Source organism: Sardina pilchardus, chromosome 9, assembly GCF_963854185.1.
Source record: "Sardina pilchardus chromosome 9, fSarPil1.1, whole genome shotgun sequence".
NCBI classification, from domain to species: domain Eukaryota; kingdom Metazoa; phylum Chordata; class Actinopteri; order Clupeiformes; family Clupeidae; genus Sardina; species Sardina pilchardus.
In genome coordinates, this window is record NC_085002.1 from 21,004,455 (window position 1) to 21,148,633 (window position 144,179).

General features: G+C 42.7%; 1 protein-coding gene across 1 annotated transcript; it reads left to right on the forward strand.

Moving 5' to 3' along the window:
* Window positions 1–32,695: 32,695 nt before the first annotated feature.
* Window positions 32,696–91,794, forward strand: LOC134092242 (cadherin-22). Its single transcript, XM_062545041.1, has 11 exons — window positions 32,696–33,241; window positions 38,369–38,663; window positions 53,610–53,729; window positions 57,370–57,537; window positions 59,874–60,061; window positions 60,364–60,620; window positions 63,696–63,832; window positions 70,634–70,755; window positions 79,561–79,678; window positions 81,956–82,207; window positions 90,808–91,794. The coding sequence occupies exons 1-11, from the start codon at window positions 33,008–33,010 to the stop codon at window positions 91,386–91,388; spliced, it is 2,472 nt and encodes an 823-aa protein (XP_062401025.1). The 5' UTR covers window positions 32,696–33,007; the 3' UTR covers window positions 91,389–91,794.
* The last annotated feature ends 52,385 nt before the right edge of the window (window positions 91,795–144,179 follow it).

Sequence of the window (144,179 nt, forward strand, 5' to 3'; positions counted from 1 at the left end):
GTAAAGTGTAATTAAAGCAGTTTAAATAGACATGAAAGGCTCTCTGGGGATGGTGTAGTCTATCTTTGGGGGGTGGGGGCGGGGAGACGTAATTAAATCAAGTCTTGGGGTTATTGAATGCTCTCACTAAGCAAAGTGATGCCTTCATTCACAAGAGCTGCACACAGCTGTCTCTTCTTCCCCATCCCTGTCTGCTTCTCTCTGACACACACACACACACACACACACACACACACACACACACACACACACAGACACACCTACAGTACACAGAGAAAGAGAGAGAGAAAGGGATAGAGAGAGTGAGAGAGAGCGAGAAAGAGGGAGAGCAGAAAATGTGTAATGATTCTGTTTCTAAAGCCATTTTAGTTCCTTCCTGGCCTCTCTGGCTGAGTGTGTGGGGATTTATTCTTTTATCTGAAAAAAAGAGAAGCTGCCCTGCTATTTTTTCTTCCTAGTCCATTAGCAAATTACCATCGCTCCCTTAGCTGTAATTAGGAGCTCCATTTTGAAAAAAGGAATTTGTCTTTATCTGGAAAACATCTAACATTACTTTTCTTGTTTTTCCCTTCACAGGAGGACATGATGGAAGGGAAAGTAGGACTCAAATCAACCGTCTGGCGAGTCACCAGAAGAGTCTGAGGTTTCTCCAAGAGCACTCATAGTAAGAGTCAAACGTGTTTACCACTCAATATGCTCTCACATCTCCTCTCTCCTCCACTAGGGTTGGGCGATATCCCCTTCATTTGCATTTGATGATGTGTACAGTACAGTAAAACATCGCGATGGGCCACGATAGTTGTCCAAATTACCATATGTCTACAGTACATACAGAAATAAACAGTACAGTTACACATACTACAAATATATACATGAAAGTGAGGGGCTGCGATCGCACAGTCCAGACCACTGGACGGCACAACAAGCAACGTATACAAATAACGAATCCTGAGTGCTGTCTGGGGCTTTTTGGCAAATGTGCGAAATTACAAGCCTTACAGGGAAAGACGGAAGTCTTCTGATCCTATAACTCTAATAAAATCAATTATTTCTTAAAACACGGTGGAGAAGAATGCATTTGATGCTTCAGTGCTGTAGCCTCGGGAACAAATAGAGCTACAGTATATGTGACAATCATCAGGACTTTCCTCTAGTCATCATGATAATAGTACAAATTTATAAGGACTATTTTCTGTTAAAACATCAGATATTTTAAATTCAACGCAGGCTTCATTGAGACACAGTTAAAAAAGACAATAACAATGTCACAATCACAATTGATTTGATTTAAGATAGTAGTTTGACATGGACTGATAAGTTGCGCACTCTGGCTGACAGCAGCTCTGCATATGAAACAGTTCTAGGCTCAGATTTATTTCCAGGGAAAGTTTAATGTGTTAGCCTGTGTTAAATCAGGGTCTATAGAATTACTGTGTGTATGGTGTTTGAGGGCGTGGCATCACAATGGTTGCTTTCCATGGTGATGTCGGCAACGCTAATCTCTACGCAACCCCTCTGAGACCATAAGAAGTGAGTTCAACACATAGAACTGCATCTTTTCAATTCAATAGTGTATCTGCCATATTGTTTGGTAGGTATACTGTTTATTCATGATTATACATGATTGTTTCATTGAAAAAAAAAGAAGGTATTACACAAACACAAACTACCAGTACTGCGATTTAAATGTTATGGTGTCAAGAAGAGGATAAGAGGCAGTTATTTGCATAACAAGCTGTTTGAATGTGATTGCTCTAGATAATTTTTTTTCAGTAGGTTTAGAAAAAAAAAGAAAACCGCCCACAGTTACTCGATGGGGTGCTTGTATGGAAAGGCATTTAAAACAAGGTGTGATGCGTGCTTCTAAGTCACAGTTGTTATTTAGACTGTCAGTCATTGCTGAAGTCTAAGGAAAATATCCCTTGTTGACAAAGGCAATCAAATATTGCAATACAAATTGTTATTTTATTGAATGGCAAAACTGTTTTAATTATTTCTTTAGTTCTTACTCATTAATATGCATGTGTTATTTGTTGTGAGAGGCTGACTTGTTTATTGTTATTGTTCTATCACAATGTTTCTCATCAGACCACTTGATAAAGAGCCTGATCCACCCCGGCGGGGGCTCACCGCTGTAAACGAAGTTTCTAATGAATAAATAAACCTGAGATGATCAAATTCTGATTACCATAATCAAGTCAAGGCAGAGAGGCGCAAGCAGATTAGCAGCAGAAAATCCCAGAGTTGTCGCTAAAGCAATTCTCCCTGTTGCAGTCCAGGCAGCACGCTAGATTAACATGCGCGCAGAATTGTGCTGACTCAGGGGGATTATGAACCTCGTGGACCTTAATGTATCTTAATATGTCTGTCTGTCTGGCATTTTCATATCAAGGGGACTCTCGTCCAAAGCACATCCATTCGTCCAGATTATGTGTGGAAATTCGCCTGCGCCATCTGCCAGTATCTGTAATTGATTGTGCCTCATAATCTGATGTCTCTAAGCAACCAGCAGGCTGCCATATTTATCCACACAAAGTAATCTTGCGGAAATAAATAAATAAAACCGCACCAAATAAATAAATAATATAGAAGCTAGATTTGAAAAAAAAAAGAAAAAAAAATGTATCCAGTATGTTTTTTTTTACATAATACCCTAGTGAAGTAAATTAATTTCCGAATAGAAGTGTGTTAAAGATTTCGAAATAGGGTCAGACTCTCTTTTGTAATACCGTGCCTGACCATCATATTTTCACATAAAGATATATATATAGAATGAATTCCTCTTCTGCATGATTTAAAATACAAAAGGGCCCATGCTATGCATCTTCCAATGCTCTCTTGAGTATAACAGCTCTCTTTTGTGGAACAACAGATTCTCATTCATCAGGTCACTGTTACACTCTCAAAAAAAAAAAACACCCTGGTAAGATTACATTACAGTAAGTCTGACATTATTATGAATTGGAAATGTGGTTCTCCTGCAGGCAAGTCCTGTAATATGAAGATGCTTTTGCAGAGCAGAGTTTTCATGTTCGGCAGACAGAGTTGGCAGTTGCTCTCCAGAGGAAATTATCTCCTCCTTCTGCTTAAAGGCGGTTTTGACTGCTCAGAGGTGATTTGAAGGTGTATCCATATTTACGGATGCCTGTTTCACATGCTTCACGATATTGCAGTACCAGGCAGATGGATGCTTTGGGGTGGAGATGGGGGCAGTTATTACCATAGGGGAGATGGCCAAATACCTCAGGAGAGAAAGAGGGGGAAAAAATGTAATTCAGCTCAGCCTTGTTTATGTGACTGCTGATTTGGGGTTTTCACTTTGCGCGTATGCAGTATAGCTCTGTAACTACACAATATACAGCGTTTTTGATGTGATGCCCAGAAATGAGAAAGCCCTGGGTGTAGTAAAAGGGGGGTTTTACAATACTTTATAAGCACAAATATGAAAAGAAAAAATGCATACTATACTGCGAGGCCTCAAATGGGACACTGGGGGATCCAATTGGGGGAAACTGACCAGGGCAGAAAGTTGGCAAATTGGTTTTGAAAAATTGTATAGCTCACAAACAAAACTGATGATGCTCAGATTCTGAATTAGATATTATTAGATGTAGGCCCCTATCCATTGTTCAGAAAGCATTCGAGTTGCAGAACTTTGATCACATGCACACATTTCACATTCAGCGAAAAGAAATAAACACACAGCACAAACTCTAATGTCTGAAAAGATGGACTATTCAGTGCTGGACTGCATGAATAATGATGAGAGCACTGAATGTTAGACAACCTTGACATAAAATGACAAGAACAACATAGAAGGTGTTAAATATAGCCTGTAGTCTATTATACTATTGTATTGTAATTACATACAATTTCAGCAGAGACAGAAAATTGCCATAGAGAACATCTAAGTAATTGCAGAGGATATCCTTCACAAAGTCACCATGTGTAAGTATACTGACGTGGTCTTAAAATCTCACTCTCCAATGTGTTAATCAATAGCCTAGTCTGTGGCAACCTACAAAGGTTTAAACTCTCAGCTGGGATCACTGTGGCTGGCTGGCTGTTGTTGTATTTCAAATACTGGAAATGGCACGGATCTCTAGTGTGCAAGGCCACAATAGGCTAAGAGCCCCCAGTGTGGAAATCAGTATTGATCATAAGCATGTTATGCACCATAAGTAGTGTAAGTGGTGGCAGTTAGAGGGGGTTGGCTGCCAGGCATGGAGTCAGAGGGAGCCTCCGTTGGGATTATTGATTTCCTATATGGAGAACGGGAGTACTGTAGTTTGATCACCTTCCACCGTGGGCTGTGTGATCTTTAGCGTCTGAAAGCCTGGCGAAGACACCTGTCCTCAAACAGAAACCTGGTGTCACATATGTCTCTGTCTGTCTGTCTGTCTGTCTGTCTATCTATCTATCTATACAGTATATCTATCTATCTATTCCTTCCTTTCCTCCTTCCAGTAGATACTGTACTGTATGTGGTACATGCAAAAATAATCAAATATGTATTTGCATTTTAAAAATGAGTGAATGCTCTCAGATTCTGTTTCTTTTTCGAAGCGAATCCATTGAGCTCTACTCTTGCCTTTCTCGCCTGCCCTTCTTTGTGTTAAAAAGCCGAGAATTACTCGGCTCTCACCAAATGCAAATTCTTGCGGGCACCTTTTTCATAGCATTAAAGAAATTTTGCCAGGGGATCTTGAAAAAGCAAAGGGACTTTTAATGAACAGCTTCTTATTGATCTGTGGACAAAACAGTTGTTAATTATGTGAGAGCAGGCATTTCATTGAAGGAATGAAATAGGGGCCACTCCGTGGCTAGCCTAATACACTGTGAGGAACGAGGAGGATGTGATTGAGTTCGGTGCCAGCAGAGTAAAGCTATGGCACAAACGATTCATCTGCAACATTTGTCTGCAAATGGTTCGTCTGTAACAGCTTTGGATCCCTTCACCTCCCCCCCTCTCTCCTCTCCTTCTAGTTTCTCCCTCATCATCTCTTCTCTGTCCTTTTCTTTCCTCTCTTTTTTACTTTCTCGTATGCTCTTTTTTATTCCTTTGCCTCTTACCTGTGTCATGTTTTTAGTTATTCCTTTTCCCCCTTTGCCCTTTTCCTCATTTTTCTCTCTTGCTATCTCTTTCCTCCTCTCTTTCCGCCTTTCATCTCTCTCTCTCTCTTTCTCTTGCTCTTCTCTCTGTCGGTTTGCCAGGTTCTCTATCAGTAGCCCACTCCTCTCCCTTCTTAGTCTGCTGCTCCTTTGTATCTCTGATAGATCTGAATGAAAAGGAAAGCAAATGTGCACACACACACACACACACACACACACACACACGCACACCACAGTATTTTTGGGTTTAGTAAGCATGCTCTGCTTTCTGTGTTTGTTGGTTTATGACATACATAAATGATGGCGGTGTGGAGATGTCTAACAAGTAGTAGGTCTGTCTGAACATGTTGACTCAGGCAGTGGAGTGTTTATTTGCATGAGAACTGATGGGCTTGTTGTGGGAGTGGGTCTGATTTGTGTTATCTTGTGTTTGCCTTTAATTTGCCGTTGTCAGTCATCTGTCTCTGACTCACTGCTCACGGCACAGACAGGGAAGGAATCGTTGGAGGCTGAATGCCTTGCGCATGCACAGGTCCCCTTCTGTTTACTCTCTTTCTCTCTCTCTCTCTCTCTCTCTCTCACTCACACACACACACACACACACACACACACACACACACACACACACACACACACACACACAACACACACAGAGAGACCTTGCTTTGTAAGCCAGATAAAGGTGAGGAAAGCAATGCACTCTAATGATAGCCTTGTCAGTTAACCTAACATGAATACTTGGGCTCATGGCATTGTGTGCGAACGCTTTCTAATTCTACAAATACAAGATGTAAGAGTTAGTGTTGAGGCAATAAGTCAAATACAGTACCGTAGGCATTACATTGTGATGTCATTCTGATTCACGCAGCTGCGTTGCTATTGGTTGCTGTGCAGCTGTCAGAAATGCAAATACATCTGCATTCTGTGCATGAAAGTTATCCTCTTGACTGTTTGCAATGCAGGCTGGGAAAATGAAAATGCTATATCATGCATCAAGACCTATGAAACAGTTTCAGGATGTGTGCTGCATTTGATTGCTACTCCATACCATATAGATCTGAATGGCACCATATTCTTGTCGTGTGTCCCATAATAACCTCTATTCTCGCTGGATGTTTTTACAAAGGCTTTATATGCACAGTGGAGTAAGGTCAGGAACAGGTCGTGGGTGAAGGCCAATACATCCTAAATTTCAAATCTGCCATTATTTGCGCAAATGATTATGGGCTTTGTCAATTTTGAGGTAATTTCATCAGACACGAGCGCCGAACAGAGAGGTTGTTTGCCCTGACATGGATTTTTCAGGCGTAGAAGCAGCAGTGCCTGGCAGACTTCACTGTGCTGGAAATTACATCCACAATATGCCATCTCACAGACAGGAGGATGCCTCTGTGTAAAGAGGCGTAGGAAATGCCTTCGGGCTACCCGAGATCTATCTCCAAACAAATCAACTATTTATAGTGGAGATCTCAGATGCTGCCACCCCAAAATACATGCAGATGAACCATGTGGATTTTGACCTGTTTCTAATGGACTGCTTTTTTTTTCCCGTCACAGTTGGTGTGTGTACATTTGTAGTCAAAAGTGATTTTGATCTGGAGTTATTATGAAATGTGGAATGGGTTGATATTTGAGCTCGAAAAGATTCTTTGACAAGAAGCCCACCAGTTACAGTATAGAATATACAGTATGTTCTCTTCATTTTACATTTTTACTGAGAGTAGAAAATGGATGTAAGTGTGAATTGAGGGATTTCTGTTGTAAGTAAGTGTCTGTTCATATAGCACAATTTTCAGGCTTAAAGTGCACACGAAGCGCTTTACATATTGAACAGGAAGACTTCAACAATGAAAAAAAATACAAAGATAAATTTGTCCATTGGTTAAATTGAACCGACTGAGAATGTCCAGGGGTCCATGTAGCCTTGCTGGCAGACTTGAGAGCAGTGGAAGGACTGTTCTGCTGCTCAGTGGAGACATCCTCGTGCTAGTTTGTTATTTGTCAAGATATCCTGCACAAACTCTCCAGCAGCCACCCATCTTATTGTTAGGAGGACTGAGACTAACACAATCAAAAAATAACACACATTGAATAACTTCAGCTAGGCACAGGGAATAAGTTTAACTAGGTAAGTAAATAGAACAAAACATTGCATACAATTATGAAAATAATACAGATCCAACAAAGCCAAGATGCCAGAGAGAGCTGTGTGACTTGCCTGCTTACCTGTAACTCAGCAGCTTAAACAAGGAGTGCTGTAGTCGCTTGTGTGCATACCATGTGTATCTGTCGACTCACTATAGAAGTACTAATACATCTTTTGGCAGTACTGTAGCTTGTAGAGTGCCTTAAATTCTGCAGATTGGCAAAAACAGGGAAAAAAGAAATTGTTCAGCGAGTTGTTTTTAACAGAGGGCAGAGTCATGAATTTCAACAGTGTTCGGGAAGTGTTTTCCTACTGTACCTTGCGTTGCACATGGAAAGAGGCTTACATTTGGCATCGCATTCAAAATGGCAAATCTCCGGTGAATGCTAAATCCCCAAGCTGATGGCAATTACCATGCTAATCAAATGCTCTTTTCCATCTCAGTCTTTTAAGTGTCCCTGTAATCTGACTTACACAGTTACAGTTGCATTTTGTGCCCTGGAGAAGTCAGTAAAAATTCAGCAAATTTGCATCTACTCCTGGAGTGCTTCTAAATGACCAAGTGAAACTGTTTGCCTATATGCTCGTGAGCGGTGAGATTATTTTGAGATTGTGAGCGGTGAGATTTTTTTGAGATTGTGAGCGGTTAGATTTTAGTCTGTACACAGGTGGTTGAGGATTCTCTGCTATGCATTTGCATGAATTTATTTAATACTATTGACTTCACCATCTTTTCATAAACACACATGGTAGCCTACCAAATTCTCTGATATATTTTAGTAAACCTGAATATCTGTTTTTAAATGTTTGAGTGAGACTAGCCTGGCTTTGCTATCTTTTTTTGCTCCATGTCTGAGTACCTGATGGAATGGTCACAGCTCAATGTGCTTTAGGGCACGTTTGAAATATTCAGTGCTCAGACTTACTGCATTAATCGTCATCGAAGAAACATCTTATATTCTGTCTGCAAACAAGTTGACAAATGTTACACTGAGCACTTGTAAATCATGCCAATTTTTAAAAATCATATCATGTCAGTGCATTAGCATTTTAGCATAATCTTTTGCTACAAGCTTGAAAAACACATATAAACATAGCCTTACTGTATAGGTTTAATTAGGATGGGTTGACAGCCGAACAAGACGAGTGGCATTCAGAATCACACCCTTGCTGCTCCAAGCAATCTGTTTATGGATATATTTGCATGAAATGTCAAAAGACAAGTAATGTTATCCTTTAGCTGATAAATATCATTAGAATTTCTGCTGGCTTTTATGCGTAGGCATGACTACGGCCACTATTATGCAGCATGGTGTTCTTTCTCTCCCCTCGCTGATCTGAACCTATATTCTATATTTTAGAATCATGGCTTTGGTTATGATGACAGCATTACGGTAATGTGTGTGATTCACCTTAGAATGTAATTATTATTAAACAAATCAGTCATGTCCGGACATTCTTGCATGTAATGCAGGGACTCATAGTTCTACCAGGAAGACTCAGTAGACAGAATAGAAGCAGATAACAATTTAATTTGATAAGGAGTAGCTTCAAGCATATAAAAGTTCAGGATAAACAACAATCTTTGGCGTAGGCCCCGTCTCGACTCCGTCCGGGGATGAACGGAACTCGGATCCTGCTGATCGAAGAAGCAGGGGCGATGAGCCTACCCCCCGATGACGAGACAGGGACCAACTGGTGGCGGTGGCTGTGAGGGAGAAGGTGTAGATAGCATGCAGCGGCCGACAAGACGAAGACTGCTGGTCGTGGTGGCTGGAGGGGTGGTGGAGGGAACGACAAAGTCGGCGTACTGAGTAGCAGAGAGAAGTGTTAGTAAAACAGTTTTAAAGCCCCCGCTGAATTCCTATAGGCTAGCACTGATTGGATGAATCGAATGGGGGAGTTCCCTGAAAATGTAAACAAAGGCTACGATTCGTTACATAATGAATAGGAGGAGTAAAAGATACACTACGAGTCTCCCTAGTAGAACTTTCGCTGAAGCTATCATTTCTACCAGGAAGACTCAGTAGACAGAATAGAAGCAGATAACAATTTAATTTGATAAGGAGTAGCTTCAAGCATATAAAAGTTCAGGATAAACAACAATCTTTGGCGTAGGCCCCGTCTCGACTCCGTCCGGGGATGAACGGAACTCGGATCCTGCTGATCGAAGAAGCAGGGGCGATGAGCCTACCCCCAAAGGATGAAAGATGCCCGCCAGGGCAGTAACTCAGTAACCTAAGTCTGAGAGAAAAATAAAGATTAAGATACATGAGACATTAAATTTGATAGTATGCATGGGCAGGGATGATGAGGATGTACCTAGCCGTTAGGTAGTGATCTAATGAGAATGTTAAGGGATGCTTTACATGTTTTCGCTATTGTGGAACGAAAACAACCAGACGACCAGCGTCCAGGGCAACCTGGACCATGAGCTGGGCAACCAGCGTCTAGGGCAACCTAGACCAAAATTTGAGCCGGGCAACCGGCGACCAGGGCAACCTGGACCGTGAGCTGGGCAACCAGCGTCTAGGGCAACCTAGACCGATGTGACGAGCCGGGCAACCGGCGTCCAGGGCAACCTGAACCGTGAGCTGGGCAACCAGCGTCTAGGGCAACCTAGACCGATGTGACGAGCCGGGCAACCGGCGTCCAGGGCAACCTGAACCGTGAGCTGGGCAACCAGCGTCTAGGGCAACCTAGACCGATGTGACGAGCCGGGCAACCGGCGTCCAGGGCAACCTGAACCGTGAGCTGGGCAACCAGCGTCTAGGGCAACCTAGACCGATGTGACGAGCCGGGCAACCGGCGTCCAGGGCAACCTGAACCGTGAGCTGGGCAACCAGCGTCTAGGGCAACCTAGATCGATGTGACGAGCCGGGCAACCGGCGTCCAGGGCAACCTGAACCGTGAGCTGGGCAACCAGCGTCTAGGGCAACCTAGACCGATGTGATGAGCCGGGCAACCGGCGTCCAGGGCAACCTGAACCGTGAGCTGGGCAACCAGCGTCTAGGGCAACCTAGACCGATGTGATGAGCCGGGCAACCGGCGTCCAGGGCAACCTGAACCGTGAGCTGGGCAACCAGCGTCTAGGGCAACCTAGACCGATGTGATGGGCCGGGCAACCGGCGTCCAGGGCAACCTGAACCGTGAGCTGGGCAACCAGCGTCTAGGGCAACCTAGACCGATGTGATGAGCCGGGCAACCGGCGTCCAGGGCAACCTGAACTGTGAGCTGGGCAACCAGCGTCTAGGGCAACCTAGACAGAATTGATGAGCCGGGCAACCGGCATCCAGGGCAACCTGGATCATGAGCTGGTAAACTGGGCTAAGTTTAAGATACCACAATAGCTACTGGCGTGCTGCGCCCTTTTAACTAATCAGTAAATGTGCCAGGCAAGCCTGAGTATAACCACCGCCACCAGATTATGAATAGTAAATTGAATGATACCTTAGTAATTGCAGACAGTGACTTCTGAGCATTGACGACGTCAAATGGGGTTAGTCTGATGTAGGAGGAATAAGCATCAGAAGACCATCTTCCCAGAGTTTTGATGGATGAAGATGAAAGCCCCTTTTGGGCTGCAGTAGTGGCTGCGCCGATACGGAAGGAATGAGTGGTGAACTTCTTTGGTGAGAGATTGCATATACGCAGAACATTGGCTAAGTGGGTGCTGAACCAGGAACGTGACATTGCTGAACCGTCTGGTGTGATAAAGAGGGGTAAATCGGAAGAGGTGTGCGGACGTAGTTTAAGATAATTGACCATGGAGACGAACGGGCAAAGGACATCATTTATTTTAGCAATTGTAATGGTGGAACCTGATCCGGAGGAATCAGTTTTTGAATATTTAAGAAATAAGGTGAAGTGAGTGGGGAAAAAGGATAGATCGGAAAGACAGAGATTGCGTGAGGGGTCGAATGACTGTGAATTCGTAGTGAATTCGCCGCACCGCATGAAGCCATAAAAAGCCATGAGGAAAACGGCCTCTAGTAGGCAAGCCACGTACGGTGAGTGATAGCCGCGTTTAAGTGCTGATATTAAGCGGCGCAAGATATCAGCCGTAATGGGGAGGCGAGAGTCGGTTGAACGCGGGGAGGAATTTGAGAAGCCTTTGAGGAGAAGACGAATTTGAGAATTTGAAAATAGACTAGGGAAGCCAGAGTCGTGAAGTCTGGCGTGGAATTGAATGCCTGCGAGGGTTTTCCGAATTGAAACGACTTTGAGCCCACGTTGATCAAAACAATACACTAGAAATGCGCAGACAGTGGAAATGAGAACCGGGACGGCAGGCGTGTGATGGTGCTGAGAGAACATAACGAACCAGGACCAGGCAGAATTATATGCTTCGGTCGTGGATTTGGCGACACCTTTGATCATATAACTTTTAGCCTTATCTAATAGCGAATCTAGAGAAGGCGAAATTAATCCAGAAGCAGTTCGGAGAACTTTGGGCACGGGGTTGACACTTTGCTGGCTGAAGGGCAGAGACGTTGGAATTCCTGAAAACGGAGACGGGAGAGTGCGTCAGCTTCGACATTAATATAACCTGGTACATGAGAGGCATTTACGACGAAGTTATGAATGACTGACTGCCAGGTGAGTCTCCTCAAAAGAGACATAATTTTGGGGCAGCGAGAGCGACCTTTATTAATAATGGCCACCACTGCTTCGTTGTCACAGAAAAAGAGAATGCGCTTTCTTGACCATTCTTTACCCCACAGGACGCAGGAGACCACGATGGGGTATAATTCGAAAAGGGCGGATGAAACAGCATCGGAGGAAAATGCGAGAAATTCATCGGACCATTTTTCTGCGAACCACAAAGCATTGTAAAGCCCCCCAAAGCCGAGAGATGGAGCGGCATCCGTGAACAGCTTGAGAGAGACGGACGAGTCGGTGTGATCGTTGTAAAAAAAAGAGATGCCGTTCCAATGCTTCAGCAGCTTGGACCAAAAGCTAAGATCCGACTGACAGCCTGAATCGAGAACAATAGAGTCGGATAGATTTTCCACGGAGTGAGCCAGATCTAACAGGCGAGAGATGAAGGAGCGGCCTTGCGGGATGATGCGCATCGCGAAATTCAGGTGGCCCAGGAGAGAGAGGAGTTCCCTCTTAGTCACCGAGCCGACTGAGAGGGAAGAAGCGGACACTTCGCGGATTCTGGTCAATTTCTCGTCTGGGAGAGAGGCCTGCATTTTAACGGAGTCGAGGATTATACCCAGAAATTCGAGAGAAGTGACGGGTCCTAATGTCTTTTCGGCAGAGAGGGGAACCCCTAGCTCCTGGAAAACGTTGCGAAGGACGTCCAGAACTGAACTGGTCTTAGCTGGAAAGTCAATTAAAAGAAAATCGTCCAGGAGGTGCAGAACGAACGGTAAATGACAGACATTTAACAAAATCCAGCACAGTGCTTCTGAAAGGCAATTAAAAATGTGAGGACTACTCCTGCACCCGAAAGTAAGCCTCACTGCAAAATAGAATTTAGACTGCCATTTTACGCAAAATAGGGGCCAGTCGGCAGGGTGAATTGGCATAACCTTAAATGCGTCGGTAATGTCGGCTTTAGCGAGCAGGGCGCCCTGACCAGCGATTTTAATGAGGTGAATAGCATTATCGACGGAGGCGTAGTGGAGAGAAAAGGGCTCGAGAGGAATCATTTCATTGACGCTGGACCAGGTTTCGGAGTGAGGTGAAGACATGTCAAAAATCAGCCTTTTCTTGCCAGAGTATTTCCTGGTAGCCACGCCGAGTGAGTTTACGCGGAAGGGGTGAAAAGGAGGAGCAGAGAAGGGGCCGAGAACATAGCCTTTATTTAATTCTTTAGACAGAAGTTCGGACACTATAGAGGGTTCGGTTAGAGCCGACTGAAGGTTCCTAGCCGTGTACGAGCATGAAAGGGGGGACAGAACACCAACCCTAAACCCCTGAGAGAGACCGGTGAGCAGATAGTCAACAAAAACAGGATCAGGATGGGCAGAGAGATAACACGACAGAGTGGAAACATTGATTGGCGTAGATGGATGAGACGCTAAAATTTCTTGGCGGAAGCCTTTCCTCCTCTTTGGGGTCGCAAGCGACGGGGACAGACAGACTTTGGATGCGGATCCTTGCACTGACTACATACATGGGAAAACATACAGTTAGAATGCGAACACACACCCTCATTAAAGTTATTGCAGATAGCACGCCCGTTAAAATAGGTAACCGGACGCCCTTGACGATCAGTGCTAGACCTTACGGAGTCAGGATGCTGGACAGCAACCGGAAGTGGTGGTCGGTTGAAGGCCGTTTGCGGACACAGAATCGCCGTGTGGGCGTGGGAGCCACAAATGTTGCAGCTGAGCGATCTTTGGCCACTGAAATGCCTAACCAAAAGTTCGGTGTCGACGACGGACCAGTCCAAGCGAAGATTGTACAGAGAAATGTAAGAAGCGGACTTCGCGGAAAATGCATTGTGGTACTGATAGAAAAGTGTGCCTCCGTAACGGAGGTTGAAATCGGCCATGATGGCAAGGTATGTGTCCAGTTCTATCCTGCGATCAGGGTACACGCTGCAGATGACATCACGATACAGACCGAAAGCAATCACGAAATCGCAAAAAGGCAGGTTTTTTAGAAGTCTCGGATCAGAATTTTTTAAAAACACTGAAACGTCACCGCAATCGACTAATTGTCGATCGATTGTGGGAGATGGCACCAGCAAGGAAGCAAGATTGATGTCTTTACCTTGGAGTATGTTTTGCCTGAGTTGTGGGGAAATGGAGACTGTGGAGGGTGCAACGAAGCTCCTGCCGAGCGGAGGAGCAGGGAGAGCTGTTGCCAGAGAAAAAGCTGGCGAAACTGCAGTGCCAGTGTAACTAAAGTTGAGTTAGCCGCTGAGAACCCCGTGCTGGTGTTCGGTGCTTGGAGGGGGACGGGCCACTGAATGGCGGCGGGAGCCGGCGGTGCTGCAGACGGCGAGGAGGCCGGTAGAGCTGGGCGCTGGTGTTCCAGCGCCTGAATTCTGGAGTCGATTGCTGTAATCGACGCGGTGAGGGAGAGAACTGCATCCAGGATGGGTTGAGACGAGACGGGAGAGTCCGGGAGGGTCGGAGCAGTAGGCTTCCTCTTACGAGGCGCTGGAGTAAGGTGCTTCGTCTTTGCCCGGCGTTTCTTTGGTGGCGGAGCGGGCTCTTCCAGATCAGCAGCGGGATCGACTGGGGGAGCAGGACCTGGGACATTTGGCTCGGCGTGGAGTTGAGGACTGCCGAGAGTGTTGTGCGCGAGGAGAACGAGATCTTCTTTACTCAACTCGGCGTTGTAAGGGATCCCCGACTGGGCCAAGACGGCTGCTATTTCAGCAGCGGTGGAGTTGGCCCATTTGGAGTTAGCCTTGATGGCCCTGGCGCTCCTCCTGCGTTGGGTAGGAGGAACGAAGTCTGCGTCCGAATCGGACGACCGGATGGTCAGCAGGGGAGACGAACCAGCAGACATGGTAGGAGAAAACTTTTTAAATTCCGTAGAATAGAATTAGTAACTTTGGCGACTGTGCTTTTAAACAACAGAACGACAAAGTCGGCGTACTGAGTAGCAGAGAGAAGTGTTAGTAAAACAGTTTTAAAGCCCCCGCTGAATTCCTATAGGCTAGCACTGATTGGATGAATCGAATGGGGGAGTTCCCTGAAAATGTAAACAAAGGCTACGATTCGTTACATAATGAATAGGAGGAGTAAAAGATACACTACGAGTCTCCCTAGTAGAACTTTCGCTGAAGCTATCATTTCCAGGCTTTGCTTTGATCATCCATAGTCATTTTTCAAGGCATAGCGTTAGTGTTTGATTGAAGGACCATCCGGACCACCTTAAAGTGGAAGTTCGAACACATTAAACTATATGGCATCGGTAATTTAAGCACATGCTCCGGTACACAGTGTGTGTACAGTGCTTAATGGAGAGCATTTGAAGCAAGGCACAGATGAGGTCAGATTGACGAAGACAGTCGCCTGTCTTCAGCCTTGTTTGGATGCTTGCCATAGAGCCTTTTGTTTATCTCCATCGAGCAACATGTTGTGTCTTCAGATGTGGTCCAGTATGCCTGCAACAGTTTAGGGCTGGCTCTTAGAAGAGATGTCATATGAGAAATGGCTAGCCTGTTTTGTTCCTTGTGTTGAATGTCTGTATTCATACACCTTTCCCCTTCTCTTCACTCATCTGTGCAGAAAAGTCTACAGTGATCCTTTGAGCAAAACCTTGAATTTTTCACAGATTACATAACTAAGAGCCAGCACAGTTTTTCCTCTTCTTTCTTCTTCTCTGCCTACATTTCTTATTCTCTGTGGGACGAGACCTTGGGTTATCTATTGTTGTGCCACTGATGCTTTGTAATGTTTACAAGTTCCATTTTTCCACAGAATCTCCCGTTTTGAATACTTTTAGATGCAGATGCACACAATCAGGCATGTCCAGTCAGCTATTATCAGGGTCATTATACGAAGCAAATCAGCGGAGGATATATTTGGTTCCAGTTGTTAGTTATGTGCTTAAGTCGGATCTCAAAAGAGAGAAGCCGTTTAAATTGCATGGATGAGAAATTTCAGAAAAGATGGAATAGGCCTAATGACCTGCACGTCTTTGTTCCTATACGGTCACAGACATTTTTTCGGCCTGTAGACTTTCAGTGGCTCTATGCAAGAACCATTTTTTTTCCCGTAGACTAAATGCGATGGAGGGGAAAAAAAGTGTTTTAGGGCTGTGTCATCTAAACCGTCTATTCAAGGCCAATCTGGATATAATTTATTCATGACAGGCGCCGTCCAGCCTCACAAATCAATGTGGTACGTTTTCCTCATCACGCCTGATGCAAAATGGAAAGAGACTTTCAATCTTTTTTTTTGCCCAATGTGCTGCCTACGACATAATACTACGAGGGACCCAGGACCATTATAATTATTAAAAAGAAAAAAACAACAACAACAAAAAAACAACACAGCACACAAAATAAGCATTCAGAATAATGATATTGCCATGTAAATGTCCTTTTTTTTTTACCAAGTCCACAGCATGTGTTTAAATGTAATTTGCCTGGTGCATATACCCAGATAAATGATGTTACCTGCCTGGCAAAAGGTTAGGACATTGTAAGCTAATTCCTTGCTTCTCTTTCCGTGCACGGCTAGCTTTATAGCACGCTAATTGTTTGTGCCCTCTACTCCCGCATTCTCGTTACTGCGGCAACACGGCGGTGATCGTTGCATTCTGATGGGTGGGATGTGATGTGAGATTGTATTGAGGTTTTAAGGTATCCACCATTCATTCGTGCCACAGACCATCTTAGCTCAATTGAAATTGCAAAGCGTTCACAGGCTAAATTGAATTAGCCAACCCCCCCACCCCCCCCCACCCCCTACACACACACTCCCACCCCTGGCCACCCTGAAAAATGCTTTAACGACTTAGCGATCCCTAACTGCTGTACTTGTAATTCGCCTGACCTTGACCTAGGGACAGCCCATGCGACAAGACAGGTTGGAAGTGCCTGCTGTACCACATGTGGCTTATTACCATGCTGTACACAGACGGCAATATGTGTACCCAGCAGCATGCAGGAAGTCTAATGGATGAGACAGATCTATCATAGCTCCGACAGGAAAAGGGGTGTCACTAACACCATCAACTAGAGAAATTGGTTTTACTCGGCAACTGGGGTAAACATGAGACGACGTGCCTACATTTCCCTTCTTCATACTTCACTCATATATCCCGTGTCAAATATGCACTTTTCTTTTTTGTGTGTTTATATATATATATGTGTGTGTGTGTGTGTGTGTGTGTGTGTGTGTGTGTGTGCTTTTCTTCCATTACTTCTTGACAGCTGAATCTTCCCTTTTTTTCATTTTCTTTGTGTGAGCTTTTGTCAGTATGCTCTCTCAAGTGTTTTTCCTCGTCTCCGTCTTTGAGCGGGGGGCTTCGCTGTTTTCTCCACCCCTCATTTCACTCCTCTGATCTGCGTCTCAGTTCAACTTCGCTCTGTCAAACTTTACCAATTAGAACTCAATGCCTCTCCAGCCAAGAGATCTGCCCTGCCTTATCTCGAAAAAACTTGGAAGCGAAAAGAGTTATCTCGCTCTCGGGCCGACAGTTGCCATGGTAGCTCGCAAGCAGACCGGGGATACTGACCCCTGTGTTGGCCCCTTACTGGAAGACCCTTCCAGGCTCTGATAGCTCCTCAGTAGTCCTCTCCTCCTGGTTGTTGACAGTGAGGACATGATTGACATGTAAGTGCTTCGCAAGCACAAGATGGCCTGCCTCCTTGAGAGCTGAAGGAGGATTTCCAGCCGAATGAAGGTGCACATAAGTACAAGATAATGAGTGACAATCACGGAAGCAGAGACAAAAGAGAAGCGTGAAATCCAGGTGAGGACGAAAGCATAGGGCTGAGAGAGACCGTGTGGTTTATTCCACGTTTCTGAAAATCGCTCTAGTCGGAAAGAAAAACATGACTTTAAGATTGCAAAATGATACACTCTCTTATTACTGCTTTTTACAGTCACCTTCTCTCTCTTTTTCGCTCTCTCCCTCTCTCTCTCTCACACACACACACACACACACACATACGTACATGTACTAAGTTACCTTTCAACATCAAAAATAAAGTGCATTTTTAAAGGAGGCTCACACTTCCCACCACAACTTCACACCATAGATATTTCGGGAGCAAGATGAGAAAGATGCAGCAAAATCAATGGATATGATGATGTGTATATGAAAAATAAAATAAAAGCATCTTTGGATACAAGCTTCATCCACTTCAGTGCTCTTTGCAACATTCTTTGCATGTTCAGGTGCTGCCTATTATTGACCGTGTGTTTATCTTTTTTAATGGGTCGTTGTCGTGGCGCTCAGGGTCACCTGTGAGCCAGCCCCCCCGCCCGTCCGTCCCTCCCTCCCTCCTGTGTCTTGCGCTCGAGATTATTCGTTATATTTTTGTCACTCTTCTGCCATCTTGTCCCTCCATCTTCTCATTGACATCACTAACTGCTCAACAAAAGAGCCTAATGAAGCAGAAAACGGCGTATATTTTCTCTGTAATTAAGAAAAATGGGCGGAGGGGAGGGAGAACTGGAGAGCTACTTTATTTTTGGTGTCATAAAATTGTCTTCCCCCACGCCATATACTTCACTCTCCGCCTTTCGCTCACTTTTTTTTCTCGCTAATTTTTCAGACATTCAATTATAGCCGTTGCTGCTTTACATTAAGGATCGTGAGAATGAAAACTACTGAGATGGTGCTCCCGTGTCCACTGAGATGCTACTAATGGCAATGGAGATTAGGGTGTTTATGCTTCAGAGTATATTTCTGATGACAAGAGTTTTTGGTGTGTCACCCCCAATCTCATTGCGGCCGTCGCTGTCATTTCGGCTCCGCATTTGAAGTTGTCTCAGTCAGCTGTGAACAGCAATCTAGAATGACGCTGGCGAGAACGTCGCCTCTGCGCACATGTAACGCACTGGAGCTTAGCTTAAATGATCTTAATGAGAAAAAATGAAGAATCTCTTTGCTGAAATGTTTTGAGTAACAAAGGACAATTCTGTTATTTTCTTTTTGAATATAAATCAAAAATCTACGCCAGAGCCACCCAGGACTGAAAAGATGAGGTGAAAAGGTTCACTAGTTTATGTATTTGGCATTTAGTATAATTGGAGGGGGTGGGGGGTTGTTACAAAAAAAAATAATTATCACCCATGGGCATTCCCAGACTATGTCGATGGATTTCTTGGAAGGCTTTGTTTCAGTAAAATGTTCAGACAACTCTCCACTCAGCCCTACAGACCTATGAATATTCGAAACATTAAAACAAAGAACAAAGTTGGAGTCGATTGCATTCATTATCATATGAGATTTGTGTAATGATACATTATAATAATATTTATTGTATATTGAATTATGTTACTTGTCTTAATCATAGAAGGTTAGGGGAATAACGGAATAACTGCCTTTCTATATTGTGCTGATTATATGCACTGTCACATATAGTATAGTACCATGTGCAGAAGTGGCTTCCTGTAGTATTCAGATCACGCCAGTAGACTGAATCTGTATTAATGTCTACATGTCTAAATTTGTACGTACTGCTTACATGATTACGTTTGTATATGCGCCAACCGGATGTGAGGTTAAGGGCGCGAGTTCGGATGGTTCCCCGGCAAATAAAGCAGCATAATGCGAAGCTCCGTTTGATCATTTATATGTAAGCTCTAAAATGTCACACTTCCTAATGTGCCTGTTTGAAGGTTCTTCTATTTTATTTTTTTTTATAGCTCTTCATAATGAATTACAGCAGTTTGTACTGTTATTGTCGGGATCTACCAATAGCAGATCCACTCAATTGTGTTCTTAAGAAATGTAAATGAAAATACTTCTTTTGCACATGTTTTTGAAAATGAAATAAGATAGTTCAATGTGACCATCCACGTGAGGTCATCTTCTAGTATAAATGGGTTCCCTAGCGAGGAGGGAACAGTCGGGAAAAAAAAAAAAAAAAAAAGTCATCCGCGGCTGGACTTGCTGGGGGATGAATTGAAATCTCACGGCCACGTAGCCTTTGGGAGCCCCTGGTGTGCCCAGATGATGTACTGCGGCTCGGCGCGGTTGTGATGCTGTTTATGTTGATAATGGTGGTAATACAACAATAATGACAGGCCACAGGAATTGCTGGTTCAATCCGGGCCTCCACCAAGTCCCCATTGCGCGCTGATTACTGTGCTATTGTCCCAGCAGGTCAGATGGCTCTCGATGAAGACTTGTGATTTAGAGTACTAGAGTGTAAACCCAGACCATGTTATTTCCTTCTCCTGCACTTGGGGCCCCCCAACTGTGGAGAGGAGCATTATGGGTGTTTTGTGGGGGCGGGGGTGGGTGGGGGTTTGTGTGTTGCGGGGGGTGTTGGGGGGCAGTGTGGTGTTTTCAGGTGCTGTGCTCTTGTGATACAGATACAGTACCTGTACGTGAGGTGGTTGCACCTCCACCGCGTGGTCCGCATGCCGCCAAAACGGTGTCCGGGTTCTCCCTGACAAACGCCACAAGCGGAGTAAACATACACACCGGATGTGTGTAGATGTTATCCAGACTTTCGCTGGCTTGCATCACTCCTCGAGAGTACAAAGCAAACAATTAGCATGGTGCAGAACACAGCTGAAATCCAACAAACTCGCGAGAGGCGTAACCCCGGACAACTTGGCTTCCTTCTTACCCAGACCCTCGCTACCAAAAAAAGCACTGGTGTCCCCAGGACATTCACCGATTCTCTCTCTCCGTCCTTTCATGAGGATTGCAGGGTTAATATATTCAAGGGAGGAGAAAAAACTTCATTTGGAAGATTAATGTGATACCTGCTAATGAGAATATGTTAAAGGGGACGCCATTCAGAAGCAGAACTGCCCTTGATCACTCACAGCAAGGGTTTGATTGAGAAAGGTATTTGAAAATGTGCCTTATCCTCGAGGTTTGGGCATATTGTAGGTATTTTCACCATTCTCTGTGATGCCGAACACTTTCAAAGTCTGTCTCTGGCTTAGTTGCCTGCTTTCTCTGTTGCTGAAGTTCCTTTGAAGTGGATGAAGCATCAGTCCAATTGGCAGAGAAAGGCTTCAGTAGTTATTCCGTTTTAAAGTGTAAGTCTTCAGTTTAAGGTATCCACCTAATGATCCCATGAAGGTGTCACATTATTGATTAGTCATGGGCCCTTGCATTGCATTTTATTTTTTATTTTTTATTTTTTATTTTTAGCATAAAACCAGATGGAGGCATGACCACTCTCTAATTACCCTTCTTTTGTCTGTTCGTCTTTTCCCGGCTGTCTCTCTATCCCTGTTTTTTTTTCTATCTTCCTCTCTCGGACTCTTTGCCTTTGTCTCTTCCTGTCTGTTTCTCTATCCCTGTCTTTTTCTGTCTCCCTCTCCCTGACTCTCTTCCTGTCTGTTTCTCTATCCCTCTCTTTTTCTGTCTCCCTCTCCCTGACTCTCTTCCTGTCTGTTTCTCTATCCCTGTCTTTTTCTGTCTCCCTCTCTCTGACTCTCTTCCTGTCTGTTTCTCTATCCCTTTCTTTTTCTGTCTCCCTCTCTCTGACTCTCTGCGTTTGTCCCTTTCTGACTGTTTCTCATTCCCTCCCTGTTCCTGTCTGACTCTGTATTGTTATTTTTGTCAAATCTGGCAGTTTTAACCCAGAGGCCAAATGCTTGAATGAATTTATTAGCCAATATTGTAATGAGGAGTTGTGTAATGGGACTGTCAATCAAATCAGGTAATATGTGTGGCTGTATTTGTGCATGGATCATTACCCTAACTCCCTGATGGAGTCAGAGGTACTTGTAATGTATGCTTAGAAAGCCTTTTATTTATAGATTACTGAGCTTATGTTTGCCGTGTTACACTGCTCGGTGCTTAGTTAGAGCTAGTGTGTGCTGGCCCCCACGTTGCAAAGGAAATGTTTCTCTGGCCTGGGATTCAGCATGCGAGCGCAGCGTTCAGCAAAACAGCTGCAGGACTGGTGCTGCTAAGCTGTTTTCTTTATCAGTCTGATAGATTCTGATTAACTGTTCGGGCAGCTTTTGGTGACCCTGGATCGCCCACTCTTCTCTGGCAGTGAGATACAGAAGCTGAAAAAAAAAGAGGAAAAACTGTGTGCTATTTGCGCAAAACGCTGCATGTTTAAATGCATATAGCACTTTTCTCCAAATGTGTACGCGCTGTCAGGGGACTTTAGGAAAAAGACCCGGAGGCTGAAATTCCACCCGACGGTCGAGGTTTTATTGTGTCAGAAGCGAGATGCGTCTGGCATGCGGGCAATCAGTTCTCCGCCGCTTCCGCTTCTCTCTCCGCCGAGCTCCGAAGGGTCCGGTAGGAGATGTGGGGGCAGTGTTAACGACTTCTTCGAGAGTTCACACTTTGGTCGGACCTATTTATCTCCCCCGTACACGCCATCCGTGGGATGCTTCTCTCGGGGGGGTGTCTGGGTTTTTTCGCGGGTTGTTGCAGTCTCGGGGTCCCAAGAGCCTTGTTAGAATTGGGTTGGGGCTGTCAAAATATTTATAGGGTTGGAAAATGTTGGTTATAAAGAATAGCACAACATGCATAAGGGTCTCTCGTGTGGATAACTCCGCTACGGAGGTTTGCTGGTATGCAGGGGATCGTCAGTTAGTTATTGATTTGTGAAATGGCCATCTGCGATGTGGGAAGGAGTGCTTTATGTTGGCCTATCATGTAAGGCTGCCTGCAGTGTGCTGAGATGGTGTATTTGCAGGTTAATCTTAAGTGTCAGATTGTACTGGAGCATGCGGCAGAGTGGATGATAGCATTATGACCATTTGTGGAAAGTCACTGAAACTACAGGAAAGACTGCAGGTAGATTGCAGATTTCTGGTACATTCAGTAAAATGATAATTGCATTTTATTTATTTCATAGACCATTTGTGGAAAGTCACTTAAACTGCAGGAAAGACTGCACTGGTAGATTGGAATGGCCATTAGATTTTGGGTTGTTTTATTCTCCAGTATTTGATTGGTGGAGCCACAGGATACCCATGTTGCATCTGTGTGACTGTGAGGCGCACACACACACAGTGGAATCTGAGCAGGTGTCTTGTGATAGTTTCTGTTCTCAGTGAGCGCGCTCCGCTCCCAGGCCTGTAATGTCTGCTCACATAAATTGTGTTCACTAAATTGCATCTTCACTCTACTGAGGTCATACATGGTTGTGTTTTTGCATCAATTCCTCATCTCGAGGGCCAAAGGACCAACGCCGGAGCAATACATTTCCTCTCCGCACTGTGTTCCCCTTTTTTCTCTCTCTTTCCCTTTCTCTCTCTCTCTCTCTCTTTCTCTTTCTCTCTCTCTCTCCCCCTCTCTCTCTCTCTACCTGAAGTTCCAGGCACGTTGCGCCCAGTACAAGCTAGGGGAGAAGCACGAAGCACGTTCGGAAGCAGCCCTGGTGACCGTTTCCCTCCCTAATGGGAATCTTATGGCTGAGCGCCCAGCGGCCGGGATGTATGTTGTGGGAATGAGAGCACTCCAGCTGTGCGGCTGACATGTAGAAAATGAACTGCACTGTGGAGGATGGGGAGAGGTGAAGGGGGAGGGGCAGGGGGTGGGTATTGTTGGGAGAGGTTGGATTGCACGGCTAGGTGCTGGGTAAAGTGAGGGGTGGCGTGTGTGTGGTGTGTGTGTATGTGTGTGTGTAGGGGGGGGGGGGGGGGGGTCAGACCACAGTGGGATTGATGATGAAGTGGTCAAATCAGTGACCAGGTGCTCCTTTTCCCTCAGTTAAAAAGACACTGTTTTTTTTGTGTACAGTACACACACACTGTATGTGTGTGTCTTGTCATGTTGATACCGTGCTTTACCACAGGTCAGGGTTTTTCTAATGTTGTTGAAGGATGTCCGTGAAACAAGTAAAAGAAAAATAAGTCTGAACGTGGAAATACTCATTGCATACTCCTATTTCCAGTTTATCAATATTGCACGACAAGACTTGATTGTGGTCATAACTGATTGTCCCCCTTTATGAGGAAAAGAAAGGACAAATGTGTTGTTAAGCGGGCAGACGTTTCATACATTTTAAGTTGTTTGTAAAGTTATTGCCGAAAGACTGCTTCAAGCAGTTTCCACTAATTGCATAGTTTGTAATTTGGCTCAGATATAGTTTCCCCCCAATGTGCAGGTCAATACTTGGAACTGAAACGCCTACCAGGTGCTGGCAGGTTGTGTGCAGAAAAGCCCAATTAAGCAGCTTTTGTTTTCCCCTGTGTTCTTTCATCTAGGAATCTGAATGGACTTATTCTGCGCCGGGAACCACGGCGATGGCTCAGCCGGTGTAAATAAACGCCACAGAGGAACGCCGTGCACGGGGGCAGTTTGAGCGTAATTTATCGATGCTGGCCGCGGCGGAAATAAGCGCGACTTTGGCTGGTTATCGCCGGCGCTTTGACAACTGACGTGAGTGCACTAGAGTGATGGCTGCTAATTAAAGGCTCGTAAGAGGGGGGCTCTTCGGAGATGGCAGCCGCCTGCCGCTCCGCTCGTGTGGATCGCTCTTGAGGGAGCAGGACGGTGGGGGCGGACGAGTGTGTATGGGAGAGTCGGGGAATCCGGAGGCCATGTTGCTATTGCTTTGGCTCTGCTTTTTTTTTTTTTGTCCTCGTTCCGTTTTTTTTCTTTCGGCTCGAGTGCTCCGGAATGCCTTGGCAGCAGTCGGGGCAGACACCTCCGTCGTTCGCTCATTCGCTCGTTCGCTCGTTCACCCGTCCGCCCGCCTGCCTGCGTCGGCCTCGGCGTCCCCTCCAGTGGATATAGACAGCTGTCAGCTGCCCCGGCCGCGTCCCCTGCCTGTCAGTGTGCCTTTGCCAGCGGGGGGCCACGGAGCCCCAGCCTGGTCTGGCCCGGCCTGCCTCGCCTCGCCTCGCCTCGGCTGGCCTCGCCTGGCCCGGCCTGCCTGCGTGACCATTGGCCAGAACCAGGGGTGGGCCAGCCACCCATGAGATGAACGATTGAGTAATTGTGCAGCTGGCAGAGAGCGTGGTGGGCAGTGTGGTGTGAGAGCCAGCAGTCACGAGCGCCCGATGGGGAGAGGGGTGGACAAGGAGGTGGCGGCGGCGGCAGTGGGGGTGGGGTGGTGGTGGCTGTTGAAAATAGGAAAACAGAGAGGGAAAAAATGAAAGCACTGAGAAGAGAGGAAAAGCGGAAAAGAAAGAAAGTTGACAGGGAACACAGGAAGATAAAGTGAGACAACTGAATCAACACAACAAAGAGAGGAAGAAGGAGGGGGAGAAAAGAAAGAGAAGAAACAAACACAGAGTAAGCAAGAATGCAGATTTGGAAGAAAGAAAGAAAGGAAGAGAGCACACATAAAAGGAAGAAATACAAGAAAGAAGGAAAGAAAAAGAACGTTTGACACTGGATCCACAAAAGAAAAGAGAAGAGACAACAATAAGAATGGGAGGAAGAGAAAGGTGAGAGGGAGTGCAGCCAGATGTAAGGAAACAGTGGGATAACTGCAAGGGGTTGTAGAGAGTAGACGTCAAAGAAAGAGGGACAGAGTGGCGGATGGAGAGAATGGAGAGGACTCGTGAGGACTGCTGGGTAGGCAGGTGCTGGAGACTCTCAAAGCCACTCTGAAGGGAATAAGAATGAGAGAGAGGGAAGTGAAAGAGAGAGAGAAAGAGACTCGGAGACAGAGGAGAGCGAGAGAAAGAGACGGAGAGACAGAGGAGAGAGATAGAGAGAGTGAGAGAGAGATACAGAAAGAGACTCTGAGACAGGAGAGCGAGAGAAAGAAAGAGGCTGAGAGACAGAGGAGAGTGTGAGAGAAACAGAGGAGAGAGAGAGCGAGAGAGAGAGTGAGAGAGAGAGAGATACTGAAAGAGAGATATAGAGGAGAAGACTTGGGAGGGAGGCAATCTGCAATTAGCTTAATTAGACGACCAGCTTTAGCAGGGCTGTGACAATATATGTCACCTCTCATTACATCTCGTGAGCAAACACGGAGGTTCATTTCAGTCGACGCTCCGTACAGGCCTCTGTATGTTTCCCGTCCAATATTCCAGCTACCGCGTGCCAATGCCGACTCGACTCCCCGCTCCCGCTTGCGTCATTTGCTCGCCCTTTCGTTGCCAAAACGAAAAGAGCCTTTTGGACAAGGGAGTGCGTTTCGCTAGGCTCTTGTTCCAGACTATAATAGCCGGTCTCAAGAGTGCCAAACGACCAGCCAAATGGAAGATTAGCACACATTTCCACAATATTTCCCTCTAATCCAGGTGTGTTTGTGTTTGTTGAGGGAGCTCGGCTCAATTTGTGTGTTTTTCATTTGTTTGATTAATGTGTTTGATTTTGTAAAAGCATCACATGACCACACTCGGTGCTGTCGAACCGATGGTGCATGTTAGTTGCTTTGTGTGTGCTTTTATCAAGAGTGCATCGTCCGTGTGAATGGAACTTTGGCTAAATTTGCACATGGGCGTTCTCTATGCTGACACTTGACATGGAAAGTTATCTTAATTGACTTTAAAGGAATTGCTAACCTTGAAAGCCCGTTGTGGTATTCCAATGGAATTCTGTGAACGGGCAAAGATAATTTGATGCTATTTCAGTCCAGTTTATTTCTACTAGCCCATCTAGTGCCTCTGATCTCCAGATTCCACTTCCAATTACATATTTTACCAATCAGTGTTGTTTGATGGCATTGTTTTTGCCATGCTGAGCCCAGAACGAAACAGTTAATCTCAGACCGTCTATGGCCATTGGAGTTGCACTGCCTCACTCAGAGCTTTCTGCTGCTAAAGCAAAGTGTGTTTTTGTGTTTGCAAGCTCAGTCTTGTGGTTTTCTCAGTTTGACACAGGCTCACGCAGCCAAGCAACTGTGACAAATTGGGATTTTAGATGGCAAAATAGCCCTTTTTTAATAAGCACAGAATGGGGATTTGACTCTGGTGCCTTGGCTCACTTGAATGAGCAGACTGTCTGAACTCCTTGTGGGTCCTGCTTTGATGATCGCTTTCATCCATCAGATACGAGATGGGGGGATCATGCAGTGCTAGCGTTCAGCAAATGCATAATCGGGAGGAAGCATCAAAACAAGTAAAAAAAAAAAAAAAAAAAAAAAAAAAATGAGAGAAAATCTCAAAGGGACATAACTTTATATCACAGTAACTGGAGGCTATTAGTTTGAAAATATCAGCCGCTGAAGATAGTAATCAAGCGTGCCGCTCGGAAGGAGGAGCGGCCAACGCAGTCTGGTCCAGTGATAGCACGGGGACACCAACCACGGCTGGAATGCGTGGCTGGCGACTGCCTCTGATCACAGTGGCCCACTGTGCTAGTTTTGTGTGTAGAAGGGGATCAGGACATACTGGAGTCCACTGAGAAGACAGGAGAGAGCGAAAGAGAGAGATAGAGAGAGAGAGAGAGAGAGAGAGGTAGAGGGAGAGAGACAGAAGGAAAGAGGAAGGGGAGAGAGAGCGAGAGGGAGACCGAGGGAGAGTAAGAGTGACTGAGAGCCTGTCCTTCCTCCCGTTGGCCTGGAGCCCATCTCTCCATGGTGATCAGTCTTCGGTTGTTCCGTGGGTGCCAGCTGTCAGCCCCCCAGCCTCCCCTCCCCTCTCCCCCCTCCCCCAACCAACCCCATCCACCTCTCAGTCCTCGCGCTGCCCACTGATGAGAAGTAGCAGCCATGTTTTATAATCAATCCGCGACCTAATAGGTCACGAATGGCCGCGTGCGGCTTGCCAATAGTGTTTTGGGTGGGAAACGGGATGCCTTATGACTGTATCTGGCCGCTGCCACTGCCGCCGCCACCACTGTCACTGGAGCCCGAGCGCGGTTGGTAATGTTAATTGACACAACGCTAATTAGCCCTGGCCATTGACTCCAGGCCACAGCTGATTGCACGCTACAAGTCTGCTTCCCCCAGCCAATTTTTTTTTTTTTTTTTTTTTTTTTCTGTGCGCTTCGTAGGCCCTCTGCATTAATTACATTAAAAAAATACTTAATACGATATGTAGGGAAGGAGAATATGAGAAGGAATGTGTGTGTGTGTATGTGTGTGTGTGTGTGTGTGTGTGTTTGTGTTTGTGTTTGATGAGAGAGAGACTTAGAGATAGAGAGAGAGAGAGAGAGAGAGAGAGAGAGAGTGATTGGAATAGAGGGAGAGAAGTGGAGAAGGAGAAGGAAAAGGAGAGTGGGAATGGTTACTTTTTCATGAGCGCGTAAACAGCTCAAGTTTAATGGTTATGTCTGAAGAAGTACTTCAGAGGGAGACTTTCACCCCCCAAAAAGTATTTGATACAAATGGTCTTTAATTAATCTTGCACACATGGCCGAGTGTGTTTAAAAAGATCTGCCGGAGAGAGGGCTGGGGTTGTTATAGATTGGCTGAAATGAATTAATCTTCATCTCTCCCTCTAAGTACTCTGCCTTTGAGGGGAAAAAAGGAGAATAAACAACATGCGTTAACTTGAAGTTTACTCTTCTGTGAAAGTGCAAAGCATGAAAATATTGTTGAAAAATATGAAGATAAAAAAAATCTTCCCCTCCTCACTGCTGTGGAGTATTAGTCATTTTCCTCCTTACTGTTTACTTGTTAATTTTGTATGATCGTGTCTTAAATACATACATACATATTTTGAACAGTTCTGCTCTGTATTTATCTCCTGTGGTTTTTCTCCCTTGGTTAAATGACATATGGAGGGAGGTCTTTTAGGATTGGAGGCTGAATCACTGGCTTTGCTTTTTCTCCTTTAAATGTCATACATGCCATTGCCATTTAGCGTCAAAGCCTGCTTAGGCTCAGAGGTCCAAGGAATCATCATTGTTACTGAAGTTGGGAGGAAAAATGGGCTACAGTGAAATACTCACGTTCATGACGTGTCCAACAGCGTGAGGAAACAGCAAATATCCGACAGTGCTGCACTGGGATTTTGCTGTCATTTTTTTTTTAGATTCATAAGCTTTTCCAAAGGCCAGAAGACCTTTAAAAAATAAATAGTGTGGCAGCTAATTCTAAATGGCTGTGAAATTCCACGCTCCACTAAAAAAAAAGTCATAGTGTGTTGTTTGTAAAATGGCTACACCCACACTACAGTCAAATGTTACTATTTGACAGAACACCTGTTTGGTGTCCTAGCTTGAATGATGTGGGTCCTGTTAATAGGACAGATGTTGATTTGGAGGGAATGTGACGGAATTGAGAGGAGAGTTGCCATCTGTAGTTAGGAGTGGCCAAAAACGCTCAGGGCTAGAATGAGGGGTAGAGAGATAAAGGCATTTTATTAGCGCTTGATTAAGGTCAAGCAAACAACGTTCAACACAAAAAAGCAAACGCTGAAAAATCGTTAAAAAAAAAAAATCTTTCCGGCTAGGCTTCTCTATCCACCTTATTCTTGAAGCCGACTGCTGGTCCGGTTTTCATCTTTCATCAATTCTGTTAACATATAACTTAGTGCAGTCTCAGTAGCGTAACCTGAATATTCTTCCATTTATATTACTTTTCGAAATGTTGACAATTCTGCACTCATCACATATTTTTCATATCAGTTTATCATATAAGTATATAAGAGTCAGACCATGTATTTTCCTCAGACTGCCATCATGTGAAGCCACTTCAATCAGTACAATGCAGCTTCGTCTGGACATAGAAAACCGGATTTCGGGAATGTCTGAATTGTCTTCCATGACATCCAGTGACATCCATTGTTGGCTCACGAATAAGGTGGACATAGTAAAGGACAAATCTTGGCTATCACTAGGCCTCTAACACAGAGGACAATATACAGCAAACTCAGGGTCAAACACATGCAGACAATAGAGGTAAACATATGACCCTGAAACAAAAATACAATACAATACACTCCTTACTAAATAAACAAGGGATCACTGATTCATTGTTTCATACTGAACTCATTGATTAAAGATGTTTCTAAACAAACAGGAAAACATACAGTCAGAAGTAGTTTGACCAGTGCAACCTCTGTGGTCAGTCATGCCAGTAGTCGAATAAAAGCTTCCCCTGTTTTAGTGTAAGTAGATTGACCCACAGCAAACAAAGGAAGGCGCAATACAGCAATGGGCATAACATTCATTCAAACATCACTTCTGAGTTAATAGCACTGGCATGGCCATGCGGTTATTTCATCATTTCCCAACAACAGCAAAAACGCACGGGTAGCCTATGTAATGTGTCTAATAATATTGCCATTAGCTGCAACTCAAACACCTTTCCCCTTCACTCTTTTACTTTGCAAAGTGAGTAAAAAGCGCTACTAACTGCATCTACATCATCGCCAATCTAACATCATCTACCTGCATCAACGTAATTGGGCAACAAGTTTCTTGGAAAACATTGTTTGTACGGGCACTGCACTAGTCAAAAGATAAATGTTAACAAGAATCACCAACTGTTGTAGAACGAGTCTTTTGTCCTTTTGTTACTAGATACAGTAATATGTGCGTGTGTTTGCACTGCAGACAAGATTATGTGTATGTTCGCATGAGTTTGTGAAAAGAAGGCAGATCTGCTTGCAAGCATGACATTGTTGGTGGACGGTCGCATCAAAATTATCAGTAGAAGCAAACATATTTTTAAAGATATTTTTTCAAGGCCAAGTATAGTATACTGTATAGCAAGATGTGCCAACCAAGACTAGCAGTTTGTAAATATCATATTTGCTGCACCAATGTTCTGTACAAGAACATGATGGACTTGAAAGTAATGATAGACCCTTGAAAAATATTTCCACATTTATATGCTTTCTCTGTGGACTGGTTGTATTTTTGCGTTTTAGATGTCTGTCCTGTTGCCTCTGTGATGTAGAAACCAGGTCACTTGTTCTGTAGCAAAGCAACATAGCTTTGTATTTTTAGACAAAGTAAAGTGTTGAAATTCCACCAAAGCCTGCTGCCATACAATAGGTTAAATACCTAGAGGTGAAAAAAAAAAGATTACTTCCTGACTCTTAAGTCTGCTGCCCTTGAGGTTGTGACATTTTAGCTGCACTAAATGGTGTGTGTATGTGAGCGTGTGTGTGTGTGTTTATGTGTGTGTGTGTGTGTGTGTGTGTGTGTATGTTTTTTTTTACTGTGTGGAAGGTTTCCCAAAGACCATTAATCACCATCTCTCCCAGTGCGCTCTCTCTCGCCCCGCGACGGAGCCCTGGCTCTTATCAGCTCCTCCGCTCTCTCTCTCTCTCTCTCTCTCTCTCTCTCTCTCTCTCGTCTCACGTGCCGTTTGTTTGAAGTATTAGGAGCCGTTGCTGCGACGCATCAAATTAATTGATTAATACTTTTATCCAATTAGCGCGCTCGCATGCTATTAATCAGCTGAGCTGGCCTGCCCCTGGACCTGTGCCGCTGGGCCTCGCGCGCTCACGCTGGGCCCGTGATGTATCGGCGACCGCCTCCCGCCTCCCAGCGCACCTGACTGGGTCACCTGTGGATGCCGTTGCTCTCGGCCCGGGTGTATTGCTGGGACTCCTGCTGAGAATGGCTCATACCCCAGGAAACAAAAACAGAGGATTTGTTCAGTAGATAGCACGCTGTGGTCATGCACATCTGTTTCTTGATGTGGTATGCAGCTACAATGAATGGGATGTTTAAGCTAAAGAAAATGGGCTGGTAAAAAGTTTGATTTGCCAAGCGCTGTTGTTTCATATTTCCCGATCTCGTTACAAGCCTCTCGCATAGTATTACATTCCAGTAGTTTTTGGAAGGCTGTTTAGGATTCCATTGAATGCAGATGCATTAGCCTCTTAGAGAGATGTCAATTTACATACAGTAACTTGCCATGCTGTACATTACAAACTGCAGTTTTTTCTACACTATTATCATCAATGTCACAGCACTAACTTTTAAACTAGCCACCTTCAAATCTGGTCAACGCTTGTTGATCATTGAACTCAACTGCCAATCAAATGCAACCTCCCCCCCCATGCTCCTGAGGCCTTTCCCATTTGCCGCTGATCTCTAAATGAACACTGCTCTGAGCAGCTACTGTTTCTCAAGTGATATGTTGTTTGGAGATCAGTGGTTAATCCTGAAGTTGCCTGTGTAAACCATTAACCTTGCTTCATACTGTAGTACAGCCCAGACACATTATTTTGAGCACACATGCACGCAGGCACGCAGGAATTTCACTGAGCTCAATAAAAAGTGGATTGGCTGTCAAACCCCTGCACCTTTGATTGAACAGTCACAATCACAGACTCTGCCACTAATACGGTATGTCCTCTTTTCTGTTACAGGGGGGGGAAATCCTGGTCCTACCAAAGCCTCATGGATGTCACTCATTTGCGGAAACACTCTCAACAAGGCCTGAAGAAGGAGAGGAAGGCGTGGATCAAGGCTCCTCAAAGACTTCAAAACAGCAGGCCTCAACAGATGTGTTTGTTCCAGATGCAGCATACATTTCATGGCTCTTTTATGCACTTTGCATGCATTTCATTATTCTAATTGAGAACAAAACAACTATTTGAACAAGAGAGATCAACATCAAAGCCACAGCGACAATCTGTAATTCTCTGTTGACACTTGCATATGGATATACAGAGGATGTTTCTGAGAAAGGATATTTGCTTATCCTGAAAGTGCTGCGATTTCTCTGAAATGGATATTAGGCACATTTCTTTCAGGCTGTGGAAATTAAGCAATCTTTTTGACATTAAATGCTATTTACTGACAAATTGACATATTTTTGATTTCTCAGGGAGAGAGAAGTGTCAGTTGGTCTTTTTTCTTCTTTGAGCAGAAAGAAGAGGTGATTTAAAATAATATTAGTAAAAAAGCTGTGAACATGCCTTGTTTTTGTGGCTCTCTGAACATGAAACAGTGTTTCTTATTTCATAATGCTATGAGTTATTCACTTCCTCAGTATAGTTTATGAATCACACTTTAGTTCATCGATAAGTTCTGAGAAAATGTTAATAGAGGGCAGACAAGAAGACTAAACACTGAGAGGAAACTGCGGCGCACTCAAAGTGAACTTCACGCCGAAAAACAAGATTTGTTTTTTATTTTTGCACACATTTCCTCTTCTGAACTTTATCAATATGCACAAGAAGCTGTAAACAAGATGAGAAGAAATCTTCAGGAACTATAGCATAAAGGGAATATCTTTTTTTTCGCTCACTGACTTTTGGATCTTGCTGGGGTTAGCGGTGGGTCCTCGGAGACCCCTCCCTCGTCTTGCCCCGAGGTGTGTCTCTCGCCCCCACCACATGTAGACCTGACATGGCTCCCTGTTGGAGGCAAGGGGCCTCTCTGCTGCTAATGGCGCTTTGGCTTGTGCATTGCTTTAGCTGGGGCCAAGCCGAGACAGTAAGGACTAGCAATGCGCTGACTGGGCCGGGGTCTCGGGACCCGGGGGGCGTCATGTCCCACGAGCGGGTGAAGAGAGGATGGGTGTGGAACCAGTTCTTCGTGGTGGAGGAGTACACAGGAACGGAACCGCTGTATGTTGGGAAGGTAATTTTGGCTTTTCACCTTGTTTTTCCCCTCACCGTTTTTTTTCCCGCCTGAAAATGAGCTGAGGCAGCAGAGAGACTGGAGGCTGGGGGGATTGAGAGAAAGAGAGATTGTGATTACTGATAGTGATGTGTCTAGATTACTGTCTAGACACATTAGTGTCAAGGAAATACATGCGGCAAGATTGAACTGAATGCAAATCTACCGTGCATGATATAACATGATTTGCGTATACCACCAGCAGGAAAATAGATTCGGGCGACACGTATGTGTCAGCATAACCCTGGTTAGCGCAGATGATCTTCAAATGCAGCCGCACAACATCCCCCTTCCCCCAATTTGCATTAACTTCCTGTGTTCCACCACTATTAGAAAGTACTAGTCCTCCAGGAGTGGGCCTGGGTTGAGTCCAGCAGCATAGGAGCAGAGACATGTTTGGAAGTGATTCATTGCAGGGAGAGAGCGTGTAGCGGGACGGTGGGAGCGGATGTTTAAATGGGACTGTGTGGCGGTGGTGGTGGTGGTGGTGGGTGGGGGGAAAGAGAGATGATTTTATTAATAAAATTACGGAGAGTTATTGCACCCCATGAAGCCAGGGCACGAGCCAAGACTATTAATAGAGCCTGCTGGTGATGCCGGACTCATCCATCGCTGAGGGTATCAAAGGCTTTAATTAGGACAATATAGGATTAAATACGATCGCCATGCCTTTTATCAGCAGTGGCCATTTAGAACAGGTTCTCTCCCCCCCCACCCCCACCCCCCCTCCTCCGGTTCCCTCCAACTCAGCAAAGATGCCAAGACTGCCCCGGCCATTAATTCAGCAATGAAATATGATTTTCCCTAAATGGTCACTCACCGTGCAATAAACTGGCAGCTTTGTTCAACACATTTGGATAATGAATTTTCATGCCCTTTTAGCCGACCCACAGACCCCCCGTCCCTATCCCCAAATGTTTATTTGTTCTCGCAAGAGGACAAGGCTTTAATAATGAAAAATTGTAGGCCTGCCAGCAGACCTCCCTTTCCTCCATTTTAGCTGATTTCAAGTTATTGTTGTTATTGTTTTCATAACTAGCTCAATATAGTCCAATAACTTCACACAAACGTGGGGAGCTTTCACATAAACTACAAAGAACACATTTGGCGGCTTGGTTAATATGCAGGACATTCTCTCTGAAAATGTAGCTGCCTGACAACTTGTGTGTGTGTGGTAAGCATGCGTATGTACCTGTGTGCTGTGATGCATTCCTTGTCCCCCCCCCCAACCTTTCTCTCCACTGACCCCAACACACACACACACGTACACACCCACACACGCTACACACACACACGCGCCACACCCCCAACCGTAGTGAGCTCTGGTTATTCTTCACCCTCCTCTCCATCGACCTCTTTCTGTCACGGTGTGCATTGCTTGTTTCCAAAATGCTGCACAGCCAGATAGTGTTCTGTAACACCTTACAGGTGTTTTGACGACTTCCCACTCCTCAAATATAAGAATGTATAAATACTGTATATTGCAGTGTCCTTGAGGACACAGGTTTGTTTTAAGTTACCTGACTTCATGATAGCGAATGGTTTGGCGAGGTGTTCGTTGCGGAGTAGTGTTTAGGACCTTGTGTTATTCATCCTTTTTTCACATATTGGAAGAATCCTTGAAAACGGTTTTGCTTAGCTACAGAAGAGGAGATCTGAACAGACACAGCTGAATAGCAGTACCCTATAGTGGTAAACCCACAGTGAGTTATCTATGTAAGGCCAACTGAACACTACAGAGATAAATGAATGTGAGTTTGTTTGCAGATCCCAGTGGTTTAGACTTGGAGACAGAGAGTTTCAAAGGCCTTCTACAGACTATAGGGGTTGCTTAGCGGCTAAGCGTATATATATTGCATGTTCACATTCACTGATGCTTTTGATTGGTTGTGACAGAATCAATGAAAATGTCAGTTAAGCTACTCAGTCAGGGTTGAATGATGTAAACATGGGCAATATATTTTTTTTGTTTTTGTTTTAAACCTCTCCTTCTTTACCTGTCTGAAGTTGTTATATAGCTAAGAGGAAGTAGGTTATACTTTTGCTTGGTTTTGTTTTTTTTATCATTTCACTCTCAGTGTGCTTAATAAATAATGGACTGTCATTTGTATTATATTTCCGGCTACTTCCACTGGTTGACAGACTGGAGCTGAGCACTTGAAATGACGGCAGTATTTAATGCTATTCAAAACATATTTATATGAAAACAAAAATCATAAGGAGAGACATCTGTATCAACATACAATTAGACTTATCTTGCTTTCAGCAAAGGGGGTTTTGATGTCTTTGATGTAAGTAATACATAGTGGCAGTCTGAGTGTTTAATAAATAAAGCCTTAGCTCTGCTCTGCATTCATATCTGGAATAGTGCCACAGTCAGATGCATCAAGATGATATAGAGACCAGTTCAGTGTATTTGCCTAAAGTATTGCGGTTTAAATCAATGAACAACTCTGAAGCTTAACTGTGTATGTTATGTGGGCTGTTAATGGTATATGTATATGGCTGACTCAGACTCAGCTCATTAATATTGCTAACTAACAGTAATTCACTCAGTCGTAATGGAGACCTTTTTTTCCGCGCTTCCTGGTTTGGCAGAATGCAATTTGTGACTGACTACCCAGTATGGTGCTGTGCTCATTTAAGACTGAGAGGGAGATGGAGGCAGATGTCCTTCATAGTGGGTGGCCGGGCCAGAGAGTGGGCAGTTAGCTGGCCGATGACCCGGGAGAGGGAGGTCGTCCCCGGCCTCTGCAGCAGTCCCCCACCACAGGCAATGCTGCACCGCCATGCGCTGCTGCTAGCCAAGGCACTGACACTCCACACATACTGGAGTTGTGCACAAGTATGCACACACACACACACACACACACACACACACACATACACACATGCACGCACACACACGCCGCTAACACAATATTGTGCTCACTGACATTATCCTTCTCATAGAGGGACAAACACCCCCTCCCCCCTCCCCCAGACACACACACACAGTCACACACACACACACACACACACACACACACACACACACACACACACACTCACTAAAGCAATAGTGGTGATTTTTTTTTTACGAGGCCCACATCCCATCTTGTGCATCGCTGTGTTTATCAGTGGCAGGCGTGTGTGTCTTCCCCAGAAGACTGATTTACTCTTTAAAGTGGGGTCTGCCCGTCTCGCTGGCCGCCTGTCTCCGCAGCGCGGCCGGTGAACTCCCCATCAAAGGGAGGATATCAGCCTGTCTCTGATATCACCATTGACAGACAGCTTGATGGTTTAAGTTCTCTTGGCCTTGGCCCTGCCACTGGGGAACGGCGGGGAAAAGCAAAGCAAAAAGAAAACAAAGCAAAAATCAATTCTGAGACTGCCTCTTTCGACACGTCGGTTTGAGCAATTTGACACAGCCAACAAATTATTGCTGTTGATTAGCCTTGCTCAAATCCTCATTGTTTTGTTTGCAAGAAATCTATTAGCAGCCACGCTGCTGGATGCTTAGAAATGGCAAAGGCGCAGAGTGCCCGCGCATGTCTGGGAGCTGCAGCTTAGCTGGGGGAGCCCGACCTTTGACCTTTGGGTTGATATCCACAGCTAACACAAGGCCCCAGCTACACCAGGGAGGAGTGAGTGTTGTTTGGACAAAAATCGGCCATTAAGGAAGATGTTAGCTATTCTGGGTCATAATTGCAAGGATGGAAGCATACTGAAAAAAAGATTTTCTGTCTATGTGTGGGTTTGTTACTGTAATGCTCACGTGTTCTTTGAACAACTGGAAAAACATTGTGTTCTTTGTTGCACATTTTCTTGCTACTCTGTTTTTGTAGTCAGTGTTTTGAAATTGGTTGAAATTTGGTTCAAGCTTTAAGAAACAACCATCACGACCAAGAGCGGCGGCCATTTTTGTTTTATCGTATATAGCAGGCAGAAACGTCTTGAGATATTGCTCTTCACACTGGCTGATGGAGGATTTTTTTAATATTGGCACTGAAATATTGATACTCATGCCCCCAAAAAGTGTATATTTTCTGAGTGTTCATTTTATTTGACTCGGGGAGGATTCAAAATGAAAAGGAGGAAAAAATGCCATGCGTGGGCCAGGGCTGCATTATCCCCCTCCGTTTTACGACAAATACTTAATGAAAATCCCCAAGGGGGTGATCGAATCCTGTATTTAATTAAGGGTTTATAAAATATTAACAGAGGAGATGGGGGATTTCACCCCCCCCCCCACCCCCTTCAGTCCACGGCTGTTTGGATGATGGGCCGTGCCTGCGCTTGCTTTTGAATGATAATGGAAGACAGAGGAGTGGAGGACAAGAGACTAAAAACGGGTGATGGAGCCAAAGGCTGTAAGGGGAGAAGGCTGTGAGAGAATGTCTTCCAATCACATTAGTGGGGAGTTTTTGGCAGATTTATGGCGGAGGGGATGTTTAAGTTCACTCTCCCCCTCTTGTTCAGACCTACCTTTAGCAGCCTCCGAGAAGAATTTGATCTGATAATTTGAAGCCCTTTTCAGAGAAGGGCATGACATGCTGAAATGTGCAAATTACCTGGCGTGCTGCACTGCAGTCTGCACTTATGCCTTAAGAGAGAGGTGATGGTGTTTGGTGCCTCTATGCTTTTAACAGAACCTTTGCTGCCTCTATACTTTTAGTAGAACCTCCTTTTCTTGTTGCTTCAATATGCGTTCTTGATGAGTCCAATAGCCCTTTGTGTTAATAATGAATGTGTTAGAAATACCTCTGGAGATTTGTGGAAAGTGCTGTATTATCAAATTTAAATTACATCATCAGGCCAGTAGTGACTAGTGCAGTTTCAATTCCTTTTTGTGTCACTTCCCACGTAATGGTAACATTTTTGACTTTCATAGCTCAGCTTTTTGGTGCCGTTTCACACCAATTCTCACCTACTCAGCACTAGACACTGTTGAGAAACATCTTGGCATTTGAGTGTTGTTTATTTTTGTTGTCGTGGGGCTCAACCTGGGAAAACCTGTGGGCAACACACACACACACACACACACACACACACACACATACACCCTCATAGCAAGTGTCACTCACCCGTGTCTCTGACCACCTTTAGATCCACTCCGACTCCGACAACGGCGAGGGCATGATCAAGTACACCATCTCGGGCGAGGGCGCCGGCACCATCTTCATCATCGACCAGATCACGGGCGACATCCACGCCACGCAGAAGCTGGACCGCGAGGAGAAGGCCTACTACACGCTCCGCGCCCAGGCCCGCGACCGCTACTCCAGCGCGCCGCTCGAGCCCGAGTCCGAGTTCGTCATCAAGGTCCAGGACATCAACGACAGCGAGCCCAAGTTCCTGGAGGGGCCTTACATTGGAAGCGTGGCAGAGTTGTCGCCCATAGGTGAGAAAGCTAAAAATTGCATATAGACGAGGCTCTCAGACGTGTCATTGGGGTGGTTGCGAGGGGGGTCTTGATTGTGGTCTGAGGTGCAGCTTTGATTATTAATGCTTCATTCATCAACTGTCATCGGCTGGCAGCTCACGTTAATCATCTCCCACAAATAGCAGTATAAATATGTATCGATCTTGACCTAGTTATCAAGACATGATGATACGTTTTAATGACGATTCCGCTAATTGCTGAAATTCCTAATGGAAGGAACCTGCCTGTGAACGTGTGCACGTGTGTGTGTGTGTGTGTGTGTGTGTGTGTGTGTGTGTGTGTGAGAGAGAGCAAGCCTGTTTGCAAATGCTTTAAGAGCGTGTGATAGTAAATGCAATGGCTCGAACACTCTGTCACAGCGAGCCACCTGATTGGAATTAATTCCTGCTTCCTCAGCATGTTCATGTGCAGGACTTGGGGGCTTGCAGAGTGTGCAGAGGCAAGAAAGAGAGGGCGAGAGAGAGAGAGAGAGAGAGAGAGAGAGAGAGAGAGCGCGAGAGAGTGAGAGAGAGAGAGCATGAGATAGGGAGGGCAAACTGCGAAACACTCCGACCGACCCTCCCTCCGTCCCCCTCCTGCAGTCCTCATTCACTTACCTCTCCGTCAAATTACACATTAAATGAGTGTGCGCTTCATGTTTTATACATCGGACAGAGTGCCGGCTCTAATGAGATAACAGTAGTGCTTAGTCAAGCATTTCCCCCGTTTGTTTTCGCCTCATATTTGCTCTCCTGTAGAACAACTGCTAATGGCGTCAGTTTTAGCACGCCGGTGATAAGGTCACCAGCCTTCCATCAAAGCCAGACAAAGTGACAGGAGACAGTCAATACTTCTCAGCCTTGACACCAGGCAGGGGCCCAACGGTGGGGTTGCTCAGACGGAGTTCACAGTAAATAATGGCTAAGTAGCTTTGAGCTGTTTTCCAGTGGTGTGATCCTGGAAAGATATACTGTAGCATGATCTTGTTTTTTCCCCCCCTTTTTTTCTTTTTTTTTTAAACAGGAAAAAAGATTGCACTGACATGATTGATTGGAGCTTTTTTTGTAGTTTTTCCTGTAGATTTTCATAGAGCTGTCAAAAGTGATGGCGATGTTGCTCGCTAGGTCTGTTCACCAGTGCGGTGTCATCATAACCCACATTTGCAGTCACTAAGCACGGGGAAGTCTGAGTTCATGAGGTACCGTAACACCTGGGATGGGAGGTCCTGTGGGGCTGTGTGCCAGTTAACAGGCAGAAAAGTGAAAGGTAGCGATCTGAGGAAAAATGAGATGTAATCGGAGAGGGTGCCCATGCATGATCACTGTGCTGTTTTATTACCTTTGTGCAATAATAATAAAAAAGTAATCAGGAACAAGCCCCCGGCATATTCATTTTCACTTAACGTTCCAATCATGCTCACTCACTCGCTCATTCATTTGCTGGCCAGTCGCTGCTGGTGGCTTTCAAAATACAAAGTCCGCGACCAACAAGCATTTGTTTTGCCATTAATCAAAGCATTTGGGGTCGTTCAGTCACGGTTAACTCAATGAAGACTACCACCAAAGCCAGCCAGAGGAGTTGCATGCAGGGAGCTTATTCAACACATTCTCCCCTTAGAGACACCCAGTAATAAAATCCATGTCGTAAATTACATTTCTCCGCCATGGGCAAATGGATGTACCGAACACCATGAAAGTCGGCCATGTTGGGACCATTGGATTCACAGTTGAATATTTTACAGCATTGCATGTGGAAGTAGCACACATCTCAGTGTGTTCATATATTGAACAGTATTGTTGAAGCTTTGTATAGTGATAAATCAGACCATGACAAATACATAAAACAAGCTGCATATGATGTAGAATTGGAAATGATGCAATCAGTTGGTCATGTGAAATCCTTTTAATGTGACGAAGGCTCCACATTGATGTTCTTGTTAAGTGGGTCAGGGCTTTATATCGGTGTGGTGCCGCATCTTCTCCTAGAGATTTGGTCATATGGACAATTTGACAGCACCAACACATTCGTCATGATCCCAAGTGAAGTGGTCTTGTATTCAGATTTTCAGATATTTGTGAGATATCTTACGATATCTTCTTAAACACGCATTGTGAATATTGCGAGAGATATCAGTTAAGAAGTATCATGGGCATGTATTTGAACCGCACCGCACAGTCACTGCTGCTACACTTGACCCTACGCTGGCCCCTATCAGTTATATCACTCAAAATGGAAAACCTTTCTCACTCATGGTGTTTCACTCTGTCAGGATTTTGGTTTGTTTCTGCCACAATGGTGCAATAGCAATCGAGAATATTTCACTTAAAAACTACAAAATATATTCATTTAGGCTATGTTATCAATTTTGGTTGTCTGTTAAAGGGATATTCCGCCATTTTTGGAAATACGCTCATTTTCCACCTCCCCTCGAGCAAAACAATCGATATTTACCTTGTTCCCGTTCATCCAGCCATTCTGTGAGTCTGGCGATACAACTTTTAGCTTCAGCCTAGCATAGATCATTGAATCGGATTAGACCATTAGCTTCTCGCCTGCTAGCTTCATGTTTAAAAGTGACTAAGATTTCTGGTAATTTTCCCATTTAAAACGTGTCTCCTCTCAAGTTAGAAAGTGCAATAAGACCAACTGAAAATGAAACCTGGCGTTTTTCTAGGCTGATTTGACATGGAACTACACTCTCATCTGGCGTAATAATCAAGGCAACTTGCAAACGTACCATAGGCGCAGTGATATCTTACGCAGCATCTGAAAATAGTCCCCATAGACAACAAGCAGTAGTAGTGCCAGTAGCTGCAAGTTGCCTTGATTATTACGCCAGATGAGAGTGTAGTTCCATGTCAAATCAGCCTAGAAAAACGCCAGGTTTCATTTTCAGTTGGTCTTATTGCACTTTCTAACTTGAGAGGAGACACGTTTTAAATGGGAAAATTACCAGAAATCTTAGTCACTTTTAAACATGAAGCTAGCAGGCGAGAAGCTAATGGTCTAATCCGATTCAATGATCTATGCTAGGCTGAAGCTAAAAGTTGTATCGCCAGACTCACAGAATGGCTGGATGAACGGGAACAAGGTAAATATCGATTGTTTTGCTTGAGGGAAGGTGGAAAATGAGCGTATTTCCAAAAATGGCGGAATATCCCTTTAAGGTCATATGAGCCTGACTCATGATGTCCAGATGATTCTTTAAACCCTCTTCATTATGAATTTAATGTCATAGAGGTAGAGTCTCATTTTGACTCTACCTTTGAAGAGTGCCCAAGAAGTGGATTAAAATGCTGTGCAGTATACTGTAAGCAAATCTAACCGACTATTGGATAGTTGCCATCGACTATCAACTATTGTTAGTCTGTCGAAATGTCAGCCAGTAAACTGACAAGGCAAACCTCAGGGTTTCCATTCAGCCCATTCACATATTCTGCATGCACTCATGAACGTTTGGCTCAGGAATATGCACATCTGTGTGTGTTTCCATTCACTGTCTTTTGCAAACTAAAAAGGGACAATCTGATCAGTTGTGGGATCAAAACGTAAAGTTGTCAGGGCGTTTACAGACACATTCAGGTAGAAATGCAACAAAATTGAATATATAACAAATAGTTTCCATCCACTTTAATCATCAGGGTTCGTACGGGTGCTTGAAATCCATGAAAATGCTTGGATTTTAATGTGGTGTTTTCAAGGTTTGAAAAATGCTTGGATTTGGGGTAAAGTGCTTGTGAATGCTTGAAAGTGCTAGGCCTACATATTTCTCGGCAGTCTGACTCAATAGACCAATTATTAAATGAAGGGAAATAAAATTAATTTGCCGTAGGGCGCGCGCTGACAATGACGACGGGTTTGGTGCTTCTCATTCATCACTCCGCAAACATGTCCGTTCGCTAGTCTTCTTCATTGAAAGTGAAAGCAGACGTGTGTTGATGAATGTTTGATGCAAGTTCGATGTGTGTGGTGAACTATTTGTTTCTTAGCAGAAGCCATGAAACGGTAAAGGTCAAATTATTTATTTAAAGATACATCATTTATTAAGTTGTTTTGGCTTTGCCACGCGTTCGCGTCCAGTTTGACGTGTCTGGATTTTCCGATAATGACAGCAGCAATCTCGTGATGCTGTATTGACTTTTAATTTAAATGCGCGTGGAAGTCTAAGCTATTGTGCTTGAAGTTAGCTGTGACCGACTAGCCTACTGGTTTTCATCGTTTTAACCACAAAGCCTGTCGACTTTAGGTCTACTAAATTGTTTAGTTAACACCTTGTCATTTCGCGTTTGTCCAACCGTTCACCTCCGTGCGCCCCATGTCATTCAAAACATATTTCGGGATAGCCATCTCACTATGAGAAAACGTATGACAATAGTGCTAAGATATTAACACGTTGGCATGCTTGGTAAACACCAGTCTTGCACATAATATTGAGCTGATTTTTTTTAGTGGAAATGGCTTACTGTCACATTGTGCTGATAGATGAAAAAAGTCGCCTATTTAAAGGCACAGTCTGAATTTTAAGCATCAATATCAATAGGCCTATGGTTCACTATCAGGACTAGAGGACTGTAAGGGGGCAGGCTATATGTGATAAAGTAGGCCTGTATTAAAACATGTAGTCAAAATTATAACTTTATGTTGATTTAAGTTGAAACAAAACATGTTATGAACTGAGAAAATCCATGGTTCTACATCATTGTTGGCAAAATGATCATGATAGCCTACATATTTCAGCCATATCTGGTTTAGTCTTGAGTAGGCCTAGGCTACTTTGCTATAAATGAGTTATAGACTTATATATAGACTATATTGTGGTATGTTATAATGTTTGAAATATATGTATCACAGTTTATCAATAGTTCTCATAAAAGTCATCAAATGTCATCATTTAAGGGGGTATTTTTCAAAAATTTCTCCTGGGGGTGCTGGGTATATTTTCCTCTTTTTTTCTCCTATGATATATGAAATATGGTGTGAATCAATCCATGCTGTTCAACATTATCGAGTGCTGTCAGTAAGAAAAAGAACAAGGAAATTTGATATGACATAGACCAAATAGAGCAGCAGCAAACACTAATGAAATGGTTCCATTTTCTATGCCCCATTCAGTTTACCTAATGATAGCTGCTGGTTATATATTGGGCTTAGATTGTATCAAATTTTCTGGTTCTTTGTCCTACAATGACCTAAAACAACAGGACTTTGGATTTGTTCACACTCGATTTCGGTACTGGAAAACTGGTCTTGAAAGTCCTTAAAAAGTGCTTGAATTTGGCCATGAAAAAGGTGTACGAACCCTGAATCATGTTCTAGCCCAGGGGTCTCCAACCTTTTTGGGGATGAGGGCTACCGGAAGAACTCGAAATCATATGGAGGGCTACCCATTTGAAGCGAACAGCCCCTCACAACCTTTTATGCGAGGGTAACCCTCCTAAATAGTGGGTGATATACAATGTCAAATTATCAATATTATGTGCTGTAGGCCCATACGCCTTTATTTAAACAACTTTTCATCTGATTTTTCAATATTTTAATCAATATGCAACACTACCAACATCTTGTTCAGTTTGTTCATTTCAAAGTTTGCATGGGGAACCTAATATTTATTTTTTAACAACAACAAAAAAAATGTGTTGTGCAACTAATAATTTAGGTTAGCTAATTTAGGTTAGCTACATTACTCACCATTAAGAATTTCGAGGCTGTTTAAGTTCTGATTTCAGTGGACAACTGTTTTTTTTTTAACATTTCAATAGTAATCACCAACACCACCTTCCCTAACTTATGAAGACGCCTTTTATAGTTATTGCACGTCTCCATGATCTGACAACATGTTGCGCCCGGTAGGTTGATTGGATCATGGCATAGCCTACATGCCACACGGTTTCCAGCGCTACACGGAGGAGAAAAGGCCCGTGCAGTAAAGCAAACGTTTTTCAGTCCTTGAACAATCATGCACGAACCGTATGGAACAAACACGGAATGGGCACAGAACTTTCGTGAAGACATGCTTCCATTTGCTACACCAGACGAGCGAGCTTGTTTTTTCTGCATGTGTGCAAGCAGCTTCCGTTGTCGATTGAATGGGAAAGGTATTCTGAGCCAAAGGCTAAAAGTTAACCAGCTAGGCCTACAACTTAAGGTATCACCACCAATATCAAGTTAATGTTAATGTAGTTAATGCTACAGATTGTTGTCTACATACATTCTTAAAATGGTTCTTGTCTATAGTTAAATGATTAAAAACGTCACAACGGAGGATGTTTTTAGAGCGTGATCTGCAGACGACTTGTGGGCTATTTTTAGAAGGTGCGCTGCGGGCGCCTCATATGCGTCTCGCGGGCTACCTGGTGCCCGCGGGCACCACGTTGGAGACCCCTGTTCTAGCCTATGCAAATTGGGAGTTAATCCACCCCCCTCTAGCAAATCAAATTGGTGTGCGCATTAGAAGATTGAGAGCCCATTTCAAGTGTTTCCAGTCAGAGTTTCTTATACGAATAGTTCAAATGTGCATTAAAAAGTTGGATTGAAACCCCAGTGCTACGGTTAGAATGAGGAAGATAGTGAAGGAAATGTTTTATTAATAGCTATTAGCTACATTTGCCATGGAGAGAAACAGAATAACCAATAGGAGGTGAGTGTTTGGCTCAGGTGACGCTGCAAAAGTCAATGGTCAACATACTGTATGCTGTAGGAATACTCAACAACCAGATGAACTACTGTAAGTGTAAGTTGAGCGTACATTCCAAAGGTGCTGAAAGGCATGTTTCGTAGCAGCAGATGTTCATCATCAAATGAGCAAATGTCAAGCATAAATGACAAACATGCCTTTCCTGTTCTTCAATGTATTCTTTAAAAAGGATGCAGGCACTCAAACACATCCTGACAGAGAAAGCCAAAAATATTGCACTGATAAATCTAAGTGTAACTTTATGATATATAATCTACCGTAAGATATATGATGTATGAAAAAAGATACAGTCAGTTTTTTTTTCAGTCATTTTGACTGTTGAAAAGAGTGTTCATGAAGTGGATTAAAATGCCTTGTGATATGCTGTGAGCAGCTATCTTGTTAATCTGTCCAAATGTCAGCCAGTAGACTGACAAGAAAGGCAAAAGGCCCCATGAGGCCGCAATACGTGGCAAATGCACTACAACAATAAGTCACTTACAACCTCCTTGGGCTTATTACACACCAAACAGACATCTGATTTCATTGACTGACACCAGTGTTTACAGTTGTTCACTTGTTTCCGTGTCACCTTCTACCATGTTTGGCATTTTATGAAGAAAACGGACTTCTTTACTTTTTAACTGCACATCTGAATGCATTGGTCATGGTGAAGCAGTTACAAAAAAATGTAGTGTGTTGGTTGCACATCGTACAATCTAGGCCAGGTTTACAAGTCCTCATGCCATTGGGGGCCATACACCAACAGTCTTTTCAGTGCTGTCAGAAGAAGAAACATCATGTTTGTTCCATGTGCAAACAGGGCATACCCATACTCATGTACAAAGGGCTGTGGATGATGTGTGCTAGAGCTGAGAGCAAAGACAGTGCCCTTTATCCAACTGCCTGCATTTTCTCTGTATTCACAGTCATATAAAGCGAGGAATGTTTTTTTTTTTTTTTTACTGTAGCACAAACACCCTTCCACATGGCTATTGATGGACTGTATTTTGTTTCAACAAAGATACTGCATAAACCTCATGTGTGGCAGTGTGTTTTGAAAGCAACAGTGTTACTATAGACTTACTAACACCAAATCTCAATTGAGATTGGGAATGGGTCTGGGGACCCTTCATTGGCTTCCGATTTCCAAAGGATGTAACCAGCAATTAAATTAAACTGGTACATTAAACTCTTACCCAGTCTTTTCAAAAGTATAGCAAATTATGAGAATAACACTGACGCCATCAGCACAGCCATAGGTTGTGGTGAACAGAGCGGCTAACTGTACTCCTCTGTCTGTCATCATTTAAAACCCGCCCCATAACGAATAAGTGGTTGTGATTAGTTCTTGGGTTTTTGGTGATTCGGAAATTGTCTTTGATGGAACAGTGTCCAGACAGACATGCAGAGAAAATTCATGTGACTGGGTTCATCCAGGCTAGTGTCACCATTACCGCTAGGGTTAGGCCTACTCTGTTTTTTGTGGATTTGTTTGCACAGTGAGATGAAGCACAGACACCGAACTCTGCATAGTAATGCTTTGAGATCTGCCTTTGTAAGGCACTTTGCGTTTTGTTAACGATGACTTTCAAATGCACAGAGGAAGTGTTCTGAATAAATTGATAATGGATTCATGGTAATGCCCCTTAAAACGCTCGGGCATTTGGCAAAGGACATTGCTAAATGCCGGGATCAGCCTAACATTCTGAAAGGAAGTCATATGCAGGTCTGTTTGAAAGACAACTATTCCATTAGGAGCACTGGCTGAGTCTTAGTTCACCAGTTACACTTCCATTTGAGTCAGGCTCTAATTGGTCATTATACACACAGGGGCGCCTGGTTCAGCTAGATGTGAAAATGGATGACTGATTGGTCACCGATGACACACTATCATCTGTATAGACTTTCAGCATGTGTGTTTTGCATATGATAATCTTTTTGAGGACAATGCCTGAATAAAAACCAAAGTAAAGAGCTGTGTAAAGCCATTTCAGTTTGTCCCAGTGTTATCGAGCGAAGTTGTTTCGCTCTTATGGGGTTGTTTACCTGGTGTGTTTTCCTACTTTGACAGGTTTGAGAGAGGGCAATGTTTTTACCTACAGTAGGCAACACTTTTGTAAAAATCTAGAACACTCCAGAAACGAATGGACTTGGCTCTTGTACGATCCTTCTGATCCCTAAAAGCACTGACCCACCACCTGTGTGACAGAGATATTTGGTTAGCCTCTCAAGTGATGCACTCAGGATGGATGAAGTCACTTTACCGAAGATATGTTCTATTATTAATGGTGTGTTTGCTAATGCATACAGTGCATGTGCCTGTGTGTGTGTGTGTTTATGTGTGTGTGTGTGTGTGTGTGTGTGTGTGTGTGTGTGTGTGTGTGTGTGTGTGATAGAGTGTGTTTGTGTTGTTTCTGTTTCACTACAAGCCCAAAACTCTGTAGTGTTTTGGTTCTGATCCAAGTTATCTTACCTATTGCAGTTGTGGCTCCTAGTATTTGTTGTACATATGCTAATTAGTTGTGTATGTTAAAATGTAACACTGCACATGGTGTTGCAAAAATTAGAGTATCTTTTTAATACAAAATTATACACATACTCATATTTATATGTCTGATTTGGAGGAACAGGAGGTCCCACTCATTTGATAAACTCTGTGTTATTAAAAACTACACCATAAATATTTGAGAAGGATGCTTCCCCCCTTGCTCTTTGTGGCCATTCTAGCCAAAGTAGAGGTTTAAATATTTAGGCCTGGGCTAGTTTGCCCTGCTCTGACTTTTCAGCTTCTTGCATTACATGCAAAAATAATATGACTCTTGTACATCGCACTTTGCTCAACATGGTTATAAAGCATGAGCTATCTTTGTCCCCATTAATGACTTTGAGATGTTGTGGTGACTCCTGTTTTATTTAAGCCAGAACCACCAGCTTCGCAAACGGGGTGGTCACTGTTAATTATGCAACACAAATACCACCTATCAGAGTGCATGCTCTGCTTCATTGAAGGAGCCCTGTGAAAGAAGAGGGCAGGAAATAAAGAAAAAAGAAACAGTAACTGATAGTCTTTAAGTCTTTATGACTTACTGGACCTGTTTTTTTTAGGTTTTTTTTTTAAGTTAGCGCACTGGAGGCACTGAGATGTATAAATAATAAAAGGAAGAGGTCTTAGAGAGCATATTTCCGTGCTCTCAGCACTGTCTTTGCTCTTTAAACAGCAGTGAACAACCGCATTTGAATTTCCAAAGCCTCACCTGACTCATCTGGCCGGATTATTGTCAAATGGTGCGTAGATATTTTTCTCAAAAGGCACAGGTATGCGGTAAACAATGTCTGTTTTCTCTCACTCGGTGGTTTGATTTCCTGTCCCTACAACAACCCCACCCCCTCCACACACACACACACACACACACACACACACACACACACACACGCACACACTCCTCCCGGGAGCCCCACCCCCGCCTCCCCCCACGAGATGTACGATTAAACTGGCCCAGCAAGGCAGGATGCACCGGGGGTCAGAGCGGCCCCTGACAGAAGCATACGCTGACGGATGGTGCCAGTGTAATTGTGTGATTGATGGGCTGTTTTGAGAGGACCCTGGCCACGGAGAGACAGGTGGGGTCACAAGGCCTGTGCCTGATCATTCTGACTCTCTGACCCCCCTGTGCCATCTCCCCTTGATTGACAGCGCTGCCACCTCTTCCAAAGTTGCACACAGTGTTTCGTCTACTGGCTATATCAGGTTTCATGTTTGTATGTATGAATGTATGTATGTATGCATGTATTTACATCCACGTTTATGTAATTTAGTCAGTTTGTGTGTGTGTGTGTGTGTGAGGGAGAGAGAGAGAGAGAGAGAGAGAAAAAGAGAGAAAGAGAGAGTTTGAGAAGATATGGATGGGAAATAGGAAGATGAGAAATAATGTTTCGTTTTTTTAGTTTAATCAACTTTGAGTTGAAAGAAAACATTTTGCATCCATTCACTGTGTGAGAGAGTCAATTATCCTAGTTTTCACAAAGAGGCAAGTCACATGGATCTCGTAACAGAGCTTTCACTTTATGCCCCTCTTGTGAGCCATTGAAAATGAGTCAGACTATAGAAGCTTCACTCACCAAAAAAAATAGCCTCATCCGATTTCAGGGGGCCTGCATTTAGCATTCCCGCTAGCGCTGTGGTGACCGTTTGAGCTGCTTGTTCATTGATTGTTGCATTGATTATACACTGTAGATACAGTTAAGGTGGTGTTCGAAGCTACCTGAGAGCTAACCACCCTTTACTGACACCACTAAACAAATAACAGCACAGTCCAATAAAAGACCTTAGGCTTCGCCTGGTAAAAGCCTAGATTTATATATCTGTCGCAACGGATGTGAAAATACCATCACCACATCCTTGTAGGACCTCATTCAAAATTCGAGTAAGCAGGCCATTGACTTTTATGACATACCACTTTCACCCCCACCCCTCCCTCTTTCCTCCTTTTTCTTTTTTTCCCCCTTCTCCCGTTGACTTTTATGTCGGACAGCCAGCCACATGAATCACGGCTGAAGTGGCGGAGGAGCGGCGTTTCGTGTGAAAACACCTCGGCGCTTTATGGCAGCCACTAAATGATCCATAATGCCTGGAGATTTGGGGTGGGGAGCCTCTCAGTCCCGCTGCGCTGGGCTTAGGACAAGAGGGGGCTCGGCGGCGGAGAGGAGCGAGCGAGCACCAAACGCACCACGCTGTCTCTCTCCGCTGCCTCCCGCTGTGCCATCACCAACACCATGGCTGAGAAGGAGAGACAGACAAACAGAGAGCGAGAATGAGAGATGATAGAGAGAGGGAGGCAAGGATGGAGAGAGAGAGAGAGAGAGGGAGAGACATATAGAGAGGGACATGGAAAGAGAGAGGAAGAGAGAGAGAGGGAGAGGGCACAAATCTCCTTTACGACACCGGTGCTTAAATAGCTGTCAGTCGAGCGTCTCGCACATGGCCGGGCCGCTCCTTCGGTTGCCTCTCTCCCGAGCTGTAATTGAACCGTCTCCTCCCCCTAAGTGCAGCCACTGTCGTCGGAGGCTGTTTCAAACAGATTGTGTTGATGCCGTTAAATACATATGTGCGTAAATCTCCGTCTTCCTCTCTCTCTCTCTCTCTCTCTCTCTCTCTCTCTCTCTCTCTCTCTCTCTCTCTCTCTCTCTCCTTTCTCTATCTCTGTCTCCCTGGATCTCTCTCTCTCTCTCTCTCTTTTGCTCTCATGTGCTCTGTGTGCTTAGGGGGCTAAAAGCAATATCACTGAAATTCTGTCTTCTCAATGAGTGTCTCGGTCACATTCAAATGAAGGTTTCAGCATCCATAATATTTCTCACATGCCCGTCCTTGCATGCATAAAATCAGGGTTACAAGCTGAATCTGACCATCAGGTTTTTTTTTTATATTATTATTCACCCTAATAGTATTCATTAGATAAGATACTGTACAGGTTTGGATGCCAGAGGATGTGAATTATCAATAGAATGCTGGGCTGCCTAAGCCATGTCAAGGAGAATATCTTACTGGCATCATTTTTTAATCCATCCCAGAGCATTTGGGAACCAGCCAGACCAGAACAATCAAAACTACCTGACACAGGAACACAGGAAGGGCAGGAAGGGAGGGCAACTTTTAACTTGGCAAGTTTTCATCACTCGGATTCAAGACTGACCCTTTAATGTATTTTTTATGGCCGTACCATTCCCTGCTAATCACGTACGACTACCCCGGTCTGTGTCATGAGAGAGGTTATATCACTGTAGACCGATACACTTCCTGGCAGTAGTCCAGCCTTATAAGAGATGGTTATGCTAATAGAGGAGTTTAAACATTCCTCTTGTTCAACTGGTAAGAGTATATTGTTAGCCAAGGTCACAGGTTCAATTCCTATGCAGGAGTAACACTGCCAAATGAATGTGCTTGCTATGTGCCACTGATTGTGAGGATGCTGCGTGTATTGATTTTCTTGATATACAGGTTCTCTTGCTGCGAATGGAGAGTCTCCAGAGTCATACAGTAGTCATGGCTAGTTCACACTTACAGTATGCATCTTGTGTTCTGCTTCTTAGTTTGACTGACTTGAATTGTACTGAGTTTAGGAATGTATGTGCATCTGGCATTCAGTTCTGTTTGATTGATTGATTTACCTTCGTTTGCCCAAATGTTTAAGTATGTGTTTCTGAAATCGATATAATGTATAGGGAGGAAGGACTTCCAGTAGAATATATAAGGTTTCTTAACATTTTAAACTAATGTATACCTTTTCAGCTGTGCAAGCAAAGTGCGTCCAACGTGTATATTTAAAACATACATATCAATGCAAAGCTATGAATAGAAAACAAACTCTGTTTTCAGTAACACTCAGCTGAGGTTTGCTTGCTCTGGGATGGAGACGCACATGTGGAGTTGAGCAAAGGAAGGGGCAGACCAGGAAGTGCAAACAAGCAAGCTGAATATATTTGAAGGCAGAGGGAAAATATTTGCAGAGAGAAGAAAGTACACATGAAATGCAGAAAAGAAATAAGGCACTGTAACTCCCCCACTCTCCATAGCACCACAGCACCTCCACACAACCTCAGAACAGAGAGAGAGAGAGTAGAGGAACTCTGGTCTGTTTCATTCCCCACCGCCCCAAAACCTACATTTCTTTAGCCTGTGAGCCGTTATTTATTTATTTTCCATTATTTATTGTATACCCTTGAGTCACAACCAAAAAAAAAAATCTGCTTAGGACATCCAAGCCAATAACTAATGACTTCCTTGGGAAGGCTGGGCGATGCATTAATGAGAGACGAAGCCACACCGCCTCGCTCTCTTTCTCGCACGCGCTTTTTTTTTGTAAATGTAAACCAAATAAAGAAGCATTTGCATTTATATAGTTCTCTCACCAATGGCGTACCCAGACTTACGGAATCAGCTGGGCGTCATGCTGATTATTACCTGGGGAAAATTAAGATAAGAAAGTAATCCTATGAAAGGGGGTGGCTTTCCCATTACCACCGCACAGCCAGGTGTGTGGAATTAAACAGCCCCCATATCCAGGGAAAAAAGGCAAAGAAGCAGAGAAAAAAGAGCAGAACAGAAATAAGAAAGATTCTGCCTCATATTCAGTGTCCTTTTCTGTTTGTTTTCCTGCGATAAGACCATTCCTAAAACCGAATCAGGAGAGACAACAGACAACAATTCCGCATGTGAGCTATGAGGATTTTGAAGGCTTGAAAGATGCTTAACGTTGTTTAAAATCACAAGTTTCTCATTCAGGTTTGTTCACAGAAGGGTTGCACTGTGTCCCAAATTCACCTAAAATCCCCAGTAAAAAAACACCAGTGGATTTTCATGCGGAAAATTACTGAAAGATCTTGATCAGGCCATTTTGCTCGAAACAAGAAACCGAGCCGTGGTAGCGCTAGCAACAGAGGCAAGAGGAGATTGAGTGAGGAATAATTAAAAAGCCATAAGACAGAGACAGTCGAGATCAAAGAGGCAGGCTTTGAGGGGGCAGCTCACTGGCTGTAATGATAAAATGCTGTCCTTTCCCCCGCCTCCCCTTGGGACCGGAGTTGCTGACAGGAGACAAACAGGTTTCTGACACATCCTTTTAATTAGCCTTATTAGCATAGCGCTATTATGTGGCTGGACAGTAGCATGACAGGTCTGGGGGAATGGCTACAGCTGTGACCTTTGTGGACACCACCAGCTGTCAGCAATTACCTGCCGCAGCGGTCCCGGTAGAGGCCGCCTCTCTGTCCTTGGGCGCCATTTGTGCCGCGAATCCATTCCCCAAACAAGAAAGTGATTCTTTTTTTTCCCCCTTCACACTCCTTTTTCGCTACATCCCTTTATTTCTCTCTCTCTCTTTCTTTCTCACAAGAAAAGAAGCCCTTTTTGACGAGAAGCACACATTTCCCCCCCTAAAGGAGTTTGGGCCATTAAGCCTTATAGGCTCCAGGCTGCGCTTTGGTTAAAACGTGTGACTAAATGTAAATATATGCTCTTGCGTTGCGAGCCCCCGCGGCTTGCGGATGTGTGCATGCAGTTGACTTGGGAAGCAGCAACTTTGTGAACAAACTCACTTCTAGCCAACAAAGACAAAGTCACAGGGCCTTTTGTGTAAATGCGTTTAAGGGGATGTAATTAGGCTCGCTGAGAGGGAGCGGCTAATGGGGGCCCGTTCACGGTGACGGATGGCTCCGTGGCCTTTTAGACTGATGCTCCTTGTTTACTCCCTTAGGAACCTCGGTGATGAAGGTGGCCGCCTCGGACGCCGATGACCCCACCTACGGGAGCAGCGCCCGTGTGATCTACAGCGTGCTGGACGGAGAGAGGTTCTTCACCGTGGACAGAGACACAGGTGAGGGCAGGTCAAGTGGTGCATTGAAAACAAATGGACAAATTAAAAACTGAGAACATAAAAAAGTGATATAGTATGTAGAGTGCTGAAAGAATATTAATTTGTGGTTAAATTATGTAGTGGAAATTAAGCATTTAGTCCATGACTGACTGACTGAGCGATTTGAAAGGGCCGTATAGGCCTATTCATTTTTACGGCAACGGTGAATAATTGGATTAGAGTTTTCATTTATATTGCAGTATGTGTTTTAATTTATATCTTGTTAATTAGGTTTTGTGTGATCACTGGCAAGGCAATTATTAATTGATATTGAATGATATTCCGATACGATAGCCTACCTGACTCAGTGGTCCTCATCCCTGGCAGGTGTTCAGTGGCCTCAAATTCAAACACCTCAATATATAAACATATAAATACAGCCCACGTCATCACATATCACCACGCGTTTAATTTCTCGTCTGTCATATTGACGATGAGGACAAACCATTGTGAAACACTATATCTCCCACTGGCGTCAGTCATGAATCCTGCTGCGAGATTCACATTCGGTTGGCTATTCAGAATTTATGTACTTCAACGCATGGCCTGCCACCTGAAAGATACGTGCGCGGAGCAGTCACCCAGGCATATCACAGGGGTTTGTTGCGGGCAAATATGGCCCATGGGAGTAGCACTAAACTTTTAATGATTTCTTTTTGGGGGCCTGCAGGGCTTGATTTGGTTTGCCCTGGTGCTCGGGATGATAAATGGCTTTGCCTCAGCTGTGCAGGCCTGCTGACTCCAGACTCTTTGCTTACCTGGGCTTGCTAAACCGGTGAGGGAAGTGCTATAGTTGGAATAGGTGAGCAGCACGTACTGTAGGTGAAAAGACACACGGTTCTGTGTTTAATTGCCAAGCTCTTACTGTCTAGCAGGGGGAACTGGAAAAGCCAATAGATGTTTACTTGCAATAGAGTACATGTGTAGTACGTGTAGTATTCTGAATCTAGTGTATTTCCCTTTGTATCACTAGATATGTGGCAAAAAACCTGTGCACAGACATTAGTTGTAGTATTCTGCAGTCTGCAAAGCAAACTCTTGCTGTCACTTTTTTAATAGACTTGATGTCCCCAGGGTATTTTTTATGTCATGTCTATTTACATCTAAAATATTTCGGTTTGTATCTCTGAGATGATGGAAGGTACTGTAGGTGTACACCCCCAAGCACAGACGCACATACTACAGTATTTCAGTGAATGCTATAATGGCCCTTTTCCAGTCCTACTGTACCTAGTCTTTAACTGCCCATTAATACAGCTGTGCTCAGAAGTTTATGAACCCCATGATAAAGTTAACTAAAAAGAGGAATAAAAAATAATCTTTTGGTAATTGATCTTAATGCCTTTAAGGACATAATTGTTTAAGGACACCATCAAAAAGGCCTTTCACCATACCTAGAGACTGGCATGGGGTACTTTCCATAAGATCATCTCTCAAATCAAACCAGCTATTAGGCTAGTAAATATAACCATGGCAGTCTCTAGGTATGGTCAAGAGTATGCGTGGATGTGGGGCTATTGTATTGCCAAAGGCTAAGGGAGATTTACCAGGATGCATAGTACCCTGGATCCATGAAATATGGCGTTTAAAAATACAAATCTGCCTGCCTCTATGAGAATTTAACATAGGGGTGTGTATACTAATGCCCCTTGTATTTTTAGGAAGAACATTTATTTATGTATGATACATCATTCATTCACAAAGACAAGACAATTGGTGTGTCCTGAAGACTTGGATTTTCCTCATTTTCAAATGAAGGCATTAAGATTAAGACAATTTCCAAAAGATGATTGTTTATTACTCTTTTTAGTCAACTTTATTACAGGTTCATAAACACATGAGCACTGTGTATGTTGAACTCACTTCCAGCAGCTCAAAGAAAGGACAAATGTTGCGGGTAACTGTGTTAGTTGTTTTGTGGGATATGAGTTGTGTAGACAGGCAGGCAGGTAAGCAGTCAGAGAGAAAAAATGCTAGACTGTTAGAGAGTACAAACAAAATGGAAAGACTTACAGACGGGCTTCACTAGGCACACAACTGAATGTGCCTAGTGAAGCCATGGTGCATAAAAATTGCTTCAAAAGACTGGTATAATATTTTCAAATGTGTGCATCGTTCTCGCGTCGGGTGTAGCCAATTCTGTTGTTTATAGTGGAAACTAATTGTTTAAGCCTCCTCTCCACGAATGGAACACTTCAGTTGGGTGGCTGGTGAAGGCTGTTAATCCGAATGTTTTGACATTCTAAATGCTTGAGCCAGTAAAGAGCTGGGCCCTTGGCAGTTACTTTGTGTAAATAACCAAACATAGGATCCATTCTTTTGTGAAGATGCCATCTTTCCTTTTTTTTGTTGCCAAAATAGAAGTCTACACAAAACTGAGTAAAAGTCATCAAAAAGAGCAACAAAGATACCACAGTTAATGACTAACGCGATTTACATCCAGATTTCATCCAGGTTTGCAGACATAGTTTACTAGGAGACCGTGCAGTGGCAACATCTTTAGTCATATTTGTCCACACGTGCGTCGACTGATGTGATTTTTTTAAGGATATGATCCTGTTTTGACAGATCAGACTTATCTTCCTACACATCAGCTCAGATATTGAAAGCCATAAATAACCATAGCAACAACAACAATACCAACAGCATGGCCAAGTGTTGCGCGCGGTTGACAGAGCGAGGCAGCAGGAGAAGAGGCAGCATGCTGGGTAGGCCCACGATGAAGTTAGATCCCGGGCTCCCACAGGGGCTTTGAAGAGCTGCTCTCGGTGAGGCTTCCCTTCCTTCTTTACGACCGCTGCGGTCTCCTTTTTTCTCCAGGAAAGCACTGTGCAGACTGTCGCCACATTGTCAGGGTGTTTTATTTGCACAGGCTTGCACAGGGATTGTTACACTTCATTATGGTGAAGATTGGAATGTGCCCAGAAAGCCAGAAACACAATAATATTCAACATCTGTCCAATCTTGTTGACTTGATCAGCTCCCTCCACTTCAGAGTCATAGGGTCCAGTTTTCCATGTAAATGAGTTTCCTTTATTCCACGAAGTCCCCCAAAAAAATCCCATTTCCAGGAGTGTCCCCATGACATTGGTCATTGTGATCCGGATATCGCTGCAACAAATAAATTGAACTCTCGCATTGTCAGCCCCGCTACAATCAACATATTCTCCTGTTTGTAGAACAGGGCATTCAGTTTGAGCAAGCTCGAGGACAAGCCATCCGGCAAACAGCAGGAAGCTGCGGTATAAATGATCTTTGCTTTTGAATCCATGCCACAAATACATTGTGGGGTTGTTCTTATGCAGTCCACGACTGTCTGTATGCGGTAGGAATTACAGTATACCGAGACAGTGAGATTTATATGGCGGTGTAGTCCCGTATCCGGCACAACAGGCTTTATCACACAACAGACAAGACTAGATATTGACAAGTAGTACACTGTCACTCTGGTGCCCCGTAATCTGTTTAATTGCTTTTTGTAATAGCCACCAAAAAAAAAAGCTTATCTCCACTGTGGCTCGTTGTCCGAACGAGAAATGTGACCTTTTATTTCATTTCATTTTTCCCCCCCTCCCTCTCTTTCTCTGCCTTTCTTCCTCAGGAGTGATTCGGACAGCCGTGGCAGATCTAGACCGCGAGACGCAGGATCGCTACGAGCTGGTTGTCAAGGCAACAGACATGGCAGGCCAAATGGGCGGTCTCTCCGGCTCTACCACAGTGACCATAGTGATCACAGATGTTAATGACAACGCTCCGAGCTTTCCACAGAGTGAGTGCACTTTTAGACACTGCATATTTACGATCATATGTGCAACTGTCTTTCAGAATTCAGCACCCAGGGAGAGAAAGACAGCGAGAGAGAGAGAGAGAGAGTGAGAGAGAGAAAGAGAGTTAGTGAGCGAGAGAGAGAGAGAGACAGAGACAGAGACAGACAGAGAGAGAGAGAGAGAGAGAGAGAGAGAGAGAGAGATACAGAGACAGACAGAGAGTTAGAGAGAGTGAGAGAGAGAGAGAGAGAGACAGAGACAGACAGAGAGAGAGAGAGAGATAGAGAGAGAGACAGAGACAGAGACAGAGACAGAGAGTTAGAGAGAGAGCCCCAAAGTCGTCCGCACACTTTGGACACTGAGTGTGGAGGACGCAGAGGATGAAAGTAACGGCTTGAAGGGGACGCTGATTGATGACCGGCAAAGTAAATAATAATTAAAATGCTGAATGTTTATTATGCAGGGGGAGAGAAATACATTCAGTGTTAGCCCATTAAGATTCACTCAGTTATGTAAATCAGCCAGAGATTGGCAAAAGCACACCTCCAGGTGATTACTTTGCAGATGCTAGTTTATGCAAATTCTTACACTGACCCGCAACAGAACATGGCCTGCGCAGTCTGCTTGCTGGAGTGGTTCAATTAAGGATGCAAACATGCACGGCCAATAAAGGCACGCCCCTTATGGCAATACCTGCCTGGGATTTAGTCCCATGTTCAGTGCAGAAGAGCTGCACGCATATTCACATGCTCACATGTCTACGCCACGAGTAAAATAGGGCTGAATCTCTCGCAGTCGGTTCTGAAGGCCTGTTTTACTGAGCCCATCTGTGTTATGAGTACCACAGTGACGAAAAAAAAAAAAAAGTGTGCCTTGCCTGCAAGTAATCTGCAGGAGCAGTTCCATTGAGGCTACTTTCAAAGTAGCCTCTTTTCAATGAGCGCACAGCTTCAAACAAATGAAAAGCACTTTGTATCATTGGTCCCGTATCAGAGCAAGCCTAGTGGGTGATACATTTAATACATTTATGTCTGGGAGGCAGACCAGGGGGAGGCCTGTGCTTATTCCCGGCACCAGCCTCACAAAACAAAGAGGAAGAAGATGGCATGAGAAGGCACGGATGATATACTCATGAGCTCTCTGTGTGTGTGTGTGTGTGTGCGTGTGTGTGTGGGTGTGTGTTTGCGCGTGTGTGTGGGTGTGCGTGTGTGTGCGTGCGTGCGTGCGTGTGTTTGTGTGTGTGTGTGTGTGTGTGTGCGTGTGTGTGTGTGTGCATGTGTGTGTGTGTGTGTGTGTGTGAGTATGTGTGTGTGAGTATGTGTGTGTGTGTGTGTGTGTGTGTGTGTGTGTTCCCTCATGCCTGTGTGTTGTCTCTCATTCCACTTCATCTTCTATGAGGGAGGCAGCATTACTTCGATTACTGCAAAGTGCGCACCGACATCAGGCTTATACACTCCCCAAAGTGTCTTTTCTTCTCCCGCTCTCTGTCTCCTTGTCTCTCTTGGGCTCTCTCTTTACGCTCCTTGTCTTGCGTTACGTGGCCCACAGTGATATCATTTAGCCTACTTAATTCTACTTGCTTTTTTTGCCTTTGTGAGGCAGACCTCATTCAGTTTTTATTGAATTAGTTTGGCATGTTTTGTTTGTGTACTTTTCCAACTCCTCGGAGAAATGAAACACCATCCTTTGCGCGAGATATGTAGATGCCATGAATGTTTATGCAGCACCTTTTTTTATCTGGTTAATTTACTAGTGCGCTGTGCTGTGAATGCTGTAGTACTGATTATCTGTCTGGATAACAAACGGCCGTATGATTTACTACAGTGTGTAGCGGCAGCAGAAGTGTGTTTATGTTTGCCTTTGCTGTCCTTTTTTCTCCGAGTGGAGAGGATTCTTCCGGCGTAACGGCTGCGCGCACTTAGTGATATCCATGAGCCACGTAGCGCTCCTCATTCTCTCAATTATCAACAGCATGTTAGCTGCTCTCAGTGAATGCTGCATTGCCAACATGGCGCCATAATTGCACAACTTTTTTTTTTTTTTTTTTCCTCAATCTCAGCTTCCACTTGAAGTGAGCCCCCCCAAAGTGCACTCAACGTCCTGCATGCGTCAGTAAGCCTGCGGTGTACACGGTCAACCCTGTTTCGTCAACCATTTGCCTGTTGGCATAAACGTTTGTGATGTTGTTGAGTATGTGCAAATGGCTGCTGTATGACTTTCATTCAGAATCTAAAGTGCAGTCAAATGCTGTTCAATGTCTGTTGTTTCGTTTGGAAATGGGGGCTCTCTGAATCTGGTGCTAAAATAGTTGTTTTGCCCCCCCCCCCCCCCCCATCAGAAATGTACCAGTTTAGTGTGTCGGAGGGGGCTGCAGTGGGCACTCCGATTGGGCGTGTGATCGCCACCGACGCAGACATGGGGGACAACACGGACATGAGCTACCTGATCACAGACGGGGAGGACGGCGAGCTGTTCAAAATCACCACCGATGGAGAAACGCAGGAGGCCGTCATCTCAATCAAAAAGGTGCGCTGAATTTGTTCGACTAGAGCTGCTCAAAACTTTACAATGGGCAGTCACATTTAATATAGCCATTTTAGATTTAATAATATATAGTATATGTGCTGGAGCGTAGTTTAGCATTATATTTTTGAAGAGGTGTTACATGTGCACATACTGTATGTGTATATCTATAGAAACATGCATATACATTGAGTAACCACCTTCCTTTGTGGCACATTTGTGTATATCTATAGACACATGCATATACTGAGTAATTACCCTCCATTGTTTCATCGCTGGAGTAATGTGTGCCTCTCTGTTCTCAGCCCCTGGACTTTGAGGCCAAGCAGATGCACACGGTGGTGGTGGAGGCTATGAACAAGCACGTGGACGAGCGCTTCGTGGACCTGGGGACGTTCCGGGACCGGACCATGGTGAAGATCAGCGTCTCGGACGTGGACGAGCCGCCGGTGTTCTTCCCGCCCCTCGGCGCCATCATGGAGGTGCAGGAGGACGCCAGGCTGGGCGCGCTGGTGGGCACCGTCTCAGCCAGGGACCCCGACAAAGAGAACGTTCCAGTCAGGTATGCCCATCGACAGGTTGCGGGTGGGGTTGGTGGTGGTGGTGGTGGTGTTGGTGGTGATGGGGTTGGTGGTGGTGGTTGGGGAGTTCTGAGTGGCATTGAGAATGCCCAAAGCCATTGTTAGCAGGATTTAATCATTTTCTTCTAATTAATGAGAGAGTGGGAACTTTGCAAAGCACTGCAAACTCCCCTCTGACAGGCATTGAAATGGGAAAATCACTACAGCAGGAGGCAGGAGTAACCACTGTCTCTGCAGCTCCCTGGATGGGGAGGTAATAGCTGTTCAGTGAAAAGGGAGTGCCTGTGTGTGTGTGTGTGTGTGTGTGTGTGTGTGCATGCGTGCGTGCGTGCGTGAGTGCGTGCGTGCATGCGTGCGTGTGTCTGTGTGTCTGTGTGTGTGTGTGTGTGTCTGTGTGTGTGTCTGTGTCTGTGTGTGTGTGTGTGTGTCTGTGTCTGTGTGTGTCTGTGTGCGTGAGTGTCTGTGTGTGTGAGTGTCTGTTTATGTGTGTGTGCGTGTGTGTGTGTCTGTGTGTGTGTTTGTGGTTGTCCCATTATATAAAAATATCCAAAGTAACTGAGCAGGAACCAGGTTGGAGTTGTGGACATGCCTGTGGAATGTGGACATGCCTTATAGCCACACTAGCACACAATTACCCACCTGCCATTTCTCACTCCGTAAACACAGCAGCTCTTAGTGCAGTCCATCTCAGCTCCGCCAAGGAGCGGAATACGAGGAAATCTCTCACTGCTATTATACTTCAAAAATAAAAGTAATTACCATCTAATCTAACATCTAACAGCCATCTAACAAGCATATAATCATTACCATTTTCACTTTCTTTTTTAATTCAAATTTCGAGGAAAAGAGATTGATTTTCCTACTGTTGCTCTCTCCACGGTGGATAAACATCTAAAGAGGCTGTTCTTCATACACATTTTTTTTTTCTTTTCCGTGCTGTATTTGACTTTAAAGGAATGTCTTTTGTCTACCTGAACGCGTAACGGCTTCTCAGAAGCCTTATGAAGGGGCTATAAAGGTAGGCAAAGTCGGGCTGCACACAGCCTGTGCAAATTACCTCTATTAAAAATGCATGAGGCTGAACCGAGAGTGCTCCAGGTGTAATAAAGTACTGCGCAGCAGCAGCGACTGGCTGGCTGGCATGCTGGCTGGCATGCTGGCTGGCAGGCGTGCTGGGCTGGGGTTGGGCTGGGCTGGTGGCTGGCACACGGGCCTGGCGCCGTGCCCATGCCCATCGGTACCACTTTAATCATCTCTATTGGACTGAGCTAACCAAGCGGGTCTGTGCCCAGGGCCTCATCGTTCTCCCCCCACCACCCACACACACACACGCGCACGCACACACGCACACCTCATTCACCCTCGTCAACCCCCTCACCCCCCCCCCCCCAACGTTAATGCCACCCAGATCCAGCTTCTGCTCATTCTAGGCCTGGCACCAAGGGCATCAAGCCCTGAGGAATGAACATGGCAGCTGGAAAGGGGCCACCCTATTTTGGACAGGAAATATTTGTTTATGTTTTGTTGCATTCGTTTGGTAGGCGAGAGGTGAAAATAGAGGAGGGGGGGCTGGCCCACTGTGGGCCTTTTTTTTTTTCACGCACCATCAAACAATTTCTTTTTCTTCATAAAGCCCCGAAATAACACAGATTCATGAGTTTTTGTGGGCGAGTTTTTTTTTTTCTTATTAGCTGCGCTTTGTGCCATCTCTATAATGGAATACCTCATAAATGCTTTGAGGGTTATTGGAATATTCTCTTTCTCTCATTTGTGCACTCTGCTACAAATGCATTGCTTTGGCACAATGTGTGTCAGGCGTGTGAAGAGGGATTCAGAGTTAATTCATTAATGGCTAATAAGCAGACGTATTCCAGTTTGATATGAATCTTTAAAAATGTATAAACATTGTTAATGCACCATTAAATGTGTGTGTGACTGCTGCAGTCTCAAGCGCAGTGGCTTCTCAAATATGTATTCAGTATCACAGTTGTCATGCCAAGGCAGTGGTGGCTACATGCATTCTGACAAATGTGCAGGGAGATGCCATCTGCTGCAGTGAGATGCAATAAGATACAATTGCAAGACAATTGAGATCGATAACCTCACTGAATGGTTTTGCTCACCTGGAAGACTTAACAAAAAAAAAAAAAAATGAAATACAAAAGAAAGTTCTACAGTAAAGATGAAAAGAGTCTCGTCTTTTGAACTAGGGAGACTGTGCATCCAAGCTATTATGAGCTCCCTCTCTACCCTCTGGGCAATAAGACATGGCCTTTTACACAAAACCCCAAGCTGAACCCCCATAACCCAGGGTAAAATAAAAACCGATTAATCTCTCCAGTAATTTTGTATTCCAATCACTTTAGACGCATCTGAAACCGTGGAGGCAGCTTTCACAACCCTCTGGGCATTGCAATTGAAATGAGGGAGAGTTTGCGTGTTTGTGTGTGCGTGTGCGTGCGTGTGTGCGTGTGCGTGCGTGTGTGTGTGTGTGCGTGTGTGTGTGCATGTGCGTGCATATGTGTGTGTGTGTGTGTGTGTGCGCGCGTTTGTGTGGGAGTGGAGATTGTTGGGTGGTGGTGGTTGTTCAGTAAGAAGAAAAAGCAAAAGTAAACTATTCACTTGAATTTTGTTGACTCTGTAACCTTCGGAGAGGTGCTTATGTACCATAAGGAAAGCGAAAGTGTATTTCATGAGAGTACGGCATACATTATTAATCTGTGCTGCTCAGGCAGTCCTGGGCAGCCACATAGCTCTCTCCTCTCAGGCACACGTTGTGACATGTTTTCGATATCGGCTAAATGCATAATTATTTTCAAACTCGTTTTCATCTTCATCAGAGGTTTTTTTTCTGCCTCTCTCTCTCTCTCTCTCTCTCTCACACACACACACACATACACACACACACACACACACACACACACACACACACACACACACACACACACACACACACTCACTCACTCAAATAAATGTTAATCCCTCCTTCAAAATAGCAAAATTGGACTTTTCTTTTGCGTGGCACAATAACACGTGCTGGCCTACTTTTCTTGCAGGTATTCCATAGACCGGAGCACTGACCAGGAGCACATCTTCAACATTGATCCGGTGACAGGTGCCATCACCCTGGGGAAGATCCTGGACAGAGAGACGGCCGGCTGGCACAACATCACTGTGACAGCGGTGGAAGCAGGTATTTGCCGACTGTCTCTAAATGCTGAAGAAGAAAGCGTTTGACAGATCTGTGCTCGCCTGAAGCTTTCAAATCACTTCAGCCGGCTGCACAAAGCGTACCTACCTTTTCTTTGCAACAGGCTCCTTTTCTGTGAACTGTTGAGGTGTTTGCACAGTGGTTTGAAACTGTGCCGTTTAAGATGGGTACATGAGTAGCTGCAATGCACTGATATTGTATCAACAGTGCAGTGTCCTGAATTGAGGCATTTCTTGTGGCCAGGTTCATATGTAGGACAGCAGAAGGCCGCATGTCTGGATTTAGAATGGTTTCTGCTGTTGACAGTAAAATATGCACTGGGAATTTATTTTTTCTCCAGAAGACAACAGAGGACAGATACAGCACAGTGTACTTGCCAAAACATGCACCAGCAGCCTGTGTGCAGACTCTGAGATAAAACAGTGACTTGGAATACAGAGAGAAATAACACAACAAATGAGAGAGAAAAAAAAACAGAAATCGTAATGGTCACCTCTGCCTGGACAACTTGTGTTGTGAATGACAACGCTTCAGAAAACCTGACACCTGGATGGGAGACAGTGCGGTGCCGTCCCAATCAGTGCAGCAGCTATTGTGAGCTGTGGCTTCGTGATGTGCTGCAAACGTGCACTTGAAAGTTGAATTTGAAGTGGAGTCTTGGTCACTTGTGGTGCGGTGGTGGAACAGCTGTGATTTTGGGGACTAATTGTTTGTTTTTGTGTTATCCCCTTTTGTGTGGCGCATTGTGTTCGAGTCACATTTTAATGTTAATTGACCATTTTAAGAATGTGAGAGAGACAGTAATTGTCCCGGTATCAGGGCTAAGCAGCAGGCTGCTCGCGACAGATAACGCTGTCTTGCGGACGGACAGGAAGAAAAAAGAGTTACCACCAACCACGGGCAATGGTTTACTTCATCAAAATTCCCTCAAAATGTTGGTTATCATCCTTGGCTTGTTTACCCTCGTATGCTTTATCTATCCAGAGAGGGTCTGGGGTGGATTGAGGTGACAGAAGAAAAAGACAGAAAGTGAAGGTTTTAGTCATCAGCGGTAGTTTGGTGCTCTGCCTTTTAAATTCAAACACCATGTTCTATTATTTTTTTTAAAAAAATGGCTGATTGATTGCTACCTGTTTTTGAACCACAGGTTCATGCAGAAGACCAGAATTTAAATAGGCATACAGAGGAAAAAACTGTCATGTGAACCATGATTTTTAGAAGACAAAATATCAAATCAGTGTTAGATAACATATCAGACATACATTTCAGATAGCACAATCGGATAACATGAGTTTAGAATCATTAGGTATCATCTATCTTGATCTTGCTCTGAGCTTTGAGCAGTCTGTCATCATTGGGGTATCACTAATGTTTATCATATCCTTGTCAGACAGAGAAATGAGAACATATTCATATCTCCACCAGCAATAAATGCACTAGGCAGCCACTATTCAAGTTGTGTGTTTGACAGTTCCATCCAGTGAATGCGCTATACTGACTGCTGCTGCTGTGCTTTTCTCCATGTGGGATAGAAACTGCACACCGACCACACTGCCTCAGGCACTTTCTGCTTTAATGTGCTGTGGCAAATAGGCAGCTTAAGAAACACACACACACACACACACACACACACACACACACACACGCACACACACACACCCCACCACCACCACCACCACCACCACCACACACATTTCCACCTTCCTCTTCCTCTCTCTTTCTCTCTTGCTCTCTCTCTTTCTGTCTCTCTCTCTCTCCCTCTCACACACACTCTCTCTGTTCATAAATGTAACCTAGTGTTGGTTAAAGAATTTCTGTGCAATCCCAAAGTGCTCCTTGCCGACTGGAGACTGACTGGAGGAAGTCTGTCAGAGGCTGAGCTCTGAGCACTGATTGACAGCCCGTTCAGACACGCTGGAATCCTATCGGCTGGGCCAGAGTGACATATAATTTCAGAGTCCTCTGATAGTGAGTGCGATATCATGCTGGAGTCTGTTTTAGCAGACTGGTATGGGGGGGGGGGGGGGGGGTATGCTCCCCTCTCTTAAGATGGGGGGTGGGGGGTGGGGTCTTTATCTGTGCCAGTGGAGGGACATTTGGTAAACAAGCCAAGCCAAATTACTCAGTTTCAAATTAACTCGTTAAACCATTATAGTTTGAAAGAGGAATTAAGATGTGATCGTTAATGAAAAGTTATTGGCTGTTCCATTTTGGGTGGGGGATGTCAAAAATGTAATTAGCAACAGTTTTTTTCAAGGCAACCATTAAAGTGAGCAATGAAATGATAACAAAGAATACTTTGTTTTCAGGCATTCATCCAAGTCTGTCTGTAGGTGTTGGACTAATAAAGCAATGTCATATTCTCTCTAAGACATCTTACATACTGTATAAAGCATGACAGTTTGAGAACTGCATCAACAAGACTGGCCTGAATTTGTTAAGGCTTCTTACTTAACCATCTAGGTGTTACCATAATCTAGCCAAGTGGCTTGTTTTATTCACTTTATTGAAACACACCTGTCTCCTCAAACATTGTCTCCCAGGTGCAATTTGGTGTTTTACAGCATTCCATTGTTATGCAGTCTTTGTGCGATGGCATTCGATTGCCTGAAGTTGAAACAAACAAACAGTCTTAGCCCAAAAGATGTGAAAGTATTGTTACAGTAGATGTAAGAAAACAACATTAGGTAAGATAGTGTCTCTCCAGAGGCAAGACAGTACCGACAGACAACAGCAATCCATGACTGAAGTTTAGTGAGACTCCATTTGCCAGCAGTGCTTTGATTGGTGCTGTAGCCACTTTATGCATTGAATAGGCAGTGGATTCACTGATCTGGATATAAGCTGCGTTCGCTGCGTTGCAGTGCGCGCCATCAGTATACAGTACAGACGGTGGTGGAGGTGTATCAGTGACAATGAGACTGTGCCACTTGCACATCAAAACCGCTGCTTGAAGTCCCGGGGTGCACAAAGACTGCACAAAGGCTGGCTGTCGCCGCATTGTAAAATGCCTGGAATGAAATACCTGATTAATGCAATATAATGCCTAGGTGGGAAGCCAAGGTAGTCATTATGCAGATTTTTTTTTCTACTTGTGTGCTATTATGACTTGACTTTGAACTTGACTTTTTAGAGGCACTTCTCACTCATATGCATTAATTGTGTGTGTGTGTGTGTGTGTGTGTGTGTGTGTGTGTGTGTTTGTATGTGTACTTTGTGTGTGTTTTTGTCCAGAGACTGTAAAAACACCACTGTATTTATTGTGATTTGTCTAAAGCAAAGCCTTTCAGATCTGTTGTGTGTTTGGGTGTGTGTGTTTTTGTGCGTTTGCGTGTTAGTGTGTGTGTGTGTGTGTGTGTGCTTGTTTGTGTGTGTTTCTGTGTGTGTGTGTGTGTTTGTCTGTCTGTCTGTGTTGTGTGTGTGTGTGTGTGTGTGTGTGTGTGTGTGTGTGTGTGTGTGTGTGTGTGTGTGTGTGGAAGGGCCAGCGACTCCAGTGTGAATGTGTTAGCGATATTAAGGCGAATCACAGGGAATCTGACTGGGAGACTTCATAGCGGCTTGGCGCCAACCTGATTACATAATCCCCCCGGGGCTTCAGGCTTCGCACTGTTTGGCTGCCGCTTGTGTCTCTCTGGTCCCTCCTGCACCTTTTGCACACAATCTTCCACTTGTTTATCAGTTTATCGGCATCTCTCTCCGGCTCGTGCGGTGCAGCAGATAGGGTGGCACCCTCAAATGAAATAAAATACATTGTCACAGCCATAATATGTCATGAAGATATGTGGCCCTCCAACATCTGGTGAGCACGTGGCAGATGCTCCACATCCCTGTAATCTGGTTAAATCCCTTTTTCTTAATATCGGGGACAGTAACATCCAAGATAAATTTAGCCCCAGATCTACTTTCCTTGGGAGCAAATGAACTTTTTTTTTTTCTTTCTCAGGGGCGTGCCAACCAGCCAGTAGGTTTTTGCTCTGGCTGAATTATACAGAAAATGATTTGCTGCCCATCATCTGATGTCCCCCCCCCCCCCTACTCCATAGATCTACTCACTGGATAGTTAGTGGAAGAAACAAAAGCGCAAAATGATTCACAGTAGAATAGAGTGCTACTTCGAAGAAAAAAAAAAAAACGATGCCTCAGTAAATACTGTTTTAGAAGAGTACAGTATGCACTGTGGGCTATAATTAAAAAGATTGTCAACATTAGATATCTCACATATTCTTATTCTCCTTGTCGTTAATAGAGTATGAGGCTCCAGCAGATACTTGTGGTGTATTGAAGTGCACGTACTGTCCTGTGCTATTGTCTCAAAGGCTTATGATCGGCAAATACTCATCCAGGCATTCAGGTTCATAGATATGGACATTCATATTCATCATAATGGATTTAAAATTAATCTCCATTACAAATAAAAATAGACACATTTCATAACATGAGCTTAACGAGTAGCCTGATGCCAATTAAAACATATCTGACTTAATTGAATATCCAGAAATGAAAATGAATTGCCAGGATAAGTTGGCTCTCCATAGAGGACTGTAATTAGTGTGTGTGCACCTAATTTGGAGTGGGTTGAGATTGCATTAATGCTCTTCCATTCAGATATGGCCCTCAAAGAACTTCTCAGGAAGAATATTATTCCAAGTCCGTTCTTTTTTTCTTTTCTAAATATTACCATTACCATGATCAAATAAATTAGTAAGCTATTATTACTTGATTCAATTTATATTTACATTATGGAGATGTTCACAGTTGCGCACTCAAATCATTAAAATTAAGGAGTGCATATTACTTTATATCGAAGCTCAATTTGAAAATGGGATGCATAAATTCATTTATGACACAGTCTGGTGGTCACGTGAAATTCCCAACACAGATCTAAAGCTGGAAATATGGATGTAAATTAATTTCTAATGTCATTTAAATATCATGTGATTCACACACAGTGTTGAATTTCCAGTAATACATTTTACTATTCTCATGAAAACTGTTAGAATGTACAGTGCTGATTTAACAGTCCATGCTGTAGAATTTCATATGTTGAGAGCCAACATGTCAAATAATAGTAAAAAAAAAAAGAAAATATGACACTGTATTGTATGTTTATGCTGGTCTCTTGAAAGAGCGAGCAAGCTAAGCGTCTTCATATACTGCTACCGTTCGGGTATGTTTACTCTAACTTAGACATCACATAACAAAAGAGACATGATATGAGCAACCGTGATTAGCACAATGGGAGCTAATGCATTACCCTAGGGCTCTGTTAGTGCATCTATATGGTGCATACTGAAGCCTCTCATGGCAACTCACATTGACAGCAGTTGTTAAGGCTTATTCAAGCTAGCACAACCTGTGTTCAAGGCCGCTTTTGTTCGTGGTCTTAATAACCCCAGTGAAACGCTCTCAAAGGCTGCTCTGTGGGTGACGTTTTTTTTTTTTCTCCGAAGATCGCTTTGTTGATGATTTTGTTTTTAATGGTAAACAGGCTTGATTGTTTATTGGCCACTGTGAGCAGTCTCCTACCTATAACACAAGGAATATAATACTTCTGTTGTGTATATCTCACAAAAATATTTGGATGTGAAATGTATCAAGAGATGTACAGTAATGTCCTGTGTACAGTATTAGACACATTGTGTATAAGCCACAGGACAGGGTTTTATGCAAGTTAAAAGAAACAAAACCATATTACAGTAATACCATATGAACTGCCACTGTGTTAACCTCACAGCTGAAGAAGTTTTGCCAAATCTATGCACAGCTAATAGTAGACAGTTTTCGGCTTCATCATGATGTTTTCTGGGTTGAAAATGCATCGTAGTCAAGTCCATAACAACACTGTATACAGCCCATTGTAAGCTGTGGTTGGACTATTCAAGAATGCCATGGTGCTGGGTGTTGTTCAATGAGTCACGACTGCACATCCTGCACTGTATGGACTTGTTATTCAAGTTGTCTTTGTTTGTGTCTGTGTGAAGTGACTTGAGTAGCCACTGTGTGCTATAGTTATAGTTACATTTACCCTTAACTTACGTAAACGTACTACATTGATGATATTTAAGACTTTCTGTACGACACACTTATTTTCCTACTTGTTGACACTACTGTGTATCCACACATGTCAGCTTCATGTGAGACATCTGTCAGCAAGTGCTAGTGGTTGTTGTTATATTGCTGGATCCATTGCATGGATAAACTGTTTGACTATATTAGCAGCCAGGTTCTTTTTAAAGCTGCCTTTCTTGACTCAAAGACGCCAATGAAAAACATGTTGTTTTTTTCAGTCAGGGAACCAACAGATGTTCAGTACTTGTAACGTTTTGGAAATGTTGGACTTTGCATTAGTTTATGGGATGGATTTTCTGGTTTGTTGAATGAACTTGCTGATTGGATTTGGAGAATTCGGGGTTATTGGGAGACAAAAGTCAGTGTATGTGTAAGTGAGACAAACACTGACTGGCATTTTAATTTAACATTCCTGTTTGTATTGTAGAAAAAGGTGAACTGTTTTGGAATGCAGCAGTACCCAAGTCAAGTCAAACTATTTAATGAACTAAATCTTTTGAAGGACTGCACAGTGCGCATTTCATGTTATGCAACGTATGAGAAAAAAATTGTTTGGTAAATCCAGAGTAATCTTTTAATCTCATTGTCTAGGGCAGTTTGTTAGGTCTAGTCTGGGCATTCCCTGGTGTCGCCAGACGAGGAGCCTCTGTGGCAGTGTTGTAGATGTTTGATTGGTTGTTTCTGGGCGCTGATGCTTGTCTCTGTCCCCTACAGGTAACCCCGCCCAGGCATCCCAGTCTGCCGTCAGCATCCGAATCCTGGACGTCAACGACAACCCTCCTGAACTGGCAACCCCTTACGAGGCCTCCATTTGCGAAGATGCCAAACCTGGCCAGGTAGGCAAACAGCGGGATCGATCTCTGTCAGCGCAACTCACAGTGACACCACAAACATGCGCTTGTGAGAGGCGAGCAGTGTAAGAGAAAAGAAAAGAACTACAGAATTCAGTCTTTGTTTTCAGTGCAGAATAGTACCAAAGCATGTGAAACATACTGTACTCTGGATTCAGCAATGCACGTCAGAAGAATCAGCATCTCAGACGCTAGCCATATTTGCTGTTTCAAGGTACCTCCTACCCTCTTAATGTTAATAAATTAGGCTTCTAATGACAATAAGGCTGGCAACCTGTGGTTGTTCTATACGATGATGTTTATCTCTCTACCTGGCCTCAGGTGGTTCTCAGTTGGCAGGTGTTATTCACACCTGAGTTTTCTTCCTGCGGTGACCACTAATTATTACAGCAATCTGAACCAAATAAAGCACTTGATAAGTCCTTGCAAGATTTTGGTTACACACGTACTGTACTGTAGATACCTACATCCCATCCACAGGATATTTATTTTATACAGCAGGTTGTTCACTGTTTTCCCCTCATTATACAAGGATTCAGACTCTTTCCTCTTTCCCACTGCAAAAAAAATGATTCTGTAAACTGGGACTTGAGAACGCTTACTGCTCAAAGTCTGGTCTGAAAGCAATGCAGAACAATCAGTTTGTGTCAGTTTTAGTACAAAGCCAATTGCTTTCCCTTCTTGTCAGAATTGTTTCATTATTTCTATGGCCCCTAGTTTGGACCCTGTTCAATTGAAAAAAATGATCTGTCTGACATTTTGTTCCAAAGGCAATTTATAAACTCATTTTTTTCCCAGCTGCCGACATTGCTATAGGATTCATGGTTTGGTGCACTGGATAACACTTTGTTGTGTGGCCTTAAATAAATGTATTCTGTGCGAGTACAGCGGCATTTTGTGTAATGAACGAGTGAACGAGCAAGAAAGTGTGCAATTTGTCCGCTGTTCCAATGTGGCATAGCCAAGCTCATTAATCCATGGAACCGTGCTGTCAAATGTTGGTTTTGCAAGTGCCAAGAATCAGCCGCATGTTCCTCAGGACATACAGAGGGATACTGCATTTGGGTAGATGCGCCCTCACCCACTTATTTTCCTTTTTTAAAAGTAGATTGTGCTCACCATGAGGTATTGGTGTCCTTTCATGTGTTTTCCTGTTGGCAAGAAGATTCAAAGTCATCAAGGCACTTTCTCAGCCCATTTCCGATCAACAGCTCCCAGCCCAATTGAAGCCAATTACAATGTGTAGGGTTTTTAAAAAATAATAAAAAAAAAAAAAAAAAGGCGCAACTTCAAGCCAAGGCCTCCTACACTAACTGCTGTAATGAGACTGAAGCCGTCTCCTCAGTCTCAGTGCTTTTCCAGGGCCCTGCCGCCCACTGAGCTGCCGCACCAGGGCTCCAGACAGATCCTCCTCTCCAGCCGGGTCTCCTCCACTCGAGACCTCCCGTTAACCCACTCCACATAATCATCAACTTGCAAAAAACTCGCCCCGCACCCATTCGCCCGAGGGTTTCTTCCTTCAAAGAGCCACCGATGTATTTAGTGAAGGACGGGAAATGAGAAAGGCATGACGTGCTTTATACAGTATGGAAGCTCTTTAAGGCACGTTTTTTTTTTAACTTTTTTTTTTTATAAACTCCAGTTTTCTGCTGACCTGGGTTTAGTGAATATTGAACATTGAAAAGTCACATTGAAGGCATTGTCAGTGTTCTGACCTGCTTCCAGGCTTTGGCATTGAAATGACGTTAGGAAGGTCAAGGGCTCTGACATACATTTTGTGTGAACAAACTAAAATGACTCTGTTCTTTTGTGTTGGACAAAGTGCAAGAAAGTAGTTCAGAACTGTGCTGAAGTTCAGATGCGTCATTTTACAGAAGTCTGAGCACACATTTGATGGACCAAGGACTGACTGCTTTGTCATTTGTTCATCTAAGTTTGAATGTTTCACTCCTGTGACCTTGGAGATATAGTGTTTAAAAAAAGCCTTACAAGAAAGACTCAACATTATGTTTCTCTCTGCGATTGTACAACCACCAAACAGATTGTACATATTAGCAGCCCCCCCCACCACCCCCCTTTATATATCACAAGGTTGTGATGCCCCTTAAAGCCACCACAAAGCTTCCTTGATATTGATTTTTCTAAGTGAGAATCCACCAAGTCAGTAATTTCATTCCCCCCTTTCCTCTTTCAAGCTGAAAATCAGCTAGGTGGAAAAACACACACACACACACACACACACACCCCACACACACACACAACGTCCATTAGCGTATTTAAAGTGAAGAATGAAAAAAGGCCTTCCTTTGTTGCCTAAAGGGCACAGCAACCTGCAATATACTGATAGGTTAATTTAATACATAGCCTTCATTAGCACCGGGCAGTATTTTGTTCTCCTTTGCCTTCCACCTATTACACCGGCTATGGGTAATGGCTTCATGATGACCAGTGGCTTGGGCCCATGAATTGTGGGGGTGTTAGCCAGCCGGTCCCTGAAGCCTACTATAATACAGTAAATTGTCTAGAGGGGAAGCACAGAGAGAAGGGGTGGGGGTGAGGGGCGGGGGGCGGGGGGTAGTTGAAAGGCAGTGAACAGACATTTTTCTATTCTCAGGTACATAATTAATCAACGTGATAATGTGGGTAGAAAACACACTCCTGAGAAGAAGAAGAAAAAAAAAACTATGTAATTACCTCAATTTTTCCTACACCTGGAGAACAAGCTGCATGTACTGGCCATCTCCTGTTGGCTAATATGTCGCTAGTGCAAGAGCCAAAAGAGTAGGTGATGAAAACTTTTGTGTATGTAAGTTAACTCTTAAAAATGAATGCTGGCTTGAAGTATGATTTGATTTATGGAAATATTGTGGTCAGTGAACTCCATGTTCTTCAGAGTGCCAATATACTGCTTTGAAAGGTGTTTTGAAGGCTAACAACTCCAAAAGAGAGAGAAACATGTTTGGTGGCTGTTTTGCTGATTTTCCTGCTTTCCATTTTGGCATGGCGCGCATACTGTGACACAGTCACTTCACCTGCCATGGACACACTTAACGGCACGCACAAGTATTTTCACGTGTGGTGATTTTCATGTGTGGCTCCTCTGTGAAGTTACACAAGACATAGGCCGACCGTGCATTTCTAAATCAGTGAGGTGTTTGAGTCGATTTAAGAAAACCGTACACAAAACAATATCCACCGTAAGCCCAATTAGAAGGCTCTAAGTCATTCAGCTCAACGCTCCATGTTATAGCGCTCATCCTCACCGTGTGTTTTGCCTCACAGCTCAAGGTCTGATGACAGGACAGTGAAATCAGATTAGCTAAAGCCTTTAAATGCATGGGGTTTGATCCCATTTGAAGGATGACAACACAGCGTATTTGTTTGTGTTTAAGGGAGGAACAAATCTGGGGAGAAAAATGGCTGGAGACACAAATAAAGGACTTAGGCGACACCGGATAAGCAGCTTTGGATCTGGGACACACTTCCTCGCGCGCTGATGTGACTGTCGTGCAGACGTGGCAAATAATAATAATAAAAAAAGGGAAAAAGGAAGCAAAAAAAGGATCATATTTTGCATTCAGGTTCGCCGGAGCTCCGGCGCCCTTCCTTCAGGTGAAGGCATGAGACGGGAGAAACCGACGGCTCTGTCCTGTTGTGATCTTATGATGATCGGCAGCCAAGCGCCGCACAAGCAGGGGGTGTTCTTTCAATCAAGGAGTTTTGGGGGAGATGGGGATGAGGGGGGAGGGTGGTGTGGGCGGGTGGCGGTGGGGGGAGTTAATGATGTTATTAGTCACCCTCGAGTGATCCGGGCGGTTCCTCTTCACAGGCGGCTGCCAGGGGCCGCTGGCGCGATAAAGACAAAATAAAAGAGCGGCGGTGTCCTTTATCATGTCTGATTTCTGACCTGTGGAATGGAGCGTTGCTCTCGCTCAGTGCAAATCAGAGCTCACAGCACTGGCACTAGCATGAGGTCTGTGGCACGGACCGTCCTTTCACTCTCTCTCTCTCTGTCTCTCTGTCTCTCTCTCTCTATCTCTCTTCCTATCTTTCTTTCTCTCTCTCTCTGTCTCTCTCTCTCTCTATCTCCTCCTATCTCTCTCTCTCTCCATGTCTCCCTGCCCCCTTCTTTCTCTCCTTCTGTCTATCTCTCTCTCTGTTCCTCCCCCCTTCTCTCTCTCTCTCTCTCTCTCTCTCTCTCTCTCTCTCTCTCTCCATCCTAGCCCCATTCTCCTTGACTGCCCTCCTCTGATTGACATATGAAGCAACTTTGACGGTGCGCCGCTTCTGTCCCTGTCCCCGTGGTATTTTGGATATTTGGCTGATTAGATGCAAAGGGACAGGTATCATATAGTGCCATGTGTGCAGGAAAAGGCCGGGTGGAGAGGCAAATACTAAGAATGGCCTGGGGACGATGGGCCTGTCAACTCCACACAAGATATCAAACAGGGCTGCCTGGGCCCCTGTGACAGATCGCAAGGGTCTCGTCCCTCCCCTGGGACACACACGGCCACATGACTAATGTTAAGCCTCTCGAAAGCCTCACTCTGCACTTGCAAATATACTCTACACTCATCATGACACACACATGCACTTGCACACAGAGACACACACACATGCGCGCACACACACCCACATACACACACACACACACACACACACACACACACACACACACACACACACACACACAAACAAACACACACACATACACTTACATGCATTCCAACACACATGCATATACACACCTACACCTGCAGTACACATGCACACACACATGCGCGCGCACACACACACACAGAGACACGTGCATAGATGAATACACACAAAGACATAAGTACACTTGTTTCTCTTCAGGTTTGGAATCATGTATTTTATGTATGTTTTCACATTATTTATCTATGAAACCCCTCATTTCTAAATTAGAAATGGAATTCTACTTGGACACATGTATATGCATTAATAGACAAGCAAAATCCATCAACATATTTTTTTAACCAAGCTATTAACGCACATTTTACATAAATCCATTCATTTTATGAATCCAATACTTTTTAAACAGATCGATTGTTTTACAATTTAATATGTGACTCATTTCATCGACATGGGGTAGTAAAACTACTGCTTTGTTTTTCTCGCCCCAGAAAATAATCCTTCTTCTTCTCTCCAGGCCGTCTTACTTACTCCCACAAATGTATACACAGACACACCATCAGGCCCTTTAGTCAGTCTTGGCCCTGCAGGACATGGGATCCTCTTCCTCTCCTCCTTTCCAGGGTCTCTCAAGCTCACAGGTCAGAGGAGGGACCACTGGATAGAAATCTAATTAGGCGATTGTGCTTGGGGGAGTTGCATTTGTTAGTCAATAAACTCCCCCTCACACACATAAACACACACACACACACACACACACACACACACACACACACACACACACACACTGTACACACACACACACACACACACACACACACATATATATACACACCCATTCTCTCATTCTTTCTCTCCCACTCTCTTCTGCATAGACAGGAAGCCACAGGGACTGCAGACAATGCAGAAGATTTCAAATCACCGCTGTTTGTTGTCCTTGACACTGTTTTTGTTATTTATTTCTTTATCTTTCCAACAATGAGCATTCATTTGTTTTAAATAATGAAATATTGCGGTTTGTTCCTGGGCTTTGCTATTGTTTTTTTTTGTTCGTTCTTCATTATTTTCACAGACCAAACAGGAGATAGTCAGTTCAAAGTGTCACAACGGGAAAACAATGCCGACTTTGTTGCCGAGAGTACTTGTCTTGTTGTTTACCGGCTGGATTAAATGAACGCGTTGATGCGGGGGGTTAGATAGGGAATACACACAGCAGGTGTCTGGCATCAGTATGCCCCCGTCTGCTTGTTTGCGCTCTGTGCCAGGATGAAATACCGAGAAAAAAAAGTCTGAATCTTACGCTGAACTTTTAAACATATTTGCCGTTGTACAGGAAAGACAACACCGAGGGTTTGTTCGTGGTCCCCACGCAATTTCTACCTGACAGGCCGCCACCTGAGAATTGATCTTTAAATTGGCTTAGACTGTTTTGCAGAAAGGAATAATTGTAGGACAGCGGTCCATCTGTAGACACAAGCAATTGGAGTTTATTAACATTCATGACACTCTGGATCAGACACGGTCAACACATTGCTTACTTGCACAACCAAAGCAACAAGATCCCTTATGTCTTTTCGTGACTTGGAGGGGGGGAAAAACTGCGATAGATCCAATTTCCATTGATTATGGCTTGTTTGTTGCATGTTTCTGAGATTGAAATAAGGTAATGGAATGGAAGGACAGAATGGATCAGTGGGATTGAAAAGAAATGGCCTCTTTGTCACTCAGGGGGTAGTGTGTGCGTGCGTGCGTGTGTATGTGTGTGCGTGTGTGTGTGTGTGTGTGTGTGTGTGTGTGTGTGTGTGTGTGTGTGTGTGTGTGTGTGTGTGTGTGTGTGTGTGTGTGTGTGTGTGTGTGTGTGTGTGTGTGTCATGGTATTCAACAAATAAAACCACACAACACACAACACAAAAGCCTGCATTTGAACACAAATAATCATACTTGACCTGGGTGGCAGAGGACGAATTGGATGGACAATGTAAAGGACTGGGCAAGGTTGCCCATGGGTTGTCCATGTCTTAACTGTAGCCTCTGATGGAGCAGAATAGAATGGCTATCTGAGTTGAATGCCCTCTTTTAGCACTCAATGACGCAGTTTGCGTTGCTCATAATGCTCAAACCTCACAAGCTGTTATCTTCACAATTGAATTTGTATTTCAGCTTGACAGTTACAGTAGCTTACTGTTATGGTATTTTGCAAGACACATTTGTTCAAAGCGACTTACTGTAACAGCTAGCTTGCAAAGATTTTTTGGCAACCTGTCGCTTACACAGCAATTACTGAAAATGGCATTTAACTCACCATGTTTAAGCAGAAAATCAGAAATATTTTACACCCAGTGATAAAGTCAAAATGAGGACTGTGTCTGTTTCTGACCTATGTCTGTCCCTACAGTAGCTTCCCCCTCATCGATGTGTCTGGCATCTGTGCTTCCTGACTGACAAAAGAGAGATTGGCTAATGAGGAAATCCATTGACAGTGCGAAGGGAAAACCCTGTAAAACTCAATTAAAACTCGATTCATTCTACCTACGCTACAGCTGCATAAAGTTAGCACTTTGACCCCGAGCATGGTATAGACCACAACATCCACCCCCAATTGTATTAATTATTAAGACAAAAAAATCTGTGAAGAATATACATTGTTGAAGATGGATGTGGTGAGGATGAGCATCACCTGATGAAATGTAAGAAACTGTCTCTAAGACACTCCATAGATCAAAAACATTCAGTTTCACTTAAGGTCTGCTCTCTTCAAGTGCATTGTTGCTACTGGTTGAAAAAGAATAACATAACAGGCTACAGCCAAAGTTATTTCAGAAGACTTCATCATAGCATCAAAATGTCAGAGTAAAACAAAAAAACAAAACAAAAAAAAAAAGCAGCTCTAATTAGATGTTATGTTCAATTCAGTTTGAACTGGTCCTTAAAAAATCCTAAAAAAAAAAAAGTGTTGGGAAATAATGGAAGTAGAGCGAGACCAACACAGAGGAGTTGAGTCGGAGAGTAATAGTGGTCAGAAAAGAGAGAGCCTTTCGTTTTGTTTCAAGCAAACGAGCTGAGGTTTGGGGAAAAGCGAAGACAAAATATATTACAGTCCCTTGTAACGGGCTGATTCATTCCCAAGGGACTTATTCACAGATGCGTCTCAGTGTGTGCCCAGTCAAGGAAATCACGTCCTCAAGGATACTGACTTAAAACCCACTGTTTGCCACTCTCAAAAATGGCTCGCTTTAATCATTGTGAAATGTGCCTGTGTGTGTGGACCATGGCTGTTTGTTATACGGAGCCCCTTTGAACACAAACACTGGCTGAGAATATGGAGGCCTTTTGGGTGCCATCTTTGAAAGTGAGTGTAGAGTGCATATGAGTATTTATGCATTATGCCTTTCAGCATTTCCTCTCTATGCTCTTTCTCCCCACCCCCTCATTTGAAAGAGTGTGTATTTGTGTGTCATGGGTCTGTGTGTGTGTGTGTGTGTGTGTGTGTGACTGTGTCTGTGTGTGTGTGTGTGTGTGTGTGTACATGTAATGCGTGCCTGTGTGTGTCCTTTTGACTCTCCTCCACCCAGCTGGAAATTAGGGGTAAAAAAGAAAGTGAGGAAATGTCTCTGGCTGCCTAATTTTCCAATTTGGATTTTGCTCCGACTCCCCGACGAGTGAAATAAATTCTCTGTGAGCCTATTGACAAGCATATAATGAGAAAAGAGCAATAAGCGAAAGTTGGATTTCTGAAGATGATTGCCTGAAGTGGTTTTCCCTCTTCCAAACCCCGTTCCCTCCCTTTTTTTATATAAGTACACCCATCTGTTGTTTTACATGATCAGCTAATTTAATAAGCGTGGCGCTGAGGCACTGGTAAAACGCTGGGCCCCACTCGCCCTCTCGCTTTCCCCACGTGTGTGAGACTGCCGCCACACTGATTTATAGCCAGGAATTTCAATTCATCAGGAAGAGCAACGGGGGGGTTGAGGGGGGGGGGTGGGTGATCTGAAGCTCTCGCAGTTATAGAAGAAAAAGATGATTATGTTATGAGGATGTTGTGCGAGAATGACTTTGTACTGTAATCCCTCCCTTTTTTTGTCACTTCTCACAATTCTTTTCTTTTCTTTTCTTGTCTGTTGTTGCTTCCTGTAGCTTATTCACACCATCAGCGTGGTGGATAAAGACGAACCCCAATCCGGTCATCGGTTCTACTTCACTCTGGCACCCGAGGCATCCAGCAACCGCCATTTCACCCTCTGGGATGTCAAAGGTAAGATTTGCACACTACCTCACCGCACACATCAAAGGGCAAAATGTTTTAATGTTTTATGAGCGTTCTTTATGCGCTGAATTATTAACACTCTTTTTTTGACAGTTGTAGTGATAATGCTTTGGTAATTGTTCTTATGTGAGTCATAGCTTGCTTGATGCATATCCTCAAGGTGAGAAATATCAGTGAGTCATCACTGAATGGACAAGTGCTGCTTGAATTAAGGCTGCAATATTCACCACATGCCTAGAGACAATCACTCTCTGGAAACATGTCTGAACGTAAATGCCTGGAAACCAACTGAAGCTATGTATTCTATAGAGTCTGTGCTATTTTCCACGCGTTTCTGTTTTTTTTTCTGTTTAGTTATTTGTGTAAGCATTGTTTCAGCTAGCGCTATAGCCCATCAACCCAAACAGGATTTATTTGTTAGCAAACGGCTCTTTAGAGATGTGTACATAACTGGATGTGACGCGCGGGTAAATCAAGATTGATCTGACACAATGAAAATGTCAGGGGAGGGAGCCAGGGAAATGTCAGCGCGTGGTGTGCTGTGTCGGCACTCCCGTGCCCCGGCGAAGGCCTCCGAGAGTGGCTCATGGACCCCTCATCAGCCAGCAGTCAGTCACTCTGCACACACACACACACGCACGCACGCACGCACGCATGCAGACACACACACACACACACACACAGCGCATATACACACAGATACACACACCGTAGACTGGTGGAAGTACGCATGAGTGGACACACACATACACACATATGCATATACACACATGCATATATAAACACACACACACACACACACACACACACACACACACACACACACACACTTGCATACACACACACACACACACACACACACACAACCATAGCACAAGCTAAAATTAGGCATGAAATTACATACTGTAGCAGGATGACATTTCAGCAAACACATAAGCAATGTCATGAATGACATGGGTCATATGTGAAGGAGACTTTTGAAAACAAGAACAACACGTGCAAGGCCTTCATGCAGTGTCTCACAAGCCACACACAGCCTCCAACACCCCCAGGCCCCAACGCACACATACACACACACACACACACACACACACATTCTTGCATTGGGGCACACACACACACGCACACACACACACACACACACACACACACACACACACACACACACACACAAAGCCACACACACAAAGCCACACACAAACATATTCTTGCACTTGGACATACACACACACGCACACACACACACACACACACACACACACACACACACACACACACACACACACAAACATGTTCTTGCACTGGGGCACACACACACACACACACACACACACACACACACACACACGCACACACGCACACACACATAAAGAAATACACAGAGGCATTTTTATCATCCCACCTCTTTTTTTGTCCTCTCTACTTGTGTTTTCATGGACACATTTGTCAGCCTGTCAGATTCAATCTGTCACTTTTTCCTTTCACCATCACGGCTTCACATTGCATTCTGTCTTATTGAGCTTTGACACATGAGGACAAACATCACGCTTTTTCATGGCACAAAACTTTTCAGTCATTGTTAGAAGTACAGACAAACAATAGTTTGTCACTGATGGAGCAGCTCTCCTGGGATATAATTAAATTACTGCTCTGGGGAGCACAAGGATTAAGTCTCAGTAGAGAGCTCCAGGGAGCGCTGAAACGCTAACTATACATTATTAAACAGTCAGAAAGATATTTTATAAAGTGTCATTGCTATTTATGACAGGAGAATAAGGTATGACTCATAAACTCTATTCATTATAAACTGCTGTATTATTAAGGGCGAAAAAAAAACCACACTGAAGTCAGGTGAAAAAAATTGAAATGTGGAGTGAGAATTGCTGAAATATTTTCTTCAGTTCACTGTTAAACTTAGATTGTGTTCTATTTCCGTTGCACTACACACATGTGGATTTTCCTCCAGCGTGTTTCCTCATAGCTGCCTGAGTCTCACGTAAATGCCCTGAATCTCATATAAATGTCTTATAAGAACCTGATATGTCTTCGTTATTTACCTACCATATTCAGACACAATAACACTATTATGCAATAATACAGAATTGAGGTCCTAATGCAATTGAGATTTAATACTGTTGCCTGGTGAGTTTACAGACTATGTCATTCTCTTGACCTGAACTTACTAATTAGCACCGTTGTGCACTGTACCATTATGCAGGAGTTAATACATCTCTTAACCTTGTACATTTCCATTGTACTCTCCAGATAATACAGCCGGCATTAGGACCCAGCGGTCTGGGTTCAACAGGCAGGAACAGAACATCTACCTGTTGCCCATCCTGGTGGTGGACAGTGGACCTCCAGCCTTGAGCAGCACGGGCACCGTGACTATCCACGTGTGTGGCTGCGATCCGGACGGAGCCATCCAGTCCTGCAATGCCACGGCCTACGTCATCTCGGCAGCTCTCAGCCCCGGAGCGCTCATCGCCCTACTGGTCTGCATGCTCATCCTCATCGGTAAGTCGCGGGGGGGTTTCACCCCTTGTAACTGTTGTGGATGGCAACAAATTGAAAATGGGGATTGTACTGTAAATGCAGCCTTACTGTATGTTGCGTTCAAATGACTCAGGAGGGTTTCTTTTTGTGGGCCTCAGCCAGAGATTAGTTGTGTTTTCAAAAAAATATGCTTAAAAAGAATGCATGTGAATAGAATATATACGTTTTTGATCCTGTGAGGGAAATTCAGTTCTCTGCATTTAACCCAATTAGTGAACACACAGCACACAGTGAACACACAGTGAGGTGAATCACACAACCCAGAGCAGTGAGCTGCCTGCCCAACTAGGATTGACAGTGAATTTGACGTGCAACATTTGTCATTCCATCATAAATACCTGAACTAACAGTTCACAGGTTACCCATAGCGTGAGATACATTTGCCTAACAAAGCCTTGTGTTACACTGATGCAGTGGCCTAACGGGATTACTAAATTAATTTATGGGTCACCAAGAATCATAGGCTTCCACTGGCTTGTCAGATATAACTTGACTAACCCGAGTTGTGAGAACTTTGACCTGTAACTCATGTAACTCAATAAGTTGAACAGATATAATGAGCTTATTGCTGCTCTGATAGATATGTGGTCAGATTGCTAGCTAACTTGATCAGTCAACCAGTTAGCTTATAAATTGAATAAAGCACATTTTCAAATATAAAAAAAAAACAACTCTAAAAACCCAAATCCTATTAAATCCTACTCTTATACAACAGGGCATTGTTTTATTTTGCCCTGACAAGAAGATAGCTGTGTGTGCAGCAGCATAGCCTATACCCTGGGCCTTTGAGTCATGTTTGTGTCAGAGCTAGCACCCATGGTCTTTAGTGCTCCTGCTGCTATGGCTCCCTGTCATGCTTGATATTTTGCAGAATCAAGAGCATTGCATCAGAGTACAGGTCCTTTTGGCGTTGCGGCAAGCTGGTTTGGGACTTTTGGTGGGTATTGTGGGATAAGTTTGATTGAAAGCAAAGGACTGGAGAGTGTAAACTTCAGTCCCTTAAGCCCCGTGCTAGTGACGAAACCTCACAACATACTTGGCTTCAGTTCATTGTTAGCATACCTATATCCCACCTCATGTTGCAGAGTCTTGTCCAGTATGCAAAGAACTGCATCTACAGTATACTATATGCACTCCATAGCATTGATCTCAATACACTGTTCCTGCATCATTAGTTACATTGTAATACACAGTGAAACAGGACATTGATATTCTGTGCTTACACAATCCAAAATCTAACCTTTGATCTAATTATTAATCTATGTCAGTACAAATTTTTATTTTGCTCTGCTCATTATTGCTCGGTGTGTTTGACTCCCCCGAGGCAACTGTGTTGTTACAGTATGGGCTGTACGATAAAGCTCATTCACCATCTTGATTTCCTGTTTTCCATATTGGGTTTGGTTGTAATCATGCAGTCAAACCTGTGCCCTGCCCTGCTTGTGGATTATTTTCATTATGTGCTGGTTGATCCTACCTTTCATTGCTCTAGGTAAACAATTTGTTTTGAATTGATGAAGACGCGTAACCACCAGAGGACAATAAGTACACAAGAGCAATAACCTATAGAGCAGGCTTATCTAATGAAAATAGCTCACTCCACAAGCAATTATTTACTTAGTTGATCATCTTAAATCCAGGCCAGCCACACTAATTAAATGCTCATTCCTTATGGGAGAATTGCAGGGGCATACAGTAATAAGGGATTAGGGGTTTCTGAATGCCGTGCGGGGCCTAGATGGTGTCAGTATAATTTACAGTACCTGTGCTTGAGGGGAAGACACCTGTGTTTCCCAAGTGAAGGGTCACGTTGTTGGTGCCTTGCCTGTACTGTGTGTGCCATCTCAGTTTGCCACTTGTCAGCGTGAGTGCCCTTTGGCATTGCTGTCTGGTTGGATTACCTTCTTGTTTGGCTGATAAGTCATTTTTGTCATCACGGCTCTTACCACACAAAACAACGCAGGTGTCACAGCTAGCGGCTGACAAACTGCTAATAATGGGACTTGCTCTTTTGAACTTTGAACAGTGCTATCACGAGGAAAGGAATATAACAGGGATATTTTATTTTTTAAATCAACATGGTATTTTTACAGTCATACTGTACATGAATAATAATGCATTTTTGACCATGCCACAGAATAATACATCATCTTCTTAAACCACTGGCTATTTGTGGCCTTTATGCAGTATGTCAGTTACAGTATATGTCTGTGACCTGACATCTGTCTGTGACTTGTAACTGATATACTGTGTAAAGTGTGTTTAAGCCTTTGCTTCCAACATCGGTCTCACTTCCTGATTACAATCATGTGGCTCTGCTCACTCCCCTGCCCTCCATATCCTCACCCTAGCACTGTGCAGAAATCATAGTCCATTACGTCTAGTATCGGTGGTGGTGGGTAATGTCTGTGCATCCAAGTAATGAGAGAACGGATATATATTTGACATAATATTGATGGTATTCCAGGGTATTTTCCTGTGTGATGTAGGCTCTGTTGTGTCTCTGTTGCGATGGGGCATAGAGTGTGCTGAGCTGCAACCACAGTGTGCTTGTTGCCACCAGAGGTGCAGACTTTAGGTGGTTATCCAGAACCAGGGAGCATCTGCCGATTAGCTGCTAGAGTAGATCAGTAAAAAAAGAACCATGGATTACCGCTCAAAAGACGGCTGGTAGCACTTCACTTTGATTGTTCGCCTACAGAGACTTTGTAGATCATCTGTTAAGACTCAAGTTCAGTATGTAAAATTGCTGTTGAGCAAATACTGAACACCATAACCAAACTTAACCCATAACTTTAGCCCTAACCATATATGTTTGTTAACAGTGTCAACTGATAATCCTTTGCTGATATCTAAGTAAAAGGTGACCTGAGCTTTTTGTCTAAAGATGTGTACCTACAAATATGCACATGCCATTTTGATTTCTGAAATTTGGTTATGTAATGAAAAATCTATAACCATTGGTGGATTGATGGAATTTGTGGCTCGTGGACCTCAACAGCTAATGAAATAAGCAGCTTAGGCACCTGGCTCATCATTTTATGTTGTGGAGTTAAAGTGAAAAAGGAGAACTTAAGAGATACCAGAGTTTGGTCCTGATCAACCTTTGTTTGACCATCTCCTCTCCGTTCAGATTTTAAGTTTGTATACACAAAACCAGGCAGTATACTAACTACACAGAGAGGACACTATACCTTATCAGACAGTTTTTGCATTCCATTAGCCAAGTGTTTTAGCAAGTATACAGTAGATGACTTTATTTTTGTCCATTGAAATTGAAAGAACACAGGTATCCGGAATGCACTACATAATACAATAGTGATTAGCATAATGTCAGTTTATAAAAGTTGATATTGAGACAATCTTGTCATATTGTTTGGTGCGATATTGTGCAGGTGTCAATATTATTATTTCCAATTGATCACTTGTGTTGATTTGAGGGTTGTTTAAGTGATTATGATGTGAGCTAGATACAGTTTTTTTGTGTTATAAGTTGTCACTAATTTGTTGACTTCAATCAGCTAGGGAGATCAGAAATTATGCAAATTAGTGCCTCTTTAAAAAATTGTGCTACGTTTTGCTTGAGACATTCCCTCAATTTTTACATTGCACAGACAATACATGCAAAATGCTTGTTGCGTGGTCCTCAGGCTTCATGTTGAATCCCACTAACTTGCCCACTCGTCCGTGTTCTTTGTACAAGTCTATTCTCTGTCGCGGGTGGAGGCGGACACGGAAGCTGGTACGTCTGCACGGCAGGCCTCTGATGCCTTACAGGTGTTCGTCCACCTGTAAGCGGTGAGCGGGAAGCCTGGGGGATGAGCACGGGAGCTTGTTTGTCTGCAGAAGCTCAGCAGGTTGCGAGTCATGCATGACTGGCGCTCCTCTGTGTGAACTCCAGGGCAGAACACTGCAGGGTGATTGGTGTAAGGCTGACCGAGTCACGACACCTTACATGTCCAATTATTAGTCGTCTTGATGGAACTAATGTGCTGTACTTTGGCGATGTGCTTGGACTCTGCCTCCCACTATGACATATGAAAGGGAATGGACCTACCCACCATTTTTATATCAATCTTACATGGCTATCCATAGAGTGAGCTTGATTTATTTGAAGGATCTACCTCTTCAGAGAAATCAGTAAGGCTACTTGTTATTTCCCTCATATACTCATAGTGCCCTATACACATACACATATTGTCTGTGATGTCCTTCAACTTATGGTGTTCCTTAAACATTTTACCAGGACAAATAGAATTTTTTTTTGATGTCTTTTGTGTGGGAGAAGATACGATATAGGGTTTAATGAATGACATCAACCCTCTTTGCTATCCCGAGTGCCGTGGACACATTGACCGATGCCGCCGCGGTGAGGAAATAGCCGCCTCAGCACTCCTCTCCCCTCCGCGCACCCGCGCCTTTAAATAGACACGCCACCGCCGCTCTCCAGACATTACCAGATACCAGCAGCACCATTCCTCTCAGCCGGCTAACCAAACGGAAAAGGCTTGTGTTTGTTCGTCTCTGAAAGCGTGCGCCTTCCTTCTCTCTCTCTCTCTCTCTCTCTCTCTCTCTCTCTCTCTCCCCCTCTCTCTCTCTCTCTCGTCAAACATGCACCCATGGCAATTTGGAGAGAACATATTGTGTGTTTTTTTCTCAGTCCCTAACTGTTTGGGAGTGATGTTTCATGTTGGCTACGGCTTTAAATGAGTCAAACAGCACCTGGTCATTGTAATGAACTCTGTGTTACTGCCTTTTTAATGAGTGGCACTTATGCCATTTTTCAAGCACATCAACTCTGAAAGTATGCAAAAACAATTAATATTTTATTTGCTTGTGTACAGAGCTGTTGATGCCAGTGTGCAACATCACTTCATGTTGCAACGCAAGGGAAGAGGGAATGACATACTGTAGTCCCCCCAGAATGTGCTTTTGCTTCTTTTTGACGTTCTCTATGTGTCTATGTTTATATACAATACATACTGTATAGCAGTTTGTTTTATAAACCTACGCCATAGGCCAGACATTCAAAATGTATGCCACAGTCTTTTAGTTACTTTGAATATTGAATGTATTCATAGGTACCACATGGTGAGATAAAAGTTATTTTATTGAACTTATGTCTTCGCTATAACTTTATGCTAATACTCTTGCAGAGGCTAGTATCCGTCTGAATAATTAAATATTTCAACTTAATACAGACACAGTTGTTATACCTTTACTATCGGACATTAGTAGGCATGGTAGTGTGCAGCCTGAAGCTCTTCAAGCCCCTGTGGTACGGAATGAAGTGAGGAGTCTAGCTTCTGGTAGAGGAGAGGACACGAGAGGATGAGAAAGGGCAGTGCTGGATGTACTGTGCACAGAGCACAGACTCTTGGTGCTGAGGGGGGACGGGGGGACGGGGGGGGGGGGGACTAACTGACTGAGGGGGGACTAAGCAAGCTAACAGAGAGTCTGTCTGCCACTGCCGAGCTCCTAACCATCCCCGCTAAACGTCTCGCACTCCCAATGTGGGAGTGTACGGAATCTGGGGCTCTGTGTGTGTGTGTGTGTATGTGTGTGTGTGTGTGTGTGTGTGGTTGCAGTAGTGTGTGTGAATGTGTGTGTGTGTGTGTGTGTGTGTGTGGGGGGGGGGGGGGGGGGGGGGTGGGGGGCACTTGGCTCTCCACAGGCTGCATCACCCCTATGAGATCAGCGATGGCATGATGAGGAAAATGAAAACAAATTTCTGCCTAATTACCCGCAAAACAAACACTCCCTCCATCAGTTCGTTCCAGGGGTGACGTGATGAATCCATTCCGACGCGGCGAGGCATCTGCGCACATCCGTCCCAATTACGGCCCATCTGCCGTGATGCCGTCCCCGGCGCGCCCAGCCCAAGGGTAAATTAGCCGTCTTGTCAGGGCCGCTTATTGGAACATCTGTAGGCGGAGGAGATGCCACATGTTTGCCGTGCAGGTAACACGTCGCGCGCGCCGACGCCGACACCTTGGCCCGGGGGGGCGAGCCCCACACGTGTCTCGGGGGTGCAAAGGTTGCTCCGTACCGTCACCTTCCTGGTCAAGCTAGCATGTTCGCTCAGTGCTCATCCCTGACTGGCGATATTCCCAAAGACCTGCGGCTACTCGCGCTTCTGGGCTTGAATATTTAATGGCCGAGAAACGGTTTCTTTTTTCCTTTTTTTTTTTTGTCAATATCAGAAGGGCTGCGCTGTTGTGGCTGTGGCGTCTCAGAGAATTTGGAGTGGATTCATCTGTTGCATAATTGCTTTGGAATGCTTGGTGCCATCAAGACGCGGGGCTGTGAAATTGAAGCGGGTCCCCGCGAAAAACCCCTGGTGATGCGCTCCTCCGACAGTGCCAAATATGAAACAAAGGAGTAATGAGATGGACAGAAAGACAGGGAAGGGGGGGTGGGCGGGGAGGGCGAGGGGGGTGGTGGGCGGTGACGTCTCCCTGTGGCTTCAAGCGAGCGGGCGAGCGTGTTGGCGCGGTGTGGCGGGGGCGGCAGGCGACGGCAGCACCAGCCTCGGTGGGGTGTGTGTGCGAGGCAGATCATCTCTCTGTGTTTCCCGTGCGGGAGCCGCAGATGATCAACATCCCCGACCTCATTCCTCAGTCCGCCGCTCTCCGGGCGCCGCCTGCCTGCCTGCCCGCCACACCGCCACACCGCCACACCATTCTCCTGCGTGTGATTCGTCAAGTCATTTGCACTGAATACAGACAATTACAGACCCCCCTCCCTACACAAGTCATTTATATAGATTAATATGACCGTCACCATCATCCCCCCCCCCACAAACTATGGCAAAGAATGGAAAAAGAAAGCTTTGGCATAGAAGGTGAAAAACATCACACCATCTCACGACTATGGGATCACTAATTATGCTATATATAATATGTGAGATGTTCTCGTTGGACAGACACAGAGAGCCTTATATCATATTCATCCCTGCCTGTGTCTGTGTAGGTGTATGTGTGTACCGATGATGTCAGTGGTCAAGCATTAAAATGATTTAACGTTCGTAAGGCTTATCATTAACTCATTTAATTAACATGTATGCGTGTGTTTACATAAACAAACCATGAAGTAGTTGAATTAGTGTAATAATAATAGTATTACAAAGCCTAATAGCGATTGTCTTTGTTACTGTTTTTACCTGCGTTTATCATGCACCAGTCTTTAATGCATTACCATAGCATGTTTAATAAAGTCACGACTGATAGATATGCTGCTATACAGTTAGAAGCCACAGCTTCAAAAAGGCTGACATATTGCAGTGTTGAAGTGACACCAAAGACTTTGAAATCGCACAAAAAAAAAGCTAATCAGGAGCTCTGAGGCCTTTTTCATGGAGATTTTAATTATTTCTTGGCGGCGCTCTGTTTTACACTCCGTCTAATGGCTAAGGGCTTCTTCAAAGAGCTTCTTTCACCTGCAGCCCCTTTGTGCTCAGACGCGAGAGAGTGCCGCGGATTGACCTGGAGCTTCTCTCTCCCGCCAGGATGACGAACATCTAGGAATCAAATGAGACATTGTTTTTTTTGACCATGGTTTTGGGTCACCACTTTTGGCCAAAAGGGAAACACTGTGTTTTTTTTTTTTTGCACTGCCTTGTATACGGTTCAGCTGTTTGAGACTTCATTTCAAGGTTTGCACAAACGTAGGAGTTCAATGAGGGCGAGAGGGTGAAATTGTGTGGGAGACTAACTGAAACGCAATTACAAATATAGACGCTCATTACCAGAATTCTTTTTAGATTAAAGGCCCATTGATTTGTGTGGATGAATAAGGCTTTTTGTTTTTCTCTGCGCCGTTAATCTATTAACTGGTCCATCTCATTGTTTTCATATTTAAAGCAAATTTCATTACTCGGTCATTGCAGATATCTATACATGCCTTACCCCCTCATCCCAATCATATCTAGATTTGCCTAGCGCGGTTTTCATCCCCAGTAATCCATGTATGGCTTTCTTTAGGCTGATGGGCTTATCGACTTTTATTAAAAATGTCAAGCGCATACTGTAACGCTTAAAGAGTCATTAGATCGACGCTAACTGACTTCACTTAAAAATCAATATAGCTGTATTCAAAACGTACTGTTTCATTATCTTCGCTCATCCGCTTATATATGAGCTGCATTTGGACGGCCCTATCAGAGCCTGACATCTTTCAAAGCACAGTGTACAAAAAGAGATAAAAAATCCTACCTTGTCGTAATTCTACTATTTTGTGTTTTTCCCCCTGTAAACTCAAAGCACATTTCAAGTGGGAACCAGTGTTGTTTTATTGGAGAATTTCACTGCAAATAATTCTCAAACAAAATGTACTGCACAGCGGTGCATAAAATTACCGCCGCATGGCGATGCCATGAAATATCCAAAGAAAATAAAGCACGGTTTTCAATATGTCCCCTACTCCTGCAACTCCTTGTAAACTTTTATTCTGAAAAGAAAGAGAATTCTGTGTTTTGCTTGTTGTTATCCTGCTGTGTGATCTCCTTGACACCTGTAATCTGTAATCTAATCTGTAATCTTTGCGCTCTCTCTCCTCCACAGTGCTGGTGCTGCTGATCCTCACGCTCAAGCGCCACCGCAAGGGCCAGCGCATGTCCGAGGACGAGGAGGACATGCGCGACAACGTCATCAAGTACAACGACGAGGGCGGCGGCGAGCAGGACACGCAGGCCTACGACATGAGCGCCCTGCGCAGCCTCTACGACTTCCCCGAGGCCAAGAGCGCCGACTCGGGCGCCGACCTCCCGTGCCTGCCGCAGTGGATCCAGAGCCGCGTCAACGGAGGCAGCGGCGGCGGCGGCGGCGATGGGGGCAGCGGCGTCGGTGTTGGCGGTGGTGGTGGCGGTGGTAGCGGTGGTGCCGCGGCCGACTTCTCGCTCTTTCGCGGCTACATCCGTAAGAAGGTGGAGCAGGCCGACGCAGACCTGTCGGTGCCGCCGTACGACTCGTTCCAGACGTACGCCTTCGAGGGCAGCAGCTCGCCCGCACTGTCACTCAGCTCCATCCGCACGCTGTCCACCACCTCGGAGCAGGATTTCTCGTACCTCAGTGACTGGGGACCTCGCTTCAGGCAGCTGGCTGGCTATTATGCCCCAGGACAGCCTGAGGAAGAGGGCTCCTAGCCTCTTCCTCCTCCTCCTCCTCCTCCTCCTCCTCCTCCACCTCCTGCTGCCAACGCGCCATCTCACTCATATTGACAGTCCGGTGTCCTAACTGTCCTTGAACCCACTCCCTTGTGACACTTTGGAAACCCAGTCAGATATGACAGTTTAATTACTTTTTTTTTAAAAAGAAAATAATTACTTTTCCCCTCTTTCTCCAGTTGTGGATTAAAACGGGCCGATGAACTGGGTTCTGAGCACACGAGGAACTGCTAGGAAGCCAGGTTTTATTGACCTATAACAGTAGGGGGCGGGGGAATCACAGACACACACTACTGCTCTTTGGCCAACATCATGGATTTTTTTTTTCCATTCGTATTTGTGTTTTTCTTTTCTTTGGTGGCAGAGACTTGAAACCACTAACCACTTAAAGAAAAACAAATATTGTGCCATTTCTACAGTCTGAGTCAAGGGACATTTCTTTCTGTTCTCAAGCCAAGGCAAACTGCCCCCCCCCCCCCCCCCATAAAAAAGAAAAAAAAATCAAAAACAAAATGTATTTATTAAAGAAGAACATATTTATGTATTTATTAATTTATATTTATTTATTTATTCATCATGAATACAATTACATGACCAGAATGAATGGACTTATTTGGGAAAGTTGGAGATTTTTTGGAAAAAGGGAGCAGAAATGGACAACAAGTGAACATTGTTATACTCCCCAAAAAGAATCCTGAGTGAACTGAAGAAGCGTATATTGAATGTGAGAGAGCACTGTTTGAGCAGCATTATTTGGGTCACAGACAACAACACAGTCTCAAAAATATTTGTATTTATTTTTTGGAACACTTTTGTATAATACTAACAAGACAACAACATGGGAGGAAAGACGCTTGAGGCGAAAAGCTAGAAAATATGTGTCAAATCAGTGCAAGCATCGTTTTGTCCTGACATAGCCTACTTTTTATTGTGTTGTGATATTTTGCTTATGTTGTGGACATTCTGTGTTAACTTTTTAAAAAGGGATGATCTTTGTTTTCTTCTGATCCGTGTGTACATTACACTCAAAGGTGGCAAAGGGTCCTAACATGGTCACAAAGTGGAGTTGTATCCCAGCAACTGTGCTGAAGAATGTTGTGTTTAAAAAACAGACCTGTGAGCGTGTTTATGCATCTGATTTGATTTCTATTCAGCGTTACTTCTGTTTTGCTGATTCTGTTTGAGGGTGGGGATGTTAGAGTGATTAGGAAAAACATGCACTGTATCACAAACATTCAATACCCAAGACCTCTTTAATGTTGACCCTTATTGTAAATGTATGGAAATATACAGTTGAAATCAATAAATATTTAATGCTTTTTTAATTAAGTATCTGTGGATAGGGCAATGTGCCTTTTATTTATTCAGGTCTCCTCACAACAATGAAACACACATACACTTAAAAAAAACTCACAGTGCTTGCAAAACTACATTTAAACCAACAAAAACACAAAAATGTATGTTTATGCTTGACAAAACCATCAACACAAATCTTATAAAAGCTTCATTGTCTTGGTAACGGTGACTACCCCGGTGGACTGTGGATGACATCTTGTTGGTTCCGCATCATGAAATCCTTGATTTTTCAGCTAAAAACTCAAATATTGTTGCTAAGACCAGAATTTGACCAGTGCTTCTCTTTATTTATCTAGGTCCTCTTTGGACTTACTCTTTGGAAAGGCATACCAGCTTACTTGGCACATGGAAGGGTTGTTTTCTTCGTGGATGCTGCCCAGCTAATATGCTGCACTGTGACACTCGGGTTCATTCAGACTGGTGTCAAAAATGTCTGACAGTCCTCTATTGAATGAAATAAGGAAATGGAAAAGTGGCCTTTGAACTTAATGAAACACCTCGGAGAATATGCCAGTCTAAAACCTGTGATGTGCTTTAATGAGCAGGCTTAGTTATTGTATGTGCACCGACTGGCAATACTATTTCCCCTTCATGCACGGCTTTTGTGTAGTACATGTACACCCACTATAAAATGCTCTCTCTGTGCAGAGCTGCCATTTTTCAGTAATGCCCCATGCATGCTGACATATTACTTCATTGCAATAAATCATGTTTTTTTTTACCTCTAAGGGCAGCACACAGTAGGGTAGTGTCATTTCTTCTGTGGACCTGAACATTGACAGGCGATGCTTTGGGGCTACCCATGTCTCCATACAAATAATGTTCTTGCATTTCACCCCTGAATTAATCATCATAATTGATTACGCCTGGTTTATGGAATATACTGTGATACAGAGATTATCGATCCACATATGGCAACCCCCCCCCCCCCCCCCCTCTCTAAAGTCAAAGTAGAGGAGATGTGGATTTATTTTGGAAAACGTGCAGTATACAGTAATATGAGATACATGGTGTATTTTCAAAATAAACAATATGAACATTTCAAGCAACATGAATATTTAATTTGGAATTCATTAGCAAATGTGCCATCATCATAGCCTGGGTTTTCCCATACTGCCTTGCGCGGTGATTTCAATCCCGCTGCTAAGCCAGTCTGGAAACTAACGCCCAAATGTTCGCCTGATGTTGGCGAACCAATCACAGAACATCCGAGAAGTTTCCGTTGCCCTCTTGCGTCTACATTCGACGCCAAAGGATTTACGGCAGCCCTTAGCGTTGCATACGAACGAGTTGGGTGAGCTATGCGCATTTGATAGACATCCGTGGCGCCCAATGAACGGATCTGGGCATTTTTTCAAATACGAGAAAATGAACGTCTGGTTGCCAGACCACGTCTCATTTGAGAAGTGGGAGGCGTTAGCCAGGCTACCATCATCACATAATGGCACTGCTATTATGTTTTTGATACATCACAAACATAATGTGCCAATACCATAATATACCAGATACCCTGCTAGTGTGGATTCTTCTGATCTCACCGTGACATGATCCTGCAGTAAGTACAGTAGGTGCATGCCAAGCTACAAGTATTGAAGATGTGAAATACACACGGCATGGCGGAATGTAACTCTTCGAGGCGAGATCAGCACCTGCTACATTAGATGACCCTGCAGATCCTAGCATAAATGTAGTGGATAATGATTAAACAACTATTAGCAACAAAGTCTGTGTGGTGTCACGCAGTTCTGCATCATCTGCAAGAAGTATTTGGAAATGTCCTCGTTCTTCTGGAATATTTGAGATGCAAGATGCAGATTTTTTTGTGAAGAAAAGAGTGAATGTTTGCACAGTATGTGGCAAAGAGGTGCCTGAGTTTTACTAATGCATTTACTGGTGTAGTCTGTCTTGGAAAGCCTTTTAAAAAAAAATGACAAACTGTTATTTTAGTTCATGCAAGATTTCCTAAATAGAATGACCACATATTGTGTAAGAATGAAGACAAAAATGATGGTTCAAGGTTCGAACGTAGATGAGTGCCAAAATTGGCCATCTGCATTATAGAGGCCTGACCACAGGAATCTGCATGGAAAAGCAGTTGGTGTATTGTCCTGCTCCCCGTGGTTTGTGCGTAAAGTGTAATATTTACATCCTGCTGAGCTCATGTCATAGTTCATCATGCTCCATAATACCCGGGTTTCGGTGAGACAGTGGCAAATATATTTAGATATTTCTTCATCTATTCTCAAAGGAATTGCTTTGTCAAAGGGTTTTCCACAAAAGCCATGGACTGGAGATGGGAGTTTTACTGCTATGAAAATCCTGAAGGTAATTGTCAAACAAGCACAGGCAAGAGAAACTCATCATGCATTTGCATGTGTTCTTTAGAAAGCAAACATACTATTAATTTTCTACAGTACACAAAGCTGCATTTTTTTTAGGTTAGACAAAGATGTTAATCTCTAAGTACCAGGTGAATTGCACTCAAATGTGATACATAGCATATACTGTACATTACATAGGCAAGGAAGCCCTTCACTTTGCATTGAAACATAATTCAATTTACACAGAAGCTTCAAAATGTTACATCACACACACACATGCATTTCACCTGAATTTGGTTTATGAACTGGTGAATAGGGGAATATGAAGGTGCAGAAAAGGTCTTCACCATTAAATGGTATCTGATGCCTTTTTGTACTGTGTGTGTGTGTTTGTGCTTCTGTAAAGGCCACTGAATGCATACAGTATGTACTGTATACCTCAGTGAGAGGTATTTTTATCCATTCAAATGAGAGTTCAGATGCTAAAGCCTCTAAATCCACTTTTGTCAAAAATGAGATAATGATGGTGAGTGAATGCTCTTCACATATAGTGTAAGTTAATTCAATAATTTAGCTTCAAAACTCACTAAATATCATTCTCTTCCTGGTCTGAAATATTGATTTGTAGGCGAAACCCTATAGGAGCCTGATACAAAATGCTCATTTAAAAGAAAAGTGGTCAGACGGATTTAGAGGCTTCTGCATCGGAACCCTTATGTTCCCTCTTAGACCCCCTGTGTTTTACAGTCACACCTCCTTAAAAGGTAATGCCAAAGTCTAGTCATCTTTTCTTACCTTACATGCCGGTGTATAGTGTCAGTGTCAGTTAAGGAGTTTTGCTGACAAATAAGCAAGATTGTATCCTCAAAAATCGAAGACAGTTATGCAATGCACAAAATAATTTGAAAGATAGTTTGTTCTTCCAAGAGATCCTCACAGAAGGAGTTAAGTGGCCCATAGCCTCTGCCAGTGATGTATCTGTGAAACCTTCAACTAGAACAGATGGATTGTATGAGAAGTGAAGACGCTATAGTCTTCAAAAGTGTTAAACAAACCACTTGCAGACAGCCTTGCTTCATTTAAAAATCACACCCACATCTCCAGCAAAGACAGAAAAGCTTTTTTGCTGGTATAGACTAGGACAAAGTCAGATATCAGACACAAACCTTGATTTGATGAGGATATGCACTTACAGAGTTGCCAGTGTAGAGGGGTGGCTGACTGAATAGATAGCATTCTTTTGGTCGGTTTGTAAAGGATGCCAAGAGGGTCACATGAGGTCTTTGCTAGGGAGCTAACTGGATACATCTTTTTGTATATATAAATATATAGGTCAATGTCATGAATTTCAGTCATTTTCCCTATTAGTCGATTTAAGTTTTTTTTTTTTTTTAATCAGTCAGATAAGTGTATGCAATACAGAATTAGATTTTGACAACTGCTTGCATACCAACAAAACACTTGAACTGAGTGAAACTAATGTTTTCTGTAGATGAAGTTAAAAGACAGATGACATGCTTTGACTTCTGGCTGACAACTGGTAAAAAGCAGTATGACACAAGAACATCATCCTGATCATGTTTAGAGCAAGCCAGTGACCAAATGTGTATATTCTCACAATACTGTTTGATAGCAATTTTGAAGGTATAGAAGGAAGAAAAAAACAGAAGCCCCCTACAATAAAGTTTTGCTGACTATTATTGCTGAGAATGTGAGAATGCGTGGACCATCAAATGCAATGCCTGCACTCTTAAAATGTGTTTGAAACAACACAAACTGTGTTGTCCCTATCTGGACACAAAGACGTGTTGTTTTCAACACATTCATTTTAAGAGTGTGAAACTAACACTGTCCAGGAGGGATGAGAGATGAGCTGTTCCACAGTAACCTGTATGGATAAGCACTACGCAAGCCCTGTGGATAATAGGAAAGAGACTGAACCCCTTACTTGATCACTTGCTCCCCACAAGAAGAAACAACTGCATCGTGATTTACCACAATGAATGATCTGTTGTGTACTACACATGCTGGTGAAAAAAAAAGCAAAATACAATCTTTTCGCAAGAGGTTGGAATGATAATGATTTAATTGAGAAACACTAGGATGGGGACACTAAGTGGATCTGAGGTCCTGGAATCTGTAAACGAAGAGAACAACACACAAGCTTATGCCCATAGCTAAGCCATCAATATGAATGTGGTCAAGACATGAATTAATTGTGCCTTTGATACCCTATATAGAATATACAGAAGCTATAAGGGCGACACGGGGCACATGTTACATGAAGTTATGGGATCGCAAAAAAATCTGCAATCTATGGCCCGTCATGATGGTTAGCAGAGCGTTGATCACTCTTAAAATGTGTTTGAAACAACACAAACTGTGTTGTCCCTATCTGGACACAAAGACGTGTTGTTTTCAACACATTCATTTTAAGAGTGTGAAACTAACACTGTCCAGGAGGGATGAGAGATGAGCTGTTCCACAGTAACCTGTATGGATAAGCACTACGCAAGCCCTGTGGATAATAGGAAAGAGACTGAACCCCTTACTTGATCACTTGCTCCCCACAAGAAGAAACAACTGCATCGTGATTTACCACAATGAATGATCTGTTGTGTACTACACATGCTGGTGAAAAAAAAAGCAAAATACAATCTTTTCGCAAGAGGTTGGAATGATAATGATTTAATTGAGAAACACTAGGATGGGGACACTAAGTGGATCTGAGGTCCTGGAATCTGTAAACGAAGAGAACAACACACAAGCTTATGCCCATAGCTAAGCCATCAATATGAATGTGGTCAAGACATGAATTAATTGTGCCTTTGATACCCTATATAGAATATACAGAAGCTATAAGGGCGACACGGGGCACATGTTACATGAAGTTATGGGATCGCAAAAAAATCTGCAATCTATGGCCCGTCATGATGGTTAGCAGAGCGTTGATCACCAGCATAATCCGTGTTTCTACTTCCGGGAATATTCCTGCCCCCTTGGTGCTAACTGGACAAGAGAGTGCTCTGTGTTGCATGGCTCTTTCAGTTTCAGTCTTAGGGCATGAAAGAAACTTCCTCAACCCTACTTAAGCACTGTCCTAAGTTCTTACATAGTCACAAATCAATTATCTGCTTGCTTCACTGTAAAATTCTGTGGACAGACATGAGGCTATACAATAAGACCACTACCAAACTAGTGAGAGGTCTACCAAACTATAGTAAGAGTTCTAGAGGCTTCTCACAACAAGTGCTAATTTTGGCTAGCGCTCGTTTCTCAGACCTGAACCGCAAGTCCATGTCAAGAGGCACATCAAAATGAGATGTTAAAGCAATCTAGTGTTGAATATGCAATTTGATTATGCTCCTCCAAAATGGCCCTGTCTGCACAGGGGCTGCTACGGCTAGTGATACCATAGGACAGAATGCTGCTGCATACACAGTGCTAATGTCTAGCGGTGTGAAGTGGCTTCAAGTAACCTCTTCAGTTGATGAAAATTCATGTGTACTCAAATTAATGCGAACCTCCCTAATCCAAGGCCTCATACTCAAGCGCTATACCATATCCAAGTCCAATAATTGGGAAAATGGAGAACAGGGTTTCGTATTTTAATTAAAATAAACAGAACAAAACAGTCTTTTCTGGTCTTTGAGAGTGGGATGATATGGACTGTACTCGATTATAATGGGCACACAAATGTGGAGAGACTAGAGGCAGATGGAAATTATTGAGAAAGCGCCGGCTCCATGACAGGGGCTCTCTTGACTCATCCGTATGCCTATCAATTTTCTGGAAGATGTGAAACAGTGTGTGTGTGTGTGTGTGTGTGTGTGTGTGTGTGTGTGTGTGTGTGTGTGTGTGTGTGTGTGTGTGTGTGTGTGTGTGTGTGTGTGTGTGTGTGTGTGTGTGTTTGTGTGTGTATGCATTTGAGTCTCTACAATGTGTTCATTGTACACGTGTGTATCTGTGTGAGTGTGTGTGTGTGTGTGTGTGTGTGTGTGTATGCATATGTGTGTGTGTGTGTGTGTGTGTGTGTGTCTGTGTGTGTGTGTGTGTGTGTGTGTCTGTGTGTACGTGTGTGTGTGCGTCTACCAGTGTGTGGGGGAGAAAAAAAGGGAAGAGCAACAGACACAGGGGAGAGAGAGAGAGAGAGAGAGAGAGAGAGACTGGGATTGAGAGGGCAAGGGAGAGAGAGAAAGAAAGTGAGAGAGGGATTGAGAGAGAGAGAGAGAAGGGAGAGATAAAGAGAAAGAAAAACTAGAAAGAGACAGACAGAATGAGAGACAAGAGCCTGGGACTGCCGTCGCCGCGTGAAGCACTCGCGATGTGAGGGAGTCTTCTGTTGGCGCTTCTTCACCATTCACCTCTGACATTTGTCAAGAGCTCCGACAGGAGTGCCGCCGCGCCTCCTCATGCATTATTGAAAACGCGCGCGAGGCGAGAGCGCTGGTGGAGGCCACTCTCGGATGGGGAACAGGGGCCACCGCGTATCCCTTTCATTATCTTGGGGAAACAGTTAAAAATGTCGCCTCTTGAATGAAAATGGGATGCAGGATGCGGTGGGAAGCAGATATGCTGTCGCTCTTCATCACGGCCCTTCCACTCACCATTGGCCTCATGTGTGTTGCGGTTGATAAACTGGCGCTTTAATATCCGCTTGCTATGTGCTATGTGCTATGTTTTGGATGGCAGCGGTTTATAGGAGGAGTTTTTGATCTATAAAACTTGAGTCGCTCAAGTTCCCATTCAATTTGATTTTATTGAAAAGTATTCAGTTCAATTATATTGTAATACAATAACCTTTTAAATGACTTCAAAGTGTCTCTGTGTTGATTATGTGTCATTCTGAATGAAGAGGACTCTACGTGGCAATGGATCTATTAAATCTATTAAATGCATTGCAAAAATCTTTAATCTGCAGATTCTCATAGGACACCATTATGATTCTTCTCAACCTGTGTGCATCACACACACACACACACACACACACACACACACACACACACACACACACACACGCACGCACGCACACACACACACACACACACACACACACACACACACACACACACACACACACACACACACAAAGCCTTACAATGGAAGCAATAATATATCCCCAGCCAATCCAATCACCTTTGCAAACAGAACTATAACAAATAACAGAATAATAAGATCAGAGATCCGATACTGAGGCCTCCCATTAACATGATAATAGAAATGTAATTAGTTATACCTCTTAGAGAAAAGGTGGGGGTGTTGTGGAGTAAGTGACATTGTAATTTCACCTTTTTTTAAAAAGAACAATTCTGTCTAAAAGAATCACTGTGTTGTAAGTGTCTTTGCAGTTCAGCATGAGCCTTTATGGCTTTGCAAAACGAAATAATATGAGCCAGCTATCTTGGCTTTTCTACGTGGCGGAATTATAGGTTTATTGGTGCCATGAAATTACATTTCTTTTCTTTTTTCTGCCTCTCCTTTCTCTGTTCCTTTTCCTTTATATCCTCTCTGTCCTTAAGAGAAAAATCTTCATTATGCCAGTTTTTGTACAGTAAATTTGATCTCCTTTCATTATGCGAACCAATTTCATTTGAGGCGGGAAAAAAAACACTGAAGAGAGAGAGAGAGAGAGAGAGAGAGAGAGAGAGAGAGAGAGAGAGAGAGAGAAGATGAAAAGGACTACATGGAAAAAAAAGGACTGGAATGAAGCATGAAAATCTTCCTCTTTGTGCCCTCACTGTCCTATACATAAAACATCTAATAGTGATTCAGCTTGACACCAGATTTAGCCCTCAAACAATTAGGTTGCGTATATATTTGTACTAACCTATATCTTCCAGCTTCTTCGAAACACTCACAAATCAAGCTGTATCAAACTTTTTGGCATAATACATCATTGTATGGCATTGTGCTTCCCATTTGACATTCAAAATTAAAGACCATTTGTCCATGCTTCTTAGAACAAGCTGATTAAATTTCCCCACCGCTGTGGCTGAATGGTTTTCTGACCCATATGAATTGATCAAACTCGGTGTGATGGGCTGCAACCTGACTGAGCAAATGGGTTCGACAGACCCTGGGCTGTGTGTGCAGGGTGTCTCAACATGGCTATGCACACACATGCGTGCCCCGCGCGCGCACACACACACACACACACACACACACACACACACACAAAGTGTTGCACAGACACACACCTACTCTCTCTCTCTCTCTCTCTCTCTCTCTCTCTCTCTCTCTACACACACACACACGCACGGAGGGGGGAGAGAAAGAAAGAAAGGGAGGGGGCACCAGCAACAGCAGACAAATGCCATTGGCAAGGTTATTAGTTCCTCTCTGATATCCTGTGTGTCTCTTATTGAAAATAATGAGGATGTCCGCTCTCCAGGAGGGGTGCCTTTCAGTGCAGTGCAGATGAGGATCTGTCTTCACCCCCATTTTGTTTCTGCACCTATCACAGTCATTTGTCCTCATCTACAGTTTTTTGACCTTTACAGGGCCCAACTCCAAAAGAGGAGAGAGACACATTTGTTCTTTACTTTTACCTGATCATCTGATTTATTCATATCTCCTTACAGTCATCTACTATGCTGTGTATTTACTGCAATTGCAGTTCCAACTGTAGAATTACAGATATTTTATACAGTAGACTCGTTGTTTGTATTTTTTTTTTTAAATATTATTTGTTGAAGAAATGAGCCATAAGCATCTCTTATCTTGAATATAGATGTGTCATCTGGGTGCTTTTGCAGCACTGCCATCCTTGTCCTTGTGCTGTGGCCTCTGACATATCTCAACCGAACAACAACAAAAAAGACATATGTATGTATGCATACCCCTTTTGACCTTGTTTCAATCTTTTTGAAGTTGACAATGCATTGGAATAGGACAGGGGAGCATAGGTCAAACATTAGGAATAAAAAATGAGATCAGAGCTGTGCATTGAATGCGTGGACACATATATCTGAGTCCAAGAGAGAGGCCTCCTCCCCTCTCAAATGCCATCATCAATTTCCAAAGACTGTTATCCCGGCACTTATACTGTGCGCCCCTGAATACTTGAATTGCAGCAACAGAAAACACATCCTTGCTTACATACCGCTATGCAATGACAAAGAGGCATATATCCACGCCACCTCCACTCAATATCAATAGATATTTCTCTTACGTGTTCTTGCATGTTAATGGGAACACCACAAAGAGCAGAAAGCTTAGCCTGTTTCAGCCAAAGGTTGGTGACATTACAGAATACCAATGATGGGACACACAATGCAGCACACACAGTGATGAAGAGTGACAAGGGTACAATAAGGTTATTGATTGAAATGTTACTGTATATGTCTAAATGATTAGCCAATTGATTAAGGAAACAAATACACACAAGACAACAATAACAACAACAAATATAGCCGCAAGCGGCGATGGCGGGCCCGAGCACCTGCGGTGCGGAGACCTGTGACATTTCGGAATCTAACAAAGCAACATGTGTGGGTTGGTGTGCCTGTGCATGAGCAACATACATGCCCACTAAATTTGGTTCATTTTTGTGAATATATTTGTCAACCACAAAAGACAACATGCTAGGTGGCACTATAGAGTACCTAAGCGACACCCTAGGCCAGAGCTCTGTCCCTGACTAGCGGTAGCAATAACACACAAGCCTACCTAATTGTGTCAATGTCAACCATAAAAGACAACGTGCTAGGTGGCACTATAGAGTCCCTATGCCAAACCCTAGGCCAGAGCTCTGTCCCTGACTAGCTGTAGCAATAACACACATGCCCACCAAATGTGACTAATTTTCGTGAATATATGTGTCAACCACAACAGACAACACGCTAGGTGGCGCTATAGAGTCCCTAAGCCACACCCTAGGCCTGAGCTCCTTTTCTGACTAGCGATAGCAATACGAAAGAAGTCCAATAAATTTGGTTCATTTTCATGAATGTACACGTCAACCACAACAGACAACAAACTAGGTGGCGCTTAGTCCTTAAGCCACACCCTAGGCCAGAGCTCTATCTTTCAGTAGCGACACCAATAACACGTAAAACCACCAAATTTGCTTCATTTTCGTGAATGTACACGTCAACCACAACACAATCTGCTAGGTGGCACTATAGAGTCCCTAAGCCACACCCTAGACCAGAGCTCTGTCTCTGACTAGGGGTAGCAAAAACAATTTTGTCTGTGAAATTTCTAAAGTACGCCTTCTGCCACGAAGATAAATTGTAGGGTTTTAAATGTTCAAAAAAAGAGTAAAAGGTCTGCACACTTCCTCTCACTTAATTTACTTTATTAGTTCAAGGGTTTTAAATGTTCCTCATAAAAAGTATTTTCGAAGTCCAAATAAAAGAAAATGTTGCTGTTATTGCTACGATAGACCGTTAAATTTACATGCACAGGTTTTGTACACCATTGTCATGGCCAAATTCAAGCACTTTTTAAGGACTTTCAAGACCAGTTTTCCAGTATTGAAATTGTGTGTGAACAAATTCAAAGCCCTGTTGTTTGAGGTCACTGTAGGATAAAGAACCAGGAAATTTGATACAACCTTAGCCGAATACTGAACCAGCAACTATCATTAGGTTAACTGAATGGGGCATAGAAAATGAGTGTTTGCTGCTCTGTCATATCAAGTTTCCTTGTTCTTTTTCTTACTGACAGCACTCGATGAGATTGATTCACACCATATTTCAGGGGTGTGATTGGCAAAGGACAAAAAAGAGGAAAATATACCCAGCACCCTCAGGAGAAAGTTTTCAAAAATGACCCCTTAAATGATAACATCAGATGACTTTTATGAGAACTGTTTATAAACTGTGATAAACATTATAACATATATCGAGGGCTGAGAACCAAAGGGGCAGTTGCGTAAGTGACATTTTGGTCAAAATTGAGTTATATCACCTGAAAGCTCTTGATGAGCTCTTTTTAGCTGACACAATTATTTATAAATATTAAATGATTGACAAAAACAAAAACCAAAGGTCTTTAACTGTGAACATAAGCAGTTAGATTTGTTTTGGCTCTATTGTAAAGTTGGTGAAATGTCACTTACGCCCCTGTGGTTCTCAGCCCTCGATATATATAGATATACATAGACTATATTGTAATAAGTCTACGACTAATTTATAGCAAAGTAGCCTAGGCCTACTCAAGACTAAACCAGATATGGCTGAAATATGTAGGGCAGCTATCATGATCATTTTGCCAACAATGATGTAGAACCATGGATTTTCCTAGTTCATGACATGCTTTGTTTTCACTTAAACCAACATAAAGTTATAATTAGGGATGTAACGGTATGAAAATTTAACTCCACGGTTATAGTGACCAAAATTATCACGGTTTTCGGTGTTATCGCGGTTTTAAAAATTGTGTGTACAATATGTTAAGAAAGCGCTGATGGGTGTAGACAAGCTGAAATATTAGTTTTAAAAAGTATGACAGTGTTTATTACATTAAAAATATAGGCAAACCCTCATTGCCTTCAGCAGGATACTGATCATTCACAGCAGTGGCAATCCTAGTCTCTGCTCAACCCTCCACACACACAGAAAATGGCTTGTCTTGTTTATTGCATATTTTGAATTCACTTCACTTGAACACACTATATATTTTGCTAATAGTTTAGAATATGTTAGGATCTGCATAATTACTTATAGCTAAAAATATTTTGAATACTTCATATTGATTTTTAAACTCTTACACTTGTCTTTAATGACTTTAATGTTGTGTAGGTCTAATTGAGAGCCTGCCACTTTAAGAGATACGTGAAGTAGGCTAATTATATTAACCTTCATTCGGTTTTTGGAAAGTAGTCATGCATAGTTCAAGGATATCCGTTTTCATTGAATAAAATGAATGTTCAAAACATTAACAAGTCAAAGAAAATATTGCTGGGATCATAGAAAAGATAAGTGTCTTGCAATGTTAACTTCTATGATTTTGGTGAGCACTAGGCTACTGTAGGCTACATTAATGATAGACATGACGCGTGAGCTAACGGGATAGTTACCTTGATGGAACTCTCTCAAGATGTTAAAAGTTTGCCAATAGGCTGTGTAGCTTTTTTCGGAAATTGAACTAAACACTACAGTAGGCCTAAATGAACTAAATTCCATAGCCTACTGTAGGTAGGTTACCATTGTGCTCCTTGGTTGGAAATGTTGGCTGTTTATAGCTTAACTTATGATTTGGAGTTTGGTATATCTGCTATATCCAATGAGTGACACCCAGCGCTCAACAAAACTTCACGGCATTCTCCTGATAACGTTACTGGAATAGCCTAGATTTAATGTGAACGTGTAGGCCTACATAAAAAGACGCAGAGTGGCTACATGATACAGCGCACGTTTTGGGGTGAAAATGTTGCACCCTTTAAAAGCAGGTGTAGCCTTATGAATCATGATTAAATCCATCAATTAGACAACAGAATTAGTAAGGTAAAGTTTTGTTTCATAGTTGCCTTCAGCTTGTGTCAAAATCAGGCTCGGATGAAGCTGGGAGGAATTAAACACGCGGTTACCACACCGTAGTATCAACCGTGATAATAATGATATTTGAAATGAACACGGTAATTGCTATCGTCAACATTTTTATCATGGTTTACCGTCACACCGGTAATCGTTACATCCCTAGTTATAATGTTGACTACATGTTTTAATATAGACCTACTTGATAACATATAGCCTACCCCCTTAGTCCTCTAGCTCTAGTCCTGTACAATATAATAGTGAATAGGCCTATTGATATATTGATGCTGTTTGAAGAGGTTGCTTGATGATATTTAAGTTCCAAAGAAAATCAAATTGCACCACTCCCTCTCCTTCCAAAGTAACATGTCCATCACCTTTCCTCCTAAAAACAAATGTCTGGCCCTACTGTTATAAGCTACATCATTTGTTCAAGTGCACACACTAAATGGAGAGCTAGGATTAAAATTCAAACTGTGCCTTTAAATAGGCGACTTTTTTCATCTATCATCACAATGATACAGGCCATTTTCACTAAAAAAAATCAGCTCAATATTATGTGCAAGACAAGTTTACCAAGCATGCCAATGTGTTAATCTCTTAGCACTGTCGTCATACGTTTTCTCATAGTGAGATGGCTATCCCGAAATATGTTTTGAATGACGTCTTGAATGACATGGGGCGCACGGAGATAAGGCTGGAAAAACGCGAAATGACAAGGTGATAACTAAACAATTCAGTTGACCTAGGGTAGACAGGCTTTGTGGCTAAAACTATGAAAACCAGTAGGCTAGTCTGTCACAGCTAACTTCAGGCACTGTAGCCTAGACTAGTTTACACGCGCAGAAATTAAAAGTCAATATTGCCATCACGATATTGCTGTCATTATCGGAAAATCCGGACACGTCAAACTGGATGCGAACGCGTGGCAAAGCCAACAACAACTTCATAAATTACCTCTTTTAAATAAATAATTTGAGCCTACCGTTTCATGCCTAACGTCGACAGCAAATTTCTCAGTCCATCATAGGCAAGGTTATTAATGCATAGGCCTATAGCCTAATTAAACTAGGCTTAGTGATGGCAGATCAAATAATTAAAAAAACGTTTTGAAGTCTACCCAGAGCATGTTTGCAAACGCATGCAAAGGGATAAACTATGTTCATACCATCTTCAATCGTTTCAAAAACTAGGATTAGGCAGTCTGCCTATGCTGCTTGCGTATAGTTGCAGGAATCAATCGTTTGAAAAATATGGTTGTTTCTAGCCTCGTATGGTTTCAATTGGATCACACACACATTGCACGACTGCTCATATGAATCGGTGGCACCAAACTAACGTATTTCCAGATAGGGGAAACGTTTAGATTATTTTGAATAGATAGATGGTTCACTCAATTTAAAGGCAATTAATCACCACAACTGAATAACATTAACCTGCCTTGCACTGCAGGGAAATGTTCTTACCTTGATTGAAAGCTAAGCAGACGGCCAGTTCTAGTTCTGTCATCTTCTCTCCTGCTTTCTAGATGTCCATGGAGAAACGTCCTCCTTCAGTTAGGCAGAGTAAGTTCGTTGTGGTTTCAAACTTACGTCCTCCACTAATAAAGGCATTATAGCTAGCTTCCACTCACAAACGGTAGGCTACTCCCAAAATGTGACACATTTGAACTTCTCATTACGTTTTACATCTGTCAAAAGTTGGATTATGTTTCAGGAGTTAAACTGACACCTAGGCTATCAATGCTCTATTTGTAAGCTAAAATAAACTAGTAAACACCATATCGCTAACGTGCATCAATTGGAGTTAGCGAGCTAGCTTAGCTAGCTAGCTAGCTAGCTTAGGCCAAGATTTAAAACCAGGTCGAATTTACTACGGCTGGCCCTAGGTGCCTGTTGTGTTTTCCGCTAGACCTTTTCAAACAAGACCAACTACAATAGGCTATTTGACGTTCGTTATCGCACTGGGACTTGTTAATTACCGAACGTGACAAAAACCTGCCTTGCTATAACGTTAGCTCCCAAACGGCAGGCTACTCCCAAACAGTGACACATTTGAACTTCACGTTACATTTTAGAACTGTTTAGAACTGTTTGGATTATGTTTCAGTAGGCCTAGTTAGGCTGTCACCTAGGCTATCAAGGCTCTATTTGTAAGCTGAGATAAACTAGCTAGTAAATACCATATCACTAACGTGCATCACTTGGAGTTAGCTAGATGGAAGAAACGAGCGCTTTAGCCAACTTATTGAACCGCATCAAATAGCTTGCAAAGTTGCGTTTCAACAAAACTGTTACCTTACTTTCAAGAATAACTCCGTAGACAAAAAGTCAAAATGATTGCACTGTTTCCACGATATAAATCCACGAAAACACTCAGTATAGAGCTACATTGACTGAGACTTCTATGGGGTCGCCTGGATCTGCACTGACTAACAAATCACATGGTGTAGTGGGCGGGACAGTGCTCTCGACCACAGAATGTCAAATGAGTGAGAGACTTTTACAGACAATTGAGTTTCATTCCCTAGGGCATCAAACAAATAACCCTAAATAACTCACTTTCTGTTAATGTGTTTAAAGTCAAAATTGCAGCATAGGTTAATATGACTATTAGTATTTGTAAACTCATCTCATAATACTTTAGGTAAAACTATGTGTCAACCACAATCATTAATATGCTATTATAAGTGACAAAATCACAACCACACCAAACAACATCAAAACTTGAATGTGACTGTCACTACAACCACACTATCTAATACTCCATTAGATTTCATCCAAATTAGTCACTGCTTTCTGCCTATAACACCAACTTATTGTTCCTTTTATAAGACACCTAGGTTCAAACCTGTGTGTGTGTGTGTGTGTGTGTGTGTGTGTCTGTGTGTGTGTGTGTGTCTGTGTCTGTGTCTGAGTCTCTGTGTGGAAAGCGGGGGAGGTTAGAGAGACATCCAGCTGGGAAAGAGGGGAGGGGTGGGAAGAATTGTGGGGGGAGGGAAACAGATAAGGAGTGGTAGAGTGGGTGAGCCACAGTGAGGGAGCAAGACCATGCGCGGCTAGGCACAGAGACCTATAAAAACCTTATAAACCTAAATATCTCACTTTCTGTTAACATGGTTGAAATCAAAATTGCAGCATAGGTTGATATGATTATAATTATTCATCAACTCGTTTCAAAATATTTTAGCTAAAACTGTGTCCACCACAATCATTAATGCGCTTTTAAAAAACACAAACAACACCAAATTCAAAACTTTGTATATGACTGTCACTACAAACACACTAACTAATACTCCATCAAATTTCATCCAAATTAGTCACTGTTTTCTGCCTATAACACCAACTTTTTGTTTCTTTTATAAGACACCTAGATTCAAACCTTCGCCATTTCAATATACTTTTGAAATTCAAAAATCTGGTCGCAATTCCTCTCAGGCAACCCCTCAAGATCATTTTAGTGCTTAAATGACATAATTTCGATAAACCGTCTAGGAGAAGTATTTCAAAATACATGATGTGCAAAAATCAGAAAATCTCACATAATTCAAATTCTTCTAAGATTCACTATATAGTTTAAATGTAAAACTTGTTCAGAATAATACAACACACATGTCCACCAAATTTGGTTCATTTCCGTGAATGTATGCGTCAACCACAGTAGACGGTGCGCTAGGTGGCGCTATACAGTCCCTGAGCCTCACCCTAGGCCAAACCTTTGTCTCTAAGTACAGTTAACAATTCCACATCTAGATGCCAAATTACAAGAGTTTTAGTGCATGTCAAGTTGGTGAAAAAGGGCGAAAAAGTTAAGAGTAAGAGGAATAGAAGTATAATAATAATAATAATAATAATAATAATAATAATCTGAGCAAAAACAATAGGGCCTTGCACCTACGGTGCAGCCACTTTCAGTGGCCGCACCTCGGTGCTCGGGCCCTAACAACAACCAAACCCAGCCATTTCCCTACCACATGGGTGGTTTTGCATAATTATGGAATTACTGGCTTAACATTCTGTGTGTCAGATCCTAAATAAATCTTGGCCATCTTTCCTCCCAGACTGAAGCCCATAAACGCATCAGCCCCAATGGCCATAATTCATTTGGGCTCCTAAATCTCACGTGCACTAAATACTACGCTCGTTACACTCAGCCACAGTATATATTTGCCTTTTGCTGAGCAAGCAAACAAAGTTCAGTAGAGGGGAAAAGAGATGGAAAGATTTGCCAGACAATTAATTATCCCTGTTTGTACATCATTAATTTTTATCAAAGCTGTATGCAAATGAGAATGGGGATGGTTGTGTTCTGCTCGATCAGAAAGGGTAAACAGGTCATTAACTTCCCATTGTCTGAAGTACAGCAAAGACACAATGGCAGAGGTGTCCAAAGACCGAGTCCATTTAGAGTGACAGAGACTCAACTCTGACATGGAGATCTTAGTCTGGACCTCATGCTGTTAAATGATACTGAATTGAGTCGTTAAAATAAAGCAACTGACTCTGGCAGAGTGGATATCAAAGGCATGTCATAGGAAATCAATAGAGGACCTGTCTATCAACGGCTACTGGCAGTGACCGTGATTAGATTGACCATACCCATTAGACATGTGGCCTTTTATGCTCTCCACTGTGATATGTTTTTCTGTTTTTCTGTGTAATGTTTGCTAGTATTATCTTTTCCAAAACAGACAGTATATGATTGCTTTTCCTGGAGGCGCACTTGGTTGTGAGAATTGAGTTATTTATGTACATTGCTTTTTTTTTTTTTTTTTACTGAGATTAAAAACAACTTTTGACTAATTGGTTCCACTTTCTTGACAGGGAGTTATGCCAGTTTTGAATATTGAAACATTCTTAAAAAACACTCACTTTAAGTGTTTTTCAAGAGAGTTGCTTTCCCCATCCTCTTCGGTGCCATTATCTCTGCTACCTTTAAATTCACAATGGGTCATTACTGTCTCTCTTTATATTTGCAATTAAGTAAACAGTGTGATTGTGGCTATCCCCATCGATTTCAACTCCAACATCCCCATTACACAAAGCCATCTTCATTTAACCTCATGGTTAAATGGATCTCCTCCAGATTGGTATCTTGGGCTTTAGCGTCAGATGAAATAAAATAATCACCATTTACAGGTGGCGTTCAATGCTGCCTCACTATAGATGTGGGTGATCTGTTCCCTGCTTATGAGAGTCTTTTGCCTTTTTTAAAGAGATTTATATCAGTGCAAAGCTTAGTCTCTGTATCTGATTTGTGGCAAACAGCAGGGGCCTGCTGGGATTGCATAACAGGACAAGTGTGAGCCTCATTCAACGGTATTGCCAGGGCAACCTATTTTCATGTCTCTCTGCAGAGCAAGACAAACAACAATGTCACAGACATGTAGACCCAAGACTCCCATAGTATAGTGTGGCCTTATGCCAGTGGATGGGAGCCTCTGCCACATTTTGCGAATCTGGAACTACAATCCAGGAAATACACTTGATTTAGCAGTGTGGAGGATGATCGGTTATAGTGTGAAAATAACTGGTGGTGCATGCCAAAGTGGCTCCAGAGAGGCCTCAAGCATGCCAGCTATGGGTTCATCTCTGCTATATAAATGCAATATTGATCTTTACTCATAATGGAGGGAGGGAGTGATGGAGAGAGGGTGAGAGAGAGAGAGAGAGGGAGAGAAAAAGAGGGAGGGAGTAGGAGAGGGGAACAGGCCATGGCCAGGTGTTTATGGATGCAGAGAACATACTGCCGATATAATTGCTGTATCAGTTCCAATGGATTTTCCATGGGCAAAAAAGCTGTGCAAATAGTATTATCACCTCAGCGGATCAAATAATAGTCTGACCAAACAGCGTAAGCATCCGCTGGCGCACCGCTGTTGATAGATTTTAGTTGTGCTGTATTTTTCAGAATAGTTTTTCTCCGCCGAAGACTAGTGGCCCAGCATTATAAGGGGCAGTGGCAGTCTAACAGATGTCTTTACTGACAACACCCAGAAAGTAGAATTGTGCTGACATTTGACATATGAATACGGGTTACATGTCGGCAGTCCGACATCCTGCCAGTCCGACATCCCTTTCGTCCGACATGCCGCTATTCAGACATGGTGTTATTCCGACATGCTGCCAATCCGACACATTTTAGTACCCCCATTCCGACAGTTTACAAATCCTATTTTTTTTCCACGTCAATTTAACGGACCCTAGCCGGACGGACGCAAAGTGCGTCAAAAAACACACCCATTCTTCTCTGTACATTGCTCAGCGATTATTAGTCACAGCGAGATGAGACCTATGCATGAAAGAGCTCAGAACCGGGGCTTTCCAACGAGACTAGACACGTGTCTGTACGATCAAGTATGAAAATAAAAATAAAATCATGAATTTAAATGAAAGTAGGCTATATAACAGTCTATATTGCTCTGCGTTCACCCACGCAGCCACGGCTCTCGCTTGAATTACTCCGGGACCAGGCGTCGCACAGACATAACACGCATATCAAATGAAAGAGGGGAAACAGAGCTTTCCATCGATACCAAACACATCGATCCTTTTGTGTTACAGAAACAGACGAAGTGACAAACAAATAAGAATCATATAGCTTCGGCTACCGCACTTTCGTTTGATTTACTCGTGAAACCGTGGTTAAAAAGATACGGCTTGCATGTCAGATAAAAGAGGAGAGCTAGAACTATCCACAGATACCAAATACAACTTTCTAGGCCATAAAACAGACGAAGTGACAGCAAAATAATAACTTAATTTAGCTCCACTTAGTCCGCTAATAATTAGACAGTGAAGAAAACTTGCCTTGTCTATAAAACTGCTTTCACTTCCCCGAGTCGTGCACGCAACAGACTAATAACCATATCAAGAAGTCTTCACAATGACATTTTAAATGTGAATCTCTATTATTTTACACAATTGGATATAGTTATGACAGTAGGTAATAGCCTATTAATGACCTCATGTCGGAATGGCACGTTGTTTGAAAAAAAAGTTAAATACCGCCACTGCGACCATGAAAAAAACAAATGTCGGAGTGGTGGGACTTTTTCCCATAAAGAGACATGCCTCCACTACGACAATAGGACGTCAATGTCGGAGTGCTGGTATGTCGGAATGAACGGCGGTAGCCATGAATACGGACAAAGCATTGAGAATTCCCAGGGGAAAAAAAAACTGTTTGCTATCGCTGGTACACATGATGCCAAGTTCAATGGCAGTGAAATGGTTTGCGTTTGGTCTTCAGAATGCATGCCAGACAAAGGATGACGTTAAAGGTCTGCGTGGGACAGATTTCTAGTCCTATACGCTGGCCCACTCCCGCAATATTATGTCAGTCCCGCAAGGGTTCGAGTTTTGAGTTTCGACAATGGAGCAGCAGGGAAGAATTGAACCCTCTTAGGCCTAAACGACAACATCATGACATTCAAGCTGCTTAAACCTAGTTTTTTTCCAATTAATGCTGCCTAACATTATATCCTGCTCAACTAAAATAATAATTATGATCAAAATAATAATAATTATTATTCGCACAACTTTAACCATTTCCATATTGTTATTTCACGCACATATTTCATTTGCGGGAGTGCAGTGAATCATGATTCTTCCCGGCCGCAGCCGTGAGCACACTTCTCTCATCCTGCCTGCTCACAGCATAGAGCTTTCAAAACTTGCGGGACTGCAGACTTCTAAATGATGTCAAGGACAACCATATAAGATGTAACAGAAACAACAGTTGCTTTGCTCTTCAGTGGGTACCATTGACCCAAGAAAGAGAATAATGCAGCATAAGTGAACAGTATGGAAAACAGTCTCTCCGCACTTTGGAGGTGGCTCCTCTGAACTACTGCAAAGCCGTGGGAGGGAAGCAAATTAACTAAATTAATTGAAAACCAAAGAAGAGAGCAAAGAGGTACGACGTCCTCGGAGAGTCTGAATGAATGAGCGAAAGGAGGAGACTAAAATTGTTTTCTCTCCATTATCTAATAAACAATAGTTTCATCAGCCATGCCCTGAAGGCTGACAAAATTAGGGAACACTTGAAAGAATTTGTCAGCGTACCAACCTACAGATCAATGAACCAAACAATTCTTGTCTATCACAGATCTCATACTTGCAGAAAGCAGATGGAATACATTAAATTACTTGACTAATTTTGCTTGAGGCAATGATATTGCCAATAGGTGATTTACAGTACATGCTTAATGTCTAATGCCAATAAACCATAACACACTGGAAATACATCTGTGAACACTGTCCTATAGATTTTATGTACACTTTGTTCAAATCAATTCCCCATACTGGCATAAACATAATTAAAACACTCAAACAAAAGGAAATCAGACACATTGAGTTTTTCTTGAAGACAGAACACAGAAAACCAACCAACAATCCAACTAACCTTACAACCTGTTAGATGAGTGTTATACAGTATTTCAGTTTTTTATTCCCTTTTTATAATACATTGCCTGTCAGAGTTACTTTCATTGAGTTTATGGGTCATGCTTTATATATACAGTATATATATTCTGCGATTCATTCATTATTGTATGCTGCAACTTGAACACTAATTTAAACTTTTTCATTTCACCTCATCAAATATATATAGAACTGCAAACAGTGTTTATATGACAATCAGTCTTATAAACTATAGGCTATGGCGTATTTCATTTCATACATATTAGTCACATATGCTATAAAGATACAGTAGATATAGTCAAGTATTAAGCAGACACATTTGCATTAACTGACAGATAAAACTGATAAAAAAAAATGTAAAATAACAACATGAAAATTGAAAGTTGAATTAGATTTCACTGCAACTCCTTTTGTGTCACAAGAGGTTTCGATGCCTCTCATTACCTACAGGTAGGATTAGATGAAGGTGGGAGCTGTTCCTAACGCCATGTCATTGCATTGTAATGAGCCTTCAGCAGACGCCACAAGCACCCTCCACCCTGCTCTTTAATCAAGGCTAAGGAGAACTTCTCCAGGCCCCTCTGAAGAGACAGCAGAGGGAGGATTTGCGAGTTTTGTATCCACTGATGACATTTAATCTCATTTGAGAGCAGAGCATCCGTGCAAGTTTTGATTGACGTGGCCCAACTCGAATTTTCAAAGGCACCAAACGCCACAAGGAATCATAGCATGCTGAATAGGTAAATTCACAGCTGAAACGACAATCTGAGTCAGTGGCAGAAAATGGCGAGCATTCTCTCTTCAGGTTGTCAAAATGAAAATATTTTTTTAATATCTTGAACTTAGGTGGACAAGTCTAAATTGCAATGAAAATGCCTTATTGGAAATCAGATAACGATAACAAATTGATAAATAAATAACAGCGTAGTTGATAAATAAATAAAACAGTGGAAGAATATCACCTCCACCCAGAAAGTTTGACAGTGCCCGATACTGAAAAGCAGTCTTCTGCTTGAGTTACTTTGACTTAAAGGTTAGACTGTAGCAAGATGTACATTTGACTTTGAAGAAAGCATTTATGAATACCTGCTCAGGGGCTAAAAATAGCTGATGACTTATACGTTTGAATGTGAAATACTGTAGAAGAAAAATGCTTCTATCTTTTTTCCCTCCCGCCCTCTCTCTGTCCCTTCCCCATCGTGGTTTGCCAAGTCATACATACCCTAAAGGGTAAGTGCATATCTATGAGGATTCTAGTGCCGTTTGTCATGGACAGATGCGTCTTTGGTGATTTAAGATGATGCTCCCATAACTCCTGTCTTGCTGGGATAATGTTTGGTGGTGTAGCTCAAAGCTCCATAAATACAAGGGCCTGAAAGAAATACAGGGCTTTTATTAAAACTGTAAATCGAAACTCCTCTCCAGTAAATGCTGGGCTGAAAATGATGTTATTCCTTAAAAACTACTAAGGTTAGCTTTTGGCAGTCCTTTTTTGATGGTTCATGATGATAGCACTACAGGAGGAAGCCAGTACCATTACACTTTCTCAAAAGCCTTGATCCTTGTCAACAGTAATACTCTGATGCACCCAACAGACTAAAGAAATGATGTTACTGACTTGAACTGAATTGTCACTGATAACTTGATACTAGAGCTGAAGGATTATCAGTAATTACTGGTAACACTTTGTTTCTGTGGGTCAATTTGACAGAAGTGATGCCGCGACTATGTTGAGTCCCAAAGGATAATTTAGTGTAGCATTTCGTAGTCATGGAGTGCTTCATCTATACTTTCACACTAATTATCCAACAATTATCTCAACAATATCTGGTGTTTGGCCCAATACATGAAGCTGTCATCAGTCAGAGAAGGCAGGCACTGATGCCCGTCCAATCCTCTACAGGTTACAGACACACAGAGGTTACTACATTAACTCTAGGCCTCAGACCTCAGAACAACGGCTGAATCCCAATTCACCCATAAAATAATTGTCAAGTGTTCATAAGACACAATAAAATTAATAGCCTGTTTTGTATAATTGGTTTGGCACAAAATACAGGATTTGAGATGAGTCTAATGACCAAAATGCATTTATAAAATGCACCAGAGGAATAATTCACAATGCTGTGAAGTAAAAACCTCTCCATGTAAAATCCCTATTGAACTCTGAAATGGTTCAAATGATAAAATTGTAATTGTTCAAAGTGTACAATGGGAGCGATGATGAAGTCATCAAATAAAAAAAAGAGATGAAAATTCACATGTAGATGGGACATTTTTCTTTACCTACTCTGAATGAATAAGATATAATTTATTCTAATTGGTATTAGTTTGTTAGGATTGTGAGGAGATGACACAATGTGCTCTCAGGAGGAGAATTGTATTGGCCGTCACATGTATTGAACAGGACAGATTGGTGAAGCAATGATAATAATATGAGAAACCATGACTAATCTGACTCTATAAGAACTTAACCTTGAATAATTACCAAGTAGTTTTTTACTATAGTAGAGTAGTGGCATTGCATACGAGAAAAAAAAATATAAATGGTGGGTGAATTAACAGTTTAGCAGTAAACCATGAAGGTAAATGTAACCAATACCACTTTTGAATGTAAAGTAAAAGAAGAACAAAGTAAGCTTAATCAAAAAACAAACTTACATTTAATTAACAAGTTAGCAAGTTAGAATGTCAAAAAAAAAACAAAAAAACAATTCATTAAACAAAGTAAAATAAAGCTGTCTCACTGCAAATATCCTGGCCTTACAAGATGGGGTTCACAACAGGGCATGAATCATTTGCGTAAATGGGAAGACAAATGCTGCACTGATTAAACACATCTCATTTATGTGCAACTGATGTCCCCATCACAGTTAAGTAAATCCATTGCTGTATTACTGTATGTTTTAGAGAGAAAGAATAGTGGTTAGTGTAATTAGATGACAAACCCTCTTTTTTCTGTGTAGGTTTGCAATTAAGCATGTGGGGGAGTATGCCCTTAAATAAGCTTTGCTCTTGATTGATCTAGTTGTGTGAATGTAAATAAACGTATGTCTAATACCTTAAGCCATGTGAAATCGCGGCATCAGAAGTGAGATCACAGTATGACACCACGACACACACAGGCCTAATGTATAGCACAGTGCAAAGGACCCACAGGTAAAGTGGATCCCATCGTTGAGACCCAAGTAATAGGAGAAGCATTGTGTGTGGTGCTTTGTGGCAGGTATGGGGTGAGGAAGGACGGAATGCTCCTGAATGGAAGAAAAGAGGACAGTGAGATGGGCACTGTGGCCGAGTTTGTATTCAGACTGTCATACCATCATATGTCTGGCTTTTTGGCAGTGCAGTCAGCATGCATGCATACTCTGGGGACCAAGATTCAAGGTCAAGTCGGTAACACAGGTAATACATACATATCACCATTAATATTTACAAAGTGATATTATCGCGAAACAAATGTAGAAACATACCCGATAAATAGTAGATAATTACACCAGAAGCAGTGAGCAGAACGAGTTCAATTCAACAAATGATCTCCTAGATCTCATTAAGTCTAAACAGTTGTTAGCTGAAGTGCATAGTGAATATGGAATGGATGCATTGATGATTAACTCAAGTTTAAACTGCTCAGTACACATAATACTAATACTTGGTGAAAATTCAAGAAAAGCAGGAGTGACAATTAGATAGATAGATAGATAGATAGATAGATAGATAGATACTTTATTGATCCCCAAGGGGAAATTCAAGAATTAGCACTTAAGTGAAACCATACAATACGAAATATACAAAGACATGCTTCAGGAAAAAGCCACATACCTGCTTGAGGGACTGAGGCTGAACACTCAGCTGACAAATAACCTTCTGTAATTGTTTTGATCAATCTTTATCAGTACTTTTTTGTAAAACTTTAAGACCAGAATATTTGGACCAAAGCCAGCCTTTTTTACATTCCTGAGGAAAGTAAGACATTCTCATTGCAGAATGGCCTTCATATAGATTGGATTTCGCCCGGCAGCTCAGACTAGAAACCACCACATTTGTCTCTCCTACTTCCGTCCCAAAATTGGTGGGACCAATCACAAACTGCACTCTCAAAATGAATGTGTTGGAAACAACACAAACTTTGTTGTTCCTATCTGGACATACATACATGTGTTAAAACAAGACAAGTTGTGCTATTTTCAACACATATTGTGTAACAAATAATAAAAGCAATGTATTGGAAACAACACAATCTGTCTTGTCCCTATCCAACACAGAGATGTGTTAGGCTAAACAACACAAGTCGTGTTATTTTCGACACATATTGTGTAACAAATAACAAAAGCAATGTATTGGAAACAACACAATCTGTCTTGTCCCTATCCAACACAGAGATGTGTTAAACAACACAAGTCGTGTTATTTTCGACACATATTGTATAACAAGTAACAAAAGCAATACAACACAAGTTGTGTTAAAAACAACACACTGTGTAACAAATAACAAAAGCAGTGTGTTGGAAACAACACAAACTGTGTTGTCCATATCTGGACACAGAGATGTGTTGTTTCCAACACATTCATTTTGAGAGTGTGGCTTATCCACCTGGCACACCCGGATCATTGGTCTGATTTGTTGAAGGACTATCCATGCGTACAGAGTCATTTGAACTATGGCCGTTGATCATGCCTCTTGTACAGTAGAAATACAGCACAGACTCCCCAGACTAATGTTCAGTTTCAAAAGATTGAGCTTGGTCTGATAACCAGGCTTTATAGTCAATTTACATCTGTGTGGGTATTTCTTTGCTCACTATATTGTCTTAGCTGCCATTTACCCGTGACTCCCTGCACCCTGGTAGGTTACCCCCCTTGTCCCTGCTCTCCAACCAGGAACTCTTTTTGAACTCAGCTACTGAAAACTGAAATGTATCTTTGAAATGACAAATGATAACATATCTGTGTTTGATATCATTTTTTAAATATCTCAGTGTGTGAAGTAAAAAGGTCTCTGTTGTAGAATTGTAAAATAAGTATGTACAGTATGGTTTATCTGCAGTCTGGGAGAAAATAGCCTGTGTTCTGACTAAAATACCCCCATCACCTCCTGTTGATCTCATAAGGATACATGATCTCCATATGTGCATACCTGTCTATATGTTAATTTATGTTTTGTAATGTTATCAAGAAGCCCCAGTTCTGACTGGTTTTGAGAACTTGATTCTGGGAGTCTTTCTGCTTCTCAGAACTCCCATGTGTGTGTTGAATATGCCAGGTACAGTATGTTATTTACTATGATATAAATAGACTTTAGGTCTATTTTTGATTGATAGTTGGACTGTCTTTGATACTTTATTGTTGATTGTGTCTTGAACACTGATTGATTCTATGATTATTCCTGGCATTACAATAAATTGTTATGATAACTGATAATCTGTAACATTACTTTCTGAGGTTATGTTTCTAGTAAGGAATCTGTTTAATCGGATACCTAAGCAGTGAATGTGTGAATTCTTAAAGTTAAACCGTATTTTGAAGGCTCATACAGTCACCGAACATTCACAATAAATTGCACCAAGCCTTCGAGCCTCTGAGTGAAAGCTGGGCCCAGCTGGAACTTGTTAAACTGTCATAATGTTAAACTTTGTATATTAATGGTCACTGAACTGGGTTGGGTTGGATCCTATAGTATATCATTAACACATACGCTTTTGATAGAGGGGTAATCCTTTGGAAGAACATGTTAATAATTGTTGATTGATAGCCAACAGTGAATCTGTGGCTAACTTTTTGTAATGAAATTGGAGTCAGGTGGTTAAGAAATTATTGTAATTCAACTCAACCTCATTGAAGCTCTGGGTAAAACAGAACACGTATCTTTCTGGGAATAAGTGTGTCATTTCCCGGCTTTCACAGCCAAATGGCCCCCCCCACCATCTCAAACGAAGAATATTCCTCACCACACAGCTAGGGGTGCCAGGGGTAACTAATTAACATAAAGTCTTATTTCTCCAAAAAGAGAAACTGGTTTGATTGTCACTTCTGATATCTCTGTAAATGTATGCTGTGAATATGACACTTCGTGTTTGGTCTTGAATTAATTCTTGTAATGTGGGCAGCATTCTGATCATGGTGTCATTGTCATCTAACTTATCTGTAGTTGAAGACAGAGAACTACTTTGTAGTCTGTATGTGAATCTCACTGTGTTTTTACACCAACTGACCAATGATCTGCAGGGTCACACATTCAGATGGTCTTTAAGATGAAACAGTGTTGCTCTTTGAGATACAGTAAGGTCTCTTAATACTTCTGGTCTACCGCACGCCAGAGGTCTCTCTCTCTCTCCTTTCTTTGTTATTTTCTTTACATGTTGTTATTTATTTGCTATTTTAGCTTTTTTTGTTACTTTGTTATAGTATATTGACCTATCTGAGTTTTACCTTGTTTAATGTTAAGTGATATTGGTCACATTATGATTCATTGATGAATAAATTGTTAATTCACCCACCATTTATATATTTCTTCTTGTATGCCATGCCAATACTCTACAATTCATGATAACATATTGTGTAATTATTCGAGGTCAAATTCTTAATTTTGGAGTCAGATTAATCATAGTTTCTCCTAATATTTACCACTGTTTCAACAATCTTTAATAAAAGTGTAATACACGTTTAAACCTTTGATGGCCAATGCAATTCTCATCCTGAGGACAGATTGTGCTGTCCCTTAAAAAAAACATTAATCCATCACATGTAACATTTCTTGGTGTTTTGAGCCCCCAACGTTGTCTTCAAGGCAGCGCTGCCAGGAAGGCGCTAGGGTTACTGTGTGTTCACACCGCCGGCGACTTGAGCTTCCAAAGATTCCGGAAGTCATTCATTTTCAATGGAAGCCGGCTTCTCTCAGCTGCCAGCAGCGATCAATCCGTCGGCGTCGCGTTTTGGGCGTCGTGAGCGACTAGAGAAAGTTGAAAGTGGTTTAACTTTATGGTAATGAGCTATGACGCGGTTCAGCGACCAAACGACTTTCAACGAACATAGAATGCTACTATGTCAGAGCGGCCAAAGGATCCAAGCTGATCCCAGCTTCCCACAGCGTCCTTTACTGGGCGTCCTGAGCGATTTTGGAAGCTCAAGTCGCCGGCGGTGTGAACACACAGTTAGGCATGGGTTAAGGTTAGGATTAGGGTTAGGGTTAGGATTAAGTGCCTTTAAGTCAACAGTGGCAGCGCTGCCTGGAAGACAACGTTGGGTGCTTAAAACACCATCGAGCACATGTAACTGCCCTGTCCTGACATGATGTTATGGTTGGGCATGTGACCATGGATCGATGATATCCTGTAAGACTATTTCCAGCTGGTTTTGGAAGAGTGCCACTTTCAAAGAGTTACACAACAGCTGCAAATGTTCAAAGTCTGATACATCATACAGTGACCTGGTTAGGCTATAGGGAGGCTAATTCCAATGAAACATATTTATGCAGAGTATTGCCGTAATAATAATTTCCCGATCAAACACATATATGCTAGATATGTGTACATATACAGAGAGTTAGATGTTGCCATCCTAAGGCCTACTCTTAGCCTGGTTTTCAGGAGAGTGAAACTTGGTTGATGTTGGAATCTGTTTAGAAGTTGTATTCCTCACAGAGGCAGATTTGACAGATTAATCCAGAAGGTTTGCACTGCAGGTTGTTGTGCAGTACTGTAGAAGTATTTTGTTGTCAGATCAGAGACATCCTTTGCTATACTGCCTTTTAACCCTCTGGTCAGACGCTGAAAATATTGATGACCATTTTGAAGATGTTTTTATCATTCTCAGAGTGCATTCTGCTTTACTGGCTGGAACGTTCTCACAGGACAGAGAGCCAGAGGCAGACATCCCGGTTCCAGAAAGTAAAAGTCCTGCCGTATATTCTTTCTACCTGTGCACTAACACCGGTGATATCACTAATGACCTTATCTACTTGACCGCTAATGAGTATTAGCTGGTTAACTAAATGGTTGGTTGGATCGAACACTTGGCAGGATTTGTACTTCCTGTACCTGGGATGTCCGCCTCTGCAGAGAACATACCATTGTACACCATCAGGTATTCTCACACTCCGAAGTTATGCAGTTGCATCCTGATATAAACTCCACGCATGTTTGATTCCGTAACGCTCCTTGAAATCCATAAGAGATTAAGTTTATTGTGCATATTGTTCTAATTCTCAATAAACCACTATTTTATGAGATGTGACCAAATGATCAAGTCACACAGGACTCCATTATGACTTAAAGGGCGGTGTCCACCGCCTTCAAGGAGCAAACAATTATAAGTCACGATTATGTATTGATATGGAAAGGTTGTTGAAGAGTAGAATTGAATGTGACATCCTCAGACCCATGAAACCTAGGCATGAGGTGTGGAACACGTATGGCAAGATGTGAACCTTATTCACATCTTCCCAGGGCCGATAGCCAGAGTGAGTTGCATAATAGCTTCTTTCATGGTCTCTGCGGTCAAGGTAGGGAACATGCTAATCTGTCCCCTCATGTTATGTGACTTGACAAGGGGAAACACACTGTACAATTTATAGTGCTAATGAGAATATGTCTTGATGGCTCTTGGCTATGCTAAGGGCAATGACTACATGCTACTCTGGTGATAATAAGGTCTACAAAAGTCAAAATGAAAACTTCAAGCTTTCTTCCAATTAGGATATGTTTCCCTGACAGAAGTAATGCGTTGTGACACTCTTTGCCGTTGGCCTTCTTGGTGATGCACACTGGTAGATGAGGATATATTTAGCGAATTATGGGGACTTTTCAAATATAGACATACAGGGCTTGAAGGGGCCATCTCGTGGGTACAAAGAGCTTGCGGACGGTCAACTAGGGGCTGTATGGGTCTCATGAGCCAGAATGAACTTAAACAGTTAGCATCAGCTAATGCATAAGAATACACAATAGGGGGGTTGCAGCCAGAATGATACACAAGCACAGTCAGGCAAAATTATAAAAAACATAGTTATAGATTTTTTTTGGTCAGATCTTGAATCTTGCCCTAGGCAGGAATTAACATTTTATTCTGCACAGAAGGCAAGTTAGTCTCTCTCTCTCTCTCTCTCTCTCTCTCTCTCTCTCTCCTACAGGCTGGCCATGGTCCCATAAACTTGGCTGTTGCTGAATTTACTGTATGACCGTTTCTAATGACTAGTACACATACACTTTTTTTTGGAGATTCTGAATGTGTTCATTAATTATGCAATCCTTGTAATTACATCTGTAATCTGAGTTTGAGTAGGTAAACACAAAGTTTTTTGGAGACCCATCTTCTATAAATGTTTGCACTGTCATAAGTTAGTCATTTTGTAAAATTTGACAATTTAGCTTTGATATTTGCTATGCGGACATGTGGATTCCTTATTTCATTCTCCCTCATAAAAAGAGTGATTAAACACATTTGACTAATACCTTCTATGTTGACCTTTGAAATAACTTTAAATCCATTTCGTTATTCATGTGTGCCAATACCAGGCAAAATACAAGAAAACACAGTAGCATGGTTTTACGTTTTTGAGCTGGTCACAGATACAGATCTACTGCAGAGAGCATTCTGCAAACACTCTGCTGCGCTAAATTCAGCAATGGGAAAATATGTGATGGACAGTTGACCTCTCATAATTGCTTGGCAAAATGTGCTCTGAATATAGTTTGTTGGTGAAAGGTTTGCAGTTAAGTCAACCATTCATGCTATGCTTGTACCTCTGACAAAACAGGCACCTTAGTTGTGGCTAAAGACATGATACTACATATATTGAAGCAAAGAAAAGCTAATGTCTGGTAACCATTATCAACCTGTGCTCTATTCTCATTCTCAACACAACAGTTTTAGAGCAGTCCAAAAGTACAATGCATTGCTGAATTTCATTGGCAGACTATATGTCCCAAGAGTTATATAAAATGTTGGATTCGTAAATCATTATCCATGTTTCATGTCTGGAAATATCGTCTGTAACATACTCCTACGAAAGACCAATAGGTCTATGCTAAGTGTTTAGATTTGTTGACCAGAAGGACAAACACTTTCTGTAGGACTGTGGTCCATATGGAGATTGGCTCTACAGAGAAAATGGCTGTTGTTCAAGTTGTTCAAAAATGTGTGACAGGCTGATGGTGGCTCAGGAAGTGTGGGAGGTGTGAAATGGGCTGATGCTGGCAATATTGGCCATAATAAATCAGCATGTTCATCTCATCTATCTAATAACAGTCCAGAGATAATACTCAGCACGGAGAGCTTGTGGTTTAAGCATTGACAAGATATTTGGTCCAAGTGTATATGATTTATTTAGTGACTTTTTACTTCAATAATTGTCTTAAAGCAGGGATGATGATGATCATCATCATGATGTATATCTATTTTCTTTATGTTTTTTCATGGCATGTACATCTGATGATTTTGGGAACCTGCAGTAAGCCCAGCTTGAAAGAAAACTTTTCTGCAAACCAAGACGAGGCAGAAAAACACAATTATTTCTGTATTGATAGTCGAAAATGAGTTTCAACCTCCAATTACCAGATGCTGTAGAAGAGCAAATGAGCACTGTATCTCACTTCAAAAAGTACATTAGACCATGTCTTATTAGCCAAGTGCTGCAGTGTCATTTGGCTCTACAAAGTGATACAAGCAAAATAGCCAGAAGCTATTTTGCCAGAAGATATTTTGGTGGTTTATAATGTGGGAGGGATCCATGCAGTAAACTAGTGGCAATTTAGTCCTGGTCAAATTAAGTCCACCATTCAGTATTAGTGATTTCCAAAATAATAATAATAAATAAAACTGGGGTGGGCTAATGTGCTGAGCAGATCTTTGTCCCCTTCTCTATAGAGCCTGCCTGGTCCTGTGGACTGCCTGCTTTATTGTGAGTGATGAGGTGTAGCGGTTGAACAATTATCCATCCTCTGTACCACTCTTATGGGACAACAGGGGTGTGTGTGTGTGTGTGTGTGTGTGTGCGTGTGTGTGTGTGTGCTCCAGAGAATCAAGGTTCACTTGGGCGTCATTCACAGGGCAGAGTCCCCTCCGGCCGTGCAGCCCTCTGTAGCCCACGTCCTCTGTGGTGGCCCTTCCCAGGGGGACTGCGTTGTCACTTCTCTTTAGTCGAGCCCGCCGCGGAGGCTCAGTGGCTGTAATAGCTTTTGATCCAGACAAACCCATGGCTAAAAGCGGCACGGGGAGGAGAACTCCTGCCTGTGCTCCCTAGCCATTATTGACTTTGAGGACAAACCACTGTGTTTTTTTGTGTGTTTTTTTTTTTTTTTTCCTGGCTTTGGCCCTTGAGATTCAAAAATACAGATATATTTTAGGGTTGTTGTTTTATCCCAGATGTGTGTGTTTTTTTTTTTTTTTTTAAAGGTCGGTGCCTCAAATTTCAACTGACTTATCAGTTGTAGTGGCATGGAAATGTAATTGTGGATAAAATTGAGCTAATAACAACAAAAACATCAGAAAAAACAATGATGAGATTTCAGGAAATGTACCACATACGGAATGTGTCAATCAAAAAAATCTGCTTTGACATAATTGGAGTCAACAACATCATGCTTAATTTCACAAATGTCTTTCCTTGAAATACATTTGGCAATGCCGCTTTTTAGAGTTTGGATCTTTGTCACTGTTGGATGGTCTTGTAAGACATGATTAGCTTCAGCAGACAACTCATATGGGTCATACTATAACAAAAAGTGGTTGCTTAGGATTAAAAAAAAGTGAATGTGTTCTGGATGTTTTCGATGTTTCAATGGAGTTTCAATGTTTCCAAATAGTATCTATCTATTAATGCAAGGAACGTGTCGCGGCCTTTTTTGAGTGTTTCCAAAATGCTCAAGACAAGGCCGTGGGCGTAGTGGATAGGTGACGCACTCTGACAACGCAAAGATATTCCAAAAATATTCCATTTATTTCCAAGTATCTAAAGTTATTCAAGCGTTCCAAGAGATCCAAGTTCTCGTTATCAGAAATGGTAAAAAATTTCTATCATACCACCGCGGCTACAACCCAACATTTACCAACTGATTCAAGCACCACGTGATGAGTTGCACCCGTGATATATATACAAAAAGATGACGAAAGTGCAGCCAATCTGCCTAATTGCTATCTATTACCCAATCACCAATTACAATACACAATACTTAGACATGTGCAAATGAAATTAAAGAAATATACATAAGCAATCAAAATAACAATACATTAAAGGGATAATCCAGAGTGAAATGCACTTTAGATAAATTTTTCGGATTATTGGGGGTACATACGTTGAGTTGACACCAAAATCATGTCATTTGGATGTATTTTGAGAAAGTTCGAGCTCACCGTTTTTAGCCAAAACACGTTAGCCTGGAAGTGACCGGGGCGTGTCCTTTCGCCGCTACAAAACGCTATTTTTATACCTCTTCTACTGTTCCAAACAACACTACACTTACGTGGTAGTGAGTAGAGGGTCCCTAAAGCCAAACCGAAGTATCCCCACGTCTTTATGTGGTCGGATAGAGAGTCCAGAATGAATTTAATCGAGTCCGTACCTTTCCGGAAATGTTAGTAAAGTGTTGCTAAAGCGTTGCCAGCTGCAGCAGCGACATTTCCGGAAAGGTACTCATCCGACTGACCTAAACATGTAGTTATAGTTGCCTGATCAGGTTGCTGATCTGAATATGCCGACACACACATGTAGCATTCTGTTAAAATTAACATTTAAAACAGCCGCTTTTGATTTGGACATCGGCTATGGGCATAACATTCATTCAAGCATCACTTCCAAATTAATAGCACTGGCATGGCCATGTCATGCGGTTATTTCATCATTTCCCAACAACAGCAAAAACGCACAGGTATGTAATTTGTCTACTATTGCCATTAGCTGCACAGGCCTGATTCCACATCATTCCACGCCAATCTAACCTGATCTACCTGCATCAACGTATTGGGCAACAAGTTTCTTGGAAAACATTGTTTGTACGGGCACTGCACTAGTTTAAGTTGATCAAAGAAAGCCATGGCGATGCAGCTGTTAATAAATTGGAGTTGTAATCAGGGATGTAGTGGAGGCTAAATGCAAGTAAACACAGTTCATTCACCTCTGACATTTCAGAAACAGAGTTTATCCACCTCTTATACGAGTGTATCCACCTGTCAATAGAGTTTATTCACCAAATGCAACTTTTAACATTGAAAAGTTGCACTGTATATTATCCACATTCACAGTACATCATTGACAGGAACCATTTAATACCATTAGTATTGATACAAACATTACTCAATAACCTCACCATCATCAACCATGTTCTGAGAGGCTTAAAAAAAAAGAAAAGGAAAAAAAAGACAATCCGATAACACATGGCACAGTCCACCCCACGTTATACGATCACGGACATATAGGCAACTGTGCCTCGGCATTCACATCCCCTAGGCATGCTTTGGTTGATTTTGTTTGTAGCAAAAAGGCTCTTGCTTGAGAAGCTAGATGTTTAGATTTTGCTATCGCATATTGTAGATATTGACATTGACAGCACAATAACTGTCAGGCCAATAACAATGCCCCACAACCTTTAAATCAAATGTCTTACATTTAGTTGTTTACATGACTTAGAAAATGGTGATGGTTGTGGATTTTGTTCGACTCATTCAGAGAGAGAGAGGATGTGGTGTCCCTTTTACATCTCATAGAATGTGTTTAGCACATCCTGCAGACCTCACTGAAAGGCCTGTCTGTATTACATCCCCTGGAGCTTGTGTAGGGGACACACAAATGAGGTAAGCTTCGGCTCCTCTTGATTGCCCTGTTTTCCTGAATACACTCTTTATCAGAGACCCTGGCATGGGGACAAACCTGCCATATAAAGGTCAGAAGGACTCTGAGGCCAAGGGCAGACTCCTGGTGACATTTGTCTGTCCAAATGCCCTGCAACTCATACAGATCAGCAAAAATTTAATGAGACTGAGTTAGAAGTCAGCCAACCCTTGGAAAACATGCCGCCCTTTCGTGGCATTTTGCTAAAGCGAAGGATAGACACACTTGCAGTATCTTTATTTGGTGACTGTTTTGCATCATAAAGATTGAGGAGGGTGAAGGGGAAATACATAATTAATTAAGCACTTGCGTTGAACAAAATGCATTCCTTTTGTAACCTTTGTCATCCTAGATTAAGTTCAGTTTAAACATTTGAGTTTTTAAACAACATTCCCTCACAAATTGATTCCTATTTGACAGTTTGCCAGGACATACAGTATATAACAATACATTTGGTAACAACTTGTTGTGACTACAGCTCCATCACAAGGCATTCATGCCTGACATAAGCATATACTGTAAATATTACCAAATCTTAGCAAAGTACATTGACAGCAGGACTGGATAAAAAATGTCCTGTGTCCTGGGTAATGAGATTCCCCACCCCACCCCAAAGCAACAATTGCTATCATCAAGAGCATACTGTATAGCCTATATACTTCTATACTAACAAGTCAGGTTTCTGCATGGCTCAGTAAAGATGTTTGTATATCCAATAGCCTCACCTTAAAATGCATGTTCAAGAGACAGCACAGGTGCACAAATGCTTATAGCTTTTTACAATAAATCTGTCACAGAACTATAGGTCTGCCTGCAAACTCTCATCAGGACATGAAAGTAGATAGCTGAGTGATTAACGTCATGGTTTTGCTACGTGGGAGTCCGAGGTACGATTCCTGTGTCAGTGTTTTGGCAGAGATAATGTACGCACATGTGTAAATGTACGCACATGTGTACCAACATCTCTGCAGAGAAGGTGCCAGTGGGGCAACAAGCACCGGGCCTGTAAGAAGGATTAACAAGGCGGGCCCCCCTACTACAAGACGTGACAATAACGTAATGTCCATGCTTATGTAGCAGGGTATTCTGAAAAATTGATATTTTCCCGGATAACATTGATGAACTGATGAGCTCCTAGTAAGAAAAAAATGTTTTAACAGCCATGGCCTACTGGTTAGGGCATCGAGCTTGTAACCGGAGGGTTGGCGGTTCGATCCCTGACCAGTCCACGGCTGAAGTGCCCTTGAGCAAAGCACTTGACCCCTCACTGCTCCTTGAGCGCCGCTGTTGAGCAGGCAGCTCACTGTTCCTGGTTAGTGTGTGTGCTGTGTGTGTACACTAATTCACGGATTGGGATAAATTTCCCTCACGAGATCAAAAATCAAGGCTCACATTATGTTTCCCCAATTAAATCATTTTGACTAGAATTTATGTAAGGGATAACGGCCGACGAGGTGACCGGTTCGATGGAAATAATGGCCAGGTGGAGGTCTAGAACTCCAGCGACGTGCGAAGCACGGAGACGGAGTTACCTCCGCCGTGCCATTATTTCCATCGAACCGGTCGACCTCGAAGGCCGTTATCCCGCTTATCTCCCGTTTGTATTCATAACCTGTATATTTAGAACATAGTTTTATTCCACCGTTGCGTCCGTTAACATCGCTAAAATTGTCTGGACTGTGGGACTACTTTCCGCCACATATCAACTTTCTACTTGCAGGACAAAACTGCCGTTACTAGTTCTAAATGGATGGTTGCTATGGCCAAAGGCCAGTCGTTAGTTCTAAATGGCTGGTTGCTACGGCCAAAAGCCAGTCGTTAGTTCTATCTCTCCCGTTGTCAAGCGGGCATATCCCAGGATTCTGATTAACTTTAAAGGTTGGGTACGGAATTAGCAAAACGGACGGCAGAGTTTGAACATATACAACCTCAAGTCCCGCCCTCCATGCCAAGCGACAATTCAAATGCGCAGCGCGAGAGCGAGCCAGGCTAAATGAAATGCCATCCTGGCGTCTACAGCACTATGAGCTCTAGTCTCCATACAATCACTCACATCAACTTCCCCAATTACATTCTTTAGGCTATTCACCTCCAAAGGGTTGTAGTACATATGGTTCAGTAGCCATAGGTGTGTATATTTGAACAGAATCTGGTTTGTTCTTACCAGGGCGATTATATCCTGAAATATCCGAGTTTAGTGCTGCCCCGTTGGTTCGCCTATTCCACCGTAGCTCCAAGCTGTTAAGTTTCGATTTCATGTTTACAGCACTCTTCGTGTCATGGTAAAATGTAATTTTTGCTACATAGCTTATTTATTGCGTGGGTGATTGAGTTTCCGTAGGTATCCGCTGCCTTAGTTAGTTTGTATAGAAATGAAGTGACACAACAAGAGGGGAACATGGACGTGCAGCAGCAGGCAGTTGGTTTCGTTTCAGCACTGACTCGCGGTCACCAGCTTTCGAAAGGGTCGCGCGCGGTGGGGAGGGGGAGTAGGAAGAGGAGTAAGACGTTAGATTGACGATCGAGCTGTGAAATGATGGTATGGGGTGAGGAATTCTATTGGCTGGAGTTTTTCGAGCCCTGCCCGTTCCGCAGATGATTGACGTGTTTAATTTCCATTTCAGTGCTTCCAACTTAGTGGCCATAAGTGGGTTAGGAATAGGATTTCAAGTGATTTTGCAAAAATGGCCAAAAAAGCTCATTCCATACCCTACCTTTAACTTTGAAAGATCGCTACTTTTATAGCCTACATGGCATCCAACTAGCTACAATCCACCTCCGTCATATGCTACAATGTTACTATGGTTCTGCACGTCTGTATTTCAGCTTGAATGCAACGTAACAGTTCATTTGAACTTCGCAACGAGTTTGGCGAATTAATATTCAAGTGTGATACGGGAACTACTTCAAAGGTAGCAGGTTATACGAAGTTAATGGCCACCCCATCAGCCAATCAGAGAAGAGAATTCCATTGTTGAGGGAGATAAATAAAAGTAACTCCTCTGGTACAAGATCTTGATACACATTATCAAAAGATGCATCATAAAACACTGCTTCAGGGATTAGAAAACTGTGTCAGACTTTCCATAGAGGGATTACTTTGTCTCTATTGGTACCTACAGTATGTATCAGAGAAAACGACTATGCCATATGGAGTCCCACAGGGATCCATTTTTGGGCCACTTTTATTTAACTTACATATCATCCCCCTTGGACAAATCTTTCGAGAGAATATCATATCATAACTATGCAGATGATATCCAGATATACCTTGCTCTTTCATCAAATTACTTTTCCCCCCAATTGAGTCACTATGTCTGTGCCATGGAGAGTGAAGGGCTGAATACAACAGATTTTTTTGTTCAATTAAATAATGATAAGACAAGAATGAGAGTCCTGTTTAGGAACAGAAGTCTTTTGTCTATTTAAAAGCTAGGGCACTTCGGGCTAGCACCCATGTAAAAAATCTTAGCGTAATCCAAGATGGGGATCTTCATTTTAATAACAACTAATATAAATAATAATTGTCTTCACTTGCGTTTCAGGGCTTCCGTACAGAACGCTGCTGCCACACTTTTTTTTATTTTTTTTTTTATTTTTTTTTACCAAAACCAAGAAAAGAGACCATATTGCTTCAGATCTCATGTCCTTGCACTGGATGTCAGTTAGGTTTGGAATTGAATTCAAAGTATTACTTATTGTATACAGTATAAGCCTGGGCCCCAAAAATGTCGCGGAAATGTTGATGCCATATACACCTGCTGCATTGGAACAACTCAGCGGCCCAAAACTAGGTGAAATGGCATTTGGACATTTTTCCACACAACTGTGCTATATCAATAAATGTATACCTTGACTTTCATTTATCATTGGAGTTGTGCAGGCACAGTTTAATCAATGCATCATGAAGCTTCAATGCAAGTGAAGATAACAATATTTCTGCTCAACCTACCTAAGGATTCTGTTTGTGGGATGATGAAAATAGTGCATTATGATAATGTGAGAGATTGTACTGCACACACACAAAGGAACCACATGTTATGACAACTGTGTGATGTGGCAATTAACCTACTGTGCCAAGAAAATAAAGCAAGTTTCTCCATCCTCTTCTCCTGCAGTTGTAGGTTACTATCCAGCCAGGTTGCTTACAGTATGCTCTCTCTGTGTGCGTGTGTATGAGGGGGCAGGTTAAGTTGCGGACGGTACCTGCTATTGATTTGACAAAATTCTGTGTATATCCAAAGAATGTGATACTCAATCAGCATATCAAATGTAGTGAAGTTTGAAACTTTATAGTTTGAATCTTCCTGTTACTGCATATGTAGTAATAATATCCATCTGAGAGCGAACACCAGCCTTCGGAAGAACGCAGCTGGGAATAAACCCGAACTTGATCACCAGTCTGCAACAAGCAGGCCAATTTGACTTGACTTGACACAACCTGCGACTGTGACAGTCAAGATCAAAGGAGAAGGTCAAAGTTATTCATAGGACTGATAAAATGTCCGGCATATCTCTAAATGTGTCATTGAAAATAGATTCATCTGAAAACTTGCCCAGTGGAGATAGAAAACACTATGGCATATGCTAATGGTGCAAAGGCTTGTTTGGGCTCTACTAATCTAAGTGGGGTTTCACAGGACAGCCACTTCATTAGTTTGGATGACTTGCTCTGATTGAGAGACCCCATGTTGTGCGTGCCTCCTAGTGATGTGTTCTTTCTTTTTTTCAGCTCGTGGCTAATGAAAGTAGAAGTGCGGAATTGGTGCAATTCAGGGACCCCGGGGGCAGCCGGCAGTTGTTTAATTTCATCCAGATGTGCAAGGTGTGCGCTGCTTTCGAAGAGCTCGGACCCCTCAGGACCTGCACACTGGCATCTGCTGTTATACAACACGGGGTCTCAACGCGTAGACCCAGGAACAAATCCTGCGTTGAAAATAGCAGCACAGGATGAGCTCCAATTAATGGTCAGTGCTGCAGTGGCATAACGTTTGTATAGCACACAGGCCCAGGTTCCCACAGAAACAACATTATTGATCTGTGTTTTATGCCCAAATCAGATTTGTCCAAAGGTCAGAAAAAGAAAGAGATAACAATGTAAGGGAAGCTGAGAATGTGGCCTGATTTCCCAGATGAATGTAGTGTTTACCCAATAAAACAACTGTATATTAACAAATTCTTTCCAACTTTATAAAGTGATGGCTTTGTTATTTTGTTCTGTTGGCATGGATAATTCCAGGTTTTGCTGCATGTGACATAAACAGCTCTTCTGCCTTAATTGCTATGTTTAACAAAGTAGCAATCAATCATAGCACTCCATTCCTACCTGTCACACTGTCTAGGCTAGCACTGAAAATAGATAAGACAGACAGCTCAGGTTCACTTTCTCAAACAGTTTTCCTCAAAAGTCGATGAAGATTGCAAACAGTGAAGACTCTGAGCCCAGGAATTTATTGCATGTCAATCTTAATCTCAGTCCATTGTTATTGTATGGTTATGGATTTCATACACTTTGCATACACTTCCCTTCTAAAAACAAATTCTGTGATATTATGATAGTTGCATAAATCATCTTAAGACAATCTGGAGAAAATGGAAACACGTCGAGAAAATGGAAAACATAATACACGGTAGCATACTGTACCTCTATAGTATAATTTATAGAATAGTTAATCATCCGATCAAAATGTGTTAATCAAACTAAACTCAAATGCAAAAAAAAAGTAACTGACTGATTCATGTATCTTAACACCATTAAAGGTAGGGTATGGAATGAGCTTTTTTGGCCATTTTTGCAAAATCACTTGAAATCCTATTCCTAACCCACTTATAGCCACTAAGTTGGAAGCACTGAAATGGAAATTAAACACGTCAATCATCTGCGGAACGGGCAGGGCTCGAAAAACTCCAGCCAATAGAATTCCTCACCCCATAACATCATTTCACAGCTCGATCGTCAATCTAACGTCTTACTCCTCTTCCTACTCCCCCTCCCCACCGCGCGCGACCCTTTCGAAAGCTGGTGACCGCGAGTCAGTGCTGAAACGAAACCAACTGCCTGCTGCTGCACGTCCATGTTCCCCTCTTGTTGTGTCACTTCATTTCTATACAAACTAACTAAGGCAGCGGATACCTACGGAAACTCAATCACCCACGCAATAAATAAGCTATGTAGCAAAAATTACATTTTACCATGACACGAAGAGTGCTGTAAACATGAAATCGAAACTTAACAGCTTGGAGCTACGGTGGAATAGGCGAACCAACGGGGCAGCACTAAACTCGGATATTTCAGGAGATAATCGCCCTGGTAAGAACAAACCAGATTCTGTTCAAATATACACACCTATGGCTACTGAACCATATGTACTACAACCCTTTGGAGGTGAATAGCCTAAAGAATGTAATTGGGGAAGTTGATGTGAGTGATTGTATGGAGACTAGAGCTCATAGTGCTGTAGACGCCAGGATGGCATTTCATTTAGCCTGGCTCGCTCTCGCGCTGCGCATTTGAATTGTCGCTCGTGCATGGAGGGCGGGACTTGAGGTTGTATATGTTCAAACTCTGCCGTCCGTTTTGCTAATTCCGTACCCAACCTTTAACACCAAAGTAACAGAAGGGACAAATCACATTCATGCACACTCCTGTTCTACTTTTCGTCAGGAAAACAGCTCTAACTCCTCTTTGACACCACACATTTCATACCTTCCCCCTTCCTCATCTTTTCCTTTTCCATCGTCCAGCTACTCCCTCCTCTGCCTCATTTCTTCTCTCATTGATCCTCTATTTTGTTCTCCACATTGAAAACAATCAATCAAAAAAAAAGTTTATGTCCATGAATGAACTTCAATACCTGGCTACTGTATGTCTCAGTTGTGAAACAGAGGCTTCATAATATGTCTAAAACTTTTAGCTTTTTCCACTCTGACATGTAGCATTTCTAAATAAGGCAAGTATGAGTCATCATTTCGGCATTGGGCCAAATATGAAAAGATAATGTAAGCAGTTGAGAACATGTTAATTGACTGCATTGTTCTGATGGCATGCTAAAACAACAGATGTTGATGTAATTGTATTTTGAACATTCCGTTTTCCACAGAACAGCTTCTCATTATCTAGAGGTGGGTGCTCCATACCTCATGGAGTCTTCTGTGGCTCCCTGTGACATGTTTCTATGCAATATCAGCATCTTTGGTATATTGGTGATTAATTTAATGTTATTTCAGCGCAGCCACGCACACTAAAATTAGATCACACTAAATCTTAAAGTACATTTGCCATGGGAATGTTTCGGTGCATATACTGTATCTGACTCAAACTCACCTGGTGTGCAAATGAATATGAAGTGACAAGCAAGGCTGAGGCACAGGCAAATGGCTGAACGTAAAATAGCTTACAGTTTAGAAACAGAGCGTTCCACTGCAGTCCATCTCTACACTGAATGAGAAAGAACCATGAAGGACCTCGACTGGAATTTCTAGTGACTATTCCAAATACAATCCCATTCCCTTCCCATCTAAATAAGCAGAAAAAAATGAGGTATGCTGAAAGGCATTAAGGGTGTGCTGCATGATTAATGAAGCATTGATATGCATGGGTTATGAAGCAAAGGAGGCTTCAAATTGCTCTTCCTCCTTGATAGGATGATCATGCAGGTAGGAGTTAATTCCTGATCTCAGTCAACATTGCCCATCATTATACCTTTGAACTCAATCTGCCCGGGTGATCTATCCCATCACAACAGGATTTGAGTGAGTCTGGATCACAATTAAAGCCATTTCCCTGTCATACTGACCCTTCATTACACACTATTTGCTTTATGACAAGTCCATATGAAGAGTTCAGATGCAAACCCCTTTAAATCCTTCAGACCAGTTTTCTTTAAAATGAGCATTTTTTTCTTTTTTTTCTTTTTTGAAAAGGCTCCTATAGTTGTTTTGCCTACAAATTGATATTTCAGACCAGGAAGAGGGTGGTATTTAGAGGAGTGCTAAGCTAAATTATTTGATTAACATACTGTGGGCTATGTGTGGAGAGCATTCACTCTCCATTGTAATCTATTTTTTAACAGAAGTGGTGTTTGGAGGCTTTTGCATCTGAACTCTCACACGTTTTGTATTATGCACACTATCAGTGTGAAGCATAAGAATTTTAGATGGAGATACATACCAAAATGAAATGAAATACTGACTGAGAATACATTTCCAATATCCTGAGCTTATGAGCTGCATAGTTTTCAATTAATTGAATTCTGTTAATTAATGCAAATGGAAGGACAGATGTTGAGTAGCCTTAAGTGGAACTAGAAACACACTCAGAGAGCGCAAACCTCCACCAAGCGAAAACATAACGGCCTCCTGGATCCAGATCACTCCCAAAATGTAATCGTTTCTTCCTTAGGTCATTTCAGACCTTCCCTGAAAATGTAATTGAAATCCAACCATAACTTTTTGAGTTATCTTGCGAACAAACAAACAAACAAACAAACAAATAAACAAACAAACAAACAAACAGACAGACAGACAGACAGACAGACAGACAGACAAACCCTGATGAAAACATAACCTTCTTGGTGGTAATGAACAAATTACTGTTTTAAGCCTTTCAAGATGTTAAGGGTTAAAATGTACAGCTTCCATGATATGACATCCACAACGAGGGTAAAGTCTTTCAAACTCTTAAAGGGATATTCCGCCATTTTTGGAAATACGCTCATTTTCCACCTCCCCTCGAGCAAAACAATCGATATTTACCTTGTTCCCGTTCATCCAGCCATTCTGTGAGTCTGGCAATACAACTTTTAGCTTCAGCCTAGCATAGATCATTGAATCGGATTAGACCATTAGCTTCTCGCTTGCTAGCTTCATGTTTAAAAGTGACTAAGATTTCTGGTAATTTTCCCATTTAAAACGTGTCTCCTCTCAAGTTAGAAAGTGCAATAAGACCAACTGAAAACGAAACCTGGCGTTTTTCTAGGCTGATTTGACATGGAACTACACTCTCATCTGGCGTAATAATCAAGGCAACTTGCAAACGTACTGAAGGCGCAGTGATATCGTACGCAGCATCTGAAAATAGTCCCCATAGACAACAAGCAGTAGTAGTGCCAGTAGGTTGCAAGTTGCCTTGATTATTACGCCAGATGAGAGTGTAGTTCCATGTCAAATCAGCCTAGAAAAATGGCAGGTTTCATTTTCAGTTGGTCTTATTGCACTTTCTAACTTGAGAGGAGACACGTTTTAAATGGGAAAATTACCAGAAATCTTAGTCACTTTTAAACATGAAGCTAGCAGGCGAGAAGCTAATGGTCTAATCCGATTCAATGATCTATGCTAGGCTGAAGCTAAAAGTTGTATCGCCAGACTCACAGAATGGCTGGATGAACGGGAACAAGGTAAATATCGATTGTTTTGCTCGAGGGGAGGTGGAAAATGAGCGTATTTCCAAAAATGGCGGAATATCCCTTTAAGAACTAGTCGGTTGGCTCTTTGCTTTCAAAGTTCGTACTATGTGCTTTACTACTTGAATTTAGCAGACCTCTGTTTTAAAAGGCAGGGTCAATAGGAATTGAAGGACATCTCTTGCCAGAATATCTTCACTTGCTTTCTCAGTGCATCTTAAGATAAAATCCCTTACATGATTTACTCCATGCAATGCTACTCACAACAGCACAGTCAAAGATTTCACAATACCAGTCATTAATTCAATTCATTGTTGACAGAAACAACGATAATAGCAAAAAGACATTGAAAACCAATATTTGCGCTGTGACATTAGTATACCTTCGGAAACATTTTTCGAATGCAGTGTGTAACCTGAATATTGACCTTTCCACAGCTGAGGCAACGTGAGGACATCCCCTGGTCTCTATATCAGTACCCATCAAGCACTGAAATGGGCCCAGTAGTTGAAACAAGAGTCAATGCTGCTTGTTCAGTTAATTGAATATCCAATAGGCCTTCATGGTTCCACCTTGTAGTGAGGCAGTGATGGAAGTGATTGCTATTAGTTGTGTGTTCAGAGCCTCTAATTCACTATAGGGCAAGTGGATGTCAAGGATAGTGGTTAGTTGACTTCCCTGGTCAGTGAGCTGTGTATGCGTCTCAATTGTACTGTTCCGCCTCCTACAGTCATAATTATCTAACCACTATTTACGGAAATAAACGCATGACATCTGGATATATATCTTGCTGGTATTGCTTGTAAAAAAAAAAAGACCAGTCAATTTTCTATTGTTGATCGTGCTGGGACTGAACTGTAACAATGGCATTAATCCTGGAGAAAGGTATCTGCTAGCCTGCAGATTGCTTTGTGCAAAGTACATTAATTCTCTGTCAGTTCATCCAATTACATTTTATTGACATGCCAAGGATAACTAAAGAGAATTTAGGTGGAGTAATCAGAAAGCTCTTTTGTTGTTGGCTCTATTAAGCGTCTCCAGACGCCACATGGAGCCAGGGGCCTTTTTCTTCCCCCCTTTCCAACACTCGGCCCTGCATGGCTTCTCTGGATGGGATCCCTACAGGCGGAAGGGAGTGGGATGTGCTAACGTGGTTGCCAGAGGTGTTGCAGGGGAGACACACAGGGGCCAGCTTTTTTTTGGAGATTTGCGGGGAAGTTTTCTGTGGACGATGAAAAGGAAAACAGTGCAATGTTACATAATGCTGGCAGAGACAAGAGTGTGCAGAGTGTTATGGTGGTATTCATAACAGTTTGATGCGTGGGCAGGTGTCATGCCAAGCCAGTGCCCGAGCTTTTGTTCCTGCAATGCGTCAAAAATACTGTGACATGTTGACTTCCACTGAGACAGAAAAGATACAAATATTTTGCCTCCTCTGATCTTTACATTTCCTTATACTTCCTAGTTTTCTGAAGGTGTTTTGTTGCTTTTCTCATACCAAATTCAAACAGAAAACTCAAAGAAGATTAATTGACTCTTGTCAGAACTATTTGAGTAAGATTTTGTGTGTGTGTGTGCATGCATGCGTGTGTGCATATATATGTGTGTGTGTGTGTGTGTGTGTGTGTGTGTGTGTGTGTGTGTGTCTGTGTGGTGTGGTTGTTTGAATGTTTTGCAATATAAATGTGTAGAAATAATAAAGTGAACGATGATTGTCATCAGAAGGAGCAGTGGTATGTAAATATGTATGCTTTACATGTCTGTTATGCCTGTAAATGTAATATGCAACTACAGTATGTGCTCAGCAGTGGAACATCACCATGCATGGGTTTCTATAGTGATGCAATTATGTAGATTTATTTTCTAATTTCAGAGTACAAAGTATATGTAAGACAGAGATCGATACATATCATCAGCACATATAACGCGCTTCTGCGCAGTCAAATCAGCGATGAAACATTTTCTTCCGAGTGACTTCCTATGTTAAATGTGCTGCTATCTAATCTGATTTCATAACGGTTTGATGTCCATCAAAGACTTGAATAGAATCACTCTGATGAAACAAGAGGATGAGGTGTGCTAATGGCACTATTCCCCCGTACACACACACACACACACACACACACACACACAGAGAGAGAGAGAGAGAGAGAGAGAGACAGAGACACACACACACACGCACACCTCCCCCTCGCCAATCCACTCTCCATCTCCCCAAAATGAATTTCATTGCTTCAGCACTCATTTGGACAGAGAAATTATGAAGGAAGAAAGTGATTTGACTCCCTCAACCTTGCCTGTCTCCCTGCCATCAAACCATTTATCTTCCTTTTTTATTGTTCAGCGCTCATTAGTCTTGATTTAATTTTCATTTCCAGTGCCTACTTGCAAGGAAGTCCAATTAAATGGCAGTCAGTTCTCCTCTCTGCCGGGCTCCAGTGAGCTGAGCACTGGCTGTGACTGCTGTGTGCGATACTGTGCAAATATGATATCTTTAAAGAAACTGCAGCATTTTGCAGCAAAAAAATAAATAAAATAAAAAATATCATCACAACAGTAGTGAGGGAGTCATAATGCAGATTATGTCATTTAAGGCATGCGCCATAAAGTCTTTATTGATCTGCAACGATATATTTTTTTATTATTAAATGACCTCAGGTTATGTGTACTGCCTCATTAATTAATCAGGAAGGCCAATGACCTCGGCGACAAAGGGAGAGAGAAATCGCCCCGTCACCACCACCACCACCACCACCACCAAGTGCATCTCCTTACAAAGAGTATGTTATTGTGAAAGGGCTAAGTGCAGACAAGGCTGAAATAATGTATGCAATATACTTCAGTGAGTACATTGTAGAGGGTACACATATATACTGTAGTGTTGTTTTGCTTACCTGACTATGGTGCAATATGGACAGACACCACAATAAACATGTCTTTCGCCACATCTTTGTTATTTCACTTGACATTCGGCGACGCGTTTATTATCTCTCATCTGACAGAGCCACCTCGTTCCTCTCCATCAGCGCCCATCATCCTCCCCCTTGCGCTCCCGCCGCTGCCTGATGAACTGGACCTCCGGGGTCACAGGCCCTTTCAACATGAAAGCTGTCCAGAAATCACCTCTCCTCCAGCTAGTCACGCCACCGTTCCATTCATCACTGTCTCAGCCTCTCAATTCCCCAATCCCTCTCTCTGGTGGCGCTGATAACAACGAGGCCCCCGTGCCTGTTGTCCCTGCACCATGTAAGCAGCCATGATTAGGTCATTTTGCACAAACAGTACTCGGCGAGGTTATCTGGAGCAAGATTATATATTCGTTCTGGAGGCTGATGACTTTCTCTCGGGAGGGCTAAATATTGTTTCCGTGTAACAGTGACAGATCTACCTAAGCCGCCGCAGTCGTAATGTGCGGAATGCTGATGAGATCGGGTGGGTCACCTTGAGTTTGTGTGATATCGGTGTGTGTCTAAAGTTTGTGTAAATTAACTGACAAGACAAACGAGGTACTACTCAAACATAATAGCGACTGCGCATCCTCTAAGTCATTGGAGAGCAGCAAGTTACGGTATATAATCACCGCTAACATTTTTCGTGTGAGGACTATGGAAACCTGCAATTATGCAACCTGTAACGACATGCGATAATTACTAAGCCCTTAGCTATTGCTAGCCACATTGGTGTTGAACTGTATTACATGAACAACTGTGCTAATAAACATGGCTGTGTAAAATATTATTTTATAAATGGAGTAGATAATTAAAGATGTATATGCCATTTATACAGGGCTTATGAAAGGTTCATTCTATTAACTTGTCAGTACACTCCATTAGCACCTGCAGTTTTGGCCTCATACCTCTTTGGAAGCACTCTTTTTGGTTTTTATCCCGCAATTTTGTTGTGTTTCTAGGCCTGGGATGTCTGCCAAACATTTTTTGATTCAATGCTATAACACAGCACTTCAAGGTAAAGTCTTTTCACACTGTCAGCCCGAACGCTCCCGCTGGAACAAACTGGGGTTTGAAAAACAGGTTTGAAGCCCTCTGCAATACACGTTGTCGGCAGCTCAAGACATTTACCTTTTGTCTATCTGCATGACTTTGCCACAAATACCCTTTTGTGCTCTGAAGGTATATTTTTTTGCCAACTCATCTACATAGCCGAGCTTTGAGAAGATTGTATCGGCCGAGAATGAAAGCCATTTCATACAGCTCACAAGCTTTTTAAATAATCGGGCGCTAAGCTCATCATTCATAATGACACTGATCATCTATTATGAACTCAGATATGATAAAAAAGGCCTTCCTTGGTGAATATGCCCCTCTTTTCCAATTCCGATTCCCATGGATCTCCTCCCTTAACCTTGGCTCCTGACAGATAATAACTTTGTCATTGAGGAGCCACCTCCCCTGCACATAAAGGACCTTTAAAAGAGATGTATGGCTTATCCCCTTGTGATGAAGTCTTTGCTGTTTCGGATTATATCTCTATTCATTCTCATTTATTTTTTCCTTAGTCCCTAATTTGAATGACTTTGGATAGTAATTACAAGGAAGGTTATAAACTCCATGGCAGGGATGAGCAGTGTCCTTCCACGTTGGTGTCTTTGTCTCTTCCCTTAAGGCACATATATAAAGATTTTATAGAGAGTCAATTTGAAAGCCTTTTGTTAAAGGCCACACTATTTCTCTCATCCAAATCCTATACCAATAATTTACCTCAAACAGTTTGCTTACTTACTTACAACAACTCTGGCTGGCTGTTTCTACTCTCATTACACACTTTCTTTGCAACATGAATTGTTCTTACACAAAATAATAGGGCTACCTTTGGCGTTGGATCATTTCCAAACTTCTACTGTGATAAGTAAGCAGTCCATGCATCACTGAGGCTAGCAATGCCAATAATTTGTTCTCGTGTGTGTTGGAACCTCATTTCTTCAAAATTCACATTTCAAAAGAAATTCTTCAGATGGTATCAACCCTTTAACAAACTGTAACTCAATCCATGTAGAAACCACATGTTTTTAGTCCACTCTCTACTCAACATGAAATCTGACATTGATGTTGTAAAGCTCACCCCTTTAGATTTCTTGGTAACACTTTACTTGACGGGTTCAAAACTTCAAACTTCAAAAACGTGTCAAAATAAAAGTCCAACAATCGCAAAGCAGCATTGCTGTCTTATTTGTTTTAGCCAACCTGATCATGTCACATCTTAGTCAACGGGGAAGACTTCTATTTTGACAAGTTTTTGACGTTTTGTCTTCCACATTCATGAAAGGGTTGGTAGTCTTGTTTCATGAAACAGTCATGAATGCTTCATGTGGAGTTCATGACAGCTGTTATGAATGTGTTATGATGAACCCTTCAAGTAAAGTGTTACCGAAAAGGAATGACACTTACTGTAATGACAGAAGTGTTATGTCATAAACATTTATGACTTGTGTAGAAATGTTCATGACAAGTTCATGACAGTGTCATGTCACTCTTATGTAGATACCAAAGATTTTAGAGTGGAGCGCTCTATCAAAAATCCCTGATTTCTAGCCAAGATAGAGTCTTGCTTTTACCCTCTCTGGCTCTACAGTAGCCTATGATCTTTATACCTTCAAGTAAAGCACAACCAATGCCCTGCAAAGGAGAACAGTTTGAACTAAACATACAAATTGGACAAAGTGTATGATCACTATACTTCAATGTCATTGCATTCTCAATGTCCTGCAAGGCAAATGTATTTGTATAGTGCATTTTGTGTGACTTCGATCAATTCAATGTGCTTTAGTTGACACATAAAAATACCAGTCGAACAAAAATGAATGAAATAGGTAATATTTGTGTCTCTGCTTCACAAACAAACCCTTCTCTGGTCACTCTCAGGAACATTTACGGGGGTAAAGTCAGGAGTAGGTACTTTTGAGCAGCCCTGAAACTCCTGGTGTGAGACGTGAACAAGGCATGAACAAAGTGGTAGTGGAAGAAAGCAACCCTTACACTTCTCTAGGCAATTTCATTTTTGATGGTGCACATGTTAGCAGTACCAGTGTAAAGTTTGGACACTATTCACTGTACAAAACAGAAAACTTCAAGGTGAATTTATTTGTATAGCACATTTAAAAACAGCACACAAACGTTTTTTTTTATTTAACAAAGTTAGACATTGGGAATAGTTTTACAACAGTTATCTGTTGAAAGATATCCATCCACCCAGAGAACTGACCTGTGTGGTTCCAGTGCTCTACTGAAGGCCTATATAGTTCAAGAGCACCATGTTGTGTGTTTTTCATGCCAGAAGAATCTTCACCGCCCAATGCCCAATGTGTCTATGCTTGTCCATGTCTATGTGAAGCACTTTGAGTGCCATTGTGCTAGGAAATACACTATACAAATGTGTACTTACTTTCTTACTAACTTACTCGCTTGAACAGGTTTCTGTACATGTTGAGCATGTTTCTTTCACTCATTTTAATCAAGAGGCATTCTACCATCTCATGAATTTGGTTATGATGATGCCAGTGGCGTGTAAAGCAGTCAGGTAGGTAAAATAAGGCTACTTTGAAGAATCTGACCTTTTAATACAAAAAAAAAAAAAACATGTTTACTTTGAAGTAAGCACATTGGATTAATCAAGTCCCCACATGTCCTAGTGCCCTCGGGCATCACCCTTGGCCAAATAGGACTCATTTGTGGAGTATGTGCTACCTGCTGAATGGCATAAATACAAATGATAATGTTGTAGCATGTATGCTAATGATAATGTTGGTTCTTGGCAGCTGACATACAGCTGAGTTTAAAGCATACAAATGTATGCTGTTCTTGATCTCAAGACTAATCAGACTAGCATAGATTTTCTTTTGCTGGTTCTGAGAGTTATACTGTATGCATGAAAGAAGAAGTTTACCTTAAACAGACAGCCCAATACACCACATTATCACAAATACAAGGACACAAACCGAAGTACTACACAT

Bases quoted from the DNA above. Each gene is read 5' to 3' on its own strand.
- LOC134092242 (XM_062545041.1), top strand. From the start codon at position 33,008: ATGGCTCCCTGTTGGAGGCAAGGGGCCTCTCTGCTGCTAATGGCGCTT. The intron at 53,730-57,369 runs GTGAGGGCAGGT...TTTCTTCCTCAG, and splicing joins CACCGTGGACAGAGACACAG to GAGTGATTCGGACAGCCGTG. The intron at 60,621-63,695 runs GTATGCCCATCG...CTTTTCTTGCAG, and splicing joins AAAGAGAACGTTCCAGTCAG to GTATTCCATAGACCGGAGCA.